Source organism: Neofelis nebulosa, chromosome X (assembly GCF_028018385.1).
Source record: "Neofelis nebulosa isolate mNeoNeb1 chromosome X, mNeoNeb1.pri, whole genome shotgun sequence".
Taxonomy (NCBI): Eukaryota; Metazoa; Chordata; class Mammalia; order Carnivora; family Felidae; genus Neofelis; species Neofelis nebulosa.
The window spans coordinates 55,585,432-55,729,610 of record NC_080800.1 but is presented as its reverse complement, the minus strand read 5'-3'; positions in this window follow the sequence as shown (position 1 = coordinate 55,729,610).

Genomic DNA, 144,179 nt, shown 5'->3' with positions numbered 1-144,179 from the left:
CAGGTGTAGGTGGAATCTAAGTGATCAGCAGGACGCGCGGTGAGCCCAGCGTCCTCCTACGCCGCCATCTTCCAACCTCGACCAAACCACAATTTCTTTTCCATTCATTAGTTGATGGACATTTAGGCTATTTCCATAATTTGGCTATTGTTGAGAATTCTGCTATAAACATTGGGGTACAAGTGCCCCTATGCATCAGCACTCCTGTATCCCTTGGGTAAATTCCTAGCAGTGCTATTGTTGGGTCATAGGGTAGGTCTATTTTTAATTTTTTCAGGAAAATCCACACTGTTTTCCAGAGTGGCTGCACTAGTTTGCATTCCCACCAACAGTGCAAGAGGGTTCCCATTTCTCCACATCCTCTCCAGCATCTATAGTCTCCTGATTTGTTCATTTTGGCCACTCTGACCGGCGTGAGGTGGTATCTCAGTGTGGTTTTGATTTGTATTTCCCTGATAAGGAGCGACGTTGAACATCTTTTCATGTGCCTGTTGGCCATCCGGATGTCTTCTTTAGAGAAGTGTCTATTCATGTTTCCTGCCCATTTCTTCACTGGATTATTTGTTTTTCGGGTGTGGAGTTAGGTGAGCTCTTTATAGATTTTGTATACAAGCCCATTGTCCGATATGTCATTTGCAAATATCTTTTCCCATTCTGTTGGTTGCCTTTTATTTTGTTGATTGTTTCTTTGGCTGTGCAGAAGCTTTTTATCTTCATGAGGTCCCAATAGTTCATTTTTACGTTTAACTCCCTTGCCTTTGGGGATGTGTCAAGTAAGAAATTGCTGTGGCTGAGGTCAGAGAGGTCTTTTTCTGCTTTCTCCTCTAGGGTTTGGATGGTTTCCTGTCTCACATTCAGGTCCTTTATCCATTTGAGTTTACTTTTGTGAATGGTGTGAGAAAGTGGTCTAGTTTCAACCTTCTGCATGTTGCTGTCCAGTACACCCAGCACCATTTGTAAAAGATACTGTCTTTTTTCCATTGGATATTCTTTCCTACTTTGTTAAAGAATAGTTGGCCATACGTTTGTGCGTCTAGTTCTGGGGTTTCTATTCTATTCTATTGGTCTATGTGTCTGTTTTTGTGCCAATACCATGCTGTTTTGATGATGACAGCTTTGTAGTAGAGGCTAAAGTCTGGGATTGTGATGCCTCCCACATTGGTCTTCTTCAATATTACTATGGCTATTCGGGGTCTTTTGTGGCTCCAAAAAAATTTAGGATTGCTTGTTCTAGCTTTGAGAAGAATGTTGGTGCAATTTTGATTGGGATTGCATTGAATGTGTAAATAGCTTTGGGTAGTATTGATATTTTGACAATACTTATTCTTCCAACCCATGAGCACAGAATGTTTTTCCATTTCTTTATATCTTCTATAATTTCGTCCATAAACTTTCTGTAGTTTTCAGCATACAGATCTTTTACATCTTTGGTTATGTTTATTCCTAGGTATTTTATGCTTCTTGGTGCAATTGTGAATGGGATCATTTTCTTTATTTGTCTTTCGGTTGCTTCATTATTAGTGTATAAGAATGCAAGTGATTTCTGTATGTTGATTTTGTATCCTGCAACTTTGCTGAATTCATGTATCAGTACTAGCAGACTTTTGGTGGAGTCTATCAGATTTTCGATATATAATATGTCGTCTACAAAAAAGTGAAAGCTTAACTTCATCTTTGCCAATTTTGATGCCTTTGATTTCCTTTTGTTGTCTGATTGCTGAAGCTGGCACTTCCAACACTATGTTAAACAACAGCAGTAAGTGTGGACATCCCTATCATGTTCCTTATCTCAGGGAAAAAGTTCTTAGTTTTTCCCCATTGAGGATGATATTAGCTGTGGGCTTTTCATAAATGACTTTTATGATGTTTAAGTATGTTCCTTCTATCCCGACTTTCTTGAGGGTTTTTATTAAGAAAGTTGCTGAATTTTGTCAAATGCTTTTTCTGCATCGATTGACAGGATCATATGGCTCTTATATTTCCTTTTATTAATGTGATATATCACATTGATTTGTGAATGTTGAACCAGCCTTGCATCCCAGGAATGAATCCCACTTGATCATTCCTTGATCATTATTTTTATATGCTGTTCAATTCAATTTGCTAGTATCTCATTGAGAATTTTTGCATCCATATTCATCAGGGATATTGGCCTGTAGTTCTGGTTTTTTACTGAGTCTCCGTCTGGTTTAGGGATCAAAGTAATGCTGGCTTCATAGAATGAGTCTGGAAGTTTTCCTTCCCTTTCTATTTTTTGGAATAGTTTGAGAAGGATAGGCATTATCTCTGCCTTAAACATCTGGTAGAACTCCCCTGGGAAGCCATCTGGTCCTGGACTCTTATTTGCTGGGAGATTTTTGATAACTGATTCAATTTATTCGTTGCTAATGGGTCTGTTCAAGCTTTCTATTTCCTCCTGATTGAGTTTGGAAGTGTGTGGGTGTTTAGGAATTTGTCCATTTCTTCCTGGTTGTCCAGTTTGTTGACATATAATTTTTCATAGTATTCCCTGATCATTGTTTGTATCTCTGAGGGATTGGTTGTAATAATTCCATTTTCATCCATGATTTTATCTATTTGGCTCCTCTTCCTTTTCTTTTTGAGAAGCCTGGCTAGAGATTTATCAATTTTATTTTTTCAAAAAGCCAACTCTTGGTTTCATTGATCTGCTCTACAGTTTTTTTAAGATTCTATATTGCTTATTTCTTCTCTGATCTTTATTATTTCTCTTCTGCTGGGTTTAGGCTGCCTTTGCTGTTCTGCTTCTATTTCCTTTAGGTGTGCTGTTAGATTTTGTATTTGGGATTTTTCTTGTTTCTTGAGATAAGCCTGGATTGCAATGTATTTTCCTCTCAGGACTGCCTTCCCGGCATCCAAAAGTGTTGGGATTGTTGTATTTTCATTTCGTTTATTTCCATAAGTTTTTAAATTTCTTCCTAATTGCCTGAGTGACCCATTCATTCTTTAGTAGGGTGTTCTTTAACCTCTATGCTTTTGGAGGTTTTCCAGACTTTTTCCTGTGGTTGATTTCAAGCCTCATAGGATTGTGGTCTGAAAGTATCCATGGTATGATCTCAATTCTTGTATACTTATGAAGGGCTGTTTCGTGATGTAGTGTGTGATCTATCTTGGAAAATGTTACATGTGCACTCAAGAAGAAAGTATATTCTGTTGCTTTGGATGCAGAGTTCTAAATATATCTGTCAAGTCCATCTGATCCAATGTATCATTCAGGGCCCTTGTTTCTTTATTGACGATATGTGTAGATGATCTATTCATTGTTGTAAGTGGGGTATTAAAGTCCCCTGCAGTGACCACATTGTTATCAATAAGGTTGCTTATGTTTGTGATTAAATTTTTTCTATATTTGGGGGCTCCGGTATTCGGCATATAGACATTTATAATTGTTAGCTCTTCCTGATGGATAGACCCTGTAATTGTTACATAATTCCCTTCTTCATTTCTTGTTACCTACAGCCTTTAATTTAAAGTCTAATTTGTCTAAGTATGGCTACTCCAGCTTTCTTTTGACTTCCAGTAGCATGATAAATAGTTCTCCATCCCCTCACTTTCAATCTGAAGGTGTCCTCAGGCTTAAAATGAGTCTCTTGTAGACAGCAAATAGATGGGTCTTGTTTTTTTTTATCCATTCTGATACCCTATGTCTTTGGTTGGTGCATTTAGTCCATTTATGTTCAGTGCTATTATAGAAAGATATGGGTTTAGAGTCGTGATGTCTGTAGATTTCATGCTTGTGGAGATGTCTCTGGTACTTTGTCTCACAAGATCCCCCTTAGTATCTTTTGTAGGGCTGGTCAAGTCCCCTATTCACTTTCTAAGTCTTATCTGTTATTCCTCTTACCTGATATTGGAATTGGAACTACTGAGCTAAGAAAGTTTTTCTTTCTTTGTGGAAAGCCTTTACACCTTTTTTTTTTTTTAATTTTTTTTTTCAACATTTTTAATTTATTTTTGGGACAGAGAGAGACAGAGCATGAACGGGGGAGGGTCAGAGAGAGAGGGAGACACAGAATCGGAAACAGGCTCCAGGCTCCGAGTCATCGGCCCAGAGCCTGACGCGGGGCTCGAACTCACGGACCGCGAGATTGTGACCTGGCTGAAGTCAGACGCTTAACCGACTGCGCCACCCAGGCGCCCCGCCTTTACACCTTTTTGTCTGCATGACGACTTACTACTCATACTTTAAGTCATTTCAATTTGTCATTTTCCTGTGAAACCCTCCTTGATCCCCAGCATTGGTTTGTTTTTCCCCCTTTCTGTTCCTTTGGCAGTACTTGGCATAGATATGGAATCAGGAGCATTCATAGTAACTATTGAAAAAAACAAAACTAAAAATCTCATGTAGGTACTGATATTCTAATATTATCCATAGCTTTCCCAAATTTTAACCATGGAATTACCTCACCATCTAGTTGAGTAGATATGCCAGTTGATGATACTGATTTAATTTTATATTGGAACTTCTTCAATTCAACAATGGTAATAGACTTACATCATGTTGAACGTATGAATGATAAATGTTCATGGTGTCAAGAAAAGCAATATAATATAATAGAAAGTATATAGTTTTTAGTGATAAATAGATCTGTGTTTAGAACCCAGTTCACCCTTTACTCAAGTGTGTAACTATTAGCCTCTCTGAGTCTCAATTTGCTCAACTTTATCAAGTAGCTAAACATCAACAAGAATAAAATAAGAATAAGTTTAGCCAAGGAAGTGAAAACTTTTACAGTGAAAATTGCAAAATGTTGCACAAAAAATTAAAAATACACTAGAAAAGGAAAGACATTTATACTCATGTATTGGAAGAGCTAATATTGTTAATATGTAATACTACCCAAAGTGATTTACAAAGTGATTTCAATTCATCCTTTACATTTCAATAGTCTTGAAACAATAGATTATATCATCCCCAAATGTATATAGATTCTCAAGGGACCCAAATAGACAAAAAATCTTAAAAAGAACAAAGTTGGCTTTGCCATGGGAACAATGTTGTCATGCCTATGCCAAGTAGTGGCATGGGAACAAAGTTAATGGTTTCACACTTTCTGATTTCAAAACTTACCAAAAGGCTACAATAATCAAAACAGTGGGGACTGACAGAAAGTCATGCATTACGACCATTGGAGGGCTCCTGGGTTGCTCAGTTGGTTGAGTGTCCAACTTTAACTCAGGTCATGATCTCACAGCTCATGTATTTGAGCTCTGCATTGGGCTCTGTGCTGACAGCTCAGATCTTGGAACCTGTTCTGGATTCTGTGTCTCTATCTCTGCACCTCCCCACTCACACTCTATCTTTCTATCTCTCAAAAATAAATAAACATTAAAAAAGACCACTGGAATAAAATAAAGACCTCAGACACAATCTCTTGCATATATACGGAAATTATTTTCAATAAGGGTGTTAGGAGAAAAGTTGTCTTTTAAAGTGGTGCTGAGAAAACTGGATATCCACATGCAAAATAATGTAGTTTCACCCTTATTGTTTATTATATACAAAAATTAAGGTAAAAGGGGTCAAAGATATAAATGTAAAAAACTAAAACTCTAAATCTCCTAGAAGAAAACATAAGAGAAAAGCTTAATGACAGTGTCTTTGTCAACGGTTTCTTGGCTATAACAATGAAAGCACATAACAGAATAAAAAACAGTGGATTAAATTGGGCATCAAAATTTTAAAACTTTTATGTGAATTTAGTGATGTCATCAAGATAGAGGAACACAAGACCATAGCTTTTGCACCTCCACAAAACATCAATTTGACAACCATCCACAGATAAAAATATCTTTAAAAGAGCTCCAGAATCCAACTGAGAGGTTACAGCAACTCCACAGAACATAGAAACAAGAAAAGTTACACTGAAAAGGGTAAGACATACAGTTTCCCCTCACCTGCATTATTCATACCTAAACCCAGAACAGGGAAATGCTGACAAAGATCCTCTATGCTAGCAAGTTATCCCATGAAGAAAAGAAAGGACAAGTTCATTCATTGAACCTAGGGCTAGATCTGCCTGCCTGTGGAGACTGGCACCAGGCATGCTTACATGAGTAACTGGACAGCAGGTCTGCTTATAGATACTGGGACCAAGCTGATCTACTTGGTAAATAATTCAACTGTCTGACAAATAATTCAAAATAATACTATTAAGGAAATTCAATGAGCTACCAGAGAACACAGATAGAAACTAAACAAAATCAAGCAAATAGTATACATGAACAAATTGAGAAGTTCAATAAAGACATAGAAAGCATAAAAAAATCAAATTCTGGAGCAGAAGAATATAATAACTGAACTTAAAAATTCTATAGAAAATTTCATAACATTTGCAACTGAGCAAAAGAAAGAATGAGTGAACTTGAATACAGGTCATTTGAAATTATACAGTCAGAGGAACAAAGAGAAAAAAATAATTAAAAAGAGTGAATGGAACCAACAGAACATATAGGAAACTTTAAGAACACCAATATACACATTATTGGAGTACAAGGGGATGAGAAAAAGAAAGTATCAGAAAGCTTACTTAAAGAAATAATAGCAGAAAGCCTTTCAATTGTGGGCCGGAAAATGGACATCCAGATTTATGGAAGTCTATGCTGAGATACATTATAATTAAATTATCAAAAGTCAAGAAAAAGAGAAAACGTTGAAAACAGCAAAGGAAAAACTACTTCTCATATGCTAGGATAAGACCAAAAACACTATCAGTGGATTTATCAGCAGAAAACTTGCATCAATAAAACGAGGGATAAAATATTTAAACTGCTCAAAGGAAAAAAAAAACTTTCAACCAAGAATAATGTATCCAGCAAAACTGTCCTTTAAAATGAAAGAGGTTCAGGTTCAAGATGGCAGCATACAAAAATCTTCAACTTACCTGTTCCTTCCGACACACCAAATCTACAACTACATATGGAAAAAAATAACTCTCTGAAAAAACCCAAAAACTAGGCAAGTGGCTCCTACACATCTGCTAAATAAATAAAACCCCACTTTGAAATGAGTAGAAGAGACTGAGACATAATCTCATCATAAAACCCACCACACAATTGACAACCCACAATTGGAAGGAAACTCAAAACCTCAAACTTCTCCCTGAAGAATAAAGGGTTTATAAACCACATATGGCACCCCAACTTTTAAGACTTACATCTGACAGATGGGCCCACCAAACTTTTATCTTTTAAAAGCAGTGGGCCTTGTGTCCACAAGACACAACATTTGCATTCCAGGGATACCAGAAAGAAAAAAAGAGAAAGGGGCAGAAAACTTATTTGAAACAATAATTGCTGAAACTTCCCCAACCTGTGGTAAAACAACCTACAAAAGCAAGACGCTCAGATAAAGGAATCCCAGAAAGTTCCAAATAAGATTAACTCAGAGACCCTTACCAAGACATCTCATAATTAAATTGTCAAAAGTTAAAGACAAGGAAAGAATCTTAAAAGCAACAAGAGAAAAACAAGTTGTTAATACAAGGAGTCCCATAAGACTATTAGTTAATTCTTTAGAAAAAATTTTTCAAACCAGAAGGGGGTGGCATGAAATATTCAAAGTACTGAAAGAAAATAATTTGCCAACCAAGAATACTCTCCAGAGTAAAACTGTCCTTTGGAATTAAAGAAGAGATAAACAATTTTTCACACAAACAAAAGCTAAAAGAGTTCATCATCACCATACCAGACTTACAAAAAAATATTAAAGGGGCTTCTTTAAGCTGAAATAAAAGGGCACTAATCAGTAATAGGAAAACATATAAAAGTATGAATTGCATTATTAAATAAATATATATAGTCAAATTTAGAATAATATAACTAATGGTGGTGCATGGATCATATTTAACCCTACTACAAAAGTTAAAAGACAAAAATAGTAAGAATGAGTATAATCACAAAACTTTGTTAATGGACATAAATATATAATATAAATATAAAAATATAATATAATATATAAAAAGAGAATATAATTATTATTTTTCTTTTATAAAAAGAATTAGATTCTTACAACAAAGTGAAGAAGTAAGTGTATAAAGTATTTGTATGCAATTGAAGCTGTTATCAGCTTAAAATAGATTTTTGTAATTGCAAGAAGTTTATGCAAATCTCATAGTAACCACAAAAGAAGCCAAGAAGATATAGAAAAGATAATGAGAAAAGAATCAAAGTATATTATCACAAAAATATTAAGTTACAAAGGAAAATAGCAAGAGATAAAGAGAACAAAAGTTCTCTGAAACAGAGAGAAAACAATAAAGAAAAATGGAAATAGTAAAGTCTTACTATTTCCAATAGTAATTACTTTAAATGTAAGTAAACTGAATACAATCAGATGAGGTAGACTAATTAAATTGGGGGAAAAAAACCCACAAGATCCAACAATGTGCTATCTACAAGAGATACATTTTGGATTTAAGTATATATATAGGCTGGAAGTGAATGGATGAAAAAGATAGTGCATGCAAAGAATCACCAAAAGAAAATAGAGGTGGCCATAAATATATCATACAAAATACACTTTAAGTCAAACGTGATCATACAACAGAAAGAAGGTCATTACATCCTGATAAAAGGGTCGATTCAATAAAAAGATATAATGATTGTACATATACATGCATCCAACAGAAGAGCACCTAAATGTCTAAAGCAAATATTAACAGAACTGAAGGGAGACATAGCAATATTATAATAGCAAGAAACTTCAATACTCCATTTTCTTTTTTTTTTTTTTTTTTAATTTTTTTTCAACATTTTTTATTTATTTTTGGGACAGAGAGAGACAGAACATGAACGGGGGAGGGGCAGAGAGAGAGGGAGACACAGAATCGGAAACAGGCTCCAGGCTCCGAGCCATCAGCCCAGAGCCTGACGCGGGGCTCGAACTCACGGACCGCGAGATCGTGACCTGGCTGAAGTCAGACGCTTAACCGACTGCGCCACCCAGGCGCCCCTCAATACTCCATTTTCAATAATTAATCCAGACAGAAAATGAATAAGGAAACAGACTTGAACAACACTACAGACCAACATATATATATATATATATATATATATATATATACATACAGAACATTCTGTGCAACAGTAGAAGAATATACATTTCTCTTAAATGCACACAGAACTTTTCCAGGAAAGCTCACATATTGGGTCACAAAGCAAGCCTTAGAAATTTAAGAAAACTGAAATCATTCCAATTATCTTTTCTGACCACAGTGGTATAAAACTAGAAATCAGTAAAGTAATTAAAATGGGGATGTCACACACTTGTGGGAATTCATTTTTTTTCTTTCTTTTTGTATAAACAACACAGTGTTGAACACCCTTTGAGTCAAGGAAGAAATCCAAGATAATTTAGAAAATATCTGAGACAAACTAAACCAAATATACAAAAAGCATACCAAAACTTATAGGTACAGCAAAAGCAGTGCTAAGAAGGCAGTTTATAGTGATAAATAACTACATTGAAAAGAAGAAAGACTTCAAATAAAGAATTCTATTTTAAGCCTCAAGCAACTAGAAAACAACAAGAACAACAAAATTAAGCCCAAAATTAGCAGAAGAAAGGAAATAATAACACTTAGAGCAGAAAGAAATGAAATAGAAAAAAGAAAAAAAAACAATGGGAAAAATTGACAAACTAAGATTTTTTTTTATGAAAGATGAAAAAGTGACAAAACTTATAAGGGGTTAATATCCAACATATATTAAGAATTTATACAACTCAACACTAAAAAAAACCAAATAATCCAATTTTAAAAAATGGGCAGAGGACCTGAATAGACATTTTTTCTAAAAACGGCATAATGATGGACAAAAGAAACATGACAGGATGCTCAACGTCACTAATCATTAGGGAAATGCTAATTAAAACCACAATGAGATATCATTTTACACCTGTCAGAATGGCCAAAATCAAATACACACAAAAAAATTACCAAACGTTAGCAGGGATGTGGAAAAAAAGAAACACTTTTATACTATTGGTGGGAATATAAATTGGTGCAGCCACTGTGGCAAACAATATGGAGGTCCCTCAAAAATTAAAAACACATGTCATATGATTCAGTAATTACACTATTATGAATATTTACCCACGGAATATAAAAACACTAATTCAAAAAGAAATATATGCCCCTATGCTTATAGCAACTTTTACTTACAATAACCAAGATATGGAAGCAACTCAAATGTCTATGGATAGATGAATGGATAAGGAAGATGTGGTGTGTGTGTATTTGTGTGTATTTGTCTTCTTTATCCATTCATCTATCCATAGACATTTGAGTTGCTTCCATATCTTGGTTATATAATACTCATATATATACTCATATATGTGAATTACTACTCAGCCATAAAAATGCTAAGTGAAATAAACCAGTCAGAAAAAGACAAATAACATGATTTCATTCACTTGTGAAATTTAAGAAACAAAATAATCAACAAGCAAGAAAAAAAAAAAAGACAAACATCTCAGGCTCCTAAAATACAGCAACCAAACTGGTGATTGCCAGAGGGGTGATGTGTAGGGGGTTAAGTGAAACAGTTGGAAGGGGAATTAAGAGTACACTTCTCTTGATGAGCACTGATAAATGTATAGAGTTTTTGAATCATTGCATTTTACACCTGATACTAATACAACATTGTATGTCAATTATACTTGAATTTTAAAAAAGACGAACCTTTAGCTATACTAACCAAGAAAAAAAAAACACTAAGATAAATAAAATTAAAATTAAAGAGGTGACAATTGATGCAACAGAAATACAAAGGATCATGAGAATAAAGTGAACAATATATGCCAACAAATTGGACAAACTAAAAGAAATGGATAAATTCCTAGATGTGTACTACATACCGAGACTGAATCATTAAGAAATATAAAGTCTGAAGAGACCAATAATGAAGGAGATTTATTAGTAATCAAAACCTCTCAATAAAGACCAAGACCTTAGTTTCCACTGGTGAATTTCACCTAACATTTAAAGAAAATTAATATCAATCTTTAAAGTCTTATAAAATACAGAATAGGGAATACTTCTGAACTCATTTTAAGAAGCCAACACCACCCTGATACTAAAGTCATACAAAAACACCAAATAAAGGAAACTACATGCCAATATCCCTGATACTGCATAGATGCAAAAATCCTCAACACAATATTGGAAAACTACCATCACACTGAAGTATCATGCATCATGACCAAGTGGGATTTATCCTTGTAATTGAGGGATGGTCCAACGTATACAAATCTGTAAATGTTATATACCACAATAAAAGAATGAAAGAAAAACATCACATGATCCTCTCAATAGATGTAGAAACAGATTTGACAAAATTACACACTTTTCTTGAGAAGACAAAACAAACAAAAAATCAACTCAACAATTTAGGAACTCACCTCAATACAGCAAATGACATATATGAAATGCTCACAGTTAACATTACACTCAATGGCTAAAAGCTAAAAACTTTTCATTTGATATTTGGAGTATTACAAAAATGTTCATTCTTTCTACTTATATTCCACATAGTACTAGAAGTTCTGGCCACAGAAATTAAGAAAGTAAAAGAAACGAAACATATCCAAATTGTAAAGGAAGATATATAATTATCTGATTGCTGATGATATGATTCTATATGTAGAAAACCATAGAGATGCTACACACACGCACACACACACACACACATGCACACGCACGCACACACACACACACACACAACTGTCAGCACTAATGGATTCATTCGGTAAACTTTCAGGATAAAAAAAGTCAACATGCAAAATTAGTTGTACTTCGGTACACCACAAACAAGTTACCTCAAAAGGAAATTGAAAAACTCCTATTTACAATAGCATCAAAAATAATAAAATATGTTTTCATCAATAGTGCTAGAACAAATGGACATCGACATGTAAAAAATGAATATAGATAGATTTTATACTCTTCACAAAATTTAACTCAAAATGTATCACAAATCTAAGTGTAAAACATAAAACCTCTAGAAGATAGGGGCGCCTGGGTGGCTCAGTCGGTTAAGTGGCCGACTTCGGCTCAGGTCATGATCTCACGGTCCGTGAGTTCGAGCCCCGCGTGGGACTCTGTGCTGACAGCTCAGAGCCTGGAGCCTGTTTCAGATTCGGTGTCTCCCTCTCTCTGACCCTCCCCCGTTCATGCTTTGTCTCTCTCTGTCTCAAAAATAAATAAACGTAAAAAACAAAACAAAACAAAACAAAACAAAAACCTCTAGAAGATAACATAGGAGCAAACTTAGATGGCATGGGTATTGTGAAGACTTTTTAGATATAAGATCAAAAGCACAATCCATGAAAGAAATAATTAATAAGCTGAATTCATCAAAACTAAAAATTTCTGCTCTGTAAATGACATTTTGAAGAAAATGGTAAGACAAGTCACAGACTGGAAAAAATATTTGCAAAAGAGACGTCTGATAAAAGACTATGAAAATATATAAAACTATAGACTTGGCATAATAATGAAGTGCCAGTGTAGGTTTGTTGGTTGTAATGAATGTATTACTCTGGTGAGAGATTACAATAATAAAATAAGCTAAACATGTGTGAGGGCAGAAACTCACGGAAAATCTCTGTACATTACTGTCTGTTTTGTTGCGAAGTTAAAACTACTTTTAAAAAAGCAAAAATAATAAACTACTTAGGAATGCACATGACCAAGGAGGTGAAAGTCTTGTACATTGAAAACTATAAAGCATTAATAAGGAAATTAAGGCAGATAAAATAAATAGAAAAATACCCCAAGTTCACAAGTTGGAAAAAATTAATATTGATAAAATGTCCATACTACCCCAAGTGATCTACAGATTCAATGCAATTCTCATCAAAATTTCAATGGTATTTTTTTCCCAGGGGAAATGTACCAAAAAAAAAAAAATATATATATATATATATATATAACCATAAAGATGACACCCACACGCACACACACACACCCACACACAACTGTGAGCACTAATGAATTCATTCGGTAAACTTTCAGGATAAAAAAAGTCAACATGCAAAATATATATATATATATATATATATATATATATATATATATATATTTCATTTATTCATTCATTTTTAATATAAAATTTATTGTCAAATTGGTTTCCATCAACACCCAGTGCTCCTCCCAAAAGGTGCCCTCCTCAATGCCCATAACTCTCCCCTCCCTCCCACTCCCCATCGATGGTATTTTTTATACACAAATCGAAAAACAATTCTAAATTTCAATGTGATACCACAAAAGACCCAGAAATGATATTGAAAAAGATGAATATATTAGGCATTTACCCAAAGGATACAAAACACTAATTCAAATGGATACATGCACCCCAATGTTTATATCAGCATTATTTACAATAGCCAAATTATGGAAACATCCCAGATGTCCATCGACTGATGAATGGATAAATAAGATTATATATATATATATATATATATATATATATATATAATTACTCTGCTATAAAAACAATGAGGTCTTCACATTTGTAAGGATGTGGATGGAGCTAGAGACTATTATGCTAAGAGAAGTAAGTCAGAGAATGACAAATACCACATGATTTCATTCATATGTGGAATTTAAGAAACAAAACAAAAGATATGAGCAAAGAGAAAAAGAGAGGAAAACCAAGAAACAGTCTCTTGACTATAGAAAACAATCCAATGATTACCAGAGGGAAGATGGGTGGGGGGATGGGTTGCATCATAGATCATGGGGATTAAGGGGTGCCCTTGTGATGAATACCAGGTGCTGTATGGAACTGTCAAATTAGTATATAGTAAGACTGAATCTAATATTTCACTGTATGTTACTAACTGGAATTTAAATAAAAATTTAAAATACAGTTAAAATGGTAAATTTTATATTATGCATATTACACCACATTTTTAAAGTTAAAAAGTAAATATGGAGCTAATATACTTACAATGTAAGATTTTGAGGTGTCAATAATATGTTTCTTGTAAAATACCTTACCAGAATATTTTACTTACCCTAATTACTTAACTGTTATTAGTTCCTTCCATCTTTTTCTCAACTTGCTCTCCTCTGCCTTTTCATATATCATAATTCATAATTTAGGCTCTGCCAAATTTCCCACTTCACAACATACTCTCTTCTCTTTCATTTTTTCTTCCTCCCTTCCCTCTCATTTATTTAGTTATTCTAGGAAACATCAAGGACTTCCAGGAAGAATGCTTCAATTCTTTTGCCACTGTTCTCTTTTAAATACTACCACACACACACACACACACACACACACACACAAATACATATCCAGATATGTCAAAAAGTATTGCTGGATCTACAGGGATGATGTATACAGTTGTACAGATTGTTCAATACACAGTGTTGTCTTAGAAGATACATTGGATCAATATGCCTGTTATAGGCCTGAATTCAATAGATTCCTACTCCTAATTCACAAAAATTCACCACAAACCCCAGTGTCAACACTGTGCATGTATAATTGAAATATTGTGGAGCCTTCAAGTCAGATCTGAGGTACTCACTGTCCAGAGAAAGAAGGATAAAATCATAGCACCGGATGAACTTTCCACAGATTTGGCTTTTATATTGAGCTTTGCCACCAGCTTGCTCTATAAGATCCACTGGACCTCAGGTTACATATCTGAAAAATAAGGACGTTGTATTACATGATCTCCAAGTGGCTTTAAAGCTCTAAAGAACTGAATTTTTAAGAAATAGTTGTTCTGATTTGCCATACCCTTGAGATGACTCACTAAATCCTATTTATATAAAGAAGGTGTGGGAAGATATTATTCATGATTTTCTCAATGTTGTAATTTATAGTTTTGCTTTTATTCCCCTTCATTCCACTAAAGTCCCATGAAAGAGAAGAAGGGGGTGAGAGGATTGGCTATTTCAACTTAGCCTGAGTCTGTATGGAGTGAGTTGATGGGTTTACATAAAACTGGCTAGTGACAGTTTCATTTTTTTTTTTCCTGAACTGACTGGTTGAGGCACTTAGTGTCACATAGACAATGAGGCTCCATTCAATTTATTCTTCCTCTTTATGTAGGGTTTTCAGTTCTTTCAAGTTTTCAGAAATGGTGATATTTTAAAATCCTTATATTTATTTGAGAAGATTTTGTATGACTAGGATCAGGCCAGTTTAAAGGGTAGGAGAGAAAATAAAAGTAACTTCATTTTGAGCTGGTTCCTTTTTAAAATTATTTTTTAATTGAAGTGTAATTAACATACAATGTTATATTACTTTCAGGTTACAAAATAATGATTCAACATTTCTATATATTAGTCAGTGCTCATCACAATAAGTGTACTCTTAATCCCCTTTATATATTTCACCCATCCCCCAATCTCCCCTCTGGCAACCATCAGTTCTCTGTATTTAAGAATCTGTTTTCTTGTTTGCCTTTTCTTTTTTTTTTGATCACTTAATTTGTTTCTTTAATTATACATTTGAGTGAAATCATATGGTATTTGTCTTTGATTTATTGCACATATTAATATAACCTCTACATCCATCCATCTTTCTGGAAATGGGAAGATTTCATCCTTTTTAATGGTGGTATAATATTCCATGGTGCATGTGTGTGGGAGTGTGTGTATACATACACACATACCACAACTTTTTTTTAAAGCTTCTCTTTAAATTTAAGTTAGGTAACATACAGTATTATATTAGTTTCAAACGCACAATATGCTGATTCAACAATTCCATACACCAGCAGGTGCTCATCACAAGAACACACCTTAATCCCCAAAACCTATTTAACTCATCCATCCCCCCCACCTCCACTATGGTAACCATCAGTTTGTTCTCTATAAGTGTCTATTTCTTAGTTTGACTATCAATTTGTTCTCTATAAGTAAGATACTATTTCTTAGTTTGCTTCTTTCTCTCTCATTTTTGTCTTTGATGTTTGTTTTGTTTCTTAAACTCCACATATAAGTGAAATCAAATGGTATTTGTCTTTCTCTGACTGGATTATTTCCCTTACCATAGTCTCTCACTCCATCCATGTCATTGCAAATGGCAAGATTATATTTTTTATGGCTGAGTAATACTCCAGTGTGTGTGTGTGTGTGTGTGTGTGTGAATTCTTTAACAATTAATCAGTCAATGGACATCTGGACTGTTTCCATAATTTGCCTGTTGTAGATAATGCTGCTATAAACATTGGGGGCATGTATCCCTTTGAATTAACTTTTGTATTCTTTGGGTAGATAACTCCTAGTGAAATAGCTAGATCATAGGGTAGTTCTATTTTCAACTTTTTGAGGAACCCCCATATTGTTTTCCAGAGTGGCTGAACCAGTTTGCATTTTCACCAACAGTCCAAGAGGGTTCCTTGTTCTCCACATCCACATCAACAGCACTTGTTTCTTGGGTTATTGAAAATAGCCATACTGACAGATGTGAAATGATGTCTACTGTAGTTTTGATTTGTATTTCCATGATTATGACTGATATTGAACATCACTAGAAGTGTTTCTTGGCTATGTGTATTTCCTCTATGAAAAAATGTTTATTCATATCTTCTGTCCATTTTTTAAATTGGATTATATATTTTTTCAGTATTGAGTTTCATAAGTTTTTATATATTTTTATTATAACCCTTTACATGATATCTCATTTGTAATTATCCTCCTATTATGTAGGTTGGGTTTTGGTTTTGTTGATTGTTTCCTTCCCCTGTGCATAAGTTTTTATTTTGATGAAGTCTCAATGGTTTATTTTTGCTTTTGTTTTTCTTGCATCATGAAACATATCTTAGAAAGAAGCTGCTGTGGCTGATGTCATAAAGGTTATTGCCTGTTCTCTCTTGTAGGATTTTTATGGTTCCAGATATCACATTTAAGTCTCTGATCCATTTTGAATTTATTTTTGTGTATGGCGTAAGAAAGTGGTCCAGTGTCATTCTTTTGCATGTTGCTGTCCAGTTTTCCCAACATCATTTGTTAAAGAGTCTGCCTTTTTCTCACTGGATATTCCCTCATTCGTGGCAAATATTAAATGACCATATAGTTGTAGGTTCACATCTGGGTTTTCTATTCTGTTACACTGATCTTTGTATCTGTTTTGGTGCCAGTACCATACTGTTTTCATCACTACAGTTTTGTAATATAACCTGAAGTCCAGAATTGTGAGGTCTCCAGTTTTGCTTTTCTTTTCCAAAATTGTCTATTCAGGGTTTTTTTATGGTTCCATACAAATTTTAGGATTGTTTGTTCTAGCTCTGTGAAAAATCCTATTTATATTTTGATATGGATTGCTTTAAATGTATAGATTACTTTGGGTAGTATAGACATTTTGACAATATTTATTCTTCCAATACATGAGCATGGAATGTCCTTCCATTTGTTTGTGTCATCTTCAATTTCTTTCTTCAGTGTTTCATAGTTTCCAGGGTACATGTGTTTGGCCTCATTGGTTAGGTTTATTCCTAGGTATCTTATGGTTTTTGGTGAAATTGTAAATGAATTTGTTCCTTAATCTCTCATCCTACTGTTTTATTTTCGGTGTTTAGAAATGCAATGGATTTCTGATTGTTGGTTTTGTATCCTGTGAATTATCTGAATTCATGTATAAATTCTAGCATTTTTTGATGGAGGTGTTTAGGTTTTCTATAAAGAGTATCATGTAATATGCAAATAGTGGAAGTTTGACTTCTTCCCCAGTGATGTGGATTTTTTTTTTTCATTTTTTTTTCCTCGTCTGATTGCTGTGGCTAGTACTTCTGGTACTGTGTTAAATAACAGTGGTGAGAGTGGACATGCCTTTATTGTTCCTAACTGTAAAGGAAAAGTTCTCAATTTTTCCCCATCGATGGTGATATTACCTGTGGGTTTTTCATATATAACCTTTATTACACTGAGGTATATTCCCTCTAAACATACTTTGTTGAGGGTTTTTATCAGGAATGGTTGTTTGTTGTGCTTTGTCAAATGCTTTTTCTGCACCTTTGAAATGATCATGTGTCTCTTATCTTTTTTTTTTCTTTTTAAATTAACGTTGTGTATCATGTGGATGGATTTGAAAATATTGAATCTCTCATGCAACCCAGGAATAAATCTCACTTCATTGTGGTGAATGATTTTTTAAAGGTATTGTTGGATTTGGTTGGAGAATATTCTATTGAAAATGTTTGCATCTTTGTTTATCAGGGATATTGGCCTGTAGTTCTCCTTTTTAATGGTGTCTTAATCTGCTTTTGTTGTGAGGGTAATGCTAACCTCATAGAATGAGTTTTGAAGTTTCACTTCCTTTTCTTTCGAAGTTTCACTTCCTGTTTTTGGGATAGTTTGGGAATAATAGGTATTAACTCTTCTTTAAATGTTTGTTTGAATTCACCTGTGAATCCGTCTGGGACTGGACTTTCTTTGCTGCCAGTTTTTTAATTGCTGATTCAATTTCTTTGCAGGTTATTGGTCTGTTTAAGTTTTCTATTTCTTCCTGATTTGGTAGTTTATATATTTTTAGGAATTTATCCATTTCTACCAGACCATCTGATTTGTTTGCATATATTTTTCCATAATATTCTCATAACTGTTTGTATTTCTGTGGTGTTGGTTGTTATTCTCCTCTCTCGTTTGTGATCTTATTTGACCACTTTTGCTGCATACCAAAGATTTTGGATGTCCATGTTTTCCTTTTCATTTGTTTTCATGTATTTTTTTTTAATTTCTTGTTTGATTTGCTCAGTGACACATTCATTGTTTAGTAGCATGTGGTTTAACCTCCGTATATACGTGTTCTTTCCAGATTTTTCCCTGTGTTTGACTTCTGGTTTCATAGTGTTTTGGTCAGAGAAGATTCCTGGTATGTTTTCAATCATCTTGTATTTTTTGAGGCCTGTTTTGTGACCTATTCTGTGACCTATTCTGGAGAAGGTTTATTGTGCACTTGAAAAGAGTGTGTATTCTGCTGTTTTAGGATGGGATATTCTGAATATATCTGTTAAGTCCATATGGTTCAGAATGCCATTCAAAGCCATTGTTTTCTTGTTTATCTTCTCTTTAGATAATCTTCCATTGACGTAATTTGGATGTTAATGTCCCCTACTATTATTGCATTACTATAAATTAGTTATTTTATGTTTGTTAATTGTTTATATATTTGGGTCTTCTCATGATGGGTGCACAATTATTTACATCTGCTAGGTCTTCTTGTTGGATTATCCCCTTTATATGGTACCTTTGTTTGTCTCTCATTACATTCTTTCTTTAAAACTCTAAAGTGTCAGATAAGTGTTGCTACTCCAGCTCTCTTTTGACATCCATATGTGTGATATCTCTTCATCCCCTCACTTTCAATCTGCAGGTGTCTTTAGATTTAAAATGGGTCTCTTGTAGGCAGCATATATGTGGGTCTTGTTATTTAATCTGTTTTAACACCCTATGTCTTTTAATTAGAGCTTTTAGTCTCTGTGCATTCAAAACAATTATTGATAGATACATATTTAGTGCCATCTATTATTATTTTTATTTATTAATTTTGTTTCTGGAAATTATCTGAGCCTTTCTTGTCCTTGTTACTTTTGGTATCTCCTTTGCATTCAAAGAGTTCCTTTTATTATTTTTTAAAATTTTATTTAAAGTTTATTTATTTATTTTGAGAGAGAGAGAAAGAGAGAGCACGATCAGGGTAAGAGCAGGAGAGAGAGAAAGCTAAGCAGGCTCCACACTGTTAGCACAGAACTTGAGTCAAGGCTTGAACCCATGAACCATGAGAGTATGACATGATCTGGATCCCAGGCTACCCAGGCACCAATTGAGTCCTTTTTAATATTTCTTGTAGGGATGGTTGAGTGGTCATGAACTCCTCTAGTTTTTGTTCGTGTGCAAACTCTTTATCCCTCCTTCTATTCTGAATGATAGCCTTGCTGGAAAGAATATTCTTGGCTTCAGATTTGTTCCCTTCAGCACTTTGAATATATCATGTAATTCCCTTATGGTTTGCCAAGTTTCTGTTCAGAAAACTCCAGCTAGCCTTATGGGTTTTCCCTTGTAAGTTAAGCAGTTCTTTTGTCCTGCTGCCTTTAAGATATATTTTTTATCACTATATTTTGCAAATTTCATTGCAATATGTCTTCGTGTTGGCCTGCTTTGCTGATTTTCATTGTGGTTTCTGTCCTTCTTGGATCTGGATGTCTGTTTTCTTCCACAGATTAAGGAAGTTTTCAGCTATTATTTATTCAACTAAATTTTCTGCCCCCTTTTCTTTTCTTCTTTTGGGATGCCTATAATGTGAATGCTATTATATTTGATGGAGTCACTGAGTTCCCTAAGTCTGTTCTCCTGTTGCATAATTCTTCTTTCTATCTTTTGTTTGGCTTCTTTATTTTCCATTATTTTCTCTTCTATGTCACTAAATTATTTCTCTGCTTCTTTACAGCCTGATGTTTTTACATGAAGACTGTTTTCAATGTCATTTACTGCATTATTTATTGATTCTTTTAAAACTGTTTTATCTCTATGGTAATTTTATCACTTATCTCTTCTATTCTTTTCTCAAGCCCAGTACACTACAGGGATATCCACTTTCACAGCTGTTGTTTAACATAGTGTTGGAAGTTCTAGCATCAGCAATCAGACAACAAAAGGAAATCAAAGGCACCAAAATTGGCAAAGAGGGAGTCAAGCTTTCATTGTTTGCAGATGAAATGATATTATACATGGAAAACCTGATAGACTTCACCAAAAGTCTGCTTGAACTGATATATGAATTCAGCAAAGTTGTAGGATACAAAATCATGTACAGAAATCAGTTGCATTCTTATACACTAATAATGAAGCAACAGAAAGACAAATAAAATAACTGATCCCATTCACAATTGCACGAAGAAGCATAAAATACCGAGGAATAAACCTAAAAAAAGATGTAAAAGGTCTGTATGCTGAAAACTATAGAAAGCCTATGAAGGAAATTGAAGAAGATATAAAGAAATGGAAAAATATTCCATGCTCATGGATTGGAAGAATCAATATTGTTAACATGTCAATACTTCCCAAAGCTATCTACACATTCAATGCAATCCCAATCAAAATTGCACCAGCATTCTTCTCAAAACTAGAACAAGCAATCCTAAAGTTTGTATGGAACCACAAAAGATCCTGAATAACCAAAGCAATTTTGAAGAAGAAGACCAAAGCGGGAGGCATCACAATCCCAGATTTTAACCTCTACTACAAAGCTGTAATCATCAAGACAGCATGGTATTGGCACAAGAACAGACACATAGACCAATGGAATAGAATAGAGACTCCAGAATTGGACCCACAAAAGTATGGTCAACTAATCTTTGACAAAGTAGTAAAGAATATCCAATGTAAAAAAAAGACAGTCTCTTTAACAAATGGTGCTGGGAGAACTGGACAGCAACATGAAGAAGAATGAAACTAGACCACTTTCTTACACCGTTCACAAAAATAATCTCAAAATGGATAAAGTACCTGAATGTGAGACAGGAAACCATCAAAAAACCCCAGAAGAGAAAGCAAGGAAAGACCTCTCTGACCTCAGCCGTAGCAATCTCTTACTTGACACACCCCCAAAGCCAAGGGAATTAAAAGCAAAAATGAACTATTGGGACCTCATGAAGATTAAAAGCTTATTCACTGCAAAGGAAACAATCTATAAAACTAAAAGGCAACTGATGGAAAGGGAAAAGATATTTGCAAATGACATATCGAACAACTGCCTAGTATCCAAAATCTATAAAGAGCTCACCAAACTCCACACCTGAAAAACAAATAACCCAGTGAAGAAATGGGCAGAAAACATGAATAGACACTTCCCTAAAGAAGACATCTGGATGGCCAACAGGCACATGAAAAGATGCTCAACGTCGCTCCTCATCAGGGAAATACAAATCAAAACCACACTCAGATACCACCTCACGCCAGTCAGAGTGGCCAAAATGAAGAAATCAGGAGACTATAGATGGAGAGGATGTGGAGAAACAGGAACCCTCTTGCACTGTTGGTGGGAATGCAAATTGGTGCAGCCGCTCTGGAAAGCAGTGTGGAGGTTCCTCAGAAAATTAAAAATAGACCTACCCTATGACCCAGCAATAGCACTGCTAGGAATTTATCCAAGGGATACAGGAGTACTGATGCATAGGGGCACTTGTACCCCAATGTTTATAGCAGCACTCTCAACAATCGCCAAATTATGGAAAGAGCCTAAATGTCCATCAACTGATGAATGGATAAAGAAATTGTGGTTTATATACACAATGGAATACTACGTGGCAATGAGAAAGAATGAAATATGGCCTTTTGTAGCAACGTGGATGGAACTGGAGAGTGTGATGCTAAGTGAAATAAGCCATACAGAGAAAGACAGATACCATATGGTTTCACTCTTATGTGGATCCTGAGAAACGTAACAGAAACCCATGGGGGGAGGGGAAGGGAAAAAAAAAAAAAAGAGGTTAGAGTGGGAGAGAGCCAAAGCATAAGAGACTGTTAAAAACTGAGAACAAACTGAGGGTTGATGGGGGGTGGGAGGGAGGGCAGGGTGGGTGATGGGTATTGAGGAGGGCACCTTTTGGGATGAGCACTGGGTGTTGTATGGAAACCAATTTGACAGTAAATTTCATATATTAAAAAAAAAAAACCCTTGCATTTTAGTATGCAATTTTGGAAAACTAAGCTCCAAAGGATTAATTCTCTACTGGTGAATTTTTGAACCTGTAGTATGAATGGAGGAAGATTTTTGGTGAGTGGACTTGCCAGTGTACTTCAAACCATGCCATTTTTCTACTATGCTTTCAGAACTAATCTTTATTTCTTATGTTTAGTTATTTATTTTTGAGATGAGAGAGACAGAGAAACAGAGACAGAGAGAGACAGAGAACCTTAAACAGGCTCTGTGCTCTCAGCACAGAGCTCAACCTGGGGCTTGAACTCACAAACCACGAGATCATGAGCTGCAACCAAGAGCTGGACACTTAACCAACTGAGCCACCCAGGTGCCCCAGAACTAACTTGCTTTCAATAATAAACTGTGTTCCACTATTTTTAATGTTGTGGAAACTTTAAAGAAAATGGGGATATAATTATTATGTACATTTGACCTTACTTCTGTCTCATGGCATGAGGATGCTGAGGTAATGCCCACATCCATGAATTTCCCTACATGCATAGACACCCAGGTTGAGACATTTGAAGTCAGGACTATTCAGCTCCTATCCCCATAAGTTACACTAGGGTCACTTACATAGGAGCTACTGGGAAGTTAATGTGAAGTAAAACTATCATTTATTTAATTGCTGCTGCGTGCTATTTGCACAAACTTTACTAAGCACTTTTCATGTATTATCTTGGGCACAAGCATATTATTGACCAGAGTGCTAACATACTACTCATTTGTGGCTTTAGGCAGTTCTGTTTTTAGCAGGAATCTCCCTTTTTTGCTCTCCTTAACCACTTTTTTATGCACTTCCAGTTGATATTTTAGGGATTAGTGTGTTGTGAAACCACTTTTTGGGATCATGTCCAGAATTTAACAAAAATAGGTTAAGGTAAAAAGAGATAAAATTGGTTATAATAAAAAAGAAAAATAAAAGATTAGAGGGTCTCACATATAGTAAAGATTAATATTCTTTCATGAAACTATTATTGTCAGTATGTGTGTCTGTGTGTATGCCCTACATAAAAAGATTTTCTAACTGTGAGCTGTGGTTCAGAAAATTTGAAAATCACTTATATACAGTGGAAGTAAAGGGCTATCAGGAGCAAACAAAAAACAAGGTTGTCCAACAAGGACTTGCGTTTTACACATAATAATACCACGTTTGTACATTTTCTTTGAGGTTCTAACATTTCTGTACAGGTGAGTGTACAGTCTTGCTACTCAAGATTTTTTGTTGGAGTGCTTGGGTGGCTCAGTCGGTTGAGCATCTGACTTAGGCTCTGATTCATGATCTCGTGGTTTGTGAGTTCGAGCCCTGCATCAGTCTCTGTGCTGACACCTAGGAGCCTGGAGCCTACTTCGGATTCTGAGAGGGAGTTCTCTCTCTGTCCCTCCCATACTTGATCTCTCTCTCTCTCTCTCTCTCTCTCTCTCTCTCTCTCTCAAAAATAAATAAACATTAAAAAAGGGACTTTTTGTTATTTAATACAATAGCCACATATGACTATTGAACACTTGAAATATGTCTTCTATTAATTGAAATGTGCTGCAATTGTAAAATACAAATCAGATTTTGAAAAAAAATATTAAAAAAGATAAGAGTATCTTATTAATAATATTTGGTTTGATTTTATGTTGCAGTGGTAATATTTTTATATATTTGTTACATAAAATACATTGTTATTAAAGTAAGTTTCTGTTATTTCTTTCCGCTTTTTAAATTTTTTCCAGCATTTTATTATAAAATTTTCAAACATACAGAAAAGTTGAAGAATTGTACAGGGAATATCCACATATCCATCATCTAGATTCTGCCATTTAACATTTTACTGTACTTACTCTATCATTTGTATTCACTCATTTCTTTGTCCATCTATAATTCTATCATAATTTTATAGTATTGTTTTATTGTTTAAGAATTCAAAATGGAAGGAAAAATAAGATAAAAACAGAGAGGGAAGGCAAAACATAAGAGACTCTTAAATACAGAGAACAAACTGAGGGTTTTTTAGGGGAAATGGGTGGTGGGATGGACTATATGTGTGAGGGGCATTAAGAAGAGCACTTGTTGGGATCAACACTGAGTGTTATATGTACTTGATGGGTCACCGGGTTCTACTTCTGACTGTAGTAGAGGTCAATACAAGACTGTAGGTTAACTAACTTGAACGAAAATAAATAAATTAAGAATAAATTAAAAAGTAAAATTAAATAGATGTGTCTAGGCAGAACTCACAATAAATGTTGACTAGACTGTAAAAAAGTAATTTCAATAAATGGCAGCATGTACTTAACTTTTTGCAATGTAGTTTTTCTTAGTATTGATTTTTAAAGATAAATTTATACCTGTTCACCCATTTTTCCCACCCTGTACCTGCCCCACCTGGCAACCACTTTAAAGGTGGCTATAAAAAATTTGAATTTACATGTTTAATTTGTATCATATTTATTTTGGACATTATTGATCTATACAACAAATATGCATATAAGAAAAATTTGATAATATCATAATTTGATTATTCTGTAATTATGTACCTAAGGTTTCAAGAAGGTCCTGTACCCAGATATGACCTCTATATATTTTGTTAAAGGGACAAGGTGCAATGCTTCCCATTCAGCCTTCTTGCACAAATTCTACTTTGTTTGGGGACTCTAGAAATCACTTAAAATTTAATCTGATCTAATCTCAAAGATCGAAAAGGAAGTTTACTCAGCCTGTATCTCTGAATGTGGCAGAGAACTTATCATCTTTGGGGACAACTTGTTATTTAGATTGACCCCATCTCCTTCTTGTACCTTGTGATCTTAGTTCTATCATTTAAACCTATATACAGCATATCCCTCTTTCATGCTACTGCTCAAATAGCTATCAAAAATGACTATTATTTCTTCCTACTAAGTCTTTTCCAGTCGAAATAGTTTTAGTTTTTGCAGCTTTTCCTCATGATATGATTTCCATCACCCTCATCACTCTATCTTTTCCCCTCTGAACATTCTTCAAATTATCATTGAGACTGTTAAATAATGAGACCTAAAATTGTATTAAGTGGGGCACCTGGGTGGCTCAGTTGGTTAAGTGTCTGACTTTAGCTCAGGTCATATCTCACAGTTTGTGAGTTCAATCCCTGCATCAGGCTCTGTGCTAACAGCTAAGATCCTTGAGCCTGCTTCAGATTCTTTCTCTCTCTCTCTCTCTCTCTCTCTCTCACACACACACACACACACACACACACATACACACATAAACATTAAAATTTTTTATTAGGTAAAATTATTCCTTTCCTACTTTGGACATTATGTTTCTTTTAGGGCATCCTAAATTTGACAAAATTAGTTTTCTGGACATTCATATCATTTTTATTCTGGCATATTGAACTGCACTATGTTGATATTTCTATGTCTTGCTGTTGTTTGTCCTCAACCATTTTATAATCCTTATACAAGTGTAGAAATGGTAATACGTCTCTCTGTGATGCTCCATTTTGTGAGTTTAAATCTATCATTTGAGTGTGCTAAGAATTATTTTTTTAATGTTTTTATTTACTTTTGAGAGAGAGAGAAAGAACAGGGGAGGGGCAGAAAGAGAGGGAGATACAGAATCTGAAGCATCCTCCAGGCTCTGATGTATCAGTACAGAGCACAATGTGGGGCTCGAACTTGAGAACCGCAAGATCATGACCTGAACCAAAGTCGGATGCTTAACTGACTGAGCCACCCAGGTGCTCCAAGAAATTTTTTTGGATCCTTCCTGCCATATCATGAAATTTTAATCTTTCCTGTCTTAAAACCATTTACCGATCTGATTAGCCCCTGGTGCTATCTTTTTGTCTCTAGGGTCAGCCGGATGCTTCTGCTCCCAGAGACCCTCTTTTAATTTTTCTTACTTTCCCTTACTCCTGGGAGTGCAGGCTAGTGATGGATGTCCATGCTCTGTGTGCTGCTGAGTCCTATTTATTTCGTGTTGGACATCATCAAATCCTTAAAAAAATTCTCCTGTCTATCTTACCCTCACTCTCATTTTCCATCCTGTAGTTCTGTGATAACCACAATTTTCCTCTCATGTTCAGTTAAGGAGGTCTTGGGCCTCCATGAGCTCTGCTTTTCTACATCATGGTCAGTTGGCTTTGAGTAGTCTGTTCTGTCAGTGGTAGAGTCTCTCCAGCAGCTGAAGATAAGAGCTGATCTCATAATCATGTACTAAGCCACAAGCCTTTTTAAAAAAAAAAATTCAGCTTTATAAGATGTAATTGAAATATAACATTGTATAAATTTAAGGTGTTACAATGTGATAACTTCATATATGTATATATTGTAAGATAATTATCAAAATAGAGTTATTTAGCACATCATCAATTCACATAACAACCTTTTTTTTGGTGAGAACCTTTAAGATATAATCACTTCGCAACTTTAAAGTGTACAACATTGGAGTTTCACTTAGTGCTTTGGTACCCATCTCCCATGGCACCTGCTTATATTTTTTATTATGGCCAGAATGATGTTCAGAGAGAAAACATATGGTACGTTTATCCTGCCATTTCCTCAGTGGACAGTTATGATTTTGAGAGAGATATTCTGGAACATCTAGATGGGAGGGGTGGCTTTTTAGTCCATTTTAGTCCCTTCTATTGTCCATCTCCTGGTGAACACCCCTTTAAAACAAGGACATCAACCCACCATAATTGCTGGCTGACTCCTTCTGGACGTTAAGATAAAGCTTAGAGTGTTGGATTCCATGAAATATTTTCCTCACATGCTTAAAGTAGACCTTGACTCCAGGCTTTCTTGAGCAAAACCAGACTTAATAGGCAATCTGTCTTTACACTGACCCAGAATGGCTTAGGGAGAACACAGTTCTCCCTGACCCAGCTGACTATGCCACAATGGTGTATTTTTAGGATGGCATGGAGTTTCTCCAGAGTAGACAAGCAAGCAACCATCCTAAGACCCAAATAACGGTAACAAGATCATATAGACATACATGCTAAGGGAATTCCTATGGTGAGTCAAGGAACTGAAGTCCAAAATTTAAAGGAAAAGTTGGAGGTAATTGTATTAATAAAAATAATTAAGTTATGCCTACTTCTCAAGCATTGTGCTAAGTTCTTTATATACTCTGTCTTATTTAGTCCTTACAGCAGTCCTGTATTATGAATGTTATTATTTACATTTTACATATGTAGCATCTAAAAATCCCAAAAGTGAAGTTATTTAGTCAAAGTTGTATGGTCAGAGGGAGACTGAGCTGAAATTTGATTCTCACTATGATAAGATCCAAAGCCTTTCTTTGCTCTTTGCACTGCACAACACTGCCTCCCAGGGGAGGGGCAAGGGTTGACATAGGAAAATAAGGCATTCAAAGAAAAGAGAGCAGGCTGTTGGAATTGCTTCAAGTGAATATTGGACAGATACCCCAGTATTTCGGGATTGAAAAGCTCATTCAAAGTACCTTCTCCCCTATCTTGAGTGGAATTTATAAGTTTAAAGAAGTGAAAAAATATCAGTTGATGGAAAATCATGATGCTCTTTCTATTGACGAATTGGGAACAGAGCTGTGGGCATGGAAGAAACGTTCAGAAAGTCATAAGGTGCCTGGAGGGTAGATGCTGTGCTATCTCTAATGAGAGCTGGGACACACTTGCTCTTAATTCTCAAACCTACTTTAAACTCACTGTGAAATTATTTTTTTTAGTTCTGTAAGCTCTTTACAGGGCACAGGCTAGTATATGGAGGCTGTAAGATTTTGACTGTTACATGTACCCTTGCCACTTCAAAGAAAGTTTAAAAAGGATAGGATCACTCAAGGTTTCTGCTTGGCTTAATTCTCACTTATTATCTTTCATAGAGTCTGCCTCACTCTTCCCAGATATACATTTAGGAAACATGAAGAATATCCAATCATTTTCCCATATATTAAACCTTCAGAGTTTGAAGGTGATAAACTTTGTATGGGTTTTGTCTTTTCAAGAATAAGACATTTTCATTTATTCAGCTTTTCTATCAAAGCCATAGCTTAAGTTGTGCTTCAACTTTCTCAGGATGAGCTCCAATGTTCCAATGACTTTCATAAATGTAGAGTCAAGAACTAATTATAGGACGACTTTCATGAATGTAGAGTCAAGAATTAATTACAAGACTTTAATGGAGTACAACATTGACCTGTCCAAAGCAGAGAAGATTCCACCCTACAAAAAAAGAATTACAGGCCAATATCTCTGACGAACATGGATGCAAAATTCTCAACAAGATACTAGCAAATCCAATTCAACAGCATATAAAAAGAATTATTCACCATGATCAAATGAGATTCATTCCTGGGCTGCAGTGATGGTTCAATATTCACAATTAATCAGTGTGATACATAATATTGGTAAAAGAAAGGATAAGAACCATATGATTCTGTCAATAGAGGCAGAAAAAACATTTGACAAAGTACAGCACCCTTTCTTGATGAAAAACCCTCGTGAAATTCTGGATAGAAGGAGCATACATAAACATCATAAAATTCATATATGAAAATCTCACCGCTAATATCACCCTCAATGGGGAAAGGCTGAGAGCTTTCCCCCTGAGATCCGGACCATGACGGGAGTGTCCACTCTCACCAATGTTGTTTAACATGGTGTTCTAAGTCGTAGCATCAGCAATCAGACAACAAAATGAAACAAAAGGCATCAAAATTGGCAAAGAAGAAGTCAAACTTTCACTTTTCACATACAACATGATACTTTACATGGAAAATCTGAAAGACTCCACCCAAAGTCTGCTAGAACTGATACATAAATTCAGCAAAGTCGCAGAGTACAAAATCAATGTACAGAAATCGGTTGCATTTCTATACACCAATAATGAAGCAACAGAAAGATAAATCAAGAAATCAATCCCCTTTACAATTTCCCCAAGAATCCTAAAATACCTAGGAATAAACTTAACCAAAGATGTAAAAGATCTGTATGCTGAAAACTATAGAAAACTTATGAAGGAAGCTGAAGATGATACAACAAAATGGAAAAACATTCCATGCTCATGGATTGGAAGAATAAATATTGTTAAAAATGTCAATACTACCCAAAATAATCTGCACATTAAACGCAATACCAATCAAAATTGCACTGGCATTCTTCTCAAAGCTATAACAAACAATCCTAAAATTTGTATGGAACTACAAAAGACCAGGAATAGCCAACGTAATGTTGAAAAAGAAAACCAAAGCGGGGGGGGGCATCACCATCCCAGACTTTAGTCTCTACTACAAAGCTGTAATCATCAAGACAGTATGGTATTGGCACAAAAACGGACACATAGACCAATGGAATAGAATAGAGAACCCAGAATTGGACTCACAAATGTACAGCCAACTAATCTTTGAGAAAGCAGGAAATGGTAAAAAGACAGTCTCTAACAAGTGGTGCTGGGAGAACTGGACAACAACGTGCAGAAGAATGAATCTAGACCACTTTCTTACACCATACACAAAAACAAGCTCAAAACGGATGAAAGACCTAAATGTGACACAGGAAACCATCAAAACCCTAGAAGATAAAACAGGCAACAACCTCTTTGATTTCAGCCACAGCAATTTCTTGTTTGACACGTCTGTCTCCAAGGGCAAGGGAATTAAAAACACAAATGAACTATTGGGACCTCGTGAAGATAAAAAGCTTCTGCACTGCAAAGGAAACAATCACCAAACCTAAAAGTCAACAGACATAATGGGAAAAGATATTTGCAAATGACATATCAGATAAAAGGTTAGTATCCAAAATCTATAAAGAATTTACAAAACTCAACACCTGAAAAACAAATAATCCAGTGAAGAAATGGGCAGAAGGTATGAATAGACACTTTTCCAAAGAAGACATCCAAATGGCCAACAGACACATGAAAAAATGCTCAACGTCACTTATCATCAGAGAAATACAAATCAAAACCACACTGAAATACCACCTCAAACCTCTCAGAGTGGCTAAAATTAACAACTCAGGAAACAACAGATGCTGGCGAGGATGCGGAGAAACGGGAACCCTCTTGCACTGTTGGTGGGAATGAAAACTGGTGCAGATGCTCTGGAAAGCAGTGTGGAGGTTCCTCAGAAAATTAAAAATAGACCTACCCTATGACCCAGCAATAGCACTGCTAGGAATTTACCCAAGGGATACAGGAGTACTGATGCATAGGGGTACTTGTACCCCAATGTTTATAGCAGCACTCTCAACAATAGCCAAATTATGGAAAGAGCCTAAATGTCCATCAACTGATGAATGGATAAAGAAATTGTAGTTTATATACCCATATATGTATATATATGATATTATAGCATAATCTACATAAGACAATTAACAGTATGCTTGCCATTGAGTAGAGGCCCCCAATATATTAGTTTTCGTCCTCATTCCATACTTTCACAGAGATTATAATTCCAATCATGGACTAACTACAGGAAAATATCATAATACATGCTAGGATACATAGCTTTTGGCCAGTGACTTTGAGAAGACAAAATTGACACCTATAGAATGTTAAACAGTAAAATGGTGAATATTTTTTTCTAAGACTAAGAACATGACTATTCTATTTTCTAAATATCTCAAATATATCGCCTCATTTGTAAACCCCATACCTCTCATCCAGATGGCTACAAGATCCTTCTAATTAATCTTCTTTGGTCTTTCCCCACTTCAGTCTACTCTCCCCACTGTCTGGAGTGATCTTTCGGATATACAAATTGAACCGTGTCACTCATTAGCTTAAAACCCTTCAGTGGTGCCTCATAATGCTTGTGGCATAATAAAGCTCCTTAATGAGCTTGCCAGTCAGTTATGTCTACTCCTGCTTTCTTTTTCAGTCTCATCTCTGGCTACTTACTATACACACTCTACTCCAGTAAAACTGAACTACTTAGAGTTCTCTCTCTCTCTCTCTCTCTCTCTCTATTCCCCTTCCCTCTTTCCCTCCTTCTTCTCTGTCTCTCTGTCTCTACCTTTTTACATATTCCAATGTTTAAAAGTCCTTACCGTGGCCTATAGGCATTATACATTATAACTCTTACTTTAGCCACCAGCTTCCCTACTGTCTCTTGAAAACACAAAGCACACTCTTCACCTGACAGTCTTTTCACTTGGTGTTCCCTCTGCCTGAGTTGCTCTCCCCTCCCATTTACATATGGCTCCTCAGAAATGAGTAAGTGGAGGCAGGAATCAGTAGTGAAAAGAGGCAGCAGACTGAGAGAGGAATGACTCCTTGCATCCTCTGACATCATGTTTGCTGCTTCTTTTCCCAGCTTCTTTCACCAGTTTGAGCTCAAAGTTCCTTTCTCTTTTCTTAAGCTCCATTGGAATCTGCTGGAATATAATTTCTAAGGATTCTCATTCAGTGTCTCACACTTGGTGAGCCATATTCTTGCCAAAAATATTTATGTCTTCTGTAGAGGTTTATATTTTTGCACCTTTTCCCTTGCTGAAAGAAAGAGAATATTCTCTACCCATTATGTTATTTGGCTCATTCTCTACCCAGCCCAGCATCAGGATTCCTGGTAGGAAGCACAGGCCAAGGTCTGCCCTTTCCCCATCCTCTTTTGAGACACCAGATGTAAAGCAAGTGGTGACAGCAGCACAGTTCCCTGTACTTTGGAATCTGGCTGGAGATAATGACCAGCTGGGGTAGATTTCATTTATATTAAGACTTGTTCCAACCCATAATTAACAGAATAATAAATAAAGATGGAAGGAGAGATATTAGGGAGCATATTTTGGGGAGAGAAACATTTCATGTCTGTTTACCTTCCAGTTTTGGAGCCTGGCCCATCCTACCTAAATAGTAACCCCCTCCCACATAGTCCTGAATACTGCACAGTGGGAGCGGACAAAAATATATTATGAAAATGTTCAGTCTCTTCCTTTCTGCCTTCACAAAGCTAGAGATCAGGAATTAAACAGACTAAGGGTGTGCCAGAACTATAAGGCTGAGATCAGTCAGCTATAGCCTTCCTTTGCCTGCATAACGGCTATGCCTAGGAGCAAGAAGGGTGTCCCAATACAGTACTCTGAATGTAGGACACTCCTCTCTATGCCTTCATCTGCAGACTTTTAGACTGTCAGCGCTATGGATTTCAGGAAAATTTAATTTGTTTGGGATTTTTTGTTGTTGTTGCTGGTGGTGGTGGTCAGTTGGTTTGTTTGTTTTTAATGAAATCATTCTTCCAAATGAAATCTAACATTTAATTAAATATCTATGAAAGAAAAGGCAGAGCTGCTTTGTAAGAGCAGGGATATGGACACAGTCCACTTTATCAGTCTCCTTTGATTTTGTGAAGTGCCTTATAAAATAATTCATGAGGGTTCCAAGGAAACATATTCATCTAGCCCAATTTTCTCATGTTGTAAATGGAAAAACTAAGGCAAAAAGTCAGACTGAGGTTTAGTTCATTTCCAGATCTAGAGCCCACACTTCTTGATAAACTAAGGGCCTTTTATGGTTCCATGCTTTATCTTCTTATAAACTTATTCTTAAATTCCTATGGGCTAGGATACTTTTTCCAAAACAACAGGAATGAAAACTGAAGTCCCACTGGTAATTGGTTTTGCAGAGAGCATTGAAGTGATATATTTTGTGATTTATAAAAATCAATAATACAATACCAGATTTCAGAAGCTTGTGAAAAAAATAATGCATGATTTAATAGAAAACATATTTGTCTGACTAAAGTGGAAACAATGACTTAGTTATAATTTAATCATCTGTATCACCATGTAAAGGGAGAATGTGTGAATCTGGAAGAGAAGGGATCATTATGGACAGAAAAATACAAGGTATCGGAAAGATCCTAGTTGCCAATATCTATTCATGAAAATCTAAGCAACCATAAGAATCTCAAGGACATTCAAGTCACTAGAAAATGTGTTCCTAAGAGGTAAAAATGGTTTAAACAAATTATGCCTTAAATTTATCCCTTTTTTTGTCTGGTTCTTTGCTCATTAAATAACCTTCTCATCTACTTAATAATTTGGCTTTCCATAAGGTGAAAGTAGTCCCTTGCAGGTTCTTTTCTGTATTTTCTGTCTCCCTTTCACTCTGCACTCTCACTGGGCAATTATCTCTACTGCCACAGTTTCCACTTCCTCCTATAACTAATGAATCCCAAATCTCTAGATCTAATTTAGTCCCCTATCCTCAACTCCAAATCTTTTGTCCAATTCTTTTTTAGTGTATGCCTCCAAGCTCCACATGACCTTCAAATGTAGTCTGTTAAAAACAGTGGATTAGTTAGGGTCCAAACCAGAAGCCCACAGCATATGCAATGTAGAATTATTTAAGCCAAGGTTGCTTTTTTTTTTTTGCTTGTTTTGTTTTGTTTTACAAAGATACTATTTACAAAGGGGTAAATGTAGGGTGTAGGAGAACAACATGGAATTAGGGCACTATGCCAAATTATTAGCCCTTGAGCTGTTATCACCCCTAGGGGAAGACTAAGGGAGGGAGCAGTTGCTAGAATCTGGAAGAAGATACAGTTCTGTAGAGTAGGCCACCTTGAAAGGAGCAATTTTTTTTTCAGTTAAGAGACTCATGCAGCCCCAGGCAAGTTCTCAGAGGGAAAATCAAGGGAATAATAATTATATCTCACTGTTTTTCATTAAGCTTTCTGATAGTGCCTCCTGTTGGCTGAAACCTGAAGACATGGCAGCCCCAAAACGAAATTCATCCATGTCAGCCTTTCTGGAATTGGATTTTGAGGAGCAAATAAAATCTATCTGGCATGAATGTATTTTTGTGTATGCACATGTGCACATCATACACACACACACACACACACACACACACACACACACACTCTAACACTATTCTTGCTACCCAACCTACATCAAAAAGACACCATACTGTGGAATGCACACCAGGCCTTGCTTAACCAACATCAGAGTCCTCAAAGGAAGAATGCAGCTCTCCAAAAGGGAGTCCTATAAAACAGCATTTTTATATGATTTAATAAAAAATTTATTAAAAAATGAGGGAGCCTGACTAGCTCAGTTGGTTAAGCATCCGACTCTTGATTTCAACTCAGGTCATGATCTCATGGTTTGTAAATTCAAGCCTCTCATCGTGTTCTGCACTGAAAGTGCAGTTCCTGCTTAGGGTTCTCTCTCCCCCTCTCTCTGCCCCTCCCCTGCTCTCTCTCTCTCTCTCTCTCTCTCTCTCTCAAAATGAATAAATAAACTTTAAACAAGTTTAAAAAAAGAAAAATGGACTCTGATTAGATAAGCTTGAAAAATACTGGGTGAAACAAGGTTTAACAGTATTCTATACTTTAGGACTTTCAAGACTTTCCATGTAATATTCTAATAAGCTTTATAAATCTCTAAGAGAAACATAATATTTAACATTTCAAATAATTCTGTTATTAAATCTCCTTTTGCAGAGGATTTCATGGAACTAGTGTTACCAAGAATACACTGAAATTTTGGACTAATCTAATCCTCCCATTTGATAGATAGAAAAATCATGTTCAGAGAAGAGAATGAGATTTTCCTAAGGTTCCAAGGTGGCTCATTGAGAGGGTCAGAACTCAAACCGAGAAAGCAGGCATCTGTGTTCCACTTTTTTTTTTTTTTTTGCAGCATATCGCATTGCCTTACTAGCTTAACTTAATGACAGCATATTATACATTTATTTTCTATGACTTTACTTAAACCTTTTTGGATTTTATTTCAATTTCTACTTTATACTACCTGTTGGAGTAACAATTACTTAAAATTGCTATTTTCTGTGTAAAATATCACTTTATTATTTGACTTAAAATGATCTTTTTCAACCTTTAAGGAAGAGGCTCCAAGTTTTCTTATTCTGGATTTTGCAAGCAAAACTATTTCTCACCTCTTCATGTTTCTCATAATGATAGTCTTTGATATTTACTCCCTCTTAGTCTGTCTTTTAATCCTGAAAGCACATAGAATTAGGAGTTAGGAGTGGAAATAAGGCTAAGCTCTGCTAATGAGCTGCACAGTAATCTTGAGCAAGGCATATTTGTGGTCCTCAGTTCCTTGACCTGTAAAATTACAGTAACAGGGGCTGGCAAATGGTTTGGTAGATGCTCAGATGATGTTTTATAATCTGTAATTTAGAATTCTGAGTCTTCACATAGTACTCTCAATGTAGCTGCCTCTTACGTTACATAAGAACAAAATGATGATGGGTAGGGAGGGTAGTATGTTGTTTCTTATTTTTTTTCCAATTATGATTAAGGATGAGTAAATTTTACTGATTTCAAACCCATCGTTATATAGGTGTAATTTCAAACCTTTTACTGTGTTGCCTTATATTTACCCATGATAAAACCCATCGTACCATGTTCCTAATCTTTCACATAGCCCCTAGAAAGCACCCTGATATTTATCCTTGTAATGTGGTCATTTTTCTACCTGCAAGAAGTATATTTAAACTTCAATCCCTATTCCACATAATTTATAGGGATATTAAGATGCACTCAGAACAACAGAAGAGTTTCAAGTTTTTAGCTTAAAATGTGAAATGATTTCTCCTGATATTTTATTCTGAAATTTTTCAAATATACAGATAATTGGAAAGGTAATGAGTATCTCTATCACTTCATCATCATACTTAAAAAAATAATCACAATTTAGTGATGTCATCTAATATATAATCCGTATTGAAATTTCCCCAATTGTCCCCCAAATATATTTTTTAGTTCTTGATCCAATCAAGGTTCATAAGTGCATGTTTGAGGTCTGCGTAGTTTCTTTTAACCTAGAAGAGTTCCCATGATGCCCCCTTTATGATGATATCTTCTTCCTCCAAAAAATTAAAAATATAAATACCATATGACTCAGTGATTTCGCAACTGTTTACCCAAAGAAAATAAAACCACCAATTCAAAAAGATATATGCATCCCTATGCTTATTGAAACTGTATTTACAATAGCCAAGATATGGAAGCAACCCAAGTCTCTATCAATAGACAAATGGATAAGGTAGATGTGGTATATATATGCAACAAAATATAATACTACCATAAAAATATGAAATTATGTCGTTTGAAATAAGATGGATGAACCTAGTAAGTATTATACTAAGTGAAATAAGTCAGAGAAAAACCACTTTTCTTCTCTTTCTTCTTCTCCTTCTCCTTTCTCATCCTTTTCCTACTCCTCTTCCTCTTCCTGCTCTTCTTCTTCTTCTTCTTCTTCTATTCTTCTTATTATTATTCTATTCCTCCTCCTCCTCTTATTGTTTCTTATCCTCCTCCTCCCCTTCCCTTTCTCCCTCTTCTTCTTCTTTCTCCTCTTCCGTTTTTTGTCTTTTCTTCTTCCTTCTTTGTCATCATCATCATCATCATTGTCTTTGTCTTAGTCTTCCGTTTTAAAAAATTGTAAGCTCCTTAATTTATCATATAAGTTTTAGAATTTGCAACCCAAGTCTCCATCCATAGATAGATGGAAAAAGAAGGTGATATATGTGTGTGTGTGTGTGTGTGTGTGTGTGTGTATAATATTATTCAGCCATAATTAATAATGGACTGTTGTCATTTGGAACAACATGGATGAATTTAGAGAGTATACTGCTAGGTGAAAAAAGTCAGAGAAGAACAAATACCATATGATTTCACTCATGTATGGAATTTAGGAAACAAAATAAACGAAGGGAAAAAAGAGAAAAAAAAACACACTCTTAAATATAGAGAACAAACTGGTGGTTACCAGAGGAGAGGTGGGTGAGGGGAAGAGTGAAATAAGTGAAGGCAGTTAAGAGTACACTTATGATGAACACTAAGAATATATAAAATTGTTGAATCACTATATTTTACATCTGAATTTAATTAGCACTGTTTGTTAATTGTACTTGAATAAAAATAGCAGTACCTTGTAATTTCTTAAAAGAAGAGAATTCTCCTGAGATATTGAGATTTAATTTGATTGAGATCTGTATATCAATTTGGGAAGAATAGATATCTTAACAACATTGAGTGTTTTAAGCCATTAATATGATATAGCTCTTCATTTATTATGGCTTTTTAAAACTTATCTCAAAAATATTTTGTAGTTTCTGTGTGCATTTTTTTCAATATATTTTCCTAAAATTTTCCTGAGCACTTAATTTGGGTATTTATTGCAAGTGGTAATGTTTTTAAATATTATTTTCCAGTTGTAGCACATAGAAATACAAATATTTTTTGTATATTGACTTTGTAACCTGTGAACCTGAAGTTACATATCAGTTCTTATAGTTTTTCTATAGATCCTTATAATTTGTTTGGTGATGATGTCACCTGTGAATAAAGACAGTGTTTTTTTTTTTTCTTTTAAACTGTTGAAGCAGGAAGCCTTTCTTGCTTTGTTGTACTTTTTAAGACCTCTAGAACAATGTTTTATTGGAGTGATGAGAGTGGAAATCCTTATTTCCTATTATGGGAGAAAATCATTCTGTATTTAATCATTAAGTATTATATTAGCTTTAGGTATTTGTAGATACCCTTTATAGGGTTAGTGAAGTTTCTTTACATCCCTAGAATTTTAACCACAACAGTTTTATTTTTTTTATTATGAATGTGTGTTCATTTCACTTACCAAACCATTTATAATGAATAAGTTTTGTGGCATGACTTTTAAATATCTATTGAAATAATCAAGTGTTTTCCTTTTGGTAGTCTGTTAATATAGTGAATTAAATTGATTTTTAAAACACTTTTATTGAGATGTAATTTATATATATGCCACAAAGACCATCTACATAAAGTAAATAATTCAATAGTGTTTTGTATATTCACAGAGTTTTGGAACAATCACTACTATATAATTTTAAATATTTTCCTCATGATAAAGTAAGTTCTGTAAGTAATGACTTCCTATTAACACCCCCTCTCCTACTCCAGCAACCAGTAGTATGATTTCTATCTCTATGGATTTGATTCACCTATTTCAGGCATTAAAAAAATGTAATCATGCAACGTATGGTGTTTTATCACCAGACTGTTTCAAATTACCATTATGATTTCAGAGTTAATTGTAGCATGTATCAGATATTCATTACTTTTACCTCTCTGGTAACCATCAGTTTGTTCTCTACAGTTAAGTGTCTGTTTCTAAAAAAAAAAAAAAGCCACCTGGGTGGCTCAGTCAGTTAAGCATCCCACTTTGGCTCACAGTTCCTCGGTTCAGCCCTGCATCAGGGTCCATGCTAACAGCTCAGAGTCTGGAGCCTGCTTCAGGTTCTGTGTCTCCTTGTCTCTCTGTTCCTTGTTTTGTTTCCTTCTTTAAAACTGCTTATTTATGGGAGAAGCAAAGATGGCAGAACAGCATAGAAGTTTTTTTGCATCACACATCCATGAAATATAGCCAGATCAATGCTAAACCACCCTGCACACGTAAAAAAAAATTGATTTGAGGATTAACACAACAATCTGCATAACCTGAGCCACAGAACTAAGCAGGTACATGGTGTGGAGAGTGAACTGTGGGAGAAAGAAGCCGTGAAGGTCAGAGAGTTGTTTTGGCTTGCAGAGAGAGGACAGAGATGGGGGGAGAGTACAGGTAAATCATCTCCCCAAAGAAGCTAGAGTGAATGTAGAAAAGTGGAAAGCACTGCAGGGACTGAACTAAAAAGGAGAAAGAAGAAAGGAGAGGGTTTAAATTTCATTAAGACTCTATAAACAGGGGGAGGGCAGAGTCTGAAACTCTGTAACTAGATACCTGGTGGTGCTCTGGTGAGAAGGGCAAATCCACAGGAGTACAGTTAAGTCTGGAGGATCTTCGGGCCACATGGGGAGAGGCAGTTACCCTGCTGGAAGAACATTTGGTAGAGGCTGTGTGGCCACCTGATCCCAGCAGACCCCAGAGAGCAACCACATTCACTGGTGCTGGAACAAGGTCGTTAAGGGTGAAACCTGGTACCAGAGGTATGTTGTGATTTTCCACAATCTCTGAAACGCTGATGATACATGATCCCATGAACTTTTTCTGGGGCCGGCTGGCACCCAGATGCAGTCTCTGGGCATTAGCAGCAGGACAGATCCATGGACGTTCCTGGGTGAGGCTGGGACCCAGCCATTGCCCGGTGAGACCTTTCCCCAGAGAGTCTGAGTGGGTCAAAGCTGCAGTCCTTCAGAAGTGAGGCATAAGGAAACACAGCCGATTTGAGATATAGCACAGGAAAGAAGTGCCACCTGGCAATCTGATGAGTAGGTCACAGAGTATAAAAGCAGGGAGTGGACAGAAGCCAGAGACAAAGGATGGGTGCACGATTGCTGATCAGGGAGAGCACAGAGTTCAGATATTAAAAACTGGGTAGCTGGGTGATCCCATTTTCACCCCTGCCACATATGCACATACACAACTACATGGACCACAACAATCCACCCCAGTAAGCTAAGCAGCACCATGGAGTCGTCACACTAAGCCCCGCCGAACACCACAAGTCTCTCCTCCTGCTTAGTTTATGAACTATAAAGTGCTTCATAGATTGACTTCTAGGGGAAAACGATGCAATTTATATTGTATTTCAGTCTATTTCCTGGTCCATCTATTCAATTTTTTTCCTTATTTTTTGTTTCTTTGCTTTTTCTTGAGTACAGAAAGAGAAAAAATTATTTTTTAATTTTTATGAAAAATATTTTTCTTTAATTTTTATACTATATTTTTACATTTTTTGTAAAATTTTTCAAATTCTATATTACTTCCATCATTTCATATTACTCTATTTCATTGTATTCATTTTGTCAAATTTTCAAACGTTTTCTTTTTTCCATTTTTTTCTGTAACCTATCAAGCTCCTTTCAACAACCATATCAAAACACACCTACGATCTAACATCATTTATTTGATGTTTCTGTATGTGTGTGTGTTGTTTTTAATTTTTAATTTTAATTTATTTTTCTACCTTATTAATTATTTTTTTCCTTCAAAATGATGAAATGAAGGAATTCACCCCAAAAGAAAGAACAGGAAGAAATGACAGCCAGGGACTTAATCAACACAGATACATGCAAGATGTCTGAATGACAATTTAGAATCACTATAATAAGAATATTAGCTGGAGTCAAAAATAGATTACAATCCCTTTCTGTGGAGATAAAAGAGGTAAAAGCTAGTCAGGATGGAATAAAAAATGCTATAACTGAGCTGCAATCTTTAATGGATGTCATGGCAGCAAGAATGGATGAGGCAGAGCAGCAAATATGAAATATAGAAGGCAAACTTATGGAGAATAACGAAGCAGAAATAAAAGAGGCAGATTAAGGCAAAATAGCACGATTTAAGAATCAGATAAATCAGTGATTCATTACAAAGTAACAACATGAGAATCATAAGGGTCCAGGAATATGAAGACAGAGAAAAAGGGGGAGAAGGGCTATGTGAGCAAATCATAGTGGAAAACTTTCCTAACCTGGCAAAAGACACAGACATCAAAATCCAGGAAGCACAGAGGACTCCCATTAGATTCAACAAAAACCAAGCATCAACAAGGCATAGCAAAGTCAAATTCACAAAATACTAGGTCAAGGAAAGGATCATGAAAGCAGCAAGGGAAAAAAAAATGTCCTTAACCCACAAGGGAAGACAGATCAGGTTTGCAGCAGACCTATACACAGAAACTTGGCAGGCCAGAAAAGAGTGGCAGGATATATTCAATGTGCTGGATTGGAAAAATATGCAGCCAAGAATTCTTGATCCAGCAAGGCTGTCATTCAAAATAGAAGGAGAGTAAGAGTTTCTCAAATAAACAAAAATTAAAGGAGTTCCTGAACACTAAAACGGCCCTGCAAGAAATTTTTAAGGGAACTCTCTGAGGGGAGAAAAGATGGGGGGAAAAAGAAACAAAGACTAGAAATGACCAGAGAACACCGCCAGAAACCCCAACTCTATAAGAAACATGCCAATAAACTCATATCTTTCAGTACTCACTCTAAACGTCAATGAACAAAATGCTCCAATCAAAAGACATAGGGTAACAGAATGGATAAGAAAACAAGATCCATACATTCTTCTCCAGTGCACATGGAACATTCTCCAGAATAGACCACATACTGGGACAGAAATCAGCCCTCAACATGTACAAAACATTCGAGATCATGCTGTGCATATTTTCAGACCACAATGCAGTGAACCTTGAAATAAACCACAAGAAAAAAAATTGGAAAGGTATCAAATACTTGGAGACTAAAGATCATCCTATTAAAGAATGAATGGGTGGGCTAACCAAGAAATTAGAGGAAATTAAAAAGTACACGGAAGCCAATGAAACTGATAACACCACAGCCCAAAACCTGTGGGACATAGCAAAGGTGGTCATAAGAGGGAAGTATATAGCAATCCAGGCCTTCCTAAAGAAGGAAGCAAGGTCTCAGATACACAACCTAACCTGAAACCTTAGAGAGCTGGAAAAAGACCAGCAAATAAACCCCAAACAAGCAGAAGACAGGAAATAATAAAGATTAGAGCAGAAATCGATGCTATCAAAACCAAAACAAAACAAAACAAAACATTAGAACATATGAACAAAACCAGAAGCTCGTTGTTTGAAAGAATTAACAAAATTGATAAACCCCTAGCCAGTTTAATCAAAAAGACAAAAGAAAGGACCCAAATAAATAAAATCAAGAATGAAAGAGGAGAGATCACAACCAACACAGCAGAAATAAAAACAATAATAATAGAATATTATGGGCGATTATACGCCAATAAAATGGGCAATCTGGAAGAAATGGACAAATTCCTAGAAACATATACAGTATCAAAACTGAAACAGGAAGAAATAGAAAATTTGAACAGACCCATAACTGGTAAAGCAATCAAATTAGTAATCAAAAATCTCCCAAAAAACAAGAGTCAAGAGCAAGATGGCTTTCCAGGGGAATTCTACCGAACATTTCAGGAAGAGTTAACACCTATTCTCTTGAAGATTGTCCAAAAAATAGAAATGGAGGGAAAATTTAAGCTTTCTATGAAGCCAACATTACCTTGATTCCAAAACCACACAAAACCCCACTAAAAAGGAGAACTATAGACCAATTTCCCTAATGAACATGAATGTACAAATCTTCAACAAGATACTAACCAACCGATCCAACAATATATTCACCATGACGAAGTGGAATTTATACCTGGGATGCAGGGATGATTCAATATCCACAAAACAACCAATGTGATTCATCACTTCATTAACAGAAAAGACAAGAACCACATGATCCTCTCAATAGATGCAGAGAAAGCATTTGACAAAATACAGCATCCTTTCTTGATAAACCCCTCAAGAAAGCAGGAATAGAAGGATCCTACCTTGATATCATAAAAGCCATATGTGAAAGATACAATGCTAATATCATCCTTAATGGGGAAAATTTGAGAGCTTTCCCCTTAAGGTCAGGAACAAGACAGGGATGTCCACTCTCATCACTGTTATTCAACATAGTATTGGAAGTCATAACATCAGCAATCAGAAAACACAAAGAAATAAAAGACATCCAAATTGGCCAGGAAGAGGTCAAACTTTCAGTCTTCTCAGTTTACATGATACTCTATATGAGAAACCCAAAAGATTCTACCAAAAAACTGCTAGAACACATCCATGGATTCAGCAAAGTTGCAGAATATAAGACCAATGCACAGAAATCGGTTGCATTCCTATACGTCAATAATGAAGCAACAGAAAGAGAAATCAAGGAATCAATCCCATTTACAATTGCACAAAAACCCATAAAATATCTAGGAATAAATCTAACCAAAAAGCTAAAAATAATCTATACACTGAAAACTATAGAAAGCTTATGAAAGAAACTGAAGAAGACACAAAAAATGGAAAAAAAAATTCCATGCTCATTGATAGGCAGAACAAATATTGTTAAAATGTCAATACTACACAAAGCAATCTACATATTCAATGCAATACCTATCAAAATATCACCAGCATTCTTCACAGAGCTAGTAAAATCCTAAAATTTGTATGGAACCAGAAAATATCTGGAATAGCCAAAGAAATCTTGATAAAGAAAACCAAAGCAGGAGGCATCACAATCCCAGACTTCAAGCTATACTACAAAGCTGTAACCATCAAGACAGTGTGGCACTGGCACAAGAACAGACACTCAGATCAATGGAACAGAATAGAGAACCCAGAGATGGAAACAAACGTATGGCCAACTAATCTTTCCAATGCAGGAAAGACTATCCAATGGAATAAAGACAGTCTCTTCAGCAAGTGGTGCTGGGAAAACTGGACAGCGACATGCAGAAGACTGAACCAGGGCTACTTTCTTACACCATACACAAAAAATAAAGTCAAATGGATAAAAGAACCAAATGCAAGACAGGAAACCATCAAATTCCTCGAGAAGAAAGCAGGCAAAAACCACTTTGACCTTGGCTGCAGCAACTTGTTACTCAACACGTCTCTGGAGGCAAGGGAAACAAAAGCAAAAATGAACCATTGGGACCTCATCAAGATAAAAAGCTTCTGCACAGAGAAGGAAACAATCAACAAAACTAAAAGGCAACTGATGGAATGTGAGAAGGTATTTGCAAAGGCCATATCAGATAAAGGGTTAGTATCCAAAATCTATAAAGAATTTATCAAACTCAACACCAAAAAAACAAATAATCCAATGAAGAAATGGGCAAAAGACATGAATAGACAATTCTCCAAAGAAGATATCTAGACGGGCAACTGACTCATGAAAAAATACTCAACATCACTCATCATCAGGGAAATCAAAATCAAAACCACAATGAGATGTCACCTCACACCTGTCAGAATGGCTAACATTAACAACTCTGGCAACAACAGATGTTGGTGAGGATGCGGAGAAAGATCTGTTTTACACTGCTGGTGGGAATGCAAACTGGTGCAGCCATTCTTGACAACAGTATGGAGATTCCTCAAAAAATTAAAAATAGAACTACCCTATGACCCAGCAATTGCATTACTAGGTATTTATCCAAATATTACCGGTATGCTGTTTTGAAGGGGTACATGCACCCCAATGTTTATAGCAGCAGTATCAACAATAACCAACATATGAAGAGTCCAAATGTCCTTCGATGAATGAATGGGTAAAGAAGATGTGGTATATATATACAATGGAGTATTACTCAGCAATCAAAGTGAATGAAATCTTGCCATTTGCAACTACTTGGATGGAACTAGAGGGTATAATGCTAAGTGAAATTAGTCAGTCAGAGAAAGACAAATATCATATGACTTCACTCATATGAGGACTTTAAGACACCCAACAGATGAACATAAGAGAAGGGAAGCAAAAGTTATATAAAAACAAGGAGTGGGAGAAAGCATAAGATACTCTTAAATATGGAGAACATATAGAGGGTTCCTGGAAGGGTTGTGTTAGATGGGATGGGCTAAATGGGTAAGAGGCATTAAGGAATCTACTTCTGAAATCATTGTGGCACTATATGCTAACTAACTTGGATATAAATTTAAATTTTTTTAAAAAATGCTTATTCATTATTTACTTTGAGGGAGACAAAGAGAGAAAGTAAGAGAGAGAGAGAGAGAGAGAGAGAGAAGGGGGAGGGCAAGGAGGGAGAGAGAAAGAGAGAGGGAGAGAGAGAGAGAGAGAGAGAGAGAGAGAGAGAGAGAGAGAGAAGAATCCCAAGCAGGCTTCATGCTGTTGGTGCAGAGCCCTTACATGGGGCTCTATCTCATGAACTGTGAGATCATTACCTGAGTTGAAATTAATAGTTGGATATTTTAATGTATGGTATAAATGTATGGTAAAAATAAAGAATTTTACTTCATTTTTTGTATGTGTTTATATACTTGCCACAGATCATTTGTTGCAAAGACTATTCTTGTTATTAGTTCCAGCAGTTTTTAATAAATCCCTAGGAATAGGGGCACCTGGGTGGCTCAGTCGGTTAAGCGGCCGACTTCAGCTCAGGTCATGATCTCACAGTTTGTGAGTTCGAGCCCACGTCGGGCTCTGTGCTGACAGCTCAGCGCCTGGAGCCTGCTTTGGATTCTGTCTCTCCCTCTCTCTGACCTTCCTCTCTCTCTCTCAAACATAAATAAACATAAAAAATTTTGAAAAATAAATCCTTAATATTATCTTATACAAGATCATGCTATATGTTAATTTCGTTTTAATTGTTCTTTTCCAATCTGAACGACTTTAATTTTAATATTTTGCCTAATTATTCTGATAGAAAATCAAGTACAATTTTTAATAGTAGTGGTAAGACTGAACATCTCTTGTTCTTTATCTTATCGAGAAAACAGTTTTTTACTATTAAGTATGATGCTCACTGTGAGTATCCCATAAATGACCTTTGTCAGATTGAGGAAATTTCTATTTCAAGTTTTGAGTGCCTTTATCATTAGAGTATTGGATTATGCCAAATGCTTTTTGTGTGTCTATTGAGCAAATCGTGTAGATTTCTGTCATTTGTTCTCTTAATATGGTGTATCACATGAATTGATTTCCATGTGTTAAACCAACCTTGAGTTTCTGGGATAAATTCCAGGTAATCATATTTTGTAATCTTTTTTATATATTGCTAATTTGGTTTTCTAGTATTTAGTTCAGCATGTTTGCATGTATATTCATAAGGGATATTAATTTGTAGTTGTCTTTCCTTTTGATGTCTTTGGTTTTGGTATCAGAGTAATAGTGGCCTTGTAGGATAAGTTGAGAAGTGACACTACATCTTCTATTTTTTTTGAAAGTATTTGTGAGCTATTGGTATTAACTCTATGTAAATGTTTCATAAAATTAACCAGTGAAGCCATATGAGCTGGGGCTTTTATTTGTAAGTCATAAAATTTCTAACTCATTATCTTTACTCAAACTATTGAGATTTTTGTTATTTCTGGGTGAATTTTTATTGTGTCTTTATAGAAATGTGTTTATTTCTTCTAAGTTATCTGATTTATTGTTATACAGTTTTTCATAGTATTCCTCTCTGATCCTTTTTATTTCTGTAAGATTTGGAGTGATGCTTCTTCTTTTAATCCTGATTTTAGTATTGTAAGTCTTTTCTTACCTAACTATCATTATCTATCATCTATCTATCTATCTATCTATCGATTGATCTATCATCTGTCATCTATCTATATACTTATTGATGGACAATCTAAGAGTTTGTCCATTTTGTTGATATTGCCAAAGAACCAGCTTTTGGTTTTACTGATTCTGTCTATTGTTTGTCTATTCTCTTTCTTATTTATTATACTCTCACCTTTATTATTTCTTTTATTCTGATTGCTTTAGGTTTAGTTCTCTCTTCTTTTTCCACTTGATTAAGTATTTGTTAATTTAAGATGTTACTACCTTTTTCCCACCTTAGGTGTAATCGACATATAACATGATGTTAGTTTTTGGCATGCAATACAATAATTTGATATTTCTATACACTACTAAATGATCACCACAATAAGTCTAGTTACTATTAATCAAAATACAATGTTAAGTTCTTTTCTTGTGATGAGAACTTTTAGAATTTACTCTCTTTGCAGCTTTTATTTATGAGCTATAATATTATTGACTACAGTCACCACGGTGTACATCACATCCTCATGAATTATTTATTTTATACGTGGAAGTTTAAACCATTTTATGGAAGCATAATTAACATACAGTTTTATAATTGTTTCATGTGTACAATATAATGAGACAACAATTCCATACATCCTCAGTGTTTATCAAGGTAAGTGTACTCTTGATCCCCTTTATCTATTTCACCTACAATCCTCCCTCCTGGCAATAACCAGTTTCTTCTTTGTATTTAAGTTTCTATTTTTCATTTGTTGTTTCTTTGTTCATTAGTTTGTTTTGTTTCTTAACTTCCACATGTGTGTGAAATCATATTGTGTATGTCTTTTCCTGACTGACTTACTTCATTTAGCGTTATACTTTCTGGGCCCAACCACATTGTTATGATTGGAAAGATTTTATCCTTTTTATGATTGTACAAATTTGCATTCCCACCAACAGTGAAGGAGGGTTCCTTTTCCTCCAAATTCTTGCCAACACTTATTATTTCTTCTGTTCTTTTTTTTTAAATTTTAGTCATTCTGACAAGTATAATGTGACTTCTTGTGGTTTTGATTTGAATTTCCCAGATTATTAGTGAGGTTGAGCATTTTTCCATGTGTCTGTTGGTCATCTGTATGACTTCTTTGGAAAAATGTCTATTCAGGGGTTCAGCCCATTCCAATTGGATTATTTGTTTTCCCAGTATTCCATTCCATATTTTCTTTATTTTTGGATATTAACTTCTTACCAGATATATCAGTGGCAAATATATGCTTCCATTCACTAGGTTGCTTTTTTGTTTTGTTGATGGTTTTCTTTGCTGTGCAAAAGCTTTTTATTTTGGTTTAGTTCCAATAGTTTAATTTTAATTATTAATTCTTTAATAGCTTACTTTTCCTTGCCTGAGCAGACATATAGAAAAAAAATATTTCTGTACCCAATGTCAAAGATATCACTGCCTATGTTTTCTTCTAGGAGTTCCATGATATCATGTGTTATGTTTAAGTCTATAATCCATTCTGAATTTTTTGTGTATGATGTAAGAAAGTGATCCAGTTTCATTCTTTTACATGTAGCTGTCCAATTTTTCCAGCATCATTATTTGAAGAAACTGTCTTTTCACCATTGTATATTCTTGCCTCCTTTGTCATAGATTAACTGACCTTATAAGTGAGAGTTAATTTCTGGATTTTCTATCCTGTTCCATTGATTAATGTGTCTATTTTTGTGCCAATACCATACTGGTGTGGTTACTACAGCTTTGCAGTATATCATCAAATCTGGGATTGTATTAGCACCAGCTTTGTTATTTCTCAAGATTGCTTTGGCTATTTGGGTCTTTTGTGGTTCTATTCAAATTTTAGGATTATTTGCTCTAGTTCTGTGAAAAAATCTGGGTTTTTGATAGGAATTGCATGAAATCTATAGATTACTTTTGGTAATTTGGAGGTTTTAACAATATTGGTTCTTCCATCCCACTGGAAAGATAAATATCTTTCCATTTGTTTGTTGCATCCTCAGTTTCTTTCATCAGTGTTTTATAGTTTTCATGGTACTGGTCTTTCACCTCCTTGTTTAAGAAGTTTTTTTATTGGTATTTTATTCCTATTGGTACACTTATAAATGGAGTTCTTTTCTTTATTCCTTGTTCCACTACTTCATTAATAGTGTTACAAGTGCAGCTGAATTCTGAATATTACTTTTGTATTCTACCACTATACTGAATTCACATATCATTTTTAGTAGTTTTTTGGTGGATACTTTAGGGTTTTCTAAAGATTATATGCCTCCTGCTAATAATAAAATTTTTACTTCTTCCTTATCAATTTATTTTTATTTATTTATTTTTCTTGTCTGATTGTTGTGGCTAGGGCTTCAAGTACTATGTTGTATAAAAGTGGTGAGAGTGGAACTGTGAGGAAGATGGAGGCATAGGAGGACTCTGGCCTCACGGAGTTGGCTGACCACTTAGATTCCAACCACATCTGCCTAAATAACCCAGAAAACCTCCAGAAGACTAGCAGAATGGACTCTCTGGAGCCAAGTGTAGATGAGAGGCCCACGGAAGAAGGTAGGAAGGTTGGAGAGGCAGTGAGTGCTACATGGACTGGCGAGAGGAAGCCAGGCAGTGAAGGGGCAGTCTGCCCAGCAAGGCAGAGCCTCCAAGTCTGGCTTTCAAAATTGGAGGGGCTGGACTGCATGAGTTCTGACAGCCAGTGGGACTTAACATCTGGAATGTCATACGTCAACAGCTCTGCTCCCAGAGCAGGAAGACTAGAGGACAATGGGAGGGAGAGCTGTTGAGCCTGTGAGGACAGAACTCAGCTTGGTGGAGAAAAAGGCGCTCACCAGCACCAGCTCCCTTGCCCATCCCCCAGCCAAAATCCCAAAGTGAACCAGTTCCCGTCACCGAACTTGCTTGCACCGTGCAAATATCCAACACTGTGCTTCTGTGGATCCATCCCTCCGACGGATCTTTCTCACTCCCGGTGGCACAGGGCTCCTCCTTAAGCAGACCACTGAAGGCAAAGCGAGCTGAGTCTGCCCCCCCCCCCGCCCCTGTGCACCTTGTGGATCCACCCTGGCTAATACGCCAGATCCCATAGAAGTAGCACCACAAGCCTGGCAGTGAGCAAGTAGCCCAAACATGGGCTACACCACACCACAGTGAGTCCTGTCCCTTGGAGAGGGGAAGAAGAGGTACACACCAGTCTGACTGTGGCTCCAGCGGTGGTCTGGGGGCAGACATCAAGTCTGACTGTGGCCCCGCCTACTCACGCAAGTTACACCAGACAGCACATGGGAAGAGCCCTGCAGTTCCCCGCACCTCCAGGGACTATCCAAAATGACGAAATGGAAGAATTCTCCTCAAAAGAAACTCCAGGAAGTAGCGACAGCTAACGAAGTGATCAAAAATGATTTAAGCAATATAGCAGAAAATGAATTTAAAATAATAGTCATAAAATTAATCGCTGGACTTGAAAAAAGTATAGAGGACAGCAGAGAATTTACTACTAAAGAGATCAAGGGACTAAGAAACAGTCAGAAGGAGCTAAAAAATGCTATAAATGAGATGCAAAATAAAATGGAGGTGACCATAGCTCTAATTGAAGAGGCAGAGAATAGGTGAAATAGAAGATAAAATTATGGAAAAAGAGGAAGCTGAAAAAAAGAGAGATAAAAAAATCCAGGAGTATGAGGGGAGAATTAGAGAACTAAGTGACACAATTAAACGTAATAATATACGCATAATTGGGATTCCAGAGGGCGAAGAAAGAGGGAAAGGTGCTGAAGGTGTACTTGAAGAAAACATAGCTGAGAACTTCTCTGATTTGGGGAAGGTAAAAGGCATTGAAATCCAAGAGGTACAGAAAACTTCTTTTAGACATAACTTGAATCAATCTTCTGCATAACATATCATAGTGATATTGGCCTGTAGTTCTCTTTTTTTACTGGGTCTCTCTCTGCTTTAGGAATCAAAGTAATGCTGGCTTCATAGAATGAGTCTGGAAGTTTTCCTTCCCTTTCTATTTTTTTTTTTTTTTTGAATAGCTTGATAAGGATAGGTATTATTTCTGCTTTAAACGTCTGGTAGAATTCCCCTCAGAAGCCATCTCTTCCTGGACTCTTATTTGTTGGGAGATTTTTGATAACTGATTCAATTTCTTCACTGGTTATGGGTCTGTTCAAGCTTTCTATTTTCTCCTGATTGAGTTTTGGAAGGGTGTGGGTGTTTAGGAATGTGTCCATTTCTTCCAGGTTGTCCAGTTTGTTGGCATATAAGTTTTCATAGTATTCCCTGATAATTGCTTGTATTTCTGAAGGATTGGTTGTAATCATTCCATTTTCATCCATGATTTTATCTATTTGGCTCCTCTTCCTTTTCTTTTTGAGAAGCCTGGCTAGAGGTTTATCCATTTTGTTCAGTTTTTCAAAAAACCAACTCTTGATTTAATTGATCTGCTCTACAGATTTTTTTTTAGATTCTATATTGTTTATTTGTGCTCTGATCTGTATTATTTCTATTCTTCTGCTGGGTTTGGAGTGTGTTTGCTGTTCTGCTTCTATTTCCTTTAGGTGTGCTGTTAGATTTTGTATTTGGGATTTTTCTTGTTTCTTGAGATAGGCCTGGATTGCAATGTATTTTCCTCTCAGGACTGCCTTCACTGAATCCCAAAGCGTTTGGATTGTTGCATTTTCATTTTCGTTTGTTTCCATATATTTTTTAAATTTCTTCTCTAATTGCCTGGTTGACCCATTCATTCTTTAGTAGGGTGTTCTTTAACCTCCATGGTTTTGGAGCTTTTCCAGACTCTTCCCTGTGGTTGATTTCAAGCTTCATACATTGTGGTCTGAAAGTGTGCATGGTATGATCTCAATTCTTGTATACTTATGAAGAGCTGTTTTGTGACCCCATTCTCCACCTATGTTGGAGAATGTTCCATGTGCACTCGAGAAGAAAGTATATTCTGTTGCTTTGGGATGCAGAGTTCTAAATATATCTGTCAAGTCCATGTGATCCAATGTATCATTCAGGGCCCTTGTTTCTTTATTGATCCTGTGTCTAGATGATCTATCCATTGTTGTCAGTGGAGTTTTAAATGCAATTATCACATTCTTATCAATTAGGTTGCTTATGTTTCTGATTGTTTTATGTGTTTGGGGGCTCCCATATTTGGCACACAGACATTTATTATTGTTAGCTCTTCCTGATGGATAGACTCTGTAATTATTATATTATGCCCTTCTTCATCACTTGTTACAGCCTTTAATTTAAAGTCTACTTTGTTTGATATAAGTATGGCTACTTCAGCTTTCTGGTGACTTCCAGTATAATGATAGATAATTCTCCATCCCCTCACTTTCAATCTGAAGGTGTCCTCAGGTCTAAAATGAGTCTCAAAGCATAAGAGACTCTTAAAAAGTGAGAACAAACTGAGGGTAGATGGGGGGTGGGAGGGAGGGGAGGTTGGGTGATGGGTATTGAGGAGGGCACCTTTTGGGACAAGCACTGGGTGTTGTATGGAGACCAATTTGCCAATAAATTTCGTATTAAAAAATAAAATAAAATAAAATAAAAGTGGTGAGAGTGGACATCCTTGTCTCGTTTCTGATCTTAGAGGGAAAGCTCTCAGTTTTACCCAATTGAGTATGATGCTAGATGTGGTGTTTTCATATATGGTCTTTATTATATTGAAGTATGTTTCCTCTAAACCTATTGTGTCGAGAGTTTTTATCAAAAATGGATTTCATACTTTGTCAAATGTTTTCTCTGCATCTATTAGGATTATCATGAGGTTCTTATTATTTTTCTTGTTAATGCAATGTATTTTATTAGTTGATTTGAATATATTGAACCACCCTTGCATCCCTGGAATGCACCACTTGATTATGGTGAATAATTTTTCATGTGTTTTTGTATTTTGTTTACTAATATTTTCTTGAGGAATTTTGCATCTATGCTCATCAGAGATACTTATCTTAGTAGTATTTTCTTCGTTTATTTTTTTCTGTGGTGTTTTTGTCTGGTTTTGATTTTAGGTAATGCTGACCTCCTAGCCTGGTTTTGTAAGATTTCCTTTCTCTTGTATTTTTTGGGTGGTTGAGAAGAATATATATTAATTCTTCTTTAAATGATTGTAGGGTCACCTGGGTAGCTCAGTTGGTTGGGCAGCTGACTTTGGCTAGAGTCATGGTCTTGTGGTTTGTGGGTTCCAGTGCTGTGTCAGGCTGTGTGATGATGGCTTGGGACCTGGGGCTGGCATCGTATTCTGCGTCTCCCTCTCTCTCTGTTCCTCCCCTGCTCTTTCTCTGTCTCTGTCTCTGAAAGATGAATAAATGTTAAAAACAATTTTAAATTATTGTAATTGGTAGCATTCATCTGTGACCCATCCTATCATGGACTTTTGTTAATTGGGAGGTTTTATATTAATGATTCAATTTCATTCCTAGTAATTATTGTGCTAAAATGCTCTATTTATTTTTTTTTTGATTCAGTTTTAGAAGATTATATGTTTCTAGGAATTTATCCATTTCTTCTATGTTGTTCAATATTTGGTATATAATTTTCCATAATATTCTTTTATAATCCTTTGTAGTTTTCTGGTAGTGATTATTATTTCTTCTCTTTCGTTTTTTATGTTCTTTTTTTTTTCCTTCTCTCTTTGTCTCTCTCTCTCATTGACTCTGGCTAGATGACTATCCATTTTGTTTATCTTTTACGGGAATCAGTTCCTGGTTTTATTGATCCTGTTTTTTCCCATTTATTTCATATATGTGATCGTTAGCATTGCCTTCATCCTACTGGATTTGGGCTTAGTTTCTTCTTTTTCTACTTTTTTGTTGTTGTTGTTGTTGTTGTTGTTCCAATAAGGTTAGTCTGGTATTTGAAATAGTGCTTGTTTATTTTTTTAAATATAGAATTTATTGTCAAATTGTTTTCCATACAACATCCAGTTCTCATCCCAAAAGGTGTCCTCCTCAATACCCATCAACCACCCTCCCCCCCCCACTACCTATCAACCCTCAGTTTGTTCTCAGTTTTTGAGAGTTTCTTATGGTTTGCCTCCTTCCCTCTCTAACCTTTTTTTTCTTCCCCTCACCCATGAGCTTCTGTTAAGTATCTCAGGATCCACATAAGATTTAAAACATATGGTATCTGTCTTCTTCTGTATGACTTATTTCACTTAGCATAAAACTCTCCAGTTCCATCCACATTGCTACAAAAGGCCAGATTTCATTCTTTTGCATTGCCCCGTAGTATTCCATTGTGGATATAAGCCACAACTTCTTTATCCATTCATCAGTTGATGGGCATTTAGGCTCTTCCCATAATTTGGCTATTGTTGAGAGTGCTGCTATAAACATTGGGGTACAAGTGCCCCTAAGCATCAGCACTCCTATAACCCTTGGGTAGATTCTATCTGTGCTATTGCTGGGTCATAGGGTAGATCTATTTTTAATTTTTTGTGGAACCTCCACACTGTTTTCCAGAGTGGCTGCACCAGTTTTCATTCCCACCAACAGTGCAAGAGGGTTCCTGTTTCTTCACATCCTCGCCAGCATCTATAGTCTCCTGATTTGTTCATTTTGGCCACTCTGACTGGCGTGAGTGGTATCTGAGTGTGGTTTTGATTTGTATTTCCCTGATGAGGAGCGACGTTGAGCATCTTTTCATGTGCCTGTTGGCCATCCAGATGTCTTCTTTAGGGAAGTGTCTATTCATGTTTTCTGCCCATTTCTTCACTGGATTGTTTGTTTTTTGGGTGTGGAGTTTGGTGAGCTCTTTAAAGATTTTGGATATTTGAGGGGCGCCTGGGTGGCACAGTCGGTTAAGCGTCCGGCTTCAGCCAGGTCACGATCTCGCGGTCCGTGAGTTCGAGCCCCGTGTCAGGCTCTGGGCCGATGGCTCGGAGCCTGGAGCCTGTTTCCGATTCTGTGTCTCCCTCTCTCTCTGCCCCTCCCCCGTTCATGCTCTGTCTCTCTCTGTCCCAAAAATAAATAAAAAATGTTGAAAAAAAAATTTAAAAAAAAAAAAGATTTTGGATATTTGGATACTAGCCCTTTGTCCGATATGTCATTTGCAAATATCTTTTCCCTTTCCGTTGGTTCCCTTTTGGTTTTGTTGATTGTTTCTTTTGCAGTGCAGAAGCTTTTTATCTTCATGAGGTCCCAGTACTTCATTTTTGCTTTCAATTCCCTTGCTCTTGGGGATGTGTCAAGTAAGAAATTGCTGCGGCTGATGTCAGAGAGGTTTTTCCCTGCTTTCTCCTCTAGGGTTTTGATGGTTTCCTGTCTCACATTCAGGTCCTTTATCCATTTGAGTTTACTTTTGTGAATGGTGTGAGAAAGTGGTCTAGTTTCAACCTCCTGCATGTTGCTGTCCAGTACACCCAGCACCATTTGTAAAAGATACTGTCTTTTTTCCATTGAATATTCTTTCCTGCTTTGTCAAAGATTAGTTGGCCGTACTTTTGTGGGTCTAGTTCTGGGGTTTCTATTCTATTCCATTGGTCTATGTGTCTGTTTTTGTGCCAATACCATGCTGTCTTGACGATTACAGCTTTATAGTAGAGGCTAAAGTCTGGGATTGTGATGCCTTCTGCTTTGGACTTCTTCTTCAAAATTACTTTGACTCTTCGGGGCCTTTTGTGGTTCCATATGAATTTTAGGATTGCTTCTTCTCCTTTCGAGAAGAATGCTGGTGCAATTTTGATTGGGATTGCATTGAATGTGTAGATAGCTTTGGGTAGTATTGACATTTTGACAATATTTATTCTTCCAATCCATGAGCACGGAATATTTTTCCATTTCTTTATATCTTCTTCGATTTCCTTCATAAGCTTTCTATAGTTTTCAGCATACAGAACTTGTACATCTTTAGTTAGATTTATTCCTAGGTATTTTATGCTTCTTGGTGCAGTTGTGAATGGGATCAGTTTCTTTATTTGTCTTTCTGTTGCTTCATTATTAGTGTATAAGTATGCAACTGATTTCTCTACATTGATTTTGTATCCTGCAACTTTGCTGACTTCATGTATCAGTTCTAGCAGACTTTTGGTGGAGTCTATCAGATTTTCCATGTATAATATCATGTCATCTGCAAAAAGTGAAAGCTTAACTTCATCTTTTTCAATTTTGATGCCTTTGATTTCCTTTAATTGTCTGATTGCTGATGCTAGAACTTCCAACACTATGTTAAACAACAGCGGTGAGAGTGGACACCCCTGTCGAGTTCCTGATCTCAGGGAAAAAGCTCTCAGTTTTTCCCCATTGAGGATGATGTTAGCTGTGGGCTTTTCATAAATGGCTTTTATGATCTTTAAGTTTGTTCCTTCTATCCCGACTTTCTCTAAGGTTTTTATTAAGAAAAGTTGCTGAATTTTGTCAAAGGCCTTTTCTGCATCGATTGACAGGATAATATGGTTCTTTTCTTTTCTAATGTGATGTATCACGTTGATTGATTTGCGAATGTTGAACCAGCCCTGCATCCCAGGAATGAATCCCACTTGATCATGGTGAATAATTCTTTTTATATGCTGTTGAATTCGATTTGCTAGTATCTTATTGAGAATTTTTGCATCCATATTCATCAGGGATATTCGCCTGTAGTTCTCTTTTTTTAACTGGGTCTCTGGTTTAGGAATCAAAGTAATACTGGCTTCATAGAATGAGTCTGGAAGTTTTCCTTCCCTTTCAATTTTTTTTTGAATAGCTTGAGAAGGGTAGGTATTATTTCTGCTTTAAACGTCTGGTATAACTCCCCTGGGAAGCCATCTGGTCCTGGACTCATCTGTTGGGAGATTTTTGATAACTGATTCAATTTCTTTGCTGGATATGGGTCTGTTCAAGCTTTCTATTTCCTCCTGATTGAGTTTGGAAGTGTGTGGGTGTTTAGGAATTTGTCCATTTCTTCCAGGTTGTCCAGTTTGTTGGCATATAATTTTTCATAGTATTCCCTGATAATTGCTTGTATCTCTGAGGGATTGGTTGTAATCATTCCATTTTCATTCATGATTTTATCTATTTGGGTCATCTCCCTTTTCTTTTTGAGAAGCCTGGCTACAGGTTTGTCAATTTTGTTTATTTTTTCAAAACACCAACTCTTGGTTTCGTTTACCTGCTCTACGGTTTTTTTTAGATTCTATATTATTTCTGCTCTGATCTTTATTATTTCTCTTCTACTGCTTTCTACTACTACTCTTTTCAGCTTTCTTTTGACTTCCAGTATCATGATAAATAGTTCTCCATCCCCTCAGTTTCAATCTGAAGGTGTCCTCAGGTCTAAGATGAGTCTGTTGTAGACAGAAAATAGATGGGTCTTGTTTTTTTATCCATTCTGATACCCTATGTCTTTCGGTTGGCGCATTTAGTCCGTTTACATTCAGTGTTATTATGGAAAAATATAGGTTTAGAGTCATTGTGATGTCCGTATGTTTTATGCTTGTAGCGATGTCTCTTTTACTTTATCTCACAGGATCCCCCTTAGGATCTCTTGTAGGGCTGGTTTAGTGGTGACAAATTCCTTCAGTTTTTGTTTGTTTGGGAAGACATTTATCTCTCCTTCTATTCTAAATGACAGACTTGCTGGATAAAGGATTCTCGGCTGCATATTTTTTTCTGTTCATCACATGGAAGATCTCCTGCCATTCCTTCTGGCCTGCCAAGTTTCAGTAGAGAGATCAGTCATGAGTCTTATAGGTCTCCCATTATACGTTAGAGCACGTTTATCCCTCGCTGCTTTCAGAATTTTCTCTTTATCCTTGTATTTTGCCAGTTTCACTATGATATGTCGTGCAGAAGATTGATTCAAGTTACGTCTGAAGGGAGTTCTCCTTGCCTCTTGGATTTCAATGCCTTTTTCCTTCCCCAGATCCGGGAAATTCTCAGCTATTATTTCTTCAAGTACCCCTTCAGCACCTTTCCCTCTCTCTTCCTCCTCTGGAATACCAATTATGCGTATATTATTTCTCTTTAGTGCATCACTTAGTTCTCTAATATTCCCCTCATACTCCTGGATTTTTTTATCTCTCTTTTTCTCAGCTTCCTCTTTTTCCATAACTTTATCTTCTAGTTCACCTATTCTCTCCTCTGCCTCTTCAATCCGAGCCGTGGTCGTTTCTGTTTTATTTTGCAGCTCATTTATAGCATTTTTTTTTAGCTCCTCCTGACTATTCTTTAGTCCCTTGATCTCTGTAGCAATAGATTCTCTGCTGTCCTCTATACTGTTTTCAAGCCCAGCGATTAATTTTATGACTATAATTATAAATTCAATTTCTGTTATATTGTTTAAATCCTTTTTGATCAGTTCATTAGCTGTTGTTATTTCCTGGAGATTCTTTTGAGGGGAATTCTTCCGTTTGGTCATTTTGGATAGTCCCTGGAGTGGTGTGGGCCTGCAGGACCCTTTCCCTGTGCTGTCTTGAATCACTTGCATTGGTGGGTGGGGTTGCATTCAGACCTGATGTTTTCCCCCAGCCCACCGCTGGGGCCACAGTCAGACTGGTGTGTACCTTCTCTTCCCCTCTCCTAGGGGCGGGATTCACTGTGAGGTGGCGTGGCCCATCTGGTCTACTTGCACACTGCCAGGCTTGTGGTGCTGGTGATCTGGCATATTAGCTGGGGTGATGAGGCAAGTTGCATGCAGATGGGAGGGGCTGGCTCAGCTTGCTTCTCCTTTGGTGATCTGCTTCGGGAGGGGCCTTGCGGCAGCGGGAGGGAATCAGACCTGCCACCAGAAGGTGGATCCGCAGAAGCAGCATTGGGTGTTTGTGCGGTGCAAGCAAGTTCCCTGGCAGGATATCGTTCCCTTTGGGATTTTGGCTGGGGGATTGGCGAGGGAGATGGTGCTGTCGAGCGCCTTTGTTCCCTGCCAAACTGAGCTTTGTTGTCCCAGGGCTCAGCAGCTCTCCCTCCCGTTGTCCTCCAGCCTTCCCACTCTCCGAGCAGAGCTGTTAACTTATAACCTTCCAGATGTTAAGTTCTGCTTGCTGTCCGATCACACTCTGTCCGGCCCCTCTGCCTTTGCAAGCCAGACTTGGGGTCTCTGCTTGGCTGGTGGGCCGCCCCTTCACCCAGGCTCCCTCCCGCCAGTCCGTGTAGGGCACACCACCTCTTCGCCCTTCCTACCCTCTTCTGTGAGCCTCTAGTCTGCACTTGTCTCTGGAGACTCTGTTCTGCTTGTCTTCTGGCAGTTTTCTGGGTTATTTAGGCAGGTGTAGGTGGAATGTAAGTGATCAGCAGGACGCAATGAGCCCAGCATCCTCCTACACCACCATCTTCCCCTGTCTCAAGAAGAAAATTTTTTATTCTGTAATTTAAAAATTTTATCAGAATGTGAACTGGTGTTTATAAGTCTGTCTCTTTTTTCTCCTGTAATATAGCATGTTTCTTGGTTAATTATTTTTCAGTTCATAAATCTTACATTATGTTTTCAGTGTTTTTTAAAATTCCATTTTCTGAGTAGTCTCCTTGCTGGACAGCAGTTTTCCTAATGGTAGCCCAATGTTGACCCTCTTGCATTGCTAACTTTTCTTTAATTTTGTTTATGATTGTGTATTTGCTTTGCATTCACTATGAATATTTCAATACCTTTTTCCCTGTCTTCAGCCATGTACATTACTTTTTTGCATTTTTGTTTTCTTAAACTTATTTTTTAAGTTTATTTACTTGAGAGACAGAGACAGCATGAGTGGAGGAGGTGCCAAGAGCAAGAAGGGAGAATCCCAAGCAGGCTTCACGTTGCCAGTGCAGAGCCTGATGTGGGGCTCAAACCCATGAAGCCATAAGATCATGAACTGAGCTGAAACGAAGTTGGATGCTTAACAGACTGAGCCACCCAGGTGCCTCATATTTTTGGTTTTTAAGTTATCTCTTTTGTGATGTTGTTTTGGTCCTCTGCTAATTAGCTCTGCAATCTCCATTTTTTTCACTTTCAAGTTTTCTTTTTTACCTAATGTTTGAAGTCTTGTCTCATTAAATTAATATGTAATGTAATTACCTCTCCAGTTTGAGAGAGTGATAGAATTGTTCTTTCAGTTTTTTACCATTCTCCAATAATGAGTTCTTCATATCTTAGTGTTGACTCTTTCTTTCCTTCTTTCTTTCCTTATATGGTTGTAATATTTTTGCACACCAGCCAAAACATTTCTTTGAATTGTTTATGTTTTCAAAGTGGGTAGGCTAATCAATGTCTTATATTTTCTCATATATAATATAGGTAAATCCTTGACTTCTGTTCTAGTTTATGTGGTCTGTTTTTCTTCAGAATTTTCATTTAAGGCCTGGGTATTGCTAATTTCATTGTTTTCTGTGACTAGAGAACTTAAGTAGCCTGGAATGGTATTGCTGGTGTTGCAATCATGATTCAAGAATCTGGACTTGGCTTTCTTTTATGTAATCTTGATATATACCCTGTGCACAATTCATTCCACCTTAGCTAAAGTGTATCCTATTCCTATATATGGAGGCTGCCACTTCACTCTATACATATCACTAATTTACGGTGAAACATTGGTAGCTTAGTCTCCAACAGGGACAATCATATTGTTTACTTCTTCCATCTCACCCTTGTCTCCCTAACAACTATGTTTATTATCTTCCAAAAAGTGATGGAAAATATATGTAAAACTCATGGGCTATGACCTAGGCATTATTAATTCAAAAGGTTTGGAGGGGCTTTAACTGTCATTTTCTTTGTGAATCTTCTCCATGGCTTGTCTACTCCATTGAATAATCTTTTTCTATTTACTCTTTTTTCTTTTGAGCTTCTCAATCCTCAACTATTACTGGAATTAATTATCTATTATTCTTTGTGATAATTCTGTTTGCCATCCCTACCTTTCCTTCCAGTTAGGTGAAATGAAAATGGCAGGCCTCTGCTTAGACACTGAGGTTGAGGGAAAAAAAAAAGAAGGTGTTTGTTCTCAAGGGATTTGGAGTGTACCTACACAAACCCTTCTGCTTTTTCATATTAAGTTTGAGGTTTATTATTAATCCTTTTCAGTATATTGTTTCCTTATCTTCTCTCCCTCTATCAATAGTTGCTTTAAATAGGCTGTGATTCTTTCTTCAGAAGTATTTATCAGAATATTATATTAGATCATGACCCTTTCCATATTTGTTCTGTTCCTTTCAAAATGTATCACTATCGTAAACTTCTTTTTCCTTTACTTATTTTGATTTGGGAACATTCTATAACATCTATCCTGTTAACAGTTATGGAGTTCTTACTATATTCCAGGCACTAGTGATGCACAAAACACCTACATGCTTCTGGTAAGTGAAAAATTAAGCTTGAGTTTTGTTTAGTTGTTCTTATACAGAACTTGACACATAAAATGTTCTATTTTTTGAAAAAAGTGCATATGTTTTTCTATTATTTTATGTTATTAAAAAGATCTGAAAGGATATATATCAGTTAATACTATTATTTTAGGGTGATGATAAGGTTTACAGAAGACATTCATGTTATATTTCATTCATGTCGGCATTTTTAGCTTTTTTATGAGAAGATATTTTATTTTATAATCAAAATAAAATGATATTCTTAAAACTATTAAGCTTTGTTAGTATGTTATTTAAGACAGAAGATTTTATCTCCCGTAACTGTCCAAAGGTGAGTAGTCTAGGCTTATAAAGCCTCTTAGATTTATGGGTTTATTTAGGAGAAATTTCCAGAGATAAAAAAGATGAAATGAGCTTGTTCTATGAGATGTTTTCTAGAAATAGAACAGCTGGGGCCTTCCCTTTAGTTACTTCACCATTTCTTGGGATGTTTTATATATCTGAATGACTTACATTAATTCACAACCATCTATACTTTCAAGCCCATGGGGTGAGTGATTAAGAAATTTTGTGACATGGGGCGCCTGGGTGGCACAGTCGGTTAAGCGTCCGACTTCAGCCAGGTCACGATCTCGCGGTCTGTGAGTTCGAGCCCCGCGTCAGGCTCTGGGCTGATGGCTCGGAGCCTGGAGCCTGTTTCCGGTTCTGTGTCTCCCTCTCTCTCTGCCCCTCCCCCGTTCATGCTATGTCTCTCTCTGTCCCAAAAATAAATAAAAAACGTTGAAAAAAAAAAAAAAGAAATTTTGTGACAACAGATTCATCTTTAAGAATACAATCAGGAGATTGAATATATCATGGTCCATTTGCAGCCTATTGGATAGAACTCAGTAGCATTGCCATACATATTTGCAAAGGAAGCTAGAAAATTTTGCCTCTACATTATATAATAATTACAGGGTCTATCCATCAGGAAGAGCTAACAATTATAAATGTCTATGCGCCAAATACCGGAGCCCCCAGATATATAAAACAGTTACTCATAAACATAAGCAACCTTACTGATAAGAATGTGGTCATTGCAGGGGACTTTAACACACCACTTACAGAAATGGATAGATCATCTAGACACACAGTCAATAAAGAAACAAGGGCCCTGAATGATACATTGGATCAGATGGACTTGACAGATATATTTAGAACTCTGCATCCCAAAGCAACAGAATATACTTTCTTCTCGAGTGCACATGGAACATTCTCCAAGATAGATCATATACTGGGTCACAAAACAGCCCTTCATAAGTTTACAAGAATTGAAATTATACCATGCATACTTTCAGACCACAATGCTATGAAGCTTGAAATCAACCACAGGAAAAAGTCTGGAAAACCTCCAAAAGCATGGAGGTTAAAGAACACCCTACTAACGAATGAGTGGGTCAACCAGGCAATTAGAGAAGTAATTAAAAAATACATGGAAACAAACGAAAATGAAAATACAACAATCCAAACGCTTTGGGACGCAGCGAAGGCAGTCCTGAGAGGAAAATACATTGCAATCCAGGCCTATCTCAAGAAACAAGAAAAATCCCAAATACAAAATCTAACAGCACACCTAAAGGAAATAGAAGCAGAACAGCAAAGGCAGCCTAAACCCAGCAGAAGAAGAGAAATCATAAAGATCAGAGCAGAAATAAACAATATAGAATCTAAAAAAACTGTAGAGCAGATCAACGAAACCAAGAGTTGGTTTTAATTGACAAACCTCTAGCCAGGCTTCTCAAAAAGAAAAGGGAGATGACCCAAATAGATAAAATCATGAATGAAAATGGAATGATTACAACCAATCCCTCAGAGATACAAACAATTATCAGGGAATACTATGAAAAATTATATGCCAACAAATTGGACAACCTTGAAGAAATGGACAAATTCCTAAACACCCACACTCTTCCAAAACTCAATCAGGAGGAAATAGAAAGCTTGAACAGACCCATAACCAGCGAAGAAATTGAATCGGTTATCAAAAATCTCCCAACAAATAAGAGTCCAGGACCAGATGGCTTCCCAGGGGAGTTCTACCAGACGTTTAAAGCAGAGATAATACCTATCCTTCTCAAGCTATTCCAAGAAATAGAAAGGGAAGGAAAACTTCCAGACTCATTCTATGAAGCCAGTATTACTTTGATTCCTAAACCAGACAGAGACCCAGTAAACAAAGAGAACTACAGGCCAATATCCCTGATGAATATGGATGCAAAAATTCTCAATAAGATACTAGCAAATCGAATTCAACAGCATATAAAAAGAATTATTCACCATGATCAAGTGGGATTCATTCCTGGGATGCAGGGCTGGTTCAACATTCGCAAATCGATCAACGTGATACATCACATTAACAAAAAAAAAGAGAAGAACCATATGATCCTGTCAATCGATGCAGAAAAGGCCTTTGACAAAATCCAGCACCCTTTCTTAATAAAAACCCTTGAGAAAGTCGGGATAGAAGGAACATACTTAAAGATCATAAAAGCCATTTATGAAAAGCCCACAGCTAACATCATCCTCAATGGGGAAAAACTGAGAGCTTTTTCCCTGAGATCAGGAACACGACAGGGATGCCCACTCTCACCGCTGCTGTTTAATATAGTGCTGGAAGTTCTAGCATCAGCAATCAGACAACAAAAGGAAATCAAAGGCATTCAAATTGGCAAAGATGAAGTCAAGCTTTCGCTTTTTGCAGATGACATGATATTATACATGGAAAATCCGATAGACTCCACCAAAAGTCTGCTAGAACTGATACATGAATTCAGCAAAGTTGCCGGATACAAAATCAATGTACAGAAATCAGTTGCATTCTTATACACGAACAATGAAGCAACAGAAAGACAAATAAAGAAACTGATCCCATTCACAATTGCACCAAGAAGCATAAAATACCTAGGAATAAATCTAACCAAAGATGTAAAAGATTTGTATGCTGAAAACTATAGAAAGCTTATGCAGGTAATTGAAGAAGATATAAAGAAATGGAAAGACATTCCGTGCTCATGGATTGGAAGAATAAATATTGTCAAAATGTCAATACTACCCAAAGCTATCTACACATTCAATGCAATCCCAATCAAAATTGCACCAGCATTCTTCTCGAAACTAGAACAAGCAATCCTAAAATTCATATGGAACCACAAAAGGCCCCGAATAGCCAAAGTAATTTTGAAGAAGAAGACCAAAGCAGGAGGCATCACAATCCCAGACTTTAGCCTCTACTACAAAGCTGTCATCATCAAGACAGCATGGTATTGGCATAAAAACAGACACATAGACCAATGGAATCGAATAGAAACCCCAGAACTAGACCCACAAACGTATGGCCAACTCATCTTTGACAAAGCAGGAAAGAACATCCAATGGAAAAAAGACAGTCTCTTTAACAAATGGTGCTGGGAGAACTGGACAGCAACATGCAGAAGGTTGAAACTAGACCACTTTCTCACACCATTCACAAAAATAAACTCAAAATGGATAAAGGACCTGAATGTGAGACAGGAAACCATCAAAACCTTAGAGGAGAAAGCAGGAAAAGACCTCTCTGACCTCAGCCGTAGCAATCTCTTACTCGGCACATCCCCAAAGGCAAGGGAATTAAAAGCAAAAGTGAATTACTGGGACCTTATGAAGATAAAAAGCTTCTGCACAGCAAAGGAAACAACCAACAAAACTAAAAGGCAACCAACGGAATGGGAAAAGATATTTGCAAATGACACATCGGACAAAGGGCTAGTATCCAAAATCTATAAAGAGCTCATCAAACTCCACACCCGAAAAACAAATAACCCAGTGAAGAAATGGGCAGAAAACATGAATAGACACTTCTCTAAAGAAGACATCCGGATGGCCAACAGGCACATGAAAAGATGTTCAACGTCGCTCCTCATCAGGGAAATACAAATCAAAACCACACTCAGATACCACCTCACGCCAGTCAGAGTGGCCAAAATGAAGAAATCAGGAGACTATAGATGCTGGAGAGGATGTGGAGAGACGGGAACCCTCTTGCACTGTTGGTGGGAATGCAAATTGGTGCAGCCGCTCTGGAAAGCAGTGTGGAGGTTCCTCAGAAAATTAAAAATAGACCTACCCTATGACCCAGCAATAGCACTGCTAGGAATTTATCCAAGGGATACAGGAGTACTGATGCATAGGGGCACTTGTACCCCAATGTTTATAGCAGCACTCTCAACAATCGCCAAATTATGGAAAGAGCCTAAATGTCCATCAACTGATGAATGGATAAAGAAATTGTGGTTTATATACACAATGGAATACTACGTGGCAATGAGAAAGAATGAAATATGGCCTTTTGTAGCAACGTGGATGGAACTGGAGAGTTTGATGCTAAGTGAAATAAGCCATACAGAGAAAGACAGATACCATATGGTTTCACTCTTATGTGGATCCTGAGAAACGTAACAGAAACCCATGGGGGAGGGGAAGGGAAAAAAAAAAAAGAGGTTAGAGTGGGAGAGAGCCAAAGCATAAGAGACTGTTAAAAACTGAGAACAAACTGAGGGTTGATGGGGGGTGGGAGGGAGGGCAGGGTGGGTGATGGGTATTGAGGAGGGCACCTTTTGGGATGAGCACTGGGTGTTGTATGGGAACCAATTTGACAGTAAATTTCATATATTAAAAAAATAAAAATAAAAAAAAAAAAGCTGGCCAAAAAAAAAAAAAAAAAAAGAAAATTTTGCCTCTAACTGGAGCCCCATGTATTTAGCTGAAGTTAGGGACAATTCTATTACTAAAAGAAAAGAGGAAAGAATGAATACTAAGGGATAGTTAGCGGTCTCTTCAACAGTACATTTCCCAGTTTTGATATAACTTGGGTTCATTGTTGATATTCAGCCATTACTGGAGATGGTTAACTTACCAGGGGTTTTTTTTTTCCTATAAAGGACAAATAAGTATCCTGAAAGAAAAAAAAAAACTCACCCAAAAAGAACAGAGGACCAACAAACAAGGTTAGATCAATAACACGGTTCAATTAAAGAGAAAAAATGATACCAAATTCAACATGGCAAAAGTAATTTGTATTTTTCCAATGGTTCAGATCTTCAAGCCCTCATTTCTAAGCCCTTCAGAGAGGACACTGTGAATAAAAAATTGAATAGATGGTTTCATGAAAACTTCTAAATAAACAAGGTGACAAAGTGTGACAAAATATAACACCATAGGGTGAAGGGATACTCTTTCCTTGTCTGCTTACATATATCTTGGTTTCTATACCCCTAGTGTATCCTAGGACACAGTATAGAAACCACACTAACTAGTACAACCTCAGGGATTTTGCTCCTTAACTATTCTTTAAAATTTATCAAGCACTTGCTATATGCAAGACACTGTATTAAAACCTTTTATGTGTATTTTCTCATTAAATATTCAGAACAACTGTGTAAGTTAGTTCTTTTGTTAGCTATTAGTAAACTAAGGGACATAAAATTTAAAATTAACTTTTCCAAGGTCAAAAGCCAGTAAGTGGTGAAATTTGCATTTAACTCAAGTCTCTCCCAACTACACAGTCCTTACATATAACCACTGTATGGCAAAAAATCATTAAAGAAAGAAGTAAAAAACAAAACAAAACATGAAGGGTGCTTGAAATCCTTAAATAGTAGGCAAGAAGGAGGACTAGAGAATTGCAGCTGATTACTTAAAATTCCAGAGCAGCACGATCTAGAAAAGTACAAATTACCCTGAAAATTATCTGTTTAACGGTAACTACATTGAACTATGATAGTGTAATCACTGAGTTTTGCAAAAGAGACTATCCCAACACGTGGAGAATCATTAACTCTGCTTATCTAAAAGGAGAAATGGCAGAAATTAAAGAATTTTCTAGAAGAAAAACCCTTCAAAGGGAGAAAACAAATGCTTGAGGTTTTAATTTAGAGAGTGTATTTGCCTAAGGATTGAGAGAATGTCACTGATAAACTTTAAATGTCCAGTGGACACACATAGTACTTATTTGCATGGTTCTTTTTCTCTGGGAATTCAATTTCCAGTATAATATTTTAAGTTTCAGTTTGGTATTTGCTCTTTGTGACATTTTGTGTACTAATGCTTAAATGGAGATTTTACATTTTCCCTTAAATATGTGATTTGGGGGTGGGGCACATGGGTGGCTCAGTCAGTTAAGCGTCTGACTTCGGGGACTCAGCTCATGATCTCATGGCCCGTTACTCTGAGCCCTGCATCAGGTTCTGTGCTGACAACCAGAGCCTGGAGCTTGCTTCACATTTTGTGTTTCCATCTCTCTCTGCTCCTCCCCTGCTCGCACTCTGTCTCTCAAAAATAAATGTTAAAAAACACTTAAATATGTGATTTGGAAAAGCTTTCTGTTTAGGAAATATAAGTTAATTTAACTGTTTTAAACATAATTTTTATGTCTATTATAGATTATGCTTTTTATTAATAGATCCTTTAATTTATTTGTGGTATTTATTTATGGTACTGTTATGTTTATTATTGAGCCTTTGAAAATTATATTTTTGTATATCTCATTACATATTCACTTATTATTGTTATTTACAAAGTTGGCATCTAAAAACTAATTATTGGGGCACCTGGGTGGCTCAGTCGGTTGAACGTCTGACTTCGGCTCAGGTCACGAACTCGAGGTTTGTGAGTTTGAGCCCCTGTCGGGCTCTGTGCTGAGAGCTCAGAGCCTGGAGCCTGCTTCAGATTCTGTGTCTCTCTTTCTGCCCCTCCCCTGCTCATGCTCTCTCTGTGTCTCTCAAAAATAAATAAATGTTAGTTTTTTTAAACTAATTACTAAGAAAAATATATATTTAATTTTTGGTAGAATGTTTTTCTTTTCTCAGGAAATTATGCACTTCATGAAATGAAGCATGCATTTAACATCTGTTTTTGTTTCTTAGTGTTTTGGTGTATTATGTGGAAAGGGCGTGCATCTGCTGAAAAATACATCAGTCATAAAAGTGATTCCAAATAATTGAAATGGGATCTGTAAAATTAGATAAAAGAATTCTCTGTATCTTCCACACATTTATGCTTAACATTGAGAAGGCCACTTTCCCTCTGGAGGCCTTAGTTTCTCCACAAAGCTTAATGACAAAGGACTTCTATAACTCTAATATTCTTGGAATTTAAGAAACATAATTTTTGTCTGGGGTAGGCTAGATACTTTCTTTATTTATGTTTAAATGTTTATTTTTGACAGAGAGAGAGAGAGACAGACAGACAGACAGAGTGTGAACTGTGAACAGTCAGAGAGAGAGGGAGACACAGAATCCGAAGCACGCTCCAGGCTCTGAGGTGACAGCACACAGTCAGATGTGGAGCTTGAACTCATGAGCAGCAAGATCATGACCTGAGCCGAAGTCAGACATTTAACCGACTGAATCACCCAGGCGCCCCAGATAGATACCTTCTATTTTTCCCTTCAAATCTATGTCCCTCCTTCTGTTCACTAGGACACTGGCCCAAGTAGAGTTTTTGATTGGGTTTGTTCAATGGGTGGCCTGGAAGGAGATTAGCAAGAGAGGTATCTAGGGTATTTATGGACCCTGTTTTCTCCCGTGAGGGAGGGGTTTTTCCATGACTGCATCTTCAGGTGTTCCTCCTTTTTTACAGTAGTGGTGGCGGCGGTTAAGCATCCTATACTGCTATAGTCTCAAGCTACTACACTACCCTTATCTGTATCTTCTGTAAACAGGCTATTTTTCTTATTAAGCTCACTTTAAATTCCCAATTGATTGTGACATCCATTTCCTGTCAGGACCTTAGCTGACAGAAGGAGTGACTTGATACTCTTAGAGAATCTGAAGATTAACTCCAAGAATGGTGCTGGCAAAGTGTTTTATCTCTGTTGAAGAGAGAAGAAGGGATAAAGTTCAGATATTACAACAGAAGAACATTGTATTTGGCAGAAAAATGATATGATGAAATGATTTTAGTCTCGATTGGTAAGATTATTCAAAACATTATTTAGCCTAATATTTACAAATACTGGTTCCCAAGGGCTAGGTGGCTATATTTGCACTGGTGCATTGTAAATGATAAAAATGAGAACTATGCTGTAAGTTTGCATAAAGCTACATTTTATTTAACATTTAGTTAAAAAACATTTAGTTAAACATTATTTAACATTTAGTTAAAAAACAATTGACTCTACTGAGATTAACCATACCTACTTTTTTGGTGTTGAAATATCCCTTAAGAAATGGTGGAATCGGTAGTTTTATTATGGTAATGTCCTTTTGTGGCAAAACAAAGAGCTGACAACCTTATGAAGATCCCACTAAAAGAAAATGTGTTAGCCTATGAAATCCACAAGTCTAAAAAGCACTGGGCAAGGTTGCCCACCTCTCCAAGGATTGCAGAGTTAAGTTTTTCTGAGGGAGAGAGTTAAGATACACATTATTATCTGAACTTTTTTTTTTTTTTTGGACGGGAAGAGAGAGAGAGATTGAGTATGAACAGGGGAGGGTCAGAGGGAGAGAGAGAGAGAGAGAGAGAGAGAGAGAGAGAGAGAGAGAATACTAAGCAGACGCCACACTCAGTATGGAGTTGGATCATGACCTGAGTTGAAATCAAGAGTCAGGCGTTTAACTGACTGAGCCACTCAGGCACACTTATCCTATTCCTGTTGAGTTGTTTGCAGCTGAAAACTCAAGTATGAATCAAAGATTGTTCTGCCTTTTACAAATGCCTATGACTTCTTTTTAAAAAAAAATGTTTATTTATTTTTGAGAGAGAGTGAGAGAGGGAGAGAGAGAGCATAAGTGGGGGAGGGGCAGAGAGAGAGGGAGACACAGAATCTGAAACAGGCTTCAGTCTCTGAGCTGGCAGCACAGAGCTCAACGCAGGGCTCGAACCCATGCACTGGGAGATCATGACCTGAGCCAAAGCCAGACGCTTAATTGACTGAGCCACCCAGGCTCCCCAAGTGTCTATGACTTCTAAGCATATCTTGATATCCAGGCTATAGGAGGAGTGGGAGACTTTAATTTTTGTTCTACTACTTTTTTCATTTGTAATGTAAAAGAAAAAAAAATAGTTTCACAGCCTTGTATTAGTGTTCTTTTCAAGCCTCAAAGGAACTTCAAAGTTCTGAAAGCTCAAATGTTTTTTCCTCATAACTAAATTCCTTATCATCTCCTTGATAATAGGCTTGCTTTGATGATTTTCCTGGTGGACTTAAATGTAGATGCATTTTCCCCTCCCTCCCTTTCATTCTCCTTTTTATCTCTTGCAACTGCCTGGCTCACACAGAAGCTTGATTCCTAAACAGGGCAATTTTACCTGGCATTCAAGGTCAGTTCAAGAGGTTATTAGCAAAAGAGAAACCACCAGGACCCTTCAATATCTACCATCCTACATAAAACCATAGACACTCAGATCTGAAAAGATTCCTTTGATAGTATCACAGGCTTCTATCCTGTGGGTCATGGATCACTGTGGGATCCTAGAGTTATGAATTATGAGTTATGATAAGAATTCCTTGAATCCTTAGGTACATCTATAGGTTAAACAAACTATCTTTCTTGAATATCAAGGGGCTACAGGTTTTAAAAGATTTGTAGATATAGCTGTGTTATGGAGTTAGTGTGGCTTTCAGTATATGCATGTTTTTTTCTCAATCACCTTATACTAAAATATTAACAATGATCTTATAGGAAACCTCAGAGTTTTAAAAATAAAAAAAGGAGACTATAAGAAAAGACTGCCATGATTTTTATTAAGTGAAAAGGGCAGGTGATAGAACAACATGTATAGTATAATTCCATATACATTTTCAAAAAATTAGTCGCACAAGAAAACTGTGGTATCTTGGAAAAAGATAAAGAGGAGGTTCATTATTTATTTTACTCAACTACTATTTGAATTTTTACAATAACTATACATTATTTGCATTGGATGAGTTCCCAGTCAAGTAGGGGGAGAAGTGGCACAAACTAATAACAGATGATGCCAGTACATGTGAATAACAATGGGATGATGGCAATAAAAGTAAATACTTCTGTAGCACCTATCTTGTGTGTGCCACTGTTTTAAGTGTTTTAAATACATTTACTTCATTATTATCTTAATTTTATAAACTGAAGCCTGAAAATTAATTCATTTGCATAAGGTCACATAGCTAATAAGTGATAGAGCAGGATTTGAACCCAGTCAGTCTGAGTCCTAAATCCATTCTTCTAACTACTAGATTAAGCCTGAGGATTCATACTGATTGAGTTTCCTAAATACTGTACCTCATATTATCAACAGAGGATTAGAACAAAGGGCAGAGTACCATACCAGGCTCAAAACCCCCACCTGTTGCTTCTGCTACCTTTCAGCCTCTGGATACATTGTTAATTAGGGAATTTCCTGTCCAGTCCCCTACCGATGCTGTGGATGGACTAAAAAGTCAAATGCTTCCTTACCATCTTTTCATTTGACACTCACTATAACCTTATGGGACATATAGTGTCATATTTACATATGGAGAATCTGAGCTTCAGAGAAGTGTCTTGCTCAACTTCATACAACTAAGAAGTGTTTAGAATTTGAAATCCAAGTATTCTGATGCTAGAGTGATTTCTCTTGACTACCTTATGGTATTTTGGATAAATCTGTTGACTGTGGCAGTGGAATGGGCTCCCAGACCCTTCCCATGCATTGCACTGGTGGTCCAGGAGCTTCTTTGTGTGACTCAGTTTCATTTGTTCTCTAACCTTGCCTCTCCCACTTCTGTCCTTATATGATTATGACCAATAGTCTAGTGCCAAAGGTGGAATTAGAGTTTTTCCCTTTCTAAATGAGTGAACCTTTACAGAAAAAGCACAGACTCACAGAAGTGAATAAAATAAAGATGACTTTTAGGGTCACCTCTTGTCTAGACCAGGGAAAATAAAAGAATTAGAGTTTCTTCTTCTTGCATAGACTATAGAAAAGCAAGGTAGGTCTGTCTTCTTTGATTATAGAAAATAAGTGCAATGAAAGTTTCTAGCAAGAATAACATTGTGCCCAGCTATATTAGGCTGCTCAAAATAGAAGGCCTTGGGTATAGCCACAGCTTTCATCAAGGGCAGCCAGGTATTTAGGACCTAGGTTTACCAGACACTAGTAATCCACAAGTCCTTCTCAATAATATTACTAAAAGTCACTATTACATTTAAAAATGTAGTATTTGGGTCCTAATAATACTGAGGAATTATAATCAGTTTGTTTTTGGGTGCCTGGGTAGCTAAGTTAGTTGAGAGCCTTGTTCTTGATTTTGGCCAGGTCATGATTTAATAGTTCATGGGTTCAAGCCCCACGTTGAGCTCTGCACTGACAGTCAAAGCCTGCTTGGGATTCTCTCTCTCCCTCTCTCTCTGCCCTTCCTCTCTCAAAATAAGTAAATGAAACTTATAATCATTTTTTTGGCTGCCTTTCATTTAAGGCTTGTAGCGTTTAAATCATTAAAAGAACACTGTTTTTCAGGATCAGTTCTAGCTGCTTTTGGCAGAGTCTTTCAGGTTTTTCAAGTTATGTCACCTGTGAAGAGTGAAAGTTTGACTTCTTCCTGGCCAATTTAGATGCCTTTTATTTCTTTATGTTGTCTCCTTGCTGAGGCTAGGACTTCCAACAGTACATTGAACAACAGTAGTGAGGGGAGATATACCTGTCATATTCCTGACCTTAGGGGGGAAATTCTCAGTTTTTCCCCATTGAGGATGGTATTGGCTGTGGGTATTTCATATGTCGCCCTTTGATCTTGAGGTATGTTCCATATAACCCTACTTTCTTGAGATATTTTTATCAATAAAGGATCCTGTGTTTTGCCAAATGCTTTGTCTGCATCTACTGAGAGAATCATATGGTTCTTCTCTTGTATTTTACTGTGATGTAATATGCTGATTAATTTGCAGATATTGAACCAGTCCTGCAGCCCAGAAATAAATCCCACTTGATTGTGGTGAATAGTTCTTCTAATGTATAGTTTGATTCAATTAGGTAGTATCTTGTTGAGAATTTTTCATCCATATTCATCAGGGAAATTGGTCTGTAGTTCTGCTTTTTAGTGGGGTTTTGCCAAAGAGGTAAAAGATCTGTGTGCTGAAAATTACAGAAAGCTTATAAAAGAAATTAAAGAAGACACAAAGAAATGGAAAAATATTCTATGCTCATGGATTGGAAGAACAAATATTGCTAAAATGTTTATACTACCCAAAGCAATCTACGCATTTAATGTAATCCCTATCAAAATAACACCAGCATTCTTCACAGAGCTGGAACAAACAATTCTAAAATTTGTACGGAACCAGAAAAGACCATGAATAGCCAAAATAATGTTGAAGAAATCAAAGTTGGAGGCATCACAAGTCTGGACTAAGCTGCATTACAAAGCTGTAATAATCAAGAAAGTGTGCTATTGGCACAAAAATATACACGTAGATGAATGGTACAGAATGGAGAACCCAGAAATGGACCCATAAATGTAAGGCCAACTAATCTTTGACAACGCAGGAAAGAGTATCCAATGGAAAAAAGTCTCTTAAAAATGGTGCTGGGAGACCTGGACAGCAACATGCAGAAGAATGAAACTAGACCACTTTCTTACACCATACACAAAAATAAACTCAAAATGGATGAAAGACCTAAACATGAGACAGGAAATAATCAAAACCTTAGGGGAGAACACAGGCAACAACCTCTTTGACCTCAGCCACAGCAACTTCTTACTAGACATATCTCTAGAGGAGAGGGAAACAAAAGCAAAAATGACCTATTGGGATAACATCAAGATAAAAAGCTTCTGAAAAGAGAAAGAAATGATAAAAAAAAAAAAAAAACTAAACGGCACCCAACGGAATGAAAGATATTAAACATGGCATGTTGGATAATACATTAGTATCCAAAATCTATAAAGAACTTTTCAAACTCAACACCCAAAAAACAAGTAACTCAGTGAATAAATGGGCAGAAGACATGTATAGACACTTTTCGAAAGAAGACATTCAGATGGATAACAGACTTATGAAAAGATGCTCAACATCACTCACAAACAGGGAAATAACAAATCAAAACCAAAATGAGATACCACCTCACACATGTCACAATGGCTAAAATTGACAACTCAGCAAATGACATATTTTGGTGAGGATGCAGAGAAAGGAGAACATTTTCTGGTGAGATGGCAAATTGGTGCAGCCACGCTGAAAAACACTATGGAGGCGACTCAAAAAATCAATAATATAGCAACATTATGCCCAGGAATTGCACTACTAAGTTTTTATCCAAAGGATAAAAAATGCTATTTCAAAGGGGCCCATGCACCCCAATGTTTATCACAGTGCTATCAACAATAGCCAAATTATGGAAAGAGTCCAAATATCCATCGACTGACAAATGGATAAAGACAATGTGGTATTTGCATCAAGAATCATAAAATACCTAGGAATAAACTTAACCAAATATGTAAAAGATATATATGCTGAAAATTATAGAAATCTTATGAAGGAAATTGAAGAAGATACAAATAAATGGAAAAAGATTCCATGCTCATGGATTGGAAGAATAAATTTTGTTAAAATGTCAATACTACCCAAAGCTATCTACACATTCAATGCAATCCCAATCAAAATGGCACCAGCATTCTTCTCAAAACTAGAACAAGCAATCCTAAAATTTGTATAGAACCACAAAAGACCCCGAATAGCCAAAGTAATTTTGAAGAAGAAGACCAAAGCAGGAGGCATCACAATCCCAGCCTTTAGCCTCTACTACAAAGCTGTAATCATCAAGACAGCATGGTATTGGTACAACAACAGACACATAGACCAGTGGAATAGAATAGAAACTCCAGAACTAGACCCACAAACGTATGGCCAACTCATCTTTGACAAAGCAGGAAAGAATATCCAATGGAAAAAAGACAGCCTCTTTAACAAATGGTGCTGGGAGAACTGGACAGCAACATGCAGAAGGATGAAACTATACCACTTTCTTATACCACTCACAAAAATAAACTCAAAATGGATAAAGGACCTGAATGTGAGACAGGAAACCATCAAAACCCTAGAGGAGAAAGCAGGAAAAAACCTCTCTGACCTCAGCCGCAGCAGTTTCTTACTTGACACCTCTCCAAAGGCAAGGGAATTAAAAGCAAAAATGATCTATTGGGACATCATGAAGATAAAAACTTCTGCACTGCCAAGGAAACAATCAACAAAATTAAAAGGCATCCAACGGAATGGGAAAAGATATTTGCAAATGACATATCAGACGAAAGGCTAGTATCCAAAATCTATAAAGAGCTCACCAAACTCCAGACCCGAAAGACAAAAAAATCCAGTGAAGAAATGGGCAGAAGACATGAATAGACACGTTTCTAAAGAAGACATACAGATGGCCAACAGACACATGGAAAGATCTCAACATCACTCCTCATCAGGGAAATACAAATCAAAACCACACTGAGATATCACCTCACACTGTTCAGAGTGGCTAAAATGAACAAATCAAGAGACTAGATGCTGGAGAGGATGTGGACAAATGGGAATCCTCTTGCACTGTTGGTGGGAAAGCAAACTGGTGCAGCCGCTCTGGAAACAGTGTGGAGGTTCCCCCCCCGCCCCCCCAAAATAAAAATAGATCTACCCTATGACCCAGCAATAGCACTGATAGGAATTTACCCAAGGGATATAGGGGTGCTGATGCATAGGGGCACTTGTACCCCAATGTTTATAGCAGCACTTTCAACAATACCCAAATTATGGAAAGAGCCTAAATGTCCATCAACTGATGAATGGAGAAAGAAATTGTGGTGTGTATACACAATGGAATACTAGGTGGCAATGAGAAAGAATGAAATCTGGCCTTTTGTAGCAACGTGGATGGAACTGGAGAGTGTTATGCTAAGTGAAATAAGTCATACAGAGAAAGACAGATACCATGTTTTCACTCTTATGTGGATCCTGAAAAACTTAACAGAAAACCATGGGGGAGGAGAAGGGGGAAAAAAGTTACCAAGAGGGAAGGAGGCTAACCATCAAAGACTCTTAAAAACAGGGTAACCTGAGGGTTGATGGGGAGTGGGGGGTGGGGAAAGTGGGTGATGAGCATTGAGGAGGGCACCTGTTGAGATGAGCACTGGGTGTTGTATGGAAACCAATTTGACAATAAGTTTCATATTAAAAAAAGAAAAAGAAAGTGGGGCACCTAGGTGGCTCAGTCGGTTGAGCATCCGACTTCTGCTTAGGTCATGATCTCGCGGTTTGTGGGTTCAACCCCCGTGTCGGGCTCTGTGCTGACAGCTCAGAGCCTGGAGCCTGCCTTGGATTCTCTGTCTCCTTCTCTCTATGCCCCTCCCCAACTTGTGCTCTCTCTCTCTCTCTCTCTCTCTCTCTCTCTCTGTCTCTCAAAAATAAATAAATGTAAAAAAATATTTTTTTAAGGAAAGTAAAAGAACCTTTGAGCCCAGATGGTATCTAGAACTTCCCTCAGAACTCTCAAGTCATCCAGGGCATATCGGATGTATTGGCCCAATATATCATAGCTTTCCTGCTGAGTTCACACCCAATAATTTTGGGATAAAAGATTACAAATTCTCTCTTGTTATTCCAAATTCCCTTTCATTCCCAGATCTGTTTATCCCTATTCCCCACTAACTCTCCCCAACCCACCCCCCCCAATAGATATCAGAGCCTAGTTCATCCTGGAACACACCTGTCTGTATCCCCACAAGAGGAAGAAAGTTGAGCATTAGGATTATGTTGTTTAGGCCTATTTGAAACCAAAAGGGCCAACTTGGAAGCTACTCCAGCTGCCAAAAATCTGGAGATCTCCAGCTCTGTGCAATTTCTTAGTGGTATCTATTGTGAATAGAATCAGTGTCAAGCAATTAGAGGTGTTCCTCTAATTTCATTCTTGCTCTCATCTCCCCTAGAAGAGTAGACCCCAAAATGAACAGCTGCTAACTGTAGGGTGGCTTTTCTGGGCCAGGTCTATTCTTGCCAACCCCACCTGCAGGGCTTTGGTTAAGATATGCCAACATGGAAAATATTAACATAAAATAAAAGCACCTGAAAAGAGGATATGAAAGCCATGACTGGTTTAACTTCAGAGTGAAGCTTCCATCAGCTTTTTCCAAGCTTCAGCTGTCACTGCTGGAAGTACCAAGAAAAAGATGAATGATATTCAACAGCAATTTACTGCACTTAGACCTTGTGCTCTGTATTGTGCTACACACTGTGAGTGACAAATAAAGGAATAAGTTCTGGCCTTGAAAATAAGGAAAAATAGATGAAACACACACTTACATACATTAATCAAAGGCAGAAACTGATAAACACTATAATGAGATAGGTCCAAATAAATTACTCTGAGAGTGCTGAATGGGGTGGGTAGTCTTCTAACTAGAGGAATCCAAGAAGGATATACAGAAGAGGTAGCATTCAAACTGGGCCAGGGAGAATGAATTGGATTTATTTATATACACATGAGGTGCAGGGAACAGCATGGATAAGTGCACAGACTCAGGACAATGCAGAAATACAGTGTTTAGTGACACTAGTGAGAGAAGACAAGGACAGAAAGTAATACTGATAATATTTGTGGATCACTTACTGTAGTGTAGGCACAGTGCTGAGAGTTTAATATGTATTAGCTTATTTAATCCTCACAAAAACTCTATGAGGTAAATATTATTATCATCCCCATTTGACATATCAAAATCTGAAGCCTAGGTAAATTAAGTAACTAGATCAAAAGCCACAGCCTGTAAGCAGCAGAACTGTGGTTTAAACCTGGGAAGTTTGTAACCAGACAAAATCTATGCTCACAACCTCTATATTACCTTTCAATTAAGTCTGGGAGAAGATTATGGAAATACTTGAATGTCAAGACAAGGATTTGAGGCTCCATCTTGTTTTTTGTTTGATTTCCAGCTCTAGAACTTAGAGTTGACTGACTTTGGGTAAGTTTCTTTATCCAAACTCTCATTTCTAAATATTCTAAATATGTAAAGTGAAGGTAATATAAAATGTCATGGGGATTAAATATGATATAAAGCACCATAGATTGGCCTGTAATGGATACTTGGTCAATGTAGTGACCATTATTTATAGTAGAATTAGTATTAAATGGGGGGGCATTCCAGGTAGAGGGAATAGAATGAAGTTTTTGGTGTTGTTGGAATATAGGCTATGATGATATGTGTTGATGAGGCGGTGAAAGAAATGTGAGAACCAGCTTATGGAACACTTTGAATATGATCCTAAAGCATTTAGTTTTTATTTTAAAAAGGGCAAGGAATCTATTAAACAGAATTAATTTTAAAATAGTATATGTGAAAGGTGGAAAAAAAACCCTACAAGGCCATGAGTGATATCAAACAACCACTTGTTTTATATTTGATATTCACCTAGATACTGTGAGACGTATAAAGATGAAGTTTCTGTATTCTAACCCACAGAGGCAATAAGACAAATCCAAAACTGATTCACCAAACTCAAATGATGTAGTAAGAGTATAAAATGGTATGGCCACTCTGGAGGACAGTTTGGCAGTTTATTGAAAAGGTAAAAATATACTCATTTTATGGCCAACTTCTAGGTATTCAACCTAGAGAATTAAAAACTTATGCTCACCCCAAAATCTGTACATGAATGTTTATAATAGCTCTATTCAAAACCATAAAAAACTGGAAGTGACCCAAATGTCCATCAACAGTTGAAGGGATTAATGAACTTTGATACATTTCTACCATGGTATACTACCCAGGAATACAAAAAAACCAAACCAAACCAAACCAAAACACAAAACCTACTGATATAAGTGACAATATGGATGAATTTGCAAGTTCGTTATGCTTAGTAGTAGAAGCCAGAGACAAAAGGCTAGGTGGATGGGTGAAATAGGTAAAGAGGATTAAAAGTACACTTATTGTGATGAGCACTGAATAATGTATTTGTTGAATCATTATATCATACACCTGAAACTAATATAACATTGTACGTTAATTATACTTGAATAAAAAAAAAAGGCTACTTACTATATTATTCTATTTACATGACATTTTAGTAAAAGAAAAACTACAAGAACAGAGGACAGATCAGTGGTTACCAGGGGTTAGGGGTTGGGAAGAATTTAACTATGATGGGCAGTTTAAGGGCACAATTTGGGGTCATTAAAATTGTGGTTTAGGGGCGCCTGGGTGGCTTAGTCAGTTAAGCGTCCAACTTCAGCTCAGGTCATGATCTCACAGTCTGTGAGTTCGAGCCCCACGTCGGGCTCTGTGCTGACAGCTCAGAGCCTGGAGCCTGTTTCAGATTCTGTGTCTCCCTCTCTCTCTGCCCCTCCCCTGTTCATGCTCTGTCTCTCTCTGTCTCAAAAATAAATAAATGTTAAAAAAAAATAAAAAAAAAACAACTGTGGTTTATCCTGATTGCGGTGATGGTTACATTAAGTGATGCATATGTGACAGCTCACAGAACTATATACCTCTTCAAAATAAATATTTAGAAAAGGTAAAATATAACATTTTACTGTGGAAAAGTTGCAGTTCAGACAAGATTTTATATTTTCAAAAATCTATGTCAATAATGCAAATAACATTTCCTGTGATAGTTATAAAAAAGACACAATATTAGTGTTATTTTTTTTTCCTTTACAGGATTACTAGACTGACAGTATGCAGGCAGATGTTGACTAACACCTTATAGAAATCTAGTTACTCAAGGTTGTGACATCCTTGTGGACTGTTGGGTGAGTTAGTAACTAAGCAACTGATTTTCATGGGGGATAATTAATGTGGAAGTCTCTATCAGAGTAGCTGTATCCTACTTTATATTGGTATCAGTAACTTAGATAAAAGTATTTGTTCTTCCAATTTATGGATGATATCAAGCTGGATAGGATAGTAAATTAGGATTTTAAATAATTGCACATTTATTTGTGCAGGTTGGAGCAAAGTGACATTTAGTGGAAAGAATATTAAATCCCTGTGTAAGTACATGGTTGACCATACAAAGGAAGGCAGCATCTATAACCTAGGTTTAGGGGGATTCTGTGATAAGCATCTCAGTGTCAGACAGCATTCAGAGTCTGTCTCTACTGAATAAACCCTCACTTAGTATACATGCAAAACGTGGGCTGTCAAATATTAATAATTTTAATAATGTTGAAAATACATTGAAATTTGTCCAGAGAGTAGTGGGGAGACTGGAGAGAAACTGGAAGCTAAGATCCCATTAGGGACAGCTGAAGAAAATGGGGATGTTCTGCCTGAAGAAGATTCAGAAGGACCGACTCTTAGACCTGAAAGGACTCTCACAGGGCAGAAGAAGTAGATGAGATCTAAGAGACCCTGTTAGCCACTTCAGAGCAAGAAGATATTTTATCTTATTATAATAAATAACTTTTAGGGGCTCCTGGTTGGCTCAGTTCGTTAAGCATCCGACTTTGTTTCAGGTCATGATCTCACAGTTTATTGGGTTCGAGCCCCATGTCAGGCTCTTTCCTGACAGCTCAATGCCTGAAGCCTGCTTCAGATTCTGACTCTGTCTCTCTGCCCCTCCTCTGCTCATGCTCTGTCTCTGTCGTTCAAATATAAAATAACACATTAAGAAAATAAAAAAAAAATAACTTTTAGCTAGTCAACAATGTCCCTGGACAGAGTGGGCTACTTCAGGGAGTAGTAAAATTTTTTTTTTTGCCAGCAGATATGTACAAAGAGAAGTTGCTTTAGTATTAGTGTGGAACAAGATTTCTACATTAAATATAATGATGGTTCTCAAACTTGATGGTGTGATGCATCAGTGTCACCTGGGAAGCTAGATATAGATCCAGAATTTTTGGCTTCCAGCCTCATGTTCCAATTCAGGAGGTCTTGGATGGGGCCTATCGATATGCATCTCTAACAGATGCTCCTAAGTATTTCTAATCCCACTTTGGGTAATAGTGTGTTTGGGGTTGATTGATTAATACATCCTGAAGCCATTGAGGAGGGTTAAGAGCACTGGACTTGTAGTCAGGCAGGCTCATCTCCTGTCCTACCTTTTACCACCAGAGAAACTTCTGCAAATCTCTTCCCCTTTGGGGCCCCAGGCTGTACCATGGTGAATGTCCTTCTAAAATCTTCCCCTTAATTCAGGTTAACTCATTCTTTCTTCAAACTAAATCTTATACAAACTCCCAATAATTGAAGCAAATATTGAGCCATTCTGATGTCTCTATATATGTGCATATAATAGAGGGAGTGTCTTGTCCACTTACCATGCCCCACCCAAAACCACAGAAGCTCCTCTATGGTGTTTGAAAGTCATTACTCTGGGGTCTGCCAGATGCCTGGGCCCTGATGACTGAGTGCCTTTGGGTTTTGTGACACTCATGCCTGAGTCCTTGTACTTGTCTCTAACCTGATACCTGTGTCCAGCCCTGCCGTCTCTCTCTATCTTACATACTCTGAGACCACGTGAACAGTGTACCCCATTAGGCTTCTGAGTAAGGTTTTCTCCACTACCTCATGTTCTGTTCACTGGTCTCTCACTCTTTCCTAGGGCCTGCCTGTCCTCCTAAAGATCCATGCTTATTTGATTACCCAGCCTGTAGTTCCACAGTGCATTCCTGTCCATGAAAATAGCTTTGAACAGGGCTTTGGAAAACCTCCCCCAGATCCTCTTGTCTAAACTTCAGTTCACCAAATTGCTCTCAAATCTGCTCTATGAACTCCACTACTTCAGATGGCTTCCCATGCAGGGAAGACCAAGAGCCATTGGCGATAAGCCTCTGCTTATTTCTCCAGTTTTAACTCCAGCCACCTCATCAGATTTTGTTGCTGAGGACTGGCTGTACAGAGGTTGAATATATTCAAACTTCATAAAATCCAGTAAAAAGTCAAAGGACCTTAGAATTGTCTGCCTGAGACTGGGTGATAAAATAAGATTTGAGGGCCATTTGGAACCAAAGAGATTATGGGAATAATAACATCTATCATTTATCAGGTCTTTCCTATATGTCAGCCAGTTTTCTGTTCATTGCCTTATTTAATTTTCACATCAACCTTTTGAATTCAGTACCATTAGTACCCTTCTTTTCTAGATGAGGAAACGTAGGCTCAGAGTAGTTAGCCTGTTGAGACATAAATATAAATACAAAATAGGATTATGGGCCCTTGGTCTGTTGATCACTGATGTGGTAATTTTGAACTTCATGACACATAGCAATAGCTAGAGATTATTCTGGTCATTCTAGAGGAATAGGCACTAAGTCCTAGTGGATAGCAATGTTCCTGGAATATGTCATCATTTTCTCAGTTCTATTACTACCTGGTGGAAAAATTATGCTCTGAGTCTCCATGAATCTGCAATATGGGAATTTCCTACTGCTCAGCTGGGCAGTGTCAGAAAAGGGGGAGGAAGCACAAATGGATGCAGTGAACCTGGGCTTTTCCTAGGAAAACAGGAAAAGCAACAGTCCCTGGACTGGGTCAAATTAGACCCATAGTTTTTAATCTTGATTGGGCATAAGAGTCTCTCATAGAACAGTGCACATGCAAGTTCCTGGACCCCATCCCAGAAATTCTGATCAAGGAAGTGTCATTAAGATCCAGGAATATGCATGTGAAATACACTTATCAAGTGATTTGGATGCAGGTTTTTCTGGACTACCTTGCCTTTAGTAGAGAGTTAAACCAAACAGCTTTCAGGTCACTTCCAATGTTGAGATCTTTGCTGTTTATTAAGTATTAGGCTGCTTGGCATAAAAGATAAGTATCATGTTCAAATCAGAAAGACAGGGGAGAAATGGGAATGTCAATAGTTAGAAATGCATGGTCAAAGATGGTTCTAATAACAGAAATGATTATAGTTTATGTGTGGGGAGGTATGGTGGGAAGACCAAGATTAAGGAACCCTGTCAGTCTCCAAAGAGACAGATGACTTTGGTGAAGAGGGACCTAATAGAAGTGGGTATTGGATGCTACCGAGAGAATTTAGACTTGAGAAAAAAATAGGGACATTTGTAAGCTCTGATGCATGAAAGTAGGGGTTTCTAAAGCAATATTTTAGAAAATTTTCTGAAAATGTACATCTTTGGTACATTCCCACGTGTGTGTGTGTGTGTGTGTGTGTGTGTGTCTGTGTGTGTGTGACAGAAACCAAATTTTCCCAACAACAATCATTATTAAGAACCAATGAGATGCACTCAGCTGTCATGTGTATTTTTTTGTGTGTATGAAGTAAATTGAATATGTGGATACATATATTTAATACATGCATATTTACATATAAAATGAATATACACACATACATTAATGCAGATAAATTGAAAATACAGATAGATATGAAACTGCTAGTACAAGTCCACCAATTAAACTAATTTCACAACTTCCTAAAGGGTTATAACTGACAGCTTGAGAAACACTGATCTAAAAGAAATTAGGTAATCTCTATCCCTGTTGATTACTGTTTGTGTTTAAAGGTAGCTATTAACTGACATAATGGGAATGGTTCAGAAAATGCAAATATTTGATTTAAAATTTTTTTAACGTTTATTTATTTTTGAGTCAGAGAGAGACAGAGCATGAACAGGGGAGGGTCACAGAGAGGGAGACACAGAATCTGAAACAGGCTCCAGGCTCTGAACTGTCAGCACAGAGCCCGATGCGGGACTCGAACTCACGGACCGTGAAATCATGACCTGAGCCGAAGTGGGCCACTTAACCGACTGAGCCACCCAGGCGCCCCTGTAAATATTTGATTTTAGTGTCACCTTTGAAATTATATTTAAGGATGGAATGTAGGAACAAACATTCTTAAAATGTCCATAAACCCAAAGGATTCTACACATTTAATGCCATCCTTATCAAAATACCAAAAATATTTTTCACAGATTTAGGTAAAAAATCCTAAATTATTTTTTCAATATATGAAATTTATTGTCAAATTGGTTTCCATACAACACCCAGTGCTCATCCCAAAAGGTGCCCTTCTCAATACCCATCACCCACCCTCTTCTCCCTCCCACCCCCCATCAAACCACAGTTTGTTTTCAGTTTTTAAGAGTCTCTTAAGTTTGGCTCTCTCCCACTCTAACCTCTTTTTTTTTTTTTCCTTCTCCTCCTCCATGGATTTCTGTTAAGCTTCGCAGGATCCACATAAGAGTGAAAACATATGGTATCTGTCTTTCCTGTATAACTTGTTTCACTTAGCATCACACTCTCCAGTTCCATCCACGTTGCTACAAAGGGCCATATTTCGTTCTTTCTCATTGCCATGTAGTATTCCATTATGTATATTAACCACAATTTCTTTATCCATTCATCAGTTGATGGACATTTAGGAACTTTCCATAATTTGGCTATTGCTGAGAGTGCTGCTATAAACATTGGGGTACAGGTGCCCCTATGCATCAGTACTCCTGTATCCCTTGGGTAAATTCCTAGCAGTGCTATTGCTGGGTCATAGGGTAGGTCTATTTTTAATTTTCTGAGGAACCTCCACACTGCTTTCCAGAGTGGCTGCACCAATTTTCATTCCCACCAACAGTGCAAGAGGGTTCCCGTTTCTCCACATCCTCTCCAGCATCTATAGTCTCCTGATTTCTTCATTCTGGCCACTCTGACTGGCGTGAGGTCATATCTGAGTGGGGTTTTGATTTGTATTTCCCTGATGAGGAGCGACATTGAGCATCTTTTCATGTGCCTGTTGGCCATCCGGATGTCTTCTTTAGAGAAGTGTCTATTCATGTTTTCTGCCCATTTCTTCACTGGGTTATTTGTTTTTCGGGTGTGGAGTTTGGTGAGCTCTTTATAGATTTTGGATACTAGCCCTTTGTCCGATATGTCATTTGCAAATGTCTTTTCCCATTCCGTTGGTTGCCTTTTAGTTTTGTTGGTTGTTTCCTTTGCTGTGCAGAAGCTTTTTATCTTCATGAGGTCCCAATAGTTCATTTTTGCTTTTAATTCCCCTGCCTTTGGGGATGTGTCGAGTAAGAGATTGCTACAGCTGAGGTGAGAGAGGTCTTTTCCTGTTTTCTCCTCTAGGGTTTGGATGGTTTCCTGTCTCACAATCAGGTCCTTTATCCATTTTGAGTTTATTTTTGTGAATGGTGTGAGAAAGTGGTCTAGTTTCAACCTTCTGCATGTTTCTGTCCAGTTCTCCCAGCATCATTGGTTAAAGAGACTATCTTTTTTCCATTGGATGTTCTTTCCTGCTTTGTCAAAGATGAGTTGGCCATACGTTTGTGGGTCTAGTTCTGGGGTTTCTATTCTATTGCATTAGTATATGTGTCTGTTTTTGTGCCAATACCATGCTGTCTTGATGATTACAGCTTTGTAGTAGAGGCTAAAGGCTGGGATTGTGATGCCTCCTGCTTTGGTCTTCTTCAAAATTACTTTGGCTATTCGGGGTCTTTTGTGGTTCTATACAAATTTTCGGATTGCTTCTTCTAGTTTCGAGAATAATGCTGGTGCAATTTTAATTGGGATTGCATTGAATGTGTAGATAGCTTTGGATAGTATTGACATTTTGACAATATTTATTCTCCAAATCCATGCGCAGGGAATGTCTTTCCATTTCTTTATATCTTCTTCATTTACCTTCATAAGCTTTCTATAGTTTTCAGCATACAGATCTTTTACATCTTTGGTTAGATTTATTCCTAGGTATTTTATGCTTCTTGGTGCAATTGTGAATGAAATAAGTTTCTTTATTTGTCTTTCTGTTACTTCATTGTTAGTGTATAAGAATGCAACTGATCTCTGTACATTGATTTTGTATCCTGCAACTTTGCTGAATTCATGTATCATTTCTAGCAGACTTTTGGTGGAGTCTATCGGATTTTCCATGTATAATATCATGTCATCTGGAAAAAGTGAAAGCTTAACTTCATCTTTGCCAATTTTCATGCCTTTGATTTCCTTTTGTTGTCTGATTGCTGATGCTAGAACTTCCAACACTATTTTAAACAACAGCGGTGAGAGTGGGCATCCCTGTCGTGTTCCTGATTTCAGGGAAAAAGCTCTCAGTTTTTCCCCATTGAGGATGATGTTAGCTGTGGGCTTTTCATAAATGGCTTTTATGATCTTTAAGTATGTTCCTTCTATCCCGACTTTCTCAAGGGTTTTTATTAAGAAAGGGTGCTGGATTTTGTCAAAGGCCTTTTCTGCATCGATTGACAGGATCATATGGTTCTTCTCTTTTCTTTTATTAATGTGATGTATCACGTTGATTGATTTGCGAATGTTGAACCAGCCCTGCATCCCAGGAATGAATCCCACTTGATCATCGTGAATAATTCTTTTTATATGCTGTTGAATTATATTTGCTAGTAACTTATTAAGAATTATTGCATCCATATTCATCAAGGATATTGGCCTGTAGTTCTCTTTTTTTACTCGGTCTCTGTCTGGTTTAGGAATCAAAGTAATACTGGCTTCATAGGATGAGTCTGGAAGTTTTCCTTCCCTTTCTATTTCTTGGAATAGCTTGAGAAGGATAGGTATCATCTCTCCTTTAAACGTCTGGTAGAACTCCCTTGGGAAGTCAGCTGGTCCTGGACTCTTATTTGTTGGGAGATTTTTGATAACGATTCAATTTCTTCGCTGGTTATGGGTCTGTTCAAGCTTTCTATTTCCTCCTGATTGAGTTTTGGAAGAGTGTGGGTGTTTAGGAATTTGTCCATTTCTTCCAGGTTGTCCAATTTGTTGGCATATAATTTTTCATAGTATTCCCTGATAATTGTTTGTATCTCTCAGGGATTGGATGTAATAATTCCATTTTCATTCATGATTTTATCTATTTGGGTCATCTCCCTTTTCTTTTTGAGAAGCCTGGCTAGAGGTTTGTCAATTTTGTTTATTTTTTCAAAAAACCAACTCTCGGTTTCGTTGATCTGCTCTACAGTTTTTTTAGTTTCTACATTGTTTACTTCTGCTCTGATCTTTATTATTTCTCTTCTTCTGCTGGGTTTAGGCTGCCTTTGCTGTTCTGATTCTATTTCCTTTAGGTGTGCTGTTAGATTTTGTATTTGGGATTTTTCTTGTTTCTTGAGATAGGCCTGGATTGCGATGTATTTTCCTCTCAAGGCTGCCTTTGCTGCATCCCAAAGCGTTTGGATTGTTGTATTTTCATTTTCATTTGTTTCCATATAGTTTTAAATTTCTTCTCTAATTGCCTGGTTGACCCACTCATTCTTTAGTAGGGTGTTCTTTAACCTCCATGCTTTTGGAGGTTTTCCAGACTTTTTCCTGTGGTTGATTTCAAGCTTCATAGCATTGTGGTCTGAAAGTATGCATGGTATAATTTCAATTGTTGTATACTTATGAAGGGCTTTTCTGTGACCCAGTATATGACCTATCTTGGAGAATGTTCCATGTGCCCTCGAGAAGAAAGTATATTCTGTTTCTTTGGGATGCAGAATTCTAAATATATCTGTCAAGTCCATCTGATCCAATGTGTCATTTAGGGCCCTTGTTTCTTTATTGACCATGTGTCTAGATGATCTATCCATTTCTGTAAGTGGAGTGTTAAAGTCCCCTGCAATTACCACATTCTTATCAATAAGGTTGCTTATGTTTATGAGTAATTGTTTTATATATTTGGGGGCTCCGGTATTTGGCACATAGACATTTGTAATTGTTAGCTCTTCCTGGTGGATAGACCCTGTAATTATTATATAATGCCCTTCTTCATCTCTTGTTACAGCCTTTAATTTAAAGTCTCGTTTGTATGATATAAGTATGGCTACTCCAGCTTTCTTTTGGCTTCCAGTAGCATGATAAATAGTTCTCCATCCCCTCACTCTCAATCTAAAGGTGTCCTCAGATCTAAAATGAGTCTCTTGTAGACAGCAAATAGATGGGTCTTGTTTTTTTATACATTCTGATACCCTATGTCTTTTGGTTGGCGCATTTAATCCATTTACATTCAGTGTTATTATAGAAAGATACGGGTTTAGACTCATTGTGATGTCTGTATGATTTATGCTTGTAGTGATGTCTGTGGTACTTTGTCTCACAAGATCCCCCTTAGGATCTCTTGTAGGGCTGGTTTAGTGGTGAAAAATTCCTTCAGTTTTTGTTTGTTTGGGAAGACCTTTAGCTCTCCTTCTATTCTAAATGACAGACTTGCTGGATAATGGATTCTCGGCTGCATATTTTTTCTGTTTAGCACACTGAAGATCTCGTGCCAATCCTTTCTGGCCTGCCAAGTTTCAAAAGAGAGATCAGTCACGAGTCTTATAGGTCTACCTTTATATGTGAGGGCACGTTTACCCCTTGCTGCTTTCAGAATTTTCTCTTTATCCTTGTATTTTGCCAGTTTCACTATGATATGTCGTGCAGAAGATCGATTCAAGTCACGTCTTAAGGGAGTTCTCTGTGCCTCTTGTATTTCAATGCCTTTTTCCTTCCCCAGTTCAGGGAAGTTCTCAGCTATGATTTCTTCAAGTACCCCTTCAGCACCTTTCCTTCTCTCTTCCTCCTCTGGGATACCAATTATGCGTATATTATTTCTTTTTAATGTATCACTTAGTTCTCTAATTTTCCCCTCATACTCCTGGATTTTTTTATCTCTCTTTTTCTCAGCTTCCTCTTTTTCCATAACTTTATCTTCTAGTTCACCTATTCTCTCCTCTGCCTCTTCAATCCGAGTCATCGTCTTTTCCATTTTGTTTTGCATTTCGTTTAAAGCGTTTTTCAGTTCCTCCTGAGTGTTCCTTAGTCCCTTGATCTCTGTGGCAAGAGATTCTCTGCTGTCCTGTATACTGTTTTCAAGTCCAGTGATTAATTTTATAACTATTATTCTAAATTCACTTTCTGTTATATTATTTAAATCCTTTTTGATCAGTTCATTAGCTGTTGTTATTTCCTGTTGTTATTCTTCTGAGGGGAGTTCTTCCGTTTGGTCATTTTGGATAGTCCCTGGAGTGATGCAGGCCTGGAGGGCACTTCCCCTGTGCTGTGGTGTATAACTGGAGTTGGTGGGCGGAGCTGCAGTCAGCCCTGATGTCTGCCCCCAGCCCACTGCTGGGGCCACAGTCAGACTGGTGTGTGCCTTCTCTTCCCCTCTCTTAGGGGCGGGATTCACTGTGGGTGGCGTGGCCAGTCTGGGCTACTTGCACACTGCCAGGCTTGTGGTGCTGGGGATCTGGCGTATTAGCTGGGGTGGGTAGGCAAGGTGCATGGGGGCAGGATGGGCAGGCTTAGCTCGCTTCTCCTTAGGTGATCCACTTCAGGAGGGGCCCTGTGGCAGCAGGAGGGAGTCAGACCGGCTGCTGGAGGGTTTGCTCCGCAGAAGCACATAGTTGGGTGTTTGCGTGGAAGAGCAAGCAAGTTCCCTGGCAGAAACTGGTTCCTTTTGAAATTTTGGCTGGGGGATGGGCGAGGGAGATTGTGCTGGCGAGCGCCTTTGTTCCCCGCCAAACTGAGCTCTGTCATCCTGGGGCTCAGCAACTCTCCTTCCCTTTGTCCTCCAGCCTTCCCACTTTCTGAGCAGAGCTGTTAACTTATGACCTCCCAGATGCTAAGTCACTCTTGCTGTCGGAACACACTCCGTCCTGGATCCTCCACTTTTGCAAGCCAGACTCGGGGGCTCTGCTTGGCCAGCAGGCTTTCCTTCTGCCCCGGCTCCCTCCCGCCAGTCCGTGCAGCATGTATTGCCTCTCCGCCCTTCCTACCGTCTTCCGTGGGCCTCTTGTCTGTGCTTGGCTAAAGAGACTGCCTTCTGCTAGTCTTCTTGTGGTTTTCTGGGTAGTTAGGCAGGTGTAGGTGGAATCTAAGTGATCAGCAGGAGATGTGGTGAGCCCAGCGTTCTCTTACGCCGCCATCTTCTTAATTCCCCCAAAATCCTAAAATTTGAATGGAACCACAAAAGACCCTGAACAGCCAAAGCAAACTTGAAGGAAAAAAAAAAATCTAGAGGCATCACAATTCCATACTGCATGCAGTATAACAAAGTTATAGTGATAAAAACTGTATGTCATGGCACAAAAATAGACATATAGATCCATAGAATAGAAAATCCAGAAAGAATCCACAGCTATATGCTCAATTAATCATTGACAATGCAGGAAGGAATATCCAATGGGTAAAAGACCGTCTATTAACAAAGGGTGCTGGGAAAACTGGAGAGTAGCATACAAAAGAATGAAACTGGAACACCTTCTTACACCGTACACAAAAATTCAAAATGGATTAAAGACCTAAATATGAGACGTAAAAGTATAAAAATCCTAGACACAGTAATGCATTAGACATCAGCTGTCACAACCTCTTTTTAGATATGTCTCCTGAGGCAAGGGAAGCAAAAGCAAAAATAATGGGGGACTCATCAAAATAAAAAGTTTTTGCACAGTGAAGGAAAAAATCAACAACACTAAAAGACAACCTACAGAATGGGATAAAATATTTGCAAATGACATATGTGATAAAGGATTAGAATCCAAAATATATAAAGAACTTATAAAAGTCAACACCCTCAAAATGAATCATCCAATTAAAAAATGGGTAGAAGACATAAAAAGACATTTTTCTAAAGAAGACATACAGATAACTGATAGACACATGGAAAGATGTTGAACATAACTGATCATCAGGGGAATACAAATACAAAATGAGATAATATCTCACGTCTGACAGAATGGCTAAAATCAACACAGGAAACAAAGGTATAGGTGAGAATATGGAGAAAGGGGAACCCTCTTGTGGTGTTGTTGGGAATGCAAACTTGTTCAGCCACTGTGGAAAGCCATATGGAGGTACCTCAAAATTTAAAAATAGGACTACCCTACAATCTAGCAATTGCACTACTAAGTGTTTACCCAAAGAATGCAAAAATACTAATTCAAAGGGATATGTGTACCCTGATGTGTATAGCAGCATTATCTATAATAGCCAAATTGTGGAAACAGCCCAAGTGCCATTGGCTGATGAACAGATGAAAAAGATATGAGATTATATATCATTTGTTGTGATGAGTACTGGGTATTGTAGGGAAGTTTTGAATCCTTATATTATATACCTGATACTAATATTACACTGTATGTTAACTAACTGGAATTTAAATTAAAAATTAAAAATAAATAAATGCAGTAAAAATTTATACTCAAATATATAAATGTGTGATGTACTAAATTCAAGCTCTTTGGAAACCAGTTATGCATTAGCCTGGAATGCATGGTTAATTTGTTTTTTCATGCAGACATTGTAATAAGGCTCATGGCAGGTCTGCACTTTATATTTAACCTTACTTTAAGTGTGTCATTGTTAATGGAGGTGCTAGTTCTGTCCTAGTCTTGCTTTAAATTCAACCCATACTCATGCACTCAAGTGAGCAACTAAGTTCAGGCCCATTGGTTTGGTATATACACATCTTTGGGCATGATAGCTGTGCAATATCAAAAAAAAAAAAAAGAGGTTAGAGAGGGAGAGAGCCAAAGCATAAGAGACTCTTAAAAACTGAGAACAAACTGAGGGTAGATGGGGGGTGGGAGGGACGGGAGGGTGGGTGATGGGTATTAAGGAGGGCACCTTTTGGGATGAGCACTGGGTGTTGTATGGAAACCAATTTGACAATAAGTTTCATATTAAAAAAAAAAAGAAATACAGTTACCAAAAAAAAAAAGAAGTATATGTAACATGTTAGATTGTGATAATAGTCTATTATGGATAGTTTAAGCACTTTCACTAAATTTTAGGTATGTTCTTTCTAACATATATATTTATTACTAGCTGTCTTAACTGGTGCTGCCCAGTGACATCAAGAATCTAATTAAATACAGTTTAGAAGAACTAATAAAATAATTATTCTTGGATTTATACTATTAATTATATTAACTGTGATAATTTTAAACTTTGAAGCAAAGTACAGACTACCTTTCCTGTTCTATTATAAATCCATGAAGCACCTTACTTTACAGCATGCTATGTAGAGTTGTCCATGTGAGAAGCAGCTTCATCACAAGTTAATGCCTGCATTTGCTATTGTGACTTATAAAAGTGGTTGTGCTATAGAGCAAATATCCCCGGATATTAAAGATTTTGAAAGCAAATGAGGTCACTCAAGGGCAGCTGGAGGATTTATATTTATGCCCTTTCAAATGCCACACCATTTTGAAATAACTGCTGTAACCTTTGTTTTCCGCTGTGTTCCAAATGTACTCCACAAATTCAGTTTTTCTGTGCATTGGTATCTGAGAAGCTGGCTCCAACATGACCTGACCATTAGAACAGACTGTACTTTCAGGCTTACCTTTCCATTTCAGAGACTGAAGCAATCTTAGATTAGTCTATTTGAGCTTATTTGAAAGTTGTTTTCTGTTTCCAGTGCTTGTCTCTTCCAAGTGGCTGCCAAATGTCCTTTTTGCTGGACTTTTCAAGTGTATGGGAAAGAGTCTCAGCTTGTATTGGCAATCAAGTGAGCCCTGGATTCTATCTCACTTCCATCTGTTCTGGAAGCAAATGTTTCTTTTCTGATATTCAGCTTTTCTCATGTTAAGCCTCAGTCACAGTTGCTGCTGTGTTACTGATGTCCAACACAGGCTAGGCATATGGTAGGTGCCCCATAAATCTTTGTTGAAAGATGAATAAAATATCACTTTGTGCATGAAGGTATCTCCGGTCCATCCAAAATTTATTGCTTCCTTCTTTCAGATACAATGACATTCTTTCCATACGTTTATTAAACCTCTTTGTATTGCCATATTGTAATTATTTATATATACATTTTATTTTTTATTTTTATTCCAGTAGTTAGCATGCAGTGTTATATGTTTGTTTCAGATATACAATATAGTGATATTGTACCATACTGTTCCATACATCACTTAGTACTCATGAAAATAATCCCCCTCACCTATTGCACCCATCCCCCCACTTAGCTCCTTCTGATAACCATCAGATGTTCTATACAGTTAAGAATTTGTTTCTTGATTTGTCTTTCTTATTTTTCTTCCTTTGCTCATTTGTTTTGTTTCTTATATTCAACATATAAGTGAAATCATATGGTATTTATTTTTCTCTGACATATTTCACTTAGCATTATACTCTCTAGCTCCATCCATGTTGTTGCAAATGGGAAAATTTCACTCTTTTTTGTAGCTGAACAAAATTCCATTGTATATAGAATATTATATATACTATATATATATATATGTATATATACATATATATATATACATATATATATATATATATATATATGCCACTTCTTCCTTATCCATTTATCTATCCATGGATATGTGGGCTGTTTCCACAATTTGGCTATTGTAAATAATGCTGCAATAAACATAGGGACGCACATATCATTTCAAATTAGTGTTGTTGCATTCTTTGGGTAAATACCCAGTAGTGGAATTACTAGATCATAAGGTAGTTCTACTTTTACCTTTTTGAAGAAAATCCATACTGTTTTCCACAGTGGCTGTACTTGTTTGCATTCCCACAAACAGTTCAAGAGCATTCCTTTTTTTCCACATCCTCACATACACTTGTTGTTTCTTGAGTTTTTGATAATTAGCCATTCTAACAGCTGTGAAGTAATATTTCATTGAAGGTTTGATTTACATTTCCAAGATAGTGAGTGCTGTCGAACAACTTTTAATGTGTCTGTTGGCCTTCTATATATCTTCTTTGGAGACATGTCTGTTCATGTCTTCTACCCAATTTTAATTGGATAATATGTGTGGTTTTGGGTGGTGAGTTTTATAAGTTCTTTATATATTTTGGATACTCACCCTTTATCAGATATGTCATTTTCAAATGTTTTCTTCCATTCAGTAGATTGTCTTTTAGTTTTGTGGCTTGTTTCTCTTGATGTGCAGAAGCTTTTTATCTGAGGTAGTCCCAATAGTTTACTTTTACCTTTGTTTCCCCTGCCTCAGGAGACATACCTAGAAAGAAGGTGCTATAGTCAATGTCAAAGAGGTTACTGCCTGCATTCTCCTCTATTATTTTTATGGTTTAATATCTCACATTTAGGTTCTTAATCCATTTGGAATTCATTATTGTGTATGGTGTTAATAAAGTGGTCCCGATTCATTGTTTTGCATGTAGCTGTCCAGTTTTCCCAACACCATTTGTTGAAGAGACCTTTTTCCCATTGGATATTCTGCTTTGTTGAAGATTAATTGCCCATGTAATTGTGAGTTTATTTCTTGGTTTTCTATTCCCTTCTATTGTTGTATGTGTCTATTTTTATGCCAGTACCATACTGTTTTCATTACTACTGTTTTGTAATATAACTTGAAGTCTGGAGTTGTGATGCCTCCAGCTGTGCTTTTCTTTTTCAAGGCTGCTTCAGCTATTTGTGGTCTTTTGTGAGTCCATGCAAATTTTAGGATGGTTTGTTCTGGTTCTTTGAAAAATGCTGTTGGTATTTTATTCAGGATTTCATTAAATGTGTAAATTGCTTTGGTTAATACAAATTTTAATATTTTTGTTCTTTAAGTCCATGAGCATGGAATGTCTTTCCATTTCTTTGTGTTGTCTTTAATTTATTTCATGTGTGTTTTATAGCTTTTAGAGTACATGTCTTTGAACTCTTTGGTCAGGCTTATTCCCAGGTATCTTATAATTTGGGGTACATTTATAAATGGGTTTGTTTTCCTAATTCCTCTTTCTGCTGCTTAATTATTCATGTATGGAAATGCAACTGATTTCTGTACATTGATGTGTATCATGCAACTTGACTGAATTCATTTATCAGTTCTAGCAGATTTTTTATTACGTCTTTCATGTTTTCTATATATATTATCATGTGATCTGCAAATAGTGAAAGTTTTACTTATTCCTTGCTAATTTGGATGCCTTTTATTTCTTTTTGTTCTCTTATTTCTGTGGCTAGGACTTCCAGTATTATGTTGAAGAAAAGTATTGAGAATGGACACCCTTGTCTTGTTCCTGACCTTAGCGGAAAAGCTTTCAGTTTTTCCCCATTATGGATGTTGAGAGCTGTGGGGTTTTCATATATGGCCTTTTTTTTTTTGAGATGTATTCCCTATAAAACTACTTTGATGAGGATTTTTTTTAAATCATAAATGGATATCGTACTTTTTCAAATGCTTTCCTGCATCTATTAAAATAATAGTATTGTTCTTATTCTTTCTCTTATTGATGTGATCACACTGATTGATTTGTGAATATTGAACCACTCCTGCAACCCACAATAAGACCCACTTGATCGTGATGAATGATTTTTATTTTTTTTTTAATTTTTTTTCAACGTTTTTTAATTTATTTTTGGGACAGAGAGAGACAGAGCATGAACGGGGGAGGGGCAGAGAGAGAGGGAGACACAGAATCGGAAACAGGCTCCAGGCTCCAAGCCATCAGCCCAAAGCCTGCCGTGGGGCTCGAACTCACAGACCGCGAGATCGTGACCTGGCTGAAGTTGGACGCTCAACCGACTGCGCCACCCAGGCGCCCCCATTTTTATAATGTATTTCTGAATTCAGTTTGCTAGTATTTTCTTGGAATTTTTGTATCTATGTTCATTGGAAATATTAACCTGTAGTTCTCTTTTTAGTGTTTTCTTTATATGATTTTGGTATCCGGGTAATGCTGGCCTCAGAACAAATTTGAAAGTTTTCCTTCCTTTTACATTTTTGGAAATAGAATAAGAAGAATATGTATTTATTCTTCTTTAAATACTTGGTAGAAATCGCCTGTGAAGCCATCTGGTCCTGGACTTTTGTTTCAGGTTTTTTGATTGCTGACTCACTTTCTTTGCTGGTTATCAGTTTTTTCAAATTTTCTATTTCTTCCTTATTCAGCTTTGGTAGTTTGTATGTTTTTAAGAATTTATCCTTTACTTCCAGGTTGTCCAATTTGTTGACAAATAGATTTTCATAATATTCACTCATGATTGTATTTCTGTGGTGTATATAATTTCTTCTCTCTCATTTGTGATTTTATTTACTTGAATCCTTTCTCTTTTTGTCCTAGTAAATGTGGCTATAAGTGTATCAATTTTATTAAGTTTTACATTGAACCAGCTCCTGGTTTCATTGAGTTTTTTGTTTGTTTGTTTGTACAACACTTATTTATTCTTTAATATTTATTATTTCCTTCATTCTGCCGGTTTTAACTGTCATTTGTTGTTCTTTTTCTCACTCCTTTAGGTGTAAGATTAGATTGTTTACTTAAGATTTTTACTGCTGCTTCAATACACCTGTATTACTATAAACTTTCCTTTTAGAACCATTTTTGATGCATCCCAGATATTTTGGATCATTGTATTTTCATTTTAATTTGTTCTCATGTACTTTGTGATATTCTCTTTGATTTCTTCATTTACCCATTCATTTTTAGTAGCATGTTATTTTATCTCCATGTTTTGTAATCTTTCTCAGTTTTTATTTCTTGTGTTTGACTTCAAATTTCACAGAATTATGGTCAGAAAACATGCATGGTGTGATTTTAATCTTCTTGAACTTGTTGAATTTTGTTTTGTTTCCATGTGAACTGGAAAATAGTGCATATTCTAAAGTTTTAGGGTGCAATATTCTGAATATATATGTTGAGTCCAACTGTTCTAATGTGTCATTCAAAGTCATTTTCTCCTTCTTTATTTTCTGTTTAGATCTTCTGTCCATTGATGTAAGTGGGTGGTTTAAGTCCCCCACTTTTATTGTATTTTGTTTCTTTATATTTTTTATTAGTTGTTTTATGTATTTGGGTGCTTTGTGTTGGGTGCATGAATATTTGTAATTGTTATATCTTCTTCTTGGATTGTCCCCTTTATTATTAGATAGTGCCCTTCTTTGTCTCTTGGTACATTCTTTGCTGTACAATCTAACTTCTCTGATATAAGTATCACTACTCTGCCTTTCTTTTGACATCCATTTGCATTATTGATATTTCTCCATCTTCTTATTTTCAATCTGCAAGTGTCTTCAGGTCTAAAATTGGTCTCTTATACGTAGCATATGGATGGGTCTTCTTTTTTTTAATACATTCTGGGAAACTCTTTATCTCTCCTATCTCTCCTTCTATTCTGAATGATAGCCTCGCTGGATAGAGTATTCTTAGCTACAGATTTTTTTTCCCTTTCGACACTTTGAAAAATCATGACACTCCCTTATGACCTGCAAAGTTTTTGCTGAGAAATCTGCTGATAGCCTGGTTGGGTTTCCATGTATACAACAGCTATCTTTAATCTTGCTACTTTTAAAATTATCTGTCACTACTTTTTGACATTTTAATTACTATATTTCTTAGTAATTAGACCTCCTTGGCTTGATTTTGTTGCAGAATATCTGTGGTTACTCGATCTGGATTTCTATTTACTTCCCCAGATAAGTTAGGTTTTCAGCTATTATTTCTTGAAATAAGTGCTCAGCCCCCATTTTCTCTTTCATATCCTTCTGGGATCCTTATAATACAAATGTTTTTACAGTTGATGGTGTTGCTGGATTCCCTAAGTCCATTCTCATTTGCGTAAATTTTTCTCTCATTTGTTTAGCTTGATTCCTTTCCATTACTCTTCATTCTTCATCTTGTAGCCTCCTGTTTGTTCCATATAGTGTATTTTTTATTTCATTTATTGTGTTTTCCATCTCTGATTGGTTCTTTTTTATTGTCTTTGTTGACAATCTCACTGAGGTCCTCCACTGTTCTCTAAAGTCCAGAAGCATAGGGGCGCCTGGGTGGCGCAGTCGGTTAAGCGTCCGACTTCAGCCAGGTCACGATCTCGCGGTCCGTGAGTTTGAGCCCCGCGTCGGGCTCTGGGCTGATGGCTCGGAGCCTGGAGCCTGTTTCCGATTCTGTGTCTCCCTCTCTCTGCCCCTCCCCCGTTCATGTTCTGTCTGTCTCTCTCTGTCCCAAAAATAAATAAAGTCCAGAAGCATAGATGAGAGGTCCACTGAAGAGGTTAGGAAGGGCGGAGAGGTGATGCACTCTACACAGACTGGAGGGAAGGAGCTGGGGTGGTGGAGGGACAGCCGGCCCACCAGGCAAGGCAGAGCCCCTGAGTCCAGCTTGCAAAAGTAGAGGGGCCTGGTGGAGTGTGTTCTGACAGCCAGCGGGACTTAACATCTGGAATGTTATAAGTCAACAGCTCTGCTCAGAGAGTGGGAGGGCTAAAGGACAACGGAATGGAGAGTAGTTGAGCCCTGGAGGACAGAGCTCAGCTTTGGCGGGGAACAAAGGCGCTGGGAAGCGCCATCTCCCTCGCCCATCCCCCAGACAAAATCCCAAAGGGAATCAATTTCTGTCACAAACTTGCTTGCACTACACAAGCACCCAACGCTGTGCTTCTTTGGATCAGTCCCTCCGAAGGGTCTGCCTCCCTCCTGGTGACAAAGGAGTCCCCTCCCAAAGTGGACGACCAAAGACAATAAATAAACTGCTGGGCTTGAAAAAAGTATAGACGACAACAAAGAATCTATTACTACAGAGATCAAGGGAAAAAGAAACAGTCAGGAAGAGCTAAAAATTGCTATAAATGAGCTGCAAAATAAAATGGAGGCGACCACAACTCGGATTGAAGAGGCAGAGGAGAGTATAGGGGAATTAGAAGATAAAATTATGGAAAAAGAAGAAGCTGTGAAAAAGAGAGATAAAAAAAAAATCCAGGAGTATGAGGGGAGACTTAAAGAACGAAGTGAAATAATTAATCGAAATAATCTACACATAATTGGGATTCCAAAGGAGGAAGAGAGAGGGAAAGGTGGTGGTGTACTTGAAGAAATCATAGCTGAGAACTTCCATGAACTGGGGAAGGAAAAAGGCACTGAAATCCAAGAGGCACAGAGAACTCCCTCCAGACATAACTTGAATCGATATTCTGCATGACATATAGTGAAACTGGCAAAATACAAAGATAAAGAGAAAATTCTAAAGCGGGTAGGGAAAAACATGCTCTAACATATAAAGGGACACGAATAAGACTCCAGACGGGTCTATCTACTGAAACTTGGCAGGCCATAAAGGAATGGCAGGAAATTTTCAATGTGATGAACAAGAAAAAAAAATGCATCCAAGAATCCTTTATCCAGCAAGTCTCTCATTTAGAATAGAAGGAGAGATAAAGGTCTTCCCAAACAAACAAAAACTGAAGGAATTCCTCACCACTAAACCAGCCCTACAAGAGATCCTAAGGAGGATCCTGTGAGACAAAGTACCAGAAACATCACTACAAGCATGAAACCTACGGACATCACAATGACTCTAAACCCGTATCTTTCTATGATGACACTGAATGTAAATGGAATAAATGTGCCAACCAAAAGACATAGGGTATCAGAATGGATAAAAATCAAGACCCATATATGTTTTTAACGTTATTTTATTTTTGAGACAGAGAGAAACAGAGCATGAACGGGGGTGGGTCAGAGAGAGAGGGAGACACAGAATCTGAAAAAGGTTCCAGGTTCTGAGCTGTCAGCACAGAGCCCGATACGGGCCTTGAACTCACGGACCACTAGATCATGACCTGAGCCAAAGTCAGACGCTTAACCCACTGAGACATCCAGGCGACCCAAGACCCATCTATTTGCTGTCTACAAGTGACTCATTTTAGACTTGAGGACACCTTCAGATTGAAAGTGAGGGAATGGAGGACTATCTATCAGGCTACTGGAAGTCAAAGGAAGACTGGAGTAGCCATAGTTATATCAGACAAACTAGACTTTAAAATAAGGCTGCAACAAGAAATGAAGAAGGGCATTGTATAATAATTACAGGGTCTATCCATCAGGAAGAGCTAACAATTACAAATGTCTATGTGCCGAATGCAGGAGCTCCCAAATATATAAAACAATTACTCATAAACATAAGCAACCTTATTGAGAAGAATGTCGTAATTGCAGGGGACTTTAATATTCCACTTACAACAATGGATAGATCATCTGGACACAGGATCAATAAAGAAACAAGGGCCCTGAATGATACATTGGATAGAATGGACTTGACAGATATATTTAGAACTCTGCATCCTGAGCAAGAGAATATACTTTCTTTGCAAGTGCACATGGAACCTTCTCCAAGATAGATCACATACTGACTGGGTCACAAAACAACCCTTCAAGCCCAATACAAGAATTGAGATCATACCATGCATACTTTCAGACCACAATGCTATGAAACTTGAAATCAACCACAGGAAAAACTCTGGGAAACCTCCAAAAGCATGGAGGTTAAAGAACACCCTACTAAAGAATGAATGGGTCAAGCAGGCAATTAGAGACAAAATTAGAAAATATATGGAAACAAATGAAAATGAAAAGACAAAAATCCAAATGCTTTGGGATGCAACGAAGTCAGTCCTGAGAGGAAAATACATTGCAAACCAGGCCTATCTCAAGAAACAAGAAAAATCCCAAATACAAAATCTAACAGCACACCTAAAGGAAATAGAAGCAGAACAGCAAAGACACTCCAAACCCAGAAGAAAAAGAGATTTAATACAGATCAGAGCAGAAATAAACAATATAGAATCTAAAAAAATCTGTAGAGCAGATCAATGAAACCAAGAGTTGTTTTTTTTTTTGAAAAACAAAAACAAAAACAAAATTGATAAACCTCTAGCCAGGCTTCTCAAAAAGAAAAGGGAAATGACCCAAATAGATAAAATCATGAATGAAATGGAATTATTACAACCAATCCCTCAGAAATACAGGCAATGCTCAGGGAATACTATGAAAAGTTATATGCCAACAAACTGGACAACCTGGAAGAAATGGACAAATTCCTAAACACCCACACACTTCAAAACTCAAACAGGAAGAAATAGAAAGCTTGAACAGACCTATAACCAGCAAAGAAATTGAAACAGTTATCAAAATTCTCCCAACAAATAAGAGTCCAAGACCAGATGGCTTCCCAGGGGAATTCTACCAGACATTTAATGCAGAGATAATACCTATTCTTCCCAAGGTATTAAAAAAAATAGAAAGGGAAGGAAAACTTCCAGACTCATTCTATGAAGCCAGTATTACTTTGATTCCTAAAGCAGAGAGAGACCAAGTAAAAAAAGAGAACTGCAGGCCAATATCCCTAATGAATATGGATGCAAAAATTATCAATAAGATACTAGCAAATCGAATTCAACAGCATATAAAAAGAATTATTCACCACGATCAAGTGGGATTCATTCCTGGGATGCAGGGCTGGTTCAACATTCACAAATCAATCAATGTGATACATCACATTAATAAAAGAAAAGAAGAGAACCATATGATCCTGTCAATCGATGCAGAAAAAGCATTTGACAAAAATCAGCCTCCTTTCTTAATAAAAACCCTCGAGAAACTAGGGATAGAAGGAACATACTTAAACATCATAAAAGCCATTAATGAAAAGCCCACAGCTAATATCATTCTCAATGGGGAAAAACTGAGAGCTTTCTCCCTGATATCAGGAACATGACAGGGACGTCTGCTCTCACCGCTGTTGTTTTACATAGTGTTGGAAATTCTAGCATCAGCAATTAAACAACAAAAGGAAATCAAAGGCATCAAAATTGGCAAAGATGAATTTAAGCTTTCACTTTTTGCAGATGACATAATATTATACATGGAAAATCCGATAGACTCTGCCAAAAGTCTGCTAGAACTGATACATGAATTCAGCAAAGTCACAGGAAACAAAATCAATGTACAGAAATCAGTGGCATTCTTATACGGTAATAATGAAGCAACAGAAAGACAAAGAAAATGATCCCATTCACAATTGCACCAAGAAGCATAAAATACCTAGGAATAAACCTAACCAAAGATGTAAAAGATCTGTATGCTGAAAACTATAGAAAGCTGATGAAGGAAATTGAAGAAGATATAAAGAAATGTAAGAACATTCCGTGCTCATGGATTGGAAGAATAAATATTCTTAAAATGTCAATACTCCCTAAAGCTATCTGCACATACAATGCAATCCCAATCAAAATGGCACCAGCATTCTTCTCAAAGCTAGAACAAGCAATCCTAAAATTTGTATCGAACCAAAAAAGACCCTAAATAGCCAAAATAATTTTGACGAAGAAGACCAAAGCAGGAGGCATCACAATCCCAGACTTTAGCCTCTACTACAAAGCTGTAATCATCAAGACAGCATGGTATCGGCACAAAAACAGACACATAGACCAATGGAATAGAATAGAAACCCCAGAACTAGACCACAAAAGTATGTCCAACTAATCTTTGACAAAGTAGGAAAGAATACCTAATGGAAAAAAGACAGTCTCTTTAACAAATGGTGCTGGGGGAACTGGACCGCAACATGCAGAAGAATGAAACCAGACCACTTTTTTTACACCATTCAGAAAAGCAAAATCAAAATGGATAAAGGACCTGAATATGAGACAGGAAACCATCAAAACCCTAGGGGAGAAAGCAGGGGAAGACCTCTCTGATATCAGCCGCAGCAATTTCTTACTTGACACATACCCAAAGGCAAGGGAATTAAAAGCAAAAATGAACTATTGGGACCTCATGAAGATAAAAAGCTTCTGCACAGCAAAGGAAACAATCACCAAAACTAAAAGACAACCAACGGAATGGGAAAAGATATTTGTAAATGACATATTGGACAAAGGGCTAGTATACAAAATCTGTAAAGAGCTTACCAAACTCCACACCCGAAAAACAAATAACCCAGTGAAGAAATGGGAAGAAGACGTGAATAGACACTTCTCTACAGAAGACATCCAGATGGCCAACAGGCACATGAAAAGATCCTCAACGTCGTTCCTCATCAGGGAAATACAAATCAAAACCACACTCAGATATCACCTCACGCCAGTCAGAGTGGCAAAAATGAACAAATCAGGAGACTATAGATGCTGGAGAGGATGTAGAGAAATGGGAACCCTCTTGCACTGTTGGTGGGAATGCAAACTGGTGCAGCCACTCTGGAAAACAGTGTGGAGGTTCCTCAGAAAATTAAAATAGACCTAGCCTATGACCCAGCAATAGCACTGCTAGGAATTTACCCAAGGGATACAGGAGTACTAATGGATAGGGGCACTTGTACCCCAATGTTTATAGCAGCACTCTCAACAATAGCCAAATTATGGAAAGAGCCTAAATGTCCATCAACTGTCGAATGGATAAAGAAACTGTGGTGTATATACACAATGGAATACTACGTGGCAATGAGAAAGAATGAAATATGGCCTTTTGTTGCAACGTGGATGGAACTGGAGAGTTTTATGCTAAGTGAAATAAGTCATAGAGAGAAAGACAGATACCATATGTTTTCACTCTTATGTGGATCCTGGGAAACTTAATAGAAGCTCATGGGGGAGGGGAAGAAGAAAAAAAAAAGAGGTTAGAATGGGAGAGAGCCAAAGCATAAGAGACTCTTAAAAACTGAGAACAAACTGAGGGTTGATGGGAGCGGGAGTGAGTGGAGGGTGAGGGATGGGTATTGAGGAGGGCACCTTTTGTTATGAGCGCTGGGTGTTTTATGGAAACCAATTTGACAATAAATTTCATATTTAAAAAAACATAACAGCACAATAAAAACTGCTAAGGATATATTAAAATTATTTTTATATAATTATGTTAAATCTATATCAAAGTTGTCTGAATAAATAGCAATTGTACTACAGCTATCTTATGCGAAAATGTACTGCATATATCCTTATGTCATTGAAATAATGTTACAAAGGTTCTATCAAATCCATACCTATTAAGATATTTTAATAATAGTAACCACAGGTCTATCCCAGAAGACAATTAGATGTCTTTCAGTTTATTTTTCTTATTTTCAGAATGAATGATTTCAGCAACTGCAACTTCCTTTAAGAGGAAGATTAAGACATGACTGAGAATGGGAATTGGGTGAGTTAGTATCTGTAATGTCTACCAGTCCACTTCCCATACAACCCGCAAAAATTCAGACAGAGCTTTAAGACAAATCTCATATGCTTTGCAGAAACTTTTTTATACTGTTAGTCCCAATAGTTTATTTTCACTTCTATTTCCCTTGCCTCAAGAAACATCTAGAAAACTATTGCTATGGCTCAAGTCAGAGATCGTATTGCCTGTGTCTCTTCTAGGATTTCTATGGTTTCAGGTCTTACATTTAGGTCCTTAATCCATTGTGAATTTATTTCTGTGTATGTTATAAGGAAGTGGCCCAGTTTCATTCTTTTGCATGTAGCTATCCAGTTTTCCCAATACCATTTGTTGAAGAGACTGTCTTGCTTGTTGCATATTCTTGCCTCCTTTGTTGAAGATTAAATGACCATATAATCGTCCATTTATTTCTGCACTTTCTATTCTGTTCTATTGATCTACAGGTCTATTTTTGTGCCAGTACCATACTGTGGTAGTTCCATACTTTTACTACAGCTTTGTAATATAACGTGAAATCTGGATTTGCGTTACCTCTAGTTTTGATTTTCTTTTCATTTTTACTTTGGCTATTTGAGGTCTTTTGTAGTCCCATACAAATTTTATGATTGTTTGTTCTAGTTCTGCTAAAAATGCTGCTGGCATTTTGATAGGGATTGCGTTAAATCTATAGATTACGTTGGATAGTATGGATATTTTAACAATGTTTTTTCTTTCATTCCATAATGTGGAACATATTTCCATTTGTGTCATTTTTAATTTCTTTCATATTTTATCGTTTTCATGATACAGACCTTTCACCTCCTTCATTAAGTTTATTCCCATATGTGTTATTATATTTCACGCAATTGAAAATGTGGATATTTTCTTAATTTCTCTTTCTGTTGTTTCATTATTGATGTATAGAAATAGAATAGATTTCTCTACATTTATTTCGTATCCTGAAACTTTACTGAATTATTTATCAGTTCTGAAAGATTTTCGGTGGAGTATTTAGCTGAAAATGAAATATTTCCATTTGCACCAACATAGATGGAACTAGAAAGTATAATGCTAAGCAAAATAACTCAATCAGAGAAATAAAAATACCATACAATATCACTCATAAGTGGACTTTAAGGAAAAATACAAAAAAAAAAAACCAAAGGGGAAGAGAGAGAGAGAGAGAGAGAGAGAGCAAGAAACAGATTCTTAATAATAGAGAACAAATTGATGGTTACCGGAGGGGAGGAAGCAGGGGGATGGGTTAAATAGGTGATGGGAAGTAAGGATTGTACTTATCATGATAAGTACTGGGTGATGTATGAAATGTTGAATCATTATATCATACACTTGAAACTAATATGACACTGTTTGTTAACTAACCAGAATTAAAATAATAACTTTAACAAAATTAAAACTAGCAAAAACAAGCAAATACAACTGTATGGATGTTCATCAAAAAATTAAAAACAAGACTACCACATGATCCACCAATTCCACTTCTGGGTATGTAACCAAAAGTGATGAAATCACAGTCTCAAAGGTATATCTGCATCCCATGTTCATTAAAGTATCATTTACAATAGTCAGGACATGGAAATAACTTACATGTCTGTAGTAGGTTAATGGATAAAATTAAATTAATGGTAAAGAATATATATATACATGTATATGTATACATGTATATTCTATATATACATATACATACATGTATGTACATATGAATATATGCATGCATGTATTTGTACATATATACATTATATGTATATACATATAAACATGTATTTGTACATATATGCATATATGTATATGTTTATATATACATGTATGTATTTACATATATATGTATATATTCAATCATATAAAATAATGAAATCCTGGTTTTACAACAACATGGATAAACCTTTTTGTCAATCGGCTACATGAAATAAGTCAGAAAGAGAAAGATAAAAAGCGTGTGACCTTACTTTTTTGTGGGATTCAAAAACTGAATTCAAAGAAACAGTAGGTTGGTGGTTGCCATGGGAAGGGTATGGGGATAGGAGAAACAGTGGGATGCTGGTCAAGGATACAGATTTGCAGCTATAAGATGAATAAGTTGTGAGAATGTAATGCATGGCATAGTGACTATAGTTACCATCCTAAGAGAGTCGACCATAAATATTACTCCTGAGTAGGGAAAACAAATGTTAGATCAGTTTGCACTAGTCAAGTTGGAAGTTTGTATTCTCCCTCTATCCTGAATAAACCACCTGGAGGTAGTCTAGTAAGAGGAAAGATGCACTATAAAAAAGCATGATAGGTACCTAGAGATGACAACCATGCCTGTCTTTCCCCAGTATAGACAGCCAACTTAAAGCAGACAAAAGCTGAGGGAAAGAACTTTAATTTTCAATGAAGTCAGAGCTTTCAATTTTTGTACTGGGAGGAGCATATTAATTATTAAATAAGATTATTCTTGTGACTGAAAGTGAACAAGGCTTTTTATTATCTAAAAATAAGCAGATAAGCTATGGAGTGTGCCCAAAATTTCTTCCAATACCAGGGAAGGAACTACCTTGACACAATGGGTTCAAATGGGCAGAGGAATGTAAGAATTGGGTTGTTTGCAGATTGCACTATAAGAGTCCTATGTGTCCAATATAACTGAATTTTTGTAAATTGTGGATATAATAAAACACAAAGATAACATCAAAAAATGTAAATTCAACAATCATACACTATATATTTTTTAAACAATAATACTCCTTGTATGAAGAGATTGAGTCTGTATCCTTTCCTTGAATCTGGGAGGAAGATTTGTTACTAATGTGATAAATATAATATGTTGGAAGTGGACCCTTTACAAGTACCTGGTCCCAGTCCTTAAGAAACTGCAAGATTGAACTTATTGTCTCTTGAATTACTTGCCCCTGTAACCATTAGCTGCCCTGTACATTATTATCTTACATTTGCTGTAACAAGGTACCATGAACTGGCTGGCTTTAAAGAAACGTAAATTTATTCTCTCACAGTTGTGGAGGCTAAAATTCCCCAGTTGAGGTGTTGACAGGACCGTTCTCTCTCTGAAGGTACTAGGGTAGACTGTTTCACAATTTTTTTCTTAGTTCCTGGTGGTTTTGGAAATCTTTGATATTTCTTGACTTGTAGATGCATCATTCCAATCTCTGCCTCCTTCAGCAGAGTTCTTCCTGTGTGTCTGTTTCTGTCTCACTTATCTTCTTATAGGGAAACTCATATTTTAGAATAGAGTCCATCGTAGTCCAGCAGGACCTCAACTAACTCATCTGCAATAAACGTATTTCCAAACAAAGTCGCATTCTGTGGTCCCTAGGATTAGGACTTCAATATAATTTATGGGGGACACAATTTAACTTATAACAATACAACTTCTAAGAGCTTAATATATATTAAGAACATAACAATAAGTCTGGACAAAATCACAATTAAAATTAAAATTTCTGGGACTCAGGGAAAGATGGTAGAGTAGGAGGTTCCTAACCTTCACTGGTACATCAAATGCAACTAGATAACATTCACATCAGAATAAATATCCCATAAAACAACCCAAACACTATAGAATAAACTTCAAAATTAAAACTGAGAAGAGGCCACATCAAAGAATGAAGGAAGGGCAGAGATGTGGCTTTGGAGTAAAAAATATTGTGGCCATTTGTAGCCAAGTTGAATTCAGAGGACTAGAAAAGGGTGGAAAACAGACTATCACACCAGAAAGCTTGCATGGAGAAGATAAATTCCCATAAGATTTAGCTTCAAGAGTGAGAGGGGCTGTTTTGTGAGTTCTTACAACCAGTGGGAATTTAAATAAATTAAATTAAATTAAATTAAATTAAATTAAATTAAAGCCTAAAATTATAAAAATCAGTGGAGGTGGCTCAGAAGAGAACCTGGAGCACATCAGGAAGCTGAGTCTGAACCTTCAAACAAACAGCAGGACAAACAGCCTGCAGAGATACAGCATAGAAGCAGCAGTATTAAAAATATCTTGGATCCTAAGGTAGTTCTATTTTTAGTTTTTTTTTAATTTTTTAATGTTTATTTATTATTGAGAGACAGAGAGAGAAGGATCATGAGCATGGGAGGTGCAGAGAGAGGAGACACAGAATCTGAAGCAGGCTCCAGGCTCTGAGCTGTCAGTATAGAGCCTGACACGGGGTTTGAACTCACAAACCGCGAGATCATGACCAGAGCCAAAGTCAGACGCTTAACCGACTGAGCCACCCACCCAGGCGCACCTATTTTTAGTTTTTGAGGAACCCACATATTGTTTTTCAGAATGGTTACACCAGTTTGCATTCCTACCGACAGTACAAGAGGGTTCCCCTATGATCCAGCAGTTACACTATTAGGTATTTACCCAAAGAATACAAAAATACAGACTTGAAGGAGTATATTCACCCCAATGATTATAGCACCATTATCAACAATAGCCAAACTATGGAGAGAGCCCAAATTCCCATCAACTGATGAATGGATACAGAAGATGTGGCGTGTGTGTGTGTGTGTGTGTGTGTGCAGGCGCGCATTAATGGAATATTACTCAGCCATCAGAAAGAATGAAATTTTGCCATTTGCAATGACATGAATGGAGCTGGAATGTATTATGCTAAGCAAAATAGGTCAATCAGAGAAAGACAAATACCATATGAGTTCACTCATATCTGGAAACTAAGAAACAAGAATGAACATAGGGAAACTGGGGGAAAGAGAAGAGGGAGAAACAAACCACAAGACTCTTAATGATAGAGAACAACCTGAGGGTTGATGGAGAGAGGTGGGTGGGAGATGGGCTAAGTGGGTGACAGGTATTAAGGAGGGCACTTATTGTGATGAGCACTGGGTGTTGTATGTAAGTGATGAATCACTGAATTTTACTCCTGAAACCAATATTGCACCGCATGTTTAAAAAATAAAAAATCTTGGATATAGGGGAGGGAGAGTTATTTACTCATCTCAGAGTATGTCCTGGAGAGGCAAAGAAAATAAGGAGACACATCCTTGAACCTACAAAAGATGGCAGGTGACAGCCCTTCTCCCCCCCAAGGATAAACATAAGGCCAAATGCAAAACAATCTCAGCACTGACACCCACTACCTAACTTGCTCACACCAACCCTTGACCATCATGCTTCTCTGGATTTTCCCTTCCCAGTCATGCTTTCCTCAGTCCCAGTGCTGTAAGCACCCTACCACAGACTAGCACAAACCCTGAGAATATCACATCTCTGGCCCATGCATTTTGTAGGACCTCAGGTTTGACAGCAGCAACGGCAGGTCTCATTTCACAAGAAGACCAGTGAGCACCTTCTTAAAACACTTCCCACACAGGCCAAGACCAAACACTGCTCACAACAGGTAAAGAGAGCCTCAGGAGATGACCAGGCTGAGAGAAAAAGAGGCCAGGAAACAACACATCATAGGCAACACACATAAAGGAAATTCCGTGAAGCACTAAGAACTAGAGAAGATGGGACACTGCACTGCAAGGTATTACAGGACCTCTTCTTTATAACATCATTACCTTCAAGAAAAAGAGATGTAGCTTACCTTCCTAACACATAGAAAAAGACAGAATTTTAGTCAAAGTGAGGAGATAGAGGAATGTGTACCAAATGAAAGAAAGGACAAAAACCATAGCAAGATAAAAAACTGAAATTGTTGTAAGTAATATGTCTGATTGAGAATTTAAAGTAATGGTCATAAAAATACTCACTAGACTTGAGAAAAGATTCGAGGACCTTTAAAAAAGAGGTAAAAAAAATCCGAGATGAAATCAATCACATGAAAAACACAATAAATGAAATTAAAAATACTCATGAAGGAATAAATAGGAGACTAAAGAAAACAGAGGAATTAATTAATAACCTGGAAGAGTAATGGAAAATAACCTGCTGAGCAAGTGAGAGGAAAAAATAATTATGCAAATTGAGAATATATTTAGGGATCTCTACCTCCATCAAGTGTAATAAACATTTGTATTATTAAGAATCCCAGAACAAGAAGAAGAGAGAGAAAAAGAGACATAAAATTTACAATATTTTTTTTAATATTATTTAAAAGAAAGTGAAAACTCCTCTAATCTGGAGAGGGAAACAGATATCCAGACTAAGGAAACTCAGAGATGCCCCAACAAAATAAACCCAAGGATATCCACACTAAGATACATAATAATTAAAATGGCAAAAATTAATGATAAAGAAAATAATTAAAAACAGCAAGACACAAGACAGTTACAGGAAACAGGAAAGCCCTTAAGGCTATCAGAAGATTTCTCAGCAGAAACTTTGCAGGCCAGAAGGGAGTGCCACGGTAAATTCAAAGTGATGGAAAGATCTGCAGCCAAGAATACTCTATCCAGTAAACCTATATTTTTTAATATAAAATTTATTGTCAAATTGGTTTCCATACAACACCCAGTGCTCGTCCCAACAGCTACCCCCCTCAATACGCATCACCAACCCTCCGCTCCCTCCCACCCCATCAACCCTAAGTTTGTTCTCAGTTTTTAAGTATCTTTTGTTTTGGCTCCCTCCCTCTCTAGCCTCTTTTTTTTCCCCTTCCCCTCCCCCATGGTCTTCTGTTCAGTTTCTCAGGATCCACATAAGAGTGAAAACATGGTATCTGTCTTTCTCTGTATGACTTATTTCACTTAGTATAACACTCTCCACTTCCATCCACGTTGCTACAAAAGGCTATATTTCATTCTTTCTCATTGCCAAGTAGTATTCCATTGTGTATATAAACCACAATTTATTTATCCATTCGTCAGTTGATGGACATTTAGGCTCTTTCCATAATTTGCCTGTTGTTGAAAGTGCTGCTATAAACATTGGGGTACAGGTGCTCCTATGAATCAGCACTCCTGTATCCCTTGGGTAAATTCATAGCAGTGCTATTGCTGGGTCATAGGGTAGACCTAGTTTTAATTTTTTGAGGAACCTCCACACTGTCTTCTATAGCGGCTGCACCACTTTGCATTCCCATCAACAGTGCAAGAGGGTTCCTATTTCTCCACATCCTTGCAAGCATCTATAGTCTCCTGATTTGTTCATTTTTGCCACTCTGACTGGCGTGAGATGTATCTGAGTGTGGTTTTGATTTGTATTTCCCTGATGAGGAGCGATATTGAGCAACTTCTCATGTGCCTGTTGGCCATCTGGATGTCTTCTGTAGAGAAGTGTCTATTCATGTTTTCTGCCCATTTATTCAATGGATTTTTTTTTTTTGGGTGTGGAGTTTGGTGAGCTCTTAATAGATTTTTGGATACTAGCCCTTTGTCCGATATGTCATTTGTAAATATCTTTTCCCATTCTGTTGGTTGACTTTTACCTTTGGTGATTGTTTCCATGGCAGTGCAGAAGCTTTTTATCTTCACGAGGTCCCAATAGTTCATTTTTGCTTTTAATTCCCTTGCCTTTGGGGATGTGTCAAGTAAGAAATTGCTGCGGCTGAGGTCAGAGAGGTTTTCCCCTGCTTTCTCCCCTAGGGTTTTGATGGTTTCCTGTCTCACATTCAGGTCCTTTATCCATTTTGAGTTTGTTTCTGAGAATGGTGTAAGAAAGGGGTCTAGTTTCATCCTTCTGCATGTTGCGGTCCAGTTCCCCCAGCACCATTTGTTAAAGAGACTGTCTTCTTTCCATTGGATATTCTTTCCCACTTTGTCAAAGCTTAGTTGGCCATACCTTCGTGGGTCTAGTTCTGGGGTTTCTATTCTATTCCATTGGTATATGTGTCTGTTTTTGTGCCAATACCATGCTGTCTTGATGATTACAGCTTTCTGGTAGAGGCTAAAAGCTGGGATTGTGATGCCTCCTGCTTTGGTCTTCTTCATCAAAATTATTTTGGCTATTCAGGGTCTTTTGCTGTTCCATACAAATTTTGGGATTGTTTGTTCTAGCTTTTAAAAGAATGCTGGTGCCATTTTGATTGGTATTGCATTGTATGTGTAGATAGCTTTGGGGAGTATTGACATTTTAGCAATATTTATTCTTCCAATCCATGAGCACAGAATTCTTTTTTCCATTTCTTTATATGGTCTTCAATTTCCTTCATCAGCTTTCTATACTTTTCAGCATACAGATCTTTTACATCTTTGGTTAGGTTTATTCCTAGGTATTTTATGCTTCTTGGTGCAATTGTGAATGGGATCATTTTCTTTATTTGTCTTTCTGTTGCTTCATTATTACCGTATAAGAATGCCACTGATTTCTGTACATTGATTTTGTTTCCTGTGACTTTGCTGAATTCATGTATCAGTTCTAGCAGACTTTTGGCGGAGTCTATCAGATTTTCCATATATAATATCACGTCATCTGGAAAAAGTGAAAGCTTAACTTCATCTTTGCCAATTTTGATGCCTTTGATTTTTTTTGTCTGATTGCTGATGCTAGCACTTCCAACGCTATGTTAACAAAAGCAGTGAGAGTGGACATCCTTGTTGTGTTCCTGATCTCAGGGAGAAAGCTCTCAGTTTTTCCCCATTGAGGATGACATTAGCTATGGTCTTCTCATAAATGGCTTTTATGATGTTTAAGTATGTTCCTTCTATCCGACTTTCTCCAGGGTATTTATTAAGAAAGGGTGCTGAATTTTGTCAAATGCCTTTTATGCATCGATTGACAGGATCATATGGTTCTTCTTTTTTTTTTTTGTTAATGTGATGTATCACGTTGATCGATTTGCGAATGTTGAACCAGCCCTGCATCCCAGGAATGAATCCCACTTGATCATGGTGAATAATTCTTTTAATAAGCTGTTGAATTTGATTTGTTAGTATCTTATTGAGAATTTTTGCATCCATATTCATCAGGGATATTGGCCTGTTGTTGTCTTTTTTTCTGTGTCTCTCTCTGGTTTGGGAATCAAAGTAATGCTGGCTTCATAGAACGAGTCTTGAAGTTTTCATTCCCTTTCTATTTTTTGGAATAGCTTGAGAAGGATAGGTATTATATCTGCTTTAAATGTCTGGTAGAATTCCCCTAGGAAGCCATCGGGTCTTGGACTCTTATTCGTTGGGAGATTTTTGATAACTGATTCATTTTCTTCGCTGGTTATGGGTCTGTTTAAGTTTTCTATTTCTTCCTGTTTGAGTTTTGGAAGTCTGTGGGTGCTTAGTAATTTGTCCATTTCTTCCAGGTTGTTCAGTTTTTGGTGTATATTTTTTTTTACAGGATTCCCTGATAATTGCTTGTATTATTGAGGGACTGGTAGTAATAATACCATTTTCACATGATTTTATCTATTTGGGTCATCTCCCTTTTCTTTTTGAGAAGCCTGGCTAGAGGTTTATCATTTTTGTGTATTTTTTCAAAAAAACCAACAACTCTAGGTTTCATTGATCTGGTCTACATGTTATTTTAGGTTCTATATTGTTTATTTCTGCTCTGATCTGTATTATTTCTCTTTTTCTGCAGGGTTTGGGGTGTCTTTGCTGTTCTACTTCTATTTCCTTTAGGTGTGTTCTTAGATTTTGTATTTGGGACTTTTCTTGTTTCTTGAGATAGGCCAGGATTGCAATGTATTTTCCTCTCAGGACTGCCTTCGTTGCATCCCAAGGCATATGGATTTTTGTCTTTTCATTTTAATTTCTATTCATATGTTTTGTTAAATTCTTCTCTAATGGCCTGTTTGACCCATTCATTCTTTTTTTTCAATATATGAAGTTTATTGTCAAATTGGTTTCCATACAACACCCAGTGCTCATCCCAAAAGGTGCCCTCCTCAAAACACATCACCCACCCACCCCTCCCTCCGACCCCCCATCAACCTTCAGTTTGTTCTCAGTTTTTAAGAGTCTCTTATGCTTTGGCTGTCTCCCACTCTAACCTCTTTTTTTCCTTCCCCTCCCCCATGGGTTTCTTGTTAAGTTTCTCAGGATCCACATAAGAGTGAAAACATATGGTATCTGTCTTCCTCTGTATGGCTTATTTCACTTAGCATCACACTCTCCATTTCCATCCACGTTGTTACAAAGTGCCATATTTCGTTCTTTCTCATTGCCACATAGTACTCCATTGTGTATGTAAACCACAATTTCTTTATCCATTCGACAGTTGTTGGACATTAGGCTCTTTCCATAATTTGGCTATTGTTGAGAGTGCTGCTATAAACATTGGGGTACAAGTGCCCCTAGGCATCAGTACTCCTGTATCCCTTGGGTAAATTCCTAGCAGTGCTATTGCTGGGTCATAGGGTAGGTCTATTTTTAATTTTCTGAGGAACCTCCACACTGCTTTCCAGAGTGGCTGCACGAATTTGCATTCCCACCAACAGTGCAAGAGGGTTCCCGTTTCTCCACATCCTCTCCAGCATCTATAGTCTCCTGATTTGTTCATTTTGGCCACTCTGACTGAGGTGAGGTGCTATCTGAGTGTGGTTTTGATTTGTATTTCCCTGATGAAGAGCGACTTTGAGCATCTTTTCATGTGCCTGTTGGCCATCCAGATGTCTTCTGTAGAAAAGTGTCTATTCATGTTTTCTGCCCATTTCTTCACTGGGTTATTTGTTTTTCGGGTGTGGAGTTTGGTGAGCTCTTTATAGATTTGGATACTAGCCCTTTGTCCGATATGTCATTTGCAAATATCTTTTCCCATTCCGTTGGTTGCCTTTTAGTTTTGTTGGTTGTTTCCTTTGCTGTGCAGATGCTTTTTATCTTCATAAGGTCCCAGTAGTTCATTTTTGCTTTTAATTCCCTTGCCTTTGGGGATGTGTCAAGTAAGAAATTGCTGCGGCTGAGGTCAGAGAGGTCTTTTCCTGCTTTCTATCTAGGGTTTTGATGGTTTCCTGTCTCACATTCAGGTTCTTTATCCATTTTGAGTTTATTATTTGTGAATGGTGTGAGAAAGTGGTCTAGTTTCAATCTTCTGCATGTCGTGGTCCAGTTCTCCCAGCACCATTTGTTAAAGAGACTGTCTTTTTTCCATTGGATATTCTTTCCTGCTTTGTCAAAGATCAGTTGGCCATACATTTGTGCATCTAGTTCTGGGGTTTCTCTTCTATTCCATTTGTTTATGTGTGTGGTTTTGTGTCAATATCATGCCGTCTTGATGATTACAGCTTTATAGTAGAGGCTAAATCTGGGATTGTGATGCTTCCTGCTTTGGTCTTCTTCTTCAAAATTACTTTGGCATTTCGGGGCCTTTTGTGGTTCCATATGAATTTTGGGATCGCTTGTTCTAGCTGTGAGAAGAATTCTGGTGCAATTTTGATTGGGATTACATTGACTGTGTAGATAGCTTTGGGTAGTATTGACATTTTGACAATATTTTTTCTCCCAATCCACGAGCACGGAATGTTTTTCCATTCCTTTATATCTTCTTCAATTTCCTTCATCAGCTTCTATAGTTTTCAGCATACAGATCTTGTACATCTTTGGTTAGATTTATTCCTAGGTATTTTATGCTTCTTGGTACAATTGTGAATGGGATCAGTTTCCTTATTTGTCTTTCTGTTCCTTCATATTAGTGTATAAGAATGCAACTGATTTCTGTACATTGATTTTATATCCTGCAACTTTGCTAAATTCATGTATCAGTTCTAGCAGACTTCTGGTGGAGTCTATCGAATTTTCCATGTATAATATCATGTCATCTGGAAAAAGTGAAAGCTTAACTTCATCTTTGCCAATTTTGATGCCTTTGATTTCCTTTTGTTGTCTGATTGCTGATGCTAGAACTTCCAACACTATGTTAAACAACAGTGGTGAGAGTGGATATCTCTGTCGTGTTCCTGATCTCAGGGAAAAAGCTCTCAGTTTTTCCCCATTGAGGATGATGTTAGCTGTGGGCTTTTCATAAATGGCTTTTATGATCTTTAAGTATGTTCCTTCTATCCAGACTTTCTCCAGGGTTTTTATTAAGAAAGGGTGCTAGATTTTGTCAAAGGCCTTTTCTGCATCGATTGACAGGATCATATGGTTCTTATTTTTTCTTTTATTAATGTGATGTATCACATTGATTGATTTGTGAATGTTGAACCAGCCCTGCAGCCCAGGAATGAATCCCATTTGATCATGGTGAATAATTCTTTTTATATGCTGTTGAATTCGATTTGCTAGTATCTTATTGAGAATTTTTGTATTGATATTCATCAAGGATATTGGCCTGTAGTTCTCTTTTTTTACTGGGTCTCTGTCGGGTCTAGGAATCAAAGTAATACTGGCTTCATAGAATGAGTCTGGAAGTTTTCCTTCCCTTTCTATTTCTTGGAATATCTTGAGAAGGATAGGTAGTATCTCTGCTTTTAACATCTGGTAGAACTCCCCTGGGAAGTCATCTGGTCCTGGACTGTTATTTGTTGGGAGATTTTTGATGACTGATTCAATTTCTTCTCTGGTTATGGGTCTGTTCAAGCTTCTATTTCCTCCTGATTGAGTTTTGGAAGCATATGGGTGTTTAAGAATTTGTCCATTTCTTCCAGGTTGTCCAGTTTGTTGGCATATAATTTTTTGTAGAATTCCCTGATAATTGCTTGTATCTCTGAGGGATTGGTTGTAATAATTCCATTTTCATTCATGATTTTATCTATTTAGGTCATCTCCCTTTTCTTTTTGAGAAGCCTGGCTAGAGGTTTATCAATTTGTTTATTTTTTTCAAGAAAACAACTCTTGGTTTCGTTGATATGCTCTACAGGTTTTTTAGATTCTATATAGTTTATTTCTGCTCTGATCTTTATTATTTCTCTTCTTCTGCTGGATTTAGGCTGTCTTTGCTGTTCTACTTCTATTTCCTTTAGGTGTGCCTTTAGATTTTGTATTTGGGATTTTTCTTGTTTCTTGAGATAAGCCTGGATTGCAATGTATTTTCCTCTCAGAACTGCCTTTGCTGCATCCCAAAGCTTTTGGATTGTTGTATTTTCCTTTTCATTTGTTTCCATATATTTTTAAATTTCTTCTATAATCGTCTGGTTGACCCATTCATTCTTTAGTAGGGTGTTCTTTAACCTCCATGCTTTTGGAGGTTTTCCGGACTTTTTCCTGTGGTTGATTTCAAGCTTCATAGCATTGTGGTCTGAAAGTATGCATGGTATGATTTCAATTCTTGTATACTTATGAAGGGATGTTTTGTGACCCAGTATGTGATCTATCTTGGGGAATGTTCCATGTGCACTCGAGAAGAAAGTATATTCTATTGATTTGGGATGCAGAGTTCTAAATATATCTGTCAAGTCTATCTGATCCAATGTATCATTCAGGGCCCTTGTTTCTTTGTTGACCATGTGTCTAGAGGATCTATCCATTTCTGTAAGTGGAGTGTTAAAGTCCCCTGCAATTACCACATTCTTATCAATAAGTTTGCTTATGTTTGTGAATGATTGTTTTATACATTTATGGGATAATATATTCGGCGCGTAGACATTTATAATTGTTAGCTCTTCCTGATGGATAGACTCTGTGATTATTATATAATGCCCTTCTTCATCTCTTGTTACAGCCTTTAATTTAAAGTCTAGTTTGTCTGATAGAAGTATGGCTACTCCAGCTTTCTTTTGGCTTCCAGTAGCATGATAAATAGTTCTCCATCCCCTCACTCTCAATCTGAAGTTGTCCTCAGGTCGAAAATGAGTCTCTTGTAGACAGCAAAGAGATGGGTCTTGTTTTTTTATCCATTCTGATACCCTATGTCTTTTGGTTGGCGCATTTAGTCCGTTTACACTCAGTGTTATTATTGAAAGTTATGGGTTTAGAGTCATTGTGATGCCCATAGGTTTCATGGTTGTAGTGATGTCTGTGGTACTTTGTCTCACAGGATCCCCCTTAGGATCTCTTGTAGGGCTGGTTTAGTGGTGATGAATTCCTTCAGTTTTTGTTTGGGAAGACCTTTATCTCTCCTTCTATTCTAAATGACACACTTGCTGGATAAATGATTCTTGGCTTCATATTTTTTTCTGTTCATCACGTTGAAGATTTCCTGACATTCCTTTCTGGCCTTGCATGTTTCAGTAGAGAGATCGGTCACTAGTCTTACAGGTCTCCCTTTATATGTTAGAGCACGTTTAGCCCTCGCTGCTTTCAGAATTTTCTCTTTATCCTTGTATTTTGCCAGTTTCACTATGATATGTCATGCAGAAGATCAATTCAAGTTACATCTGAAGGGAGTTCTCTGTGCATCTTGGATTTCAATGCCTTTTTCCTTCCCAGATGCAGGAAGTTCTCAGCTATGATTTCTTCTAGTACACCTTCAGCACCTTTCCCTCTCTCTTCCTTCTCTGGAATACCAATTATGCATAGATTATTTCCCTTTAGTGCATCACTTAGTTCTCTAATTTTCCCTCATACACCTGGATTTTTTTTCTCTCTTGTTCTCAGCTTCCTCTTTTTCCACAATTTTATCTTCTAGTTTACCTATTCTCTCCTCTGCCTCTTCAATCTGAGCCATGGTTGTCTCCATTTCATTTTGCAGCTCATTGATAGCATTTTTTAGCTCCTTCTGGCTTTTCCTTAGTCCCTTGATCTCTCTAGCAAGAGATTCTCTCCTGTCCTCTATACTCTCTTCAAGCCCAGCGATTAATTTTATGACTATTATTCTAAATTCGCTTTCTGTTATATTGTTTAAATCCTTTTTGATCAGTTCGTTAGCTGTTGTTATGTCTTGGACGTTTTTCTGAGGGGAATTCTTCCGTTTCATCATTTGGATAGTCCCTGGAGTGGTGTGGGACTGTGGGACACTTTCCCAATGCTGTCTTGAATAACTTGCATTGGTGGGCGGGGTCGCAGTCAGCCCTGATATCTGCCCCCAGCCCACCGCTGGGGCCACAGTCAGACTGGTGTGTGCCTTCTCTTCCCCTCTCCTAGGGGTGGGATTCACTGTGGGTTGGCGTGGCCCATCTGGGCTACTTGCACACTGTCAGGATTGTGGTGCTGGGGATCTGGCATATTAGCCGGGGTTGATCAGCAAGGTGCACAGGGGCGGGAGGGGCAGGCTCAGCTCTCTTTTCCTTCAGAGATCCACTTCCGGAGGGGCCCTGTGGCACCAAGTGGGAGTCAGACCCACTGGAGGGATGGATCTGCAGAAGCACAGCATTGCGTGTTTGCAAGGTGCAAGCAATTTCTCTGGCAAGAACCGGTTCCCTTTGGGATTTTGGCTGGGGCATGGGCAAGGGAGATGGCGCTGGCAAGCGCCTTTGTTCCCCGCCAAGCTGAGCTCTGTCGTCCGGGGGGGCTCAACAACACTCCCTCCCGTTGTCCTCCAGCCCTCCCAGTCTCTGAGCAGAGCTGTTAGCTTATAACCTTCCAGATGTCAAGTCCCGCTTGCTGTGGGAACACACTCTGTCTGGCCCCTCCGCTTTTGCAAGCCACACTCGGGGGCTCTGCTTTTCAGGCGGGCTGCCCCTCTGCCCCGCTCCCTCCCACCAGTCCGTGTAGCGCGCACTGCCTTGCCACCCTTCCTACCCTCTTCCGTGGCCCTCTCGTCTGTGCTTGGCTCCGGAGACTCCATTCTGCTAGTCTTCTGACGGTTTTCTGGGTTATTTAGGCAGGTGTAGGTGGAATCTAAGTGATCAGCAGGACGCGCGGTGAGCCCAGCGTCCTCCTACGCTGCCATCCTCTGACCCATTCATTCTATAGTAGGGTCTTCTTTAACCTCCATGCTTTTGGAGGTTTTCTAGACTTTTTCCTGTGGTTGATATCAAGCTTCATAGCATTGTGGACTGAAAGTATGCATGGTATGATCTCAGTTCTTTTATATTTATGAAGGAGTGTTTTGTGACCCAGTCAGTATGTGATCTATCTTGGAGAATGTTCCATGTGCAGTCAAGAAGAAAGTATATTCTGTTGCTTCGTGATGCAGAGTTCTGAATATATCTGTCAAGTCCATTCTATCCAATGTATCATTCAGGGCCCTTGTTTCTTTATAGATCCTGTGTCTAGATGATCTATCCATTGTTGTAAGTTCTGTATTAAAGTCCCCTGCAATTACCACATTCTTATCAATAAGGTTGCTTATGTTTGTGATTAATTGTTTTCTATATTTGGGGGCTCCTGTATTTGGCACATAGACATTTATAATTGTTAGCTCTTCCTGATGGATAAACCCTGTGGTTATTATATAATGCCCTTCTTCATCTCTTATCGCAGCCTTTAATTTAATGTCTAATTTGTCTAATATAAGTATGGCTACTCCAGCTTTCTTTTGACTTCCAGAAGCATGACAGATATCTCTTCATCCCCTCACTTTCAGTCTGAAGGTGTCGTCAGGTGTAAAATGACTCTCATGTAGACAGCAAAGAGATGGGTCTTGTTTTTTTATCCTTTCTGATACCCCATGTCTTTTGGTTGGAGCATTTAGTCCATTTACATTCAGTGTTATTACTGAAAGATATGGGTTTAGACACATCGTGATGTTTGTAGGCTTCATGCTTGCAGTGATGTCTCTTGTACTTTATGGTCCTTGCATCATTTCACTCACAGAATCCCCCTTAGGATTTCTTGTAGGGCTCGTTTAGTGGTGATGAATTCCTTTAGTTTTTGTTTTTTGGGAAGACCTTTATCTCTCCTTCTATTGTAAATGACAGACTTGCTGGATAAAGGATTCCTGGCTGCATAGATTTCCGTTCATCACATTGAAGATTTCCTGATATTCCTTTATGGCCTGCCAAGTTTCAGTAGATAGGTCTGCCACTAGTCTTATGCATCTCCCTTTGTATGTTAGAGCCTGTTTATCCCTACATGCTTTCAAAATTTTCTTTTTCCTTGTATTTTGCCAGTTTCACTATGATATATCATGCAGAAGATCGATTCAAGTTACGTCTGAAGGGAATCCTCTGTGCCTCTTGGATTTTAACGCCGTTTTCCTTTCCCAGATCAGGGAAGTTCTCAGCTATGATTTGTTCAAGTACACCTTCAGCCCCTTTCTGTCTCTCTTCCTCTTCTGGTATTCCTATTATATGTATATTGTTCTGTTTGATTGTGTCACTTAGTTCTCTAATTGTCCTCTCATATTCCTGAATTTTTTTATCTCTCTTTTTCTTAGCTTCCTCTTTTTCCATAATTGTATCTTCTAATTTACCTATTTTCTCCTCTGCCTCTTCAATCCGTGCTATGGCCGCCTCCATTTTATTTTGCACCTCATTTATAGCATTTTTTAGCTCCTCATGACTATTTCTTTGTTCCTTGATCTCCATATCAATAGATTCTCTGCTGTCCTCTATGCTTTTTTCAAGGCCAGCGATTAATTTTATGACTATTATTCTAAATTATTGTCCCATTATAGTTCTTAAATTGTTTTTGGTCAATTCGTTAGCTGTAGCTACTTCCTGGAGCTTCTTTTGAAGAGAGTTCTTCCGTTTCATCATTTTGGGTAGTCTCTGGGGTGGCTCCAAACTGTAGGATACTTCTGTGCTGTCCAGAGTAACTTGTTTTGGTGGGCAGGGCCACTGTCAGACCCACTGTCTTTCCCCAGCCCACCGCTGGGGTCACAGTCAGACTGGTGTGTACCTTATCTTCCCCTCTTCCATGAGCAGGACTCACTGAGGAGTGTTGTGGCCCCTGTCTGGGCTACTTGCACACTGCCAGGCTTGTGGTGCTGCTTCAGTGGGATATGGCGTATTAGCCAGGGTGGATCCACAAGGTGCACAAGGGCAGGAGGGGCAGGCTTAACTTGTTTTGCTATTGGTAGTCCCATGCAGGAGGGGCCCTGCAACACCGTGAGGGAGGCAGACCCATTGGAGGGTTGGATCCACAGGAGCACAGTGTTGGTTGTTTGCGCAGTGCAAGCAAGTTCGGTGATGGGAACTGCTTCCCTTTGGGATTTCAGCTGGTGGATGGGAGAGGGAGATGGTGCTTGTCAGTGCCTTTGTTCCCCGCTGAGCTGAGCTCTGTCTTCCAGGGCTCAACAACTCTCACTCCCAGTGTCCTCTCGCCTTCCTGCTCTCTGAGCAGAGCTGTTGACTTTTAACATTCCAGTTGTTAAGTCCCGCTGGCTGTCAGAACTCATGCAGTTTGGCTCCTCCAGTTTTGCAAGCCAGACTTCAGGGGCTCTGCCTTGCTGAGCGGGCTGCCCCACCACCACCCTGGCTCCCTCCCGCCAGTCCATGTAGCATGCACCGCCTCTCCTCCTCTCCTCTTCTGTGAGCCTCTTGTCTATGCCTGGCTCTGGAGATTCCATTCTGCTAGTCTTCTTGCAGTGTTGTGGGTTATTTAGGCTGCTGTGGGTGGAATCTAAGTGATCAGCTGGACGCAGTGAGCCAGCGTCCTCCTACATCACCATCTTTAAACCCAGTGTGATTAAAAATGTTTTCATGTTTATTTATTTTTGAGAGAGAGAGACACTGACTGAGCATGATGGGGGGGGGCAAAAAGAGGGAGACACAGAATCTGAAGCAGACTCCAGGCCATAAGTTGTCAGCACAGAGCCCGATGTGGGGCTCAAACTCACAGAAGGTGAGGTCATGACCTGAGGCAAAGTCAGATGCTTAATCGACTGAGTTGCCCAGATGCCCCTGTAAATATGTATATACATTTAAGTTATATTTATTTCTGTAATCTCTACATCCAATGTGGGGCATACATCTATGACCCTGACATCAAGAGCTGCTTGCTCCTCTGAATGAGCCAACCAGGTGCCCTGATTTCTTTGTAACAATTGCAAATAGATGATGTAGATATAGATATAGATATAGATATAGATATAGATATATAGATATATAGATATATAGATATATAGATATATATCAACATGAGAGCACATAGATACATAAAAGTGTTAATAACAAGCATAAAGGAAATAATTGGTAGTATACAATAATGGGAAGGGACTTTACCACTACACTCACATCAATGTACAGATCATCCAAAGAGAAAATCAAGAAGTAAACAGTGGCTTTGAATGACATGCTGGACCAGATTGATTTAAAAGACATACAAAACATCCCATCCTAAAACAGCAAAATACACATTATTTTCAAGTGCACATGGAACGTTTGCCAGAATGGATCACATAACAGGCCCAAAACAAGTCTCAACAAATTTTTAAAACTTGAAGTCATACCATACAACATTTCTGAACACAACACTGGAAACTGGAAATCAACCACAGTCTTTAAATGTTTGGTAGAAATTTCCTGTGAATCTATCTTGTCATGAACTTTTGTTTGTTGTCCAATTTGTTAGCATATACGTTTTCATATTATTTTCTTACAATTGTTTGTTTCTCTGTAGTGTTGGTTATTTCTCCTCTTTCATTAGTGAATTTGGGTTCTTTCTTTCTTTCTTTCTTTCCTTCATCTGGCTAGAAGTTCATCAATTTTGTTGACCTTTTTCAAAAACCAGTTTCTTGTTTCATTGATCTATTTTTTTTAGTTAGTTTGTTGTTTATTTATTTATTATTTGAGAGAGAGATAACATGAGCAGCAGAGAAACAGAGGGAGAGAGGGAGAGAGAGAATCCCAAGCAGCCCCTACACTGTCAGTGCAGAGCCTGATTCAGGGCTCCATCTCACAAACCATGATATCATGACCAGAGATGAAATCAAGGAGTTGGAAGCCTAACTGACTGAACTACTCAGCGGCCCTCTTTTTTTAGTTTCTATATAACTTATTTCTGGTTTATTCTTTATTACTACCTTCCATCTGTTGATATGGAGTTTTGTTTTCTGTTCTTTTTCTAGCTACTTTAGGTTTAAGGTTAAGTTGCTTATTTGAAGGTTTTCTTGCTTCATTGGACAGGCTTTTATGGCTATAAACTTTGAGATCCGCTGTTGCTGGTTCTCAATGATGTTGGACCATTGTGCTTTAATTGTCATTTATTTTCATGTATTTTTTTATTTCTTCTTTGATTTATTGGTTGACCCATTTGTTGTTCAGTACAATGTTATTTACCTCCATATATTTGTGCTTTTTTCATATTTTTTCTTGTGGTTGATTTTCAGTTTCCTCTCACATTTTAACTATAAGATGTAATATTTTCACCTCTTTTTATTTTGTGAATTCCTTGACTGATTTTTACAGAAATATTTTTTACTACTTTTATGCATTTTACTTTCCATACTCTCACTTATGCATTTCCCTTTCCACTCAGGGTTCCCTTTAATACTTCTTGTAGAGATAGCTTAGTGTACATGAATTCCTTTAGGGTTTGTTTGTCTGAGAAACTATGTATCTGTATTTCTATTCTGAATTATAGTCCTGATGGGTAGAGTATTCTTGGTTGCAAGTCTTTCCCTTTCCATTCTCTTCTGGCCTGCAAAGTTTATACTGAAAAATCCACTGATACTTTTAGGGTTTCCCTTTCATGTAACTGTCTTCTCTTGCTGCTTTAACATTTTTTATTCATTAATTTGCTATTTTAATTACTATATTTCTTGTTGTGGACATTTTTGGGTTGATTTGGAGAGGTTTCTTTATATCCATAACAGGATATGTTTGTTTCCCCAGATTAGGAAAGTTTTCAGCTATTATTTCTTCAAATAAATTTTCTTCCCTCTTTTCTTCCTCCTCCTCTCCTCCTTCTCCTTCTTCTTCTTCTTCTTCTTCTTCTTCTTCTTCTTCTTCTTCTCCCTTTCCTTCTTCCTCTTCCCCTTCCTCTTCCTCTTCCTCTTTGATCCTTATAATGAAAATGTTATTATATTTTGTGGAGTTACTGGCTTCCCTAAGACTATGTTCAATTTGCATAATTGTCTTTCCTTTCCTTTGTTCAGCGTGGTTACTTTCTATTACTCTATCTTCCAGGTCATTAATTAGTTGTCCTGCTTCATCTAGCCTACTATTTATTCTATCAAGTGTATTTTAAAATTTGTTTAGTGTGTTCTTCATCCCTGGTTGGTGCTCTTAATAAGAGTATTGCTGATGCCCTCCATTCTTTTCTCAAGTCCTGTATCTTTATGATCATACTTTAAGTTCTTTATCAGGCATATTACTTACATCCATTTTTTTTTTTTAGTCTCTTACTGTGGTATGATCCTGTTCTTTCATTTGGGAAATATTTCTCTGTCTCCTTATTTTATCTTTCTATTTTTAAATATTTATTTATTTATTGTTGAGAAAGAGAACAAGAGAAAGAGAGAGAGAGAGAGCAGACGAGGGGGAGAGAGAGAGAATCTCAAGCAGGCTGCATGCTGCCAGCACAGAGGCTGCTGTGTGGCTCGATCTTACAAACCACAAGATCATGATCTGAGCTGAAACCAAGAATCAGAGGTTAACTGACTGAGCCACTCAGGTGCCCCTTGTTTCACTTTCTGTGTCTGTTTCTGTTAGGAAATTCAGTTACTTCTCTTGCTCTTAACAATATTAGCCTTATGGAGAAGAGCTCTTCTAATGCTGGGCAATGAAGTATACCCATTCCTCAGAGTCTGGTGCTTCAGGGAGTGTCTCTTATGTGGTTCATGTGTGCTCTGCTTTTGAGACTTGACCTCTTTTTCCTTCAGCCTAGTGGTCTTCAGAGGCTCTCTTTGCCTCTGAGCAAATGCCTCTCCTTGCATTCTCAGGAATGCAAGGTTTCTTTAAAATTTGAAAATCACTTAGTGAAATAATATCAATAGAATTTAAACAATCATATGATCATCTCAATAGACAGAAAATGTCATTGGCAAAATCCAATATCCTTTCATGATAAAAACACTGGACAAGTTAGGAAGAGAAGGAAGCTTCCTGAAGCTGATAAAGGACTCAAAAACTCACAGACATCATACTTAATGATAAAAAACTGAAGGTGTTCTTTCTAAGGTAAGGATGTTTACTCTTACTACTTCATTTCAACAGTGTACAGGGATTATATCTAGGGCAATTAAGCAAAAAAAAAGGAAGCAAAGGGCATCTAAATTGGAAAATAAGAACTAAAGATATCTCTAATTTTAGATAAATGACTGCAGATGAATAGAAATATGGATCAAATGGAACAGAATTGATAGTCTAGAAATAACACAATGCATCTATGGTCATATTATTTTCAACAAGGGTGCTAAGACCTTTTGATGGGGAAGGAATCTTCACAAATGGTGATGGCACAAATGTATAGTCACATGCAAAAGGATGACATCGTAACTCAAAATTGGTCAAAGTCCTGAATATAAGAGAAAAACCTATAAGGATACCTGGGTGGCTCAGTTCATTAACCATCTGACTTTGGCTCAGGTCATGATCTCACAGTGATCTCACGGTTCCTGAGTTTGGACTCTCTGCTCTCAGCATAGAGCCCACTTCGAATCTTTTGTCCCCCTTTCTCTCTGCCCTTCCCTTTCTTATGCTTTCTGTGCCTTTCAAAAAAATCAATAAAAAATAAAGAGAGAAAACCTTATAAAACTCTTAGAAAAAAAAACATAAGGGTAAATATTCATGACTTTGGATTTTGTAACAGATGCTTAGGTATGACACCAAAGCACAAGTCACAAAAGGAAAAAAAATGATAAATTAAATATATTAAAATTAAAAGCTTTTGTGTTACAAAATACACCATCAAGAAAATGAAAAGACAACCCAAAAAATGTAATAAAACTGAGAACAAACTGAGGTTTGATGGGGGGTGGGAGGGAGGGGAGGGTAGGGGATGGGTATTGAGGAGGACACATTTTGAGATGAGCACTGAGTGTTGTATGGAAAACAATTTGACAATAAATTTCATATATTGAAAAAAAAGAAAATATTTTCAAACCATATATCTGAATAAGAGACTTGTATAAGAAAATATTATGGGGCATTTTGGGTGAGTTAGTCGGTCAAGCAGCCTGACTCTTGATTTTGGCTCAGGTCATGATCTCAGGGTCTTGAGATATAACCCCACATCAGGCTTCATTCTGGGCATGGAGATGACTTGAGATTCTTTCTTCCTCTCCCTCTGCCCCTCCCACATTGACATGGGCACACACACTCTGTCTCAAAAAAAATTTTTTTAATTAAACCGATAGATATATAAGTATTTTGGGTTAGTTTCAGTGTATCAGTAGTGATGCTATTGGATAAATATGCCTGGGAGCACTCACCTGGGCTTAAAATATTTGTGTCTAGCCCTACAGATATATATGTTTTTTTTATCAGAGCCAATATTGTAGCTGGACCAGTGCCTTTGCTTCTTATTATCATTACAAGACACACCTCAGCAACTACTACCAGGAAACTTTGAAAGAAAAACAAGATTTATTACAAGTCCTGGAGGTTACACAGCACATAGCAAGGTCATGGGTAGAGAGAAAGAGAGAGTGGACCTGGAGTTCTACTTTTATTAGGGTTGAGATTGAGATGCCAAGGTTTCAAGGGTTCACTTTTAATTGATTAATTTAAAACATAACAATGAGTTATGAGTTAAACAATCAGTTATCTAGGTCAATCAGAGATTTATGGGGAAAAAAAGGAACTTCATGGGTGGGGTGGCTTAGTTATTTATCTAATTGAGTAGCTGGCAGTGTGTTTATTCAAGATGCATGTCTTTGAAATGAATACCTTGACAAATCAAAAATTTAATGTCAGGCAATTATGTTAAAATCAAAAAAGCTAATTGCCAGGGGCTTACACTACAAGAATAAACACTTACAACTCTACAATAAAAATATAAATAGCTTCACTTAAAAGTAAACAAATGATTTGAGTAGACATTTCTTCATATATATGTATATATATATATATATAGCCAATAAACGCACGAATACTCAACATTATTAATCACCTGGGAAATACAAATCAAAACTATAATATGATACCACTTCACATCCACTAGGATGGATAGAATAATCAAAACTCAGATAATAAATATTGGCAAGGTTATGTAGGAATAGGAACTCTTTTACATTTTTGTGTAACAATCTGAAAGTTCCTCAAATGATTAAGCATAGAGATACCATATGACTCAGTAATTTCACTCCTAGATTAATACAGTCAAGAAAAATGAAAATATGTTCTGGACAGACACTTGTTATAGCGGCATTATTCAGAAGACCCTACAGGAAACAATCCTGATGCCCATTATCAGATAAATGGATTAAAAAATGTGTTATATCCATGTGATGGAATATTATTCAGCCATAAAATTACTGGAGTAATAGTACATTCTATACTATGAGTAAGTCCTGAAAACATGCTAAATGGAAGAAGTCAGTCACAAGTCTTACACTGTATGATTCTATTCTTATGAAATTCCAGAATAAGGAAATATATAGAGACAGAAAATAGCGTTAGGGTTGTGGGTTGGGGATGTAGGAGCTTAGTAGGCAAAGGGTAAAGCATACCAGAATTTCTTTTTGAGATGATGGGAATGTTCTAAAATTAACTGTGATGATGGCTGTACATTTCTGTGAATATATCCAAAACCACTGAATTGTACACTTTAATGGGTAAATCATAAGGTATTATTTCTATAAAGCTGTGTAAAGAAGAAGGAATTAATTAATGATTGAATGAATGTAGATAATTAGAGATGAACATAAGTTCAACCAAATAGCATAAAATCTGAATTAATGTGATTTGCATGAATAGGTATTTTATTATCTATTACCTATAAGCTACGAATCAATGCATACAGATGAATTTAACACTAATTATTAATGTGTCCAGAAATAAGAGTCCTAAAGATGACTTTGAACCTGGTTGGAGTGAGTAAAAGACATAGTTTCAAGAACTAAGCAGTGTTAAATCATAAGCTCATGAATACAAAATGCATTAGCAGTATATGGTTTGAATTTTGCAGTACAAGAGACTCTTAACAGTAGAGAACAAACTGAAGGTTGATGGAGGAATGTGAGTGAGAGATGGGCTCGATGGGGAATGGGTATTGAAGAGGGAATTTGTGGGGCGCCTGGGTGGCGCAGTCGGTTAAGCGTCCGACTTCAGCCAGGTCACGATCTCGCGGTCCGTGAGTTCGAGCCCCACGTCAGGCTCTGGGCTGATGGCTCGGAGCCTGGAGCCTGTTTCCGATTCTGTGTCTCCCTCTCTCTCTGCCCCTCCCCCGTTCATGCTCTGTCTCTCTCTGTCCCAAAAATAAATAAAAAACGTTGAAAAAAAAATTAAAAAAAAAAAATGAAGAGGGCATTTGTTATGATGAGCCCTGTGTATTGTAAGTAATGAATCACTGAATTCTACTCCTGAAACCAATATTGCACCTGTATTTTAACTAACTGAAATACAAATTTAAAAAACTTGAAAAAGCCTATAGTTTGCGAGTGATCAAAGGGCCGTTGAAAAATATGAAAATAATAACAAATAAGGCAAGAAATCAAGATAGAGGAAGTTGGGCTATTTACATCAAGTCCATCAAAGAGTGTCGAAGCTAGTGGTTCTTCACCCAAGCTGTATGCAGGAATCATCAGGGGAGCTTTTTTTTTTTTAATTTTTTAAAATGTTAATTTATTTTTGAGAGACAGAGAGAGACAGAGCACAAGCGGGAAAGGGGCAGAGAGAGAGGGAGACACAGAATCCAAAGCAGGCTCCAGGCTCTGAACTGTCAGCACAAAGCCCAACGTGAGGCTTGAACTCACAAACCATGAGATCATGACCTGGGCTGAAGTCCAACACTCAACTGAGCCACCCAGGCACCCATATCAGGGGAGTTTTTAATTCACAATCTCTGCGAGTGGGGCCTAAGCCTTGGCATTTTAAAAGTTTCCTGTGTAAGTGTAATGGACTGACAGAGTGGAAAACTACTGGGCTAGGCCTAAAGGAACAATATATGGCCAAGAGAGAAGGGACTGAGGGAGGAATGCCCACTTGGAAGATTGATCCAGTTGGCTCTTGAGTTCTTAAGGTCGTAGGGAGTCAAATACCTGGGTGTGGTAAGTAGGGTTATTCTGAAGCCTAAGATTTCAGATCTAAAAGAGCCTTTAGTAGTTCTTAAGTCTAACTTCTGCACACACACCCCCGCAGCCTTCTTCACCTAGTGTGTATGAGGCACATATAAACAGAGAAGGGAAAGGAATTGCCTGATGTCACAGTGAGTTATTGGATGACACCAGACCTAGTGACTCCAAGTTAGTGCCTTTTATCCTGTCCCACTGCCTTCCTTTTTTACAGTATGAAACTAGGTTTAAAAAACAGGCAGTTCTTAAATGATATATTAATGCATTCAGTCTTTTCCATAACTTTCTTTCCAAACCTGCCTAAGGGCTTCATATCTTTATCTTAAATACAGCTTTTGGAAGCTACATTACATAATCAGTTCAGCAATAAACCTTTCAAGTTATATGACTTAGTCAAAGCAAATCTTTTAGCCTTGTTTTCCTGCCAAGATTCATGACTCCTGCCTGTCTTATACTATGAGCATAATAAAAAGTATCCTATGCTGAATGCCAATGACAGACTGGGTACTCTAAGGCACTTGGGACTTAGGAAATGATAAAGGAGATATAGCATGATCCCAGTGCCATCCTTTTTTTATCTGGACCTTTTTCCCTTCTAAAGATCATAAATACCGTGTATGTACACCTAGTCATCTCCCCAAACTCTATTATTACCATGTTTGATAAAGGAAGTTTGTTGCAATTGTTTTCTCAGCCAGCTGAAATTCTGTCCTTGCTTATTCTTTCTTACTGTCTCAAAGTGTGGTGATTTTTGCTATTTTAAGTGTATGTGTTGGTGCCTATTGTAAGTTTAATTTAACTCTTTGGTGAGTTGGCTAAAATCTTCCTACTTGTATAATAACATGCTCATTATCCATGTCTCTATCTGCCCTTTCCCAGACTAAACTACTGCTTCCCAATTGCACAATTGCCTTCACCAGCTCAGTTCACAATTTCCCCTCCTAGCCCATGAGCTGACACTGACATACAAAGTGTAGTGTTTAAAAAAAAAAAAACAGAGAATAGTGTTTCTACTTGTCTTGACCCTATGTACTTACTCCTAGAAGCTAAATGCATATTTAGATTACAGGTAAAGCTTTTAACCAGTCCTGGGTTTTCCTATGTCCAGAAGTAGTGCTTCAGGGTGGAATGAATGGGCTAGGGACAGAGGGAACTGTGGACTTTATTCTGCCACTACCTTAGCTCTGGTGGTTTCAGATAACATTCACCAACATTTTTATGGCTTTACTTTCGTCACTGTTTAGGGGTTTTGTGTGGCATTCAATTGCCAGTTAAGCTTCAAAGGAATTGGCTTTGGCACTTGAGAATGTCCTAAGCCCATTTCACACAAGCACTCTTCAGAGATGTCATAAATGATAGACTGCCCCAGAATCTTCCATTCTGAATACAGAAAAGACAGAAAAGAAGGAAATGAACATGGTCATCAGATTCCATGGGGAGAAGGCCAGAATAGTTGAGATGCGAAAATAGGAGGCAAGGAATTCCCACAATCTTCCTTTTATTTTAAGGTTTTTCCAGTTTGTTTGAGGCACAGGCAAAATGGTACTGATTCTAATTCACTGCTTTAATATTTTTTTTTTTTGGTTTACCTTCTTAGATTTATTTTGAAATGACTAGAAAACAAGATCTTCATACAATCAATTTTGATATCCTTTTTGTCTTTTTTATTGGCAACCTGGGAACTAGCTGTCGAGTAGAAAGCATAGATAGAATATGAACAAATTTAAAAGGGAACAATGTCATATATGCGAAATGCAATTTAAAGCGTGAAATTATTTTACCAGCTTGTCTTCTCAGAATCAAGCACAAAAGTATATCCACAAATATGCCACTGGTATAGAGTTTTCTTTATGAGACTCTTTCAAATCTCCTAATTCACACATCTATAATATTTTCAATGGTAACTTTTTTGTCTGAGTTTCCCATCAGCTCCACCTAGCCATAAGTGGAAATAATATGCATGTACTCAGTGCACAGATGTGTGGGTTTGACTCTCAATCCTGCAAAAACATTTTTTGCAAAACATTAAACTTCTCTCAGCCAGTTTCCACATATGAAAAAAAGATATATAATACATAGCTTGCAAAGCTTTTTTGAGAATTCAGTAATATAACTTTTATGTAAGAACAAGATATCTGCCATGGAGCAGGGACAAGAAAAATAATTTGCTTATTTTTGTCTTTGACTCCCTTCCAGGAATTATTTCTGTAACATATACTTCCTGAATAGTCATAACCTGGCTGGGTCCTGGCCTACAAGACTTTAGGTTGTTTCCAAGGGATGGGGAAATAGTAATGATAATAGTTAACTTATACATAGAGTTAGCTTACTATAGTCTTAGACACTGAGCCTAGTGTTTTACATTCCTCATATAATTTAATCCTCACAACTACCCTATGATATAGATTATTATCTTCATTTTACACATAGAACAACTGAAGTATAAGAAGGTTCAGTAATTTGCCAAAGGTATACAGCTAGTTATAGTGTGAGAATTTCAGCCAAAGCAGTCTAATTTAGAGCGTCTTTATTTTTAGCTGCTGCATCAGATGTCTGGTAAAGCTAGACTTAGCTTGAGTGGAGGAAATGCCAACTCAAAACCCCCATTTTTTTTCTCTTTGAGGCCTGTCCAGAGAAGCAGAGGTCAGAGCCATCCTATCTATGGACTGCAACTACCCAGTGTGGCAACTTTTCCCTTTCACCTTTGTGTTCAATGACTAAGGCCTGTGAAGAGAGCAGCATTATAATTCTTTGGCAGGGGAGCATGATATGTAAGAATTCCTCAAATGTACTTTGCCCAAAACATTGTTGCTGTCACCACTTTGCTACTGCAGCAGCCAAACTACTTCCTTGGCCTGAGAAGACAGTCAGCACTCTTTCTCTACCTGTCACTCTGTAGTCAGCTAGGAAGGTTAAAGCTTGTGTTCCAACTTGACCATGTGTTGATTGGGTAAAGACATTTTTAGTGGACTAAGAAATTTGGATGCAGAGGTGTGTGCTTCCAGGCCAAAGATGGTAGCTTTGTACAATATAATCATAGGTATACCAAAAAACTAGCCGGGTGAGGGGGAAAGTGTCTCCTGTCTGCAGGTACCAAGAGCATTCAGAGAGTAGCTCCCCTTTTACAGATATATCCTCTAGGGATAATGTGTTGTTTCTTGCCCCTATTCACCATAGGGCAGCTGGCAGTGAAAGCTGTGAGGTTGATGCCAAATAATAATTGGGTTGAGGTCATGAAGCTCTGGCCTGAGTGTGCTACTGACTGATTTAACTGTGTGATCTTGAACAAATTATTTTTTGTCTCTGAGACTCTATTTCCCCAACAATGTGATAAAGGAGTTAGAATAAATTGGTGGTTTTCTAATTATTTTAAGCAGAAATTACTTTTTAAAAATGCATATTATCTTAAAATGGTTTTAACTTAATCAAATACTGATATGTAAAACAGAAAAGCAGGATAGTTGCTCTTGTGGATTGGGAATGACAAGAGTGACAGGGACAGCATTTGAAGGAAAGAAATTATGCCTTGGAGCCCTACCTGTTTATACTCACCTTCACACCCACATGGTAGCTCCTGAAGTACCTTTGGGGGATACAATATGAAGACTTCTGATTTAGTCTTCAGGTCACCACCAAAATAGGATGTTCTTACAGGTGAGAACACTAAGGAAAATGGGGTACCTGGGTATAGGGAATAGGAAAATGCCCAGATAATGCTAAAACAACACTTCTCAATATTTCAGAGAAAAAAAAATAATCCAGGAACATTGGTGGGTTGTTAGGTGGTGAGTGAGGTTGAGAAAGTGGCTTTACTCACCACAACCCCTGCTCCTAAGGATAAGAATGAGAGACAGGAGTTGGAAGACATTGTGGGGAATAAGCTTAGGAATTCCCTGAGCCTACACTATGGGTTAATAAGGCATAAAGAATTAGAAAGCCATAGGATGTACATACCCAAGTTTGGGTGAACAAGATTAGATAAATAAGAATAAGTAAAGTGGAGCAAAGTCCCCAGTATAGAACAAAGGTATATGAGGTAAACAAGATTAGGTATTCAGTGTGGAAACACCCTCCAATTGAGTACTATAACAGAAAGTTATTTTCACAGGAAGGAAGGACCAAATTAGGTAAACAGGTAAATAGGGCTACAGACCTCTGTGGGGCAAAGTTGTCCAGAGAGGAGCTAATTAGCAAAAGAAAGGTGTCTTGTTGACCTGAGGTAGAATGCTCTGTCTTTCTCATCCCCTAGACCAGTATAGGCAAACAGATGTGGTGCCTCATGTCTGCTATAAACAATCTTCCATAGGTTGCCAGGATTTTGTTTTGTATTAACCCAAACCCCTAACACCGCAAATCTTTAAAACCCACTTTCCCTCACGTCCATGAGTTAATGTTCACATTTTCATTGTCTCTTTGTGAATGTCCATCACCATGTTTGTAAGCCTTCTGATCCTAATAAAAACGGAGCAAGAACACTTAATCAGGGCTCTTGTCTTCTCCCAGACATTAGCCATTTCTCACATTTTAATCCTGTGTCCCACTTTCTTGGTGGACTTTAAGAACTCCAGACCCAGAGTTACAACAAGGCATGAATTCAATCTGGAAATGATATATCCAGTGGTAGGTACCAAGAGTTCCTGAGTCCTCATCTGGTTTCAGCCCTGACTTGCTGTGCCACCTTTGTCAGGTAAATCTCCCTCCTTCTCTGGGCATTTTATTTATTTATTTTTTATTTTTTGCCTTTCTGATACTAGAAGGACAACACCAACCAACATGGGTAGGCTTAGGCAGCTCTGATGGAAATGTTGGCTGTTGGAGAAGAAAATATTTCCTTTGTCTTTATGCCATGTCCCATTTTTTAATCCCTTAGCATCTTTCCTCCCTTAATAAGTCCTGTAAAATGTCATCAATTTTTTTCTGGACTCTTCCTAGGACCAGTAGAAAAAAAAATATGTTTCCTTCCAATTTGGAATCCAGGCCTTAGGCCCTGTTAGTGAAAGACATGAAGTAAGAAACAAATTGAAATAATGGAAAGGAATTCTAAAATGGGTGGGACTCTGCCCTCTTGGAATGTGCTTTTTAGCTTAGAAAGGCACTTAGACAAACATCTTGAGTACTGCCTAAGGGCCCACTGTGATAGGGTCCACAGAGTAAAAAAAGACAGAACATTTTAGGGTACATTGGGCAACACATGAAAATAAAACCAGGTTCTTCTTCTCTCTAATATGTGTCTGAAGCTCAGTAACAGAAGACTGTACAGAATTTACAGAAGACTATAACAGAAATGTTTTCCACAGATTTTCCTTGCACTTTGGTCCCAGAAGGAAATAGTAAGCACAAATTAGGAGAATACAGGGAGGGTTTAATAAAGAGACTACAAAGGTATGAGTGGGATATAAGGAAACTACAAGGCATAGTTCAGTGCTCACAATGGGGATTGTCATCACTCTTAAGCTTGAAGAGGTTAATGGAGGCAGTTACTGAAATTAGGAGGGCAAGGTTCTTATGCAAAGGACTGTCAGAAGAGGAGCTGAGAACTTTGACAGGTACAGCCAATTCAAAGTGACCATGCAGTGAGGGAGCTAGGAGAATAAAGACCCTGACTCCATTCTCCTTCTCTCAAATCTTCAGCTAGGGTTCCACATGACCAAAACCAATTGGAAGCCAAAGGGCACTGGAACTTGTCGAGGTACAAGTCAGTCTCTTGGGCCAGGGAGCAGATTGGAGAAGAGTATAATGGATCTGGAGACGAAAAAGGAAGTTAGCCAGCACAATTTGGCTGATCAATGCTGCTCCCCAAACCATTTTCCCCTACCTAAAATCTATTCAGACTCTCTTATTATCTTTATTCTGACATCCTTTCAGATCAAAATTCTCTGATTCCAAAGAATTCTACCTCCAGCATCCAGTCTAGAACATTCTAGTCTCAGGAGGTTCTAGTATCAGAAATCTCCTAACATCTTTGATTCCATAATTCCACTGCTCCAAAAGCCTTTTAGGAATCTTTGTTCTGAGAACCCAATTGATTCTAAAGTTCCCTTTACCTATCAATTTAGCTGTAGTATAAGCAGCATGGCTTAATTGCTTCAGCTTTAGGACAAGAACTGGGTCTCTTTCTCCTCTGTGAACAATATAGGCAAGCCATTGTTACTATAAATAATAAAAGATGAGTTTCATAAATCACAGGCTCATGCTGCTTACTGGGCAGACCAGCAAGGCAGGGTGGAAGATGATTTGAGGATTAAGGAGGAAGAAGGGTGACCAAGTGGAAGGAAAATGTTAATCTGGCTAAATGGAATGACCTCTACCTCATTGCTAGTTGATATAGAAAAGGGTCCAAAAACAACATCTAAAGTTTAGCCTCTGCATCCTAGATTAATCTCTAGAGACAGAAGTGTATAGTCTTAATCTCTCATGCAGAGTGCTTTCACCCAAAATGTATCCACCCTACCCATGGCAGGTAGGTGTTACAGTGACAATAGCACTGAATTTTTTTATCAAAACATCTGGGTTCAAGCCTTTTCTTATTACTCATTGTGTGAAATTGGGCCACTTTTTTCTCTATGGTCTTTAGTTCATCTAATAAGGATAATAGTCTCCTTCGTGCTACCTTTCCCAGGGTTGTTTCTGAGGACCCAGTGAGATCATGTTTGGAAAATCAGCAGTTTGTACACTGTAAAATGTTGGGTCCAGGGTGCTTCCATAGTGAGTATATGAGTGGGTGAGTGATATAGTGTGCATGAGTGAGAGACTTTCAGCATGTTAGTGTGTAACTGAATATTTATGATTGAGTGTGAGAAAGTAGAGGAAGGAATAATAGAAATGTGTGAGAGGATATGTATGAAAGAATAAGTAAAAAGTAAATGTATGTGGGTATTTGTATTATAGCTAATATGTTTTATTGGAAACACATGAGAGAGAATGTGAGCAAGGAAATATGAACACTTGTGAGTTTGTGAGATCCTTTGAGTTTGTGAGAGAGTGAATGTGGATTGTGGTGTGCATATATATGTGAATGTGAATGTTTAGGTTGAGCCATATGAAATTGCCATTTTTTTAGGTGCATTATGGTTTAAAATTAAGAATTTCATACGGTTCAGCCTACTATGTAAGTATGTAAGATTGCATATGTATTTGGGGATGTATCAGTAAATTGTGCATGAACTACGCAAAATTCATATTTGTAAGTTAGTTAATGTGTATGTTCAAGAAAATATGTTTTTTTTTATTAAATGAATTGTGTGTGCAATCTAACGTGTACAGTTTTGGTAGACCACTTGCGAATGTGAATCTAGATAAGCATGCACATTAATGTGTTTGGAAGGAAGGATGGAGTGAGTTCAAGCATGTGAGTTCGAGTGTGTGTGTGTGTGTGTGTGAGAGAGAGAGAGAGAGAGGCTGAGAGATTGAGAGACAGAATATCTAGCCTTTGGACTCTGTATTATTGAACAGATGCCCTCTTTTAGACTCATAACTTTTCAAAGAAAAGAAGCTTTCTAAGCTGAAATTTTCCACACAGGCACTCCACCCCAAAAGGGGGCCTTTTATTTTTTATTTTTTTCTCTTTCCTTTGAGCTGCATGCCTAGCCATTTTGGGCCGAGAGGACTAAGTGCCCACCTCTACTCAGAGAGTAATTGGGAACATTTTGCTACACACAAAAAACTGGAAAATGACTGGCATGTGGGACTGAAACTTGGTGCAGTCTGTAGACTGCAAGACAAAGAGCCCCTCAGCTACTTTATTTGTTCTCTTTAAAAGTAGCCTAAGTGGATGAAATATCGCTCGCCACCACAAGCAGTATGAAATTTCACCACCAGTTGGAGTTACATAACCATCTCCATGGCAACCAAAGCCCATAAACATGCAGGATCACTGTTGGCTGGTTACATAGTAGTGATTTTAGTGCCCCACCACTCCTCCTCTTCAGCCCTTTCTATGTTGTTGTTTTTTTCTTTTCTTTTTATCCTTCTCCTCCAGTTTTTCTTTCCTGTCAAAATCAAGAAAATTAAATGTTGAGTAAAATGACTGGAAACTGAAGCTTCTTAGGCAGTAGGTGCACGTGAGGTTACTCTTCTCCGAGGAACAATGTAGGTGCTCGGCTTACCTGCAGGCCATCTCACACTAGGGAAATTACTGCCTTTCACCACTATACCACAGCTCACAGACACACACACTCTGTAGTGGCTACTTTTCAATGGAAATCAGGCAGGCTGAAAACAAAGCAGGCACAGGGCCTAAAGGAAAGCCTAAAAATTCATCCTCGTAGGACCCCTTCTTTTGAGTATTCCTAGGAACTCTGGAACAGTGATAACATGTAAATGTGGTAGCAGATGTTTCTCAGTTGAGAGAATGAGATTTGGGGAAATGGGGACACAACCATCTTTAGTCACTATTGCTATATTTCCCAGAGCTTGAGGCCAGACTCTGTTCTAACCTTAGTCAAGAAGCAGGATATGAAATCAAAAGTACAACAATAGACATGATTTGTGGATTCTAAGCCCTAGATCCATTTCTTAGTAACTTTATGAAATCTAACAGAATCTCTGGGTTTCTGTATGCCTAAAAAGCCATGCTACTATCCTTTGCTCAAAAACTTACAGTGATGGAGAGATCTTTGCCTATGAACATGACCCATTTTTCCCCTGGACTACCATAAGAGCTAATTATTTTTTGTATTGAACTAAAATTTGGCTTCCTGTAGATTCCATCCACAGGTCTTTTCTCTATCCCCTGGACTCCCCCAACTCTAGATGTTCTCTTTTCTTTGTGTGAAGCCCTTTGGAAATGATTCAGATACTATATCATCAAAAGTCTTCTCTTTTTCCATGCAAACATCCACATTTTCTTCAATTTTCACTCAAGAGTCTTGGGTTTTACCTCTTTCATCTGACTACACTTCTCTGGACAAGTTCCCGATTTTATGTTTCCCCCATTAAAATGTGAGGCCAAGAGTTTGATATAACTTTCCAGGTAAGGTGTGACCAATTAGCTATGTGATAAATTCCAGGAATGGGATTGCCGTCCAAGGTAAGAAGGTGCACAAAATGTCAAAAAGGGGGAGAAAGCTCAGAAATGCTTTTCTCCTAGGATCAGTCTCTCTATACTTGAAAACTGGACATTAAAAGCTTTGTGTCACCATTCTAGATCTAATCTAAGTCTAATATGCAGCTCTCAAGTCCAGATGAGCTGTTTTCCCACAATTCCATGCCCATCAGTGCTCCACCCCTTGTGTCACTGGCACCTGAGTATGGGATATACATACATAGCCCCTATGGTAACTCTTATTGTTCCTGCCTGAATCCCTAGAAACATTGGTCCTGGTGACAGCAGGTCTTTAATCTTCATAGAGAACTTATATACTCTGCTCACAGCCAGAGCTGTTCTTTTTATCCTGGTTATTGCAGAATAGGCTCACAGCTTCCAGTCTGAGTCTCTCTGCAGCTAATGCTCTGAGTTTACCTACAAACTGTCTGTTAAGGACAATGTTAGAGTCAGTGGATAGTGTCAGAGTGCCAAGTGTAGTGAAAGAAGGGAAAAGAGATGGGAAGCTTTGAGACCTACCCACTCTTCCCTGATGGTGATGGTTTCAGAATCTTCATATAAAGGGGGAGGGAGACAGTTTTCTGGACAAGTACATTGATTTTATATACAGTATGTATATTTGAGGTGCTTTTGAAAGGCTAATGGATATTATTATAAGCCTTTCAGGAGGGGGTGTGTTATTTTTCCAAACCTATCCTTTCGGCAAGCCTCTCTTTTGGCTTAGATTTATTTATGTTCAGATCTCTATGTATATGTGTGCACATATGTGTACCAAACTGTCAAAGTTCCTGATGGGAGAGTAATATGAAGACTTGAGGAAGCCTGGAGTTGGGCTTTTGTCATCAAGACTGGTTTGCTGCTTATAGGCATGCTGAAAAGACTGTGCAAGAGTAGAGAATGAAAAAATGAAATCATCAAGGGCCATCAGCTCCAACAGGAATGGGGTTGGGTCAACCAAAGACTGATAGTTAAGAAAACTGTCATTCCTTCAGTATCTAAACTTTGTGCCAGATATGATATTAAATTATTTCATATACATTTATGTTATTTAATCCTCACAACCCACTGACCATCCCTTCCATGTCCCTATCCAAGGTAGGTATTATACTCCTATTTCACAGACAGAAAAATGAAGACTAGAAGAAATCTGCTCAAGTTCATGTGAAAGAGCTAGGATTCAGTCCCAAGAATATCAGCCTCTAAAAGGAACTGCTTTCTGTTGTTTGAAGCAGCAAGTTTTACTTGAACCTAGGTAATGGCCAGAGGCTCCATCTCTTAACCTGAGACCATTTTAAATGTGGTGTGCTATTGAGCATGGGAGTTGATGCTGGGTTGGCATGAGAGTTAGGTCCATTTCCACTGATGTGGGCCCACAACATCAATCCCCAGTGCCTTTCCATTGATCCTTTGTGTGATATTATACAAATCCTTTCACTTCCTGGGTCTCAGATTTACACTTGTAAAAGTAGTTGCGGTAAAGGCTAAATCAGATTACTTAGCACCATACTTTGCATCTAATAGGGATATAATAAATAGTAGCTAAAAAAGTAATCGGGTGGATGATCTTCCTATTGGAATAATTTCTGAATTTGTGACTCTAATTGTCAGGAAAACACAATGACATGCACTGAAAAGGATAGCATATCACTTGAGATGGCAAAATCACTTCCTTCAGCAAACTTTAGCCAAATACCTCCTCTCAAGTCTTACATTTTGTTATCATTGGGCTAGATGTTGGGGCTTCTGTACTTCATAATGTGTGGGCCTTGTTTTGTAGGGGTTCCCTGAGAGAATCAGGATGGAAAGAGAGTTCAAGAATAGATTATGATAACAGAGAAGCAAAAACAGCCCTAATTGACCTAGGAGGGAAATGACTGAAGCAGGGCACTGGGGGAGAGAACTAAGGCAACTTGAAAAGGCACTCAGAATAGGATGGTGGAAGCCAGAGGTGGTTTAAAGAACAGCAGTAATAACGGCATTAGTAACTCATGCAATGATCTACAAGGCCATTTATGATCTTCTCCACTACCTCTCTGGTCTCATCTCCCACTACTATTCACCTTGCTCACTCCAGCTTCACTGGCTTCTTTGCTATTTTTGAACTCTTCAGATACACTATTATCTTCACATTTGCCATTCCCTGCCTCCTCCCTCATATATTCAAATAGATCACTCTCACCAACTTCTGATGTATATTCAAATCTCACCTTCTCAGGAAGACTTTCCTTTGCCATCCTATCTAAATTTACACCTCCCCTCCCAATATTTCTTAACCATCTGCCATGCTTTATTTTTCTCCTGCTTAACACTTGCCACTAGCAAACATATTATGTATCTTGCTAATTCTCCTTGTTTCTGCCTTTATCACTAGGATATAAATGCCAGGGATTATTTTCTCATTTTCCTACTTCTGTATCTCCACTGCCTAAGACAGTATTAGAACATAGTAGGTACTCAGTAAATTTCACTCCATTTTAAGTAGTCAACTGTTCCTTTGAGACTCTACTAAAAGACATGGATGCACTTTGTGAAATAATGCATGTACTCTTCCCAATTGCTGGATTATCAGCTCTTTGGAATTCACAATTGATTACATTCCTACAACCACTTTGTTGAAGAAAGCATTTACTATCTATTTTGCTTGTGAGAAGAGTGAAGCACAGAAAGGTGAGCTAAATTATCAAAGACCATGGAGTGAGAAAGCATGAACTACAACCAAACTCTCCAGTGTTCTGACCAGTGTCATTTGCTGCCCCAAGGCACATGGTATGTTTACCTTGTAAAAAGTTAGGGCTGGTACTAGGGCTTGATAACACCACTGTGGTAGACAGTTTCTAACATGACATGCAATGATCCTTACTTCCTGGTATTCCTTTTTTTTAATTTTTTTAATGTTTATTTCTGAGACAGAGAGAGACAGAGCATGAATGCGGGAGGGGCAGAGAGAGAGGGAGACACAGAATCAGAAGCAGGCTCTAGGCTCTGAGCTGTCAGAACAGAGCCTGACGCGGGGCTCGAACGCACAGACCGTGAGATCATGACCTAAGCCGAAGTCAGTTGCTCAACCGAATGAGCCACCCAGGCGCCCCACTTCCTGGTATTCTTACCATTCCTTAATACCCTCCCCTTGGCTATGGTCTGAATTTAGAATAGAATAGAATAGAATAGATTGTGGTAAAAGTGATAGGATGTTACTTCCAATGTTAGGTTATGGCATATTTTCCTCTCTTGCCCTCTCACTTACTCCCTCTGATAAAAACAGCCTCCTGTGGCAAGGAACTGAAGGATGCCTCTGTTCAATAGCGAAGAAGGAACTGAGGTCCTTGGGTGAACTGTTCATAAGAAACTTAATTATGCCAACAGCTACATTAGTAACCTTAGAAGCTGATCCTCCCCCAGTTGACTTCTAAGATGACTACAGACCCAGCTAACCCTTTGACTGCATTTTGTGAGAGACTGAAGCAGAGGCATCCACCTAAAGCATGCCTGGTTTCCTGACCCACAATAAAATAATAACTGTTCATCGTTTTAAGAAGCTAAATTTTGAGATAATTTGTCATGCAGCAATAGATAACTAACAAAACCAAGAACACAAAATGGCCTATAACACATTGGCTTCACTACTTCAGCTGCCATACCTCCCTCCCTGGTCCTCACTCCCAAAACCTAGCTAATATGTTGGGAGCAATAACACATTTGGAATTATAAGAGGCTGGAGATTGAATAGTAACAGCAAAAGTGTAAATAGGGTAGTAAGTAGGAGATTCTGGTGTTTTTTAGCTGAAAAAAATTGTCTAATTCACAGCCTAATTTCTTTCAAGCCTGGGTTGTTTATAATTATGGTTTACTGATAATACTTATAATATAGAAATCAGGAGATAGGAGTTATTGCAATCAAGTGGGCTACAGTATTATTAAACTGCCATTTTTGGGCCTGGCATTATGTTTTGTATTGAAAAGACTGTGGAAAACAAATTATATCTAGTGCTTGCCCTCACAGACTTTCAATATAATAGTTATACTTCTGGATTGACCACTCAAAGTGGACCCATGGGCAATTCCTTTCTCTCTGCCCTCAGTTTCCTCATTGGTAAAATGGGTGACAGCTGGAATGCATAGGAGGTCTATTTCAGCTCCACAACACTCCACTTTTATAAAAAGGCAAAGCCTGTGCTCAAGTGATCAAGGGAGCTGCCTCCTGTCTGGTTGGTTACCCAGGGTTATCAAGGTTAAAGGATGTGCCCAGGGTCACATAAGCAAATGCTGGCAGTATCCTGAGCTGCCTCTCAAAATTACATTAACATTTACACCACAAAGAAAAAAAATGTGTTTAATCATGCTTGCTTAATGACACTCTGTTTCTGAATAGACAGTAAACAAACAGGGTGAAAAGAAAGAAATTGTTAATGATTTTAATAACCCAATAATATTTAAGTAACAGATAGTAATTATATTATTAAATCTAAATGAACAACAAAGTGAAGTTCTTTGGATGTTGAGGCATCTAGAAACTCTAAAAGTAAAGATTATGTGCTCCACTGCAATCTTTATGCTGAAAAACCATTATTTCCTGGATGTGGTAAGTCAGGTTGGGATGGGAATAGGACCAAGGGAATAAAACCAAAGCTGTTGTTTGATAAAATGTTTCTGAAATGAAAAAAAGAATTCTGGGCTTTTAGAGGACCAGAGATAGGCAAAAGAAAGGTAAATCTCTTAATATAGATATGAAGATGCATAGAAGAGAATGACTTATCCAAGATTACTAACATTTTTCAGTGAGAAAGCTTAGACTATAATCTGTGCTTTTCTGTAACACCACCCTGTACACAACTAATTTCACCAGAATGGGTGATATCTAGTAGTTAGAAGCATCGGTTTTCAAAGCAAATGAACTTGTTTCAAATTTATTCTCTGCTGTTTATGAGCTATGTTACCCTGAGTGAGTTACTTTACCTCTATGCACTTTACCTCCCTATAAAATAGGGATGATAATATTACCCATCTCTTAAGGTTGTCAGAAACATAAACTGAGTTTATATTTATAAAGGACTTGGAACTTGGAACAGTGATTGTCACAAAGTAAATACTGTATAAGTATTTGTAAAACAAAACAAGATTTTTACTTAGTTATAAGCAAAGCCCAGGCCAGCCAGTAGCAAGAGGAAGACATTCTTAGAGATCCTCAACTCTCTTTTCTGAAGCTTTCCCCTTGTCTTGTTATATTTCAATGCCCCACTCCCCATCATGCACCACACTCCTCTTCAGGTTGCCAGTACCCTTGTACTTTCTCATCCACTTTTCTGATGGCAGGAACTGATCAATCCAAAGACCTCTCACATTTGTTGTCTTATCAGATCAGCATAACTCAGTGATAGGCCAATGACTTTTATTTGTATTTTAGAAATGAGTACACAGAAGTCTAGAAACTTGATGTAACAGATACAACTCTTTAGGTTTAACAGGGTGCCATGGTTATAGTCCAAACTTCACTAATGACTTGCTGTGTGAACCCAGGTAAATGTTTTCCCATCTGTGCCTCAATTTATTCATACGCTCAATGTGGTGATTGGGCAAGATAATCTTACAATCTGATTTGAAGGTCACACAACTTGTTTGTAGTGGAACAAGACCTGACATCCTGCTGGACCACTCCTTGAATTTTCCCTGATGCCTCTTTTTAACAAATGGAT